Source organism: Tasmannia lanceolata, unplaced genomic scaffold (assembly GCF_043159265.1).
Source record: "Tasmannia lanceolata isolate RefF3 unplaced genomic scaffold, GAP_Taslan_0.1 ptg000013l, whole genome shotgun sequence".
NCBI classification, from domain to species: Eukaryota; Viridiplantae; Streptophyta; class Magnoliopsida; order Canellales; family Winteraceae; genus Tasmannia; species Tasmannia lanceolata.
In genome coordinates this window covers 9,996,469-10,140,647 of record NW_027518690.1, presented here as the reverse complement: position 1 = coordinate 10,140,647, position 144,179 = coordinate 9,996,469, and the positions used below count along the sequence as shown (strand labels likewise).

Here is a 144,179-nt window from a genome sequence, read left to right as displayed (position 1 = left end):
GTTCGCGGCCGTCCAGGTGGTCTTTTCGCTATTGGAGGTAATACAGTCTGCAGAGGTTCTGGAGGCAGTTCCCATTGAGTGCGATCTACTGTAGGGTGAAGCACCTCACAGTACGTTTCCCGATACATCTCTATACGAAACCATTTATGGCAATAATCGTACTCATCAAAATCTGTGATGGCAATGGCTGCCATGGCATGTCCGCACGGAAGGCCAAGCGTTTGGAACTCACGACATGTACAGGTTTGTTGCAGCAAGTTTACGACATCATGATGATCACGGGACCTTACTTCAAATTCGTGCACACCTACTCGATAAGCAGTATATCCGCGACCCTGTTCCCTGGCCAGTCCCAAATGTTTTTCTGCATAATGCGTGCACTTTGTTTCCCATTGAAGGCCCATCGCTTGACGTTTCTGTATGTATTCGGAGCTCTTAAAACGAGTCAGCTCCACCGCAGCTGCAATCGGCAATTTTCTGGCATCCTTTAGCACTGCATTGTAATACTCCGATCTATTGGTGGTCAACACATCATATCTTTCCCCCTTGAAGTAGAAACTAGCCCAGTTTTCCTTCGGAATAGCGGCTATCCAGTTGTGTGCATTTTCATTCCTCGCCTTAATTTTTTCCATTGTGTCTCTGAAAACACTCTCAAAGCCCTAGCAGCTCTCCAAAACAATTTCTTAAGTAAAGGGTCTTTGAAGTCGGTGTACAGATTGGCGGCGAGGTGACGCATGCAGTAGCTATGGTTTGCAATAGGCATTACTTTAGGCACTGCTTGCATCAACCCCTTTTGTCGATCGGAGCACAGGGTGAATGCGCCTATCCCCTCAGGCAATACGTGCCGCTTCACCAAATAGAGGAACCAGCACCAGCTATCTTCGTTCTCAGTCTCGACAACACCAAAAGCTAATGGAACTAAGCCGTTGTTCCCGTCTACCCCAACTGCGATCAGTAAGATTCCAAGATACTTTCCACGTAGATGCGTCCCATCGACCAAAACTATCGATCTGAGTGTTCGTTGGAAAGAACGTATGCTGGGACCAAATGCCCAGAATAAGCGAGCAAATTTATCATCTCCCCCTGGACGTAGATCTCTCGCTCGAAAAACACGCATGTAGGTGCCCGGGTTTGTTCTCATCATCTCAACTATCAGTGCAGGGAGCAAGCGGTACGAGTCCTCCACATTTCCACACTTTATTTCAAGGATGATGTTCATCGCAAGGTGTGCTCTACGGTAGGTCATGGTTATACCCCAGTGCGACTTCATGTACTGTCTTATGATCCTTGTCCCCACATCTTCTGGACGGTCAAATAGGGGTAAGCATGTCTCGGCAACCCATGGGGATGTAGCTAGATGATTATCATTGCCCTTTAAGTGAGATGTACAAGTATGGTCGCTCACAAACTTCTTCACTAACACATAAGTCATACGGCTAATGCCTGATATACGCCACTTGCAACCTGGTTCCTTGCATACAACGGCATACTTCTTGGGAGTTGACCGTGACTTCTTGAACATGAATCGCTGCCGAATTGCATACTCCTTAACGGCCTTCTTGAACTGCTTCATATTTGGATACATAGCCCCAACAGTTAACTCATCGAACTGAAGATTATCTGCATCTACCTCATCAGCCCCAACATACATGTCGTCTACTTTCAGTGGCCGACTTGTGCCAGCAGGTAGAAATGGCCAACCATTGGCGGTAGGGGGAGCCACTTCAGGATCATGGGCGGCCTCATCACCCTCCTCATCCTGAACCTCAGCCTCAGCCTCATCATCATCCTCATCATCATCCTCTGCAGGATCATCATCATTGTCATCTTCAATTCTAAATTCTTCGAAATCACAACCGAAGACATGAAAATCATCCTCCAAAATGTTACTATGCTCCAACGGCACATCTGCATCATTCCCGGGGACAATGATATCGTCGGAGGTAGGGTTCTCATACATATCGTCCGAGAAGTTTTCATTTTGGCCAACTCGTACCCTACACAGTTCAACAATATAAAATTAGGATAGTAGATTGAGTACTTCAATATAAATAAAATTGTACAAGACATACCTTGAACTAAATTGTGCCGAGTCACCTCCTATGCTTGTATTACCCAATTCTGTTTCATATTCTCTTTCTAAGTCTACTTCAAAACGAGAGTCGGGAGTGACAGTTACTCGTTCCGATGGATATCTTAGGTGTCGAATCGGTGGAACGGAAGTAGGAGGTATGCATGCATTATGAGAGGGATTTTGAGAGGGAATCGGTGGTACAGAAGTCAAACGTATGGGCAGGTTATGAGAGGGATTTCGAGGTGAAAAGGAAGTAGAAGGTATGACATTGTTTGTGGGCAGAATTGAAGAATAAGATGAATTTAGGCCATTGTCAATTTTTGTTATGTATAGCATCACAGAGTTGAAATTATCTTTCTCAAGCACCTTAACCAACGATTGGAAGATTTCATCGCTATCGACGTCGATTAGAGTGCTTATATATGGATCAACAACATATCGACATTTGATGGATAGTGACACCCCTCCTCCAATACTCCCAATTCGACTGTGGATTAGAGCCTCCAATTCTTTAAGATTCATTCGGGGACTTACCAATAACAATTTCTTACTCCCACCAACATATTCCCAATTAACTTCATCCTTCAGTATGCCATCATAGTGTAACAGCAGAGAAAGCATTGTGCGTGCCAGTTTACGAAGACCTGCAAAGGGCAGACAAGATATGATAAGAACCAGTACGTAAAGGGGGCTTCTCAAGGCGAATAAGTAGAGGCCGACATAAGCAAAACCTTCGGAGGCACACGTTGAAAGAAGAAAATATGACCTTCATGATTGAAAACTTGTCTGCAAAAGGAGTATATGATATGGTTAAGACTTAAACATGAGAAGAAGATGATAACATATTTTTTCTCAGTACATTTAATACCAGACTGAAGCATGGAAATAATTTAACATAAGTGAACATTGCATTTCAAGTACACAGGTCACAGTACGAAATCTAGTTTAAAGACGAAATCTACGAGAAATTAGTTTAACATCTTATATCTGGCAAGGATATAATATTTCTTAATTAAATTACAGCAGAAGGGATTATGGGCACTCAAATGGGGTAGAAGAAGTACCCTTGGATGGTCCATCAAATCCAGAAGAAAGTCCTGAAGTTGAAAGTCATGGGTTTTCAGCTACAAAAAAGGGGTTATTAGTACCTAAGGGGGGCTTCTCAAGGCCAATAGAGGGGACCTATGGATGGTATTAGAGAAGGGATTATGGGCCCTCAAATGGGGTAGGAGAAGTACCCTGGGAGGGTGCAGCAAATCCAAAGATGGTGCTCAAGTTGAAAGGCATGGGTTTTCAGCTACAAAGAAGGGGTTATTAGTACCTAAGGGGGGCTTCTCAAGGGCAACAGAGGGGACCTATGGATGGTATTAGAGAAGGGATTATGGGCCCTCAAATGGGGTAGAAGAAGTACCCTTGGAGGGTCCATCAAATCCAGAAGAAAGTCGTGAAGTTGAAAGTCATGGGTTTTCAGCTACAAAAAAGGGGTTATTAGTACCTAAGGGGGGCTTCTCAGGGGCAATAGAGGGGAGCTATGCATGGTATTAGAGAAGGGATTATGGGCACTCAAATGGGGTAGAAGTACCCTTGGAGGGTCCATCAAATCCAGAAGAAAGTCGTGAAGTTGAAAGTCATGGGTTTTCAGCTACAAAAAAGGGGTTATTAGTACCTAAGGAGGGCTTCTCAAGGGCAATAGAGGGGAGCTATGCATGGTATTAGAGAAGGGATTATGGGCCCTCAAATGGGGTAGAATAAGTACCCTTAGAGGGTCCATCAAATCCAGAAGATGGTCGTGAAGTTGAAAGTCATGGGTTTTCAGCTACAAAGAAGGGGTTATTAGTACCTAAGGGGGGCTTCTCAAGGGCAACCGAGGGGAGCTATGCATGGTATTAGAGAAAGGATTATGGGCCCTCAAATGGGGTAGAATAAGTACCCTTGGAGGGTCCATCAAATCCAGAAGATGGTCGTCAAGTTGAAAGTCATGGGTTTTCATCTACAAAAAAGGGGTTATTAGTACCTAAGGGGGGCTTCTCAAGGGCAACCGAGGGGAGTTATGCATGGTATTAGAGAACGGATTATGGGCACTCAAATGGGGTAGAAGTACCCTTGGAGGGTCCATCAAATCTAGAAGAAAGTCCTCAAGTTGAAAGTCATGGGTTTTCAGCTACAAAAAAGGGGTTATTAGTACCTAAGGGGGGCTTCTCAAGGGCAATAGAGGGGAGCTATGCATGGTATTAGAGAAGGGGATTATGGGCCCTCAAATGGGGTAGAAGAAGTACCCTTGGAGGGTCCATCAAATCCAGAAGATGGTCCTGAAGTTGAAAGTCATGGGTTTTCAGCTACAAAAAAGGGGTTATTAGTACGTAAGGGGGGCTTCTCAAAGGCAATAGAGGGGACCTATGGATGGTATTAGAGAAGGGATTATGGGCACTCAAATGGGGTAGGAGAAGTACCCTCGGAGGGTCCATCAAATCCAGAAGAAGGTCCTCAAGGTGAAAGGCATGGGTTTTCAGCTACAAAGAAGGGGTTATTAGTACCTAAGGGGGGCTTCTCAAGGGCAACCGAGGGGAGCTATGCATGGTATTAGAGAAGGGATTATGGGCACTCAAATGGGGTAGAAGAAGTACCCTTGGAGGGTCCATCAAATCCAGAAGAAAGTCCTCAAGTTGAAAGTCATGAGTTTTCAGCTACAAAAAAGGGGTTATTAGTACCTAAGGGGGGCTTCTCAAGGGCAATAGAGGGGAGCTATGCATGGTATTAGAGAAGGGATTATGGGCCCTCAAATGGGATAGAAGAAGTACCCTTGGAGGGTCCATCAAATCCAGAAGATGGTCCTGAAGTTGAAAGTCATGGGTTTTCAGCTACAAAAAGGGGTTATTAGTACGTAAGGGGGGGCTTCTCAAGGGCAATAGAGGGGACCTATGGATGGTATTAGAGAAGGGATTATGGGCACTCAAATAGGGTAGGAGAAGTACCCTCGGAGGGTCCATCAAATCCAAAAGAAGGTCCTCAAGGTGAAAGGCATGGGTTTTCAGCTACAAAGAAGGGGTTAGTAGTACCTAAGGGGGACTTCTCAAGGGCAACCGAGGGGAGCTATGCATGGTATTAGAGAAGGGATTATGGGCACTCAAATGGGGTAGAAGTACCCTTGGAGGGTCCATCAAATCCAGAAGAAAGTCGTGAAGTTGAAAGTCATGGGTTTTCAGCTACAAAAAAGGGGTTATTAGTACCTAAGGGGGGCTTCTCAAGGGCAATAGAGGGGAGCTATGCATGGTATTAGAGAAGGGATTATGGGCACTCAAATGGGGTAGAAGAAGTACCCTTGGAGGGTCCATCAAATCCAGAAGATGGTCGTGAAGTTGAAAGTCATGGGTTTTCAGCTACAAAAAGGGGTTATTAGTACCTAAGGGGGGCTTCTCAAGGGCAATAGAGGGGAGCTATGCATGGTATTAGAGAAGGGATTATGGGCCCTCAAAAATTCAATCCCTACACTCTTCAAACTCATGTCTGTCTTCTTTTCGCAAGCACTTTCACATTTAACACCAAAGCTAAATGGGATAGCATGAGTTTTGATATACTAATAATAGCAATATCTTATGGAGCACAACCACCATTTGCGCATTATCATATCACACTGCCACATTTCTCTTAAATAAAATCTTTGCAAATTATTTCTTTCAGATAGTAAAGAAAATAATATGAAAGATAACAAGGGGGTGAAGGCAATGGAGAAAGATATGTGATTGTATAAGAATGCCATCTGGAAACATGTACCCCAACTGTAAGAACGGTGTGTTTGCCACAAATGGTTTATTTTTTCTCTAAATATACACTCAACTCCTATTGTTAAAGCATCAATTTCTTTAATGTTTATCTTTTCAAGAATTTGTTGCTCAAAATAAATGGATGTTAAGAAAGCTTTTATTCATGGAAAGTTCAAAAGCATAAATGTAGTTCAAAAGCTTTTAGTATGAGAGGTGAGACTACAAACTACATCTACATCTCTACTATGACAGGTGAGAATACAAATTTGTCAACTGACTACAAACTACATCTCTACTTCGTACTCACACCGAAGACAGATCATGAAAAATAAACTGAGACCAGGTAGGGTTTACTGTTTTCCAGGTTTCATACGTGCTTCACCTTCGTCGAGATCGCCGGAGAGATTGCCTACGGCTCTGTTTGGTTGTCAAAAATCAGGCATCTCATTAGAATTTCGTGGGAATTTTAGATGCCGGCACGTCGTTTGGTTGTGTTTTTCAAACCCGATGGTCAAAACACCCACAACAATGTCGGGATACGGTCGGCCCACGTGGCTCTCCAATGAGAACCGAATGGCAAACCCCCAAAACCGAGTTTCTGTATTAGAATTTTAACAGGAATGGCCTTCTCAAACGACGGATGAGGCTCCACGCACTGCTTCGTCGCATATCTTCCGCTAAATTCTTGTAACCAAATGGCATTTGGGAATTTAGTTCCAACAAAATCCTAGTAAGCATCCCTACAACCAAACGTTACTTCAAAACCCCACCCCCATAAGGTCCTTTCATTGCCATTCTACACAAATCCCCTTTCACTCTCCCTTCCCGCCGAGATTCACGAACCAAACAGACCCGTAGAGATCGCCGGAGAAGATGACGGAAAAAAAAAAAAACACAGACGGGAGGAGAGAAGAGGGAAGAGAAAGAGAGGGAAACTGAAATGCTTTTTATTTCTTAAAAGTCATATCACCTATTTCTGCCACAAAGGGCATTCTCGTCATTGAAAATTTAGAAAACCAAATTTTGACCCCCTTATGTCATTTTTGCTATAGCTAGACCCCTGTGTCATTATACGATTTATTTGACCCCCCTACGTCAAATCTTCCTATCTATTTATAGCAGGGGTTCGTATGCTGTTTTACTATTTTACCCCTGAGGACAGGTGTTGGCCCTTCATTTGATTAGGAGGAACCTCTGGTTGAGGGGCGTTGTTACCTTTTTGTCCCTTGTGCGGTGGTGTTGTTGCAAATTCGCCCCTAACGCCATGTAGCGGTCTATGATTGGGGGCCTTTTTTTAGCCCTCATCAATACCTATCAGCTGTCTCATGTAATTTATTTGTATTTGGTCTTGGGTCAGTGGATTTTGTAATTCAAAACGTTTATAGGTTGCAGACCATAAATTGAAAATGTATGCTTGGTCTATTATTTTAATCGAGGCATATTGATGTGGCTGTTATACTCAAATCTCAATCCATATTGATGGGTCTCAAGCAAGGGTTGAAAATTCTCAAAGTCATGATATTTTTGTGATCCACATTCAAGTGGTGGTGATGTGAGCAATTTGCCTGAGAGTGTGATAGTGCTACCAAAGCTGATATAGGTACCAAAGTGTGGCCTCTATATGCAAGGGGGGTTCACTGTGGTACAGTGATTCCCATGCGTGCCTTGAAGATGGGTCACCTAGGCTTAGAGAGGGTTTGGTTGATACTGGACTAGATGATGACATTCTAAAGGTTAATTTCTATTTTATTTTACTCCAGAATGATCAGATATTATGGGCTAGTGAAAGTACTGCTTAGGCCCTGTTTGCGTTAGATTGTGACAGTGAGCTACAGACGAATCATTGAATTCAAAATTAAAAACAATTTCGAGTCCAATGATAGGGTGGGAGCTCACAAGCTAAAACGAACAGAGCCTTACTGAACATTAAAGCCACGTTTGGATACCCACAAGATTTAGATTTGGATTTCTCACATTTGAAGTTGAGATTTGGAACTGGATCAGATCCTTAGATTTCCAAATTAGCTACAACAGTGAAAAAAAATCGGATTTTCAAATCTTTTTGCAAGACGTTATTTGGAAATCAATATTTGTGGCAATTAGTTCCACCTCGCTGCCTCGACTTTGCTGCAGCAGCAGCGAGACGTCTTTCCCTCTAGTGTTAGCTTTTTATACCACTTTATTTCAGGATGTCTTATCCATATCGCTATATCGCTAGGAAATCTACGAGAGTAGATGACCCCTCTGGGAAAGAGAAATATTTCATTTTGGCTACATTCCTAGGAAAGCCTAGGTCAGCAATGTGTTAGATGGTCAGATGTGACAAACTTTCCTATAAAATATTTTATCTCATCTTAGCTCCCGCTTTGTCTGCTTTTCATCTATAAAAGCAATTGTCCTGATTTACTTCATTTTTCGGTTGATATCTATAGAGGCGAAGAATTGTACTAGGAATCAACTACCATTAAATTTGTGGCTCTGTTTGCATCTTGAAAGAGTTTATCTATGTTCTTGCAATTAAATATGACGAAATTTCTCCTAAAGTTATCCCTGTGTCAAAATTTGCATTCATTTTTATTTTGTTTAACAAATATTTAAGGAGAACATTGTTATTTCAAAAGCAGGGTCTGAGCTTTTGAAATGATATGGGTCGTCTTTATGTGCTTTCAAGTCATAAATGCAGCTTTATTCCTAGCTAATTTTTGGATTAATCATACATACATGTTACTATCAAGTAAGGTCCGAGCTTTAAAAATGATATGGATTGTCTTTTAAATTAGTTTCTATGCTATTTGTGGTATCTTTGGTAATTAAGTGTGCCTCATTAATTATTTGGTTTATTTATGTACCTTGTAGACTCCAAATAAAGGAAAATTTTATTTAGCGAATGAAGGACCAGGATGAGACGACAATAAAGTGCATAAAAATCAATTTTTGGATTGATTACACTTCTATTATTTTTTAACGATCGCTTATATTAGTTACTTTGGGGGTTCTCAATTCCCTGTCTTACATGTATGTGGAGAAATGCAAGTTCCCCAAGGATGGTTCACCTACAAAGTCTCTAAGATATATTGGAAGGTATTTGGATGCTCTATCCTGCCATATGTATGAGCTCTGTTTCTGAGATAGAGATCAAATTGACTTTATTGAGGTGCGTTGGTTCATATATTTTGACATCATAATGATTTTAGTAAAGTGTAAGGTTCAAATATTTTGACCATGTTTGCATGAGATCTCTACAATATCTTATCTTATCTGAGTTCCATCACTAAACAGATAAGTTTTAAACTGTTTACTCTTTATATAATTGATGCTAAATCTGATGCTCCTAGAAGTTGGCACACAGCCTTAAAGGGGGGAGTGTTAGCTGTACATAATTTGGAGCCATATCATACATACTAGTAGAAATTAAGAGGACCTTGACTCAAAATTTCCATTTATTTATTTGTATGTCCTGCCTATTGCATTAATGTGATGAATGTGTCTCTCAAACCCAATATCTTTGTTTTGAAATAGCCACCTAGGTGAGTTGCTGTGACATGTTTTTTTTGAAAATTCAATTCATTCATGATTCGAGAGACCATTGAATCTTATAACTTTTAGACTTGTGGTAGCTGTACATAATATTGAATGGAGAATTTCCTTTGTCATGAATAAAGTCAAAATAAGAAGCCACGATCTTATTAAGGATCTCGTTAGTTAAATTTTTGGTCTTTTACTTGGCTCATGAAACAATAGAATTCTGAATTTCAGAGGATGGACTGCTAGTATGCCAAACATGGAGATGTGTCCCTACCCTACATTTTCTATACAAGAAATGTGATTTTACTTGGCTTGAGGTGGATTGAATTAGTTATTAGGATCTTTTGCCAAAGAAAGTTGGGGGTAGACCGGTAAATGCTCGAATTCTCACGTAAAACCTGCTTTTCAGATGAAAGAACAGATTATACCTGCAGTCTGTATTCCATGATTTGAATTTGCCTGTGGAATGTACAAGTACTAGTACAATAGGTCACATAGAATTGTTATTTAAGAGATTTAAAAAAATAAAAAAGGCTATCCCTACAGATATGTTTTGAAATTCTGTAGGGAAAAGTACATTTTTCTTATGGATTATTTTGAAATTCTCGAGAAAGACACCTCTTTTTTACTCATTATTTTAAATTCGGTAGGGAAAAGCACCTATTCCTACGAATTTTTATGAAGTTCCGTAGGGAAAACCGCCTTTTAACTACTGTTTTTTTATTTATTTGAAATTATGTAGATAAAAGTACCTTTTCCCTATGGTTTTTTTTATTTTTTATTTTTGGAAATTCCGTAGGGGATATGTGCTTCTCCCTACGGGGAAAGGTGGCCTATCCATACGGAAAAATCTATAGGGAAAAGTAAGCTTTTCCTATGGTATTTATTAACTTCCGTAGGAAAGTCGAGTGCTGTCCCTACGGAACTTGAAATCTGTAGGGAAAAGGCTTTCCCTACCCCCACCTAGCCTACAGAAGTTGTGCTGGCTGAAATCCGTAGGGAAAAACCTTTATCTACGGATTTTGGTACTTTTCCCTACTGGAAATCCCAGTTTTGTTGTAGTGTCTCTAACAATTTTCTAGCTTTTGTGGTAATTGGTTGTTTCACATGATATTAGAGCTATTGCCTAAACCCACCTTCCTAATATTAAATCCACCTGTAGAGCCGACCCAAAAAGTAGGGGTCACATGTGAGGGGAAGTGTTGAAGTATAAATGATTAAATAACCCCAACTTTAATAGCTTAAGCTTTCGGAGTAACTAGGTATTTCACATTCCTGCAGCCAACTTCCTCTTCAACATTCTCTTCAGTCCATTTATGCATACCTAAGAATCACCTGCCCTTGCCAGCCATACGAGAACCCTTAGCCAGAACTAATGTGGCCACAATAATGCCATTCAAAACCATCAGCCAGGAGATGTAATTTGTTGAGTTCGTTTGGTTTCAAATAAAAACAAAGAGTATAAAGCTTGAGTTTCTTCTGACATATGGTTTATATATTAAATAGAGTAAGCCAAGAGCAACATGAATCTGGCAAATCTTTTTGTTGGTCAGGCATACATTGCCATGTGCAGCATCTCCTAAACCGTGGAAATATACGATCGGAAGGCCGACAGTATTTGGCACAGTCAAATCCTTTGTGAAAGCCAATAACACAGTCCCATAATTGAGAATGCCAACACTGGATTCAGACTGATGGTAATCTGCAGGACATCATGGAAACATTATGGAAATCTGCAAACTAGAATAACGTAACTTTAATGGCATTGCTGTGTATTGTATATTCAATGGCAATACAGCAGAAGCTCTGAAAATGATAAAAACTGAAAAAACTTGTTTTCAGTACTGTTTAAGAAAATGAACCTCATGAATATATATAAATGAACTTCATTATGATCTTACGATGCTGTAATGGGAAGTAGTATTTACACCCCTTATTTTGATAGAATAAACACTTCCGTTTGAAAGAGCCCTGAGTTTTCATAGTTATACGCAAGGAAGTAGGATTCTTCCCTGGGAGCCTTCGATTCCCCCTTCGATTCCCGTTTCGATTCCCGCTTTCAATTCCCGCTCTGGCAACCTTGAGTAGGATTCTTCCATGGGAGCCTTCGATTCCCGCTTTCGATTCCCGTTTTGATTCCCGCTTTCGATTCCCGCTCTGGCAACCTTGGTTATACCCCTCACTATAAATAATCATCTTCAACAAGAAAAGAACAAAAAAACAAAAAAACAAATTTCAGTTTCATTAAACTTACAAGCTTTCATTAAACTCTAGAGTTCACGTGTTTTTCTCTATTCTCTTGCTTGTTTTGATATCAAGGGTATCATGATCTTTGTTGTTATGCCCCTTTCCTTAGTTATTGTTCAAAGGATTTAGGAGTGGTCTTGGTTATTTTATTGTAATATCTTTCTTTAATTAATATACTGGTAGGAGTCCGCCTAACCCCAGCTTACCGATAAAAATTTAAAAAAAAACTTGCAAGCTTTACAATTAAAAAGAATAGCAAACTGGTTTACAGTAATCAACAATTAAAAAATAGTAAACTGGTTAACAGTAATCAACATATTCAACAAGACTAATCACACGAAGTTCAATAAGACTAATAAGACAAAGTTGGCATCTGAAATCGGCAGATTGGACACATATTGCTCTTGTCTAACCACTCAATAATGCACGCCTCGTGAAATATATGCGAACATGGCATACTCTTAACTTTCATTCCCACTAAAAACGTGTCAAAACAAACTACACAACTCTCATTAGAATCCTTCTCATCACAAATCCTCGTCTCCAATGCCTCGACCGAGGATTTCAATGCTGGGATCGCTCCAAAGCTGCTCCGGTGACCAGAATTCATGGATTCTGTCAAAACCCAGTTGGTGAATTCTTCCTCCACGTCGCCGGATATAGTAACAAATTCCTCCACATGAAAGAAGATTTCCAAATTCATCCACCCCATTTCCATAGCTTTATTCGCAAATTGGAGACAGTAAGTAGACATGTTGTCTTGCAGGCTTTGGTGGGCTCCTGGGTAAACATTGAAACATGAAAGCATGTGAATGACTAAAGTCTTACATCTCTCGGGTAGAATGAAGTGCCTGAGATCGAACGAAAATTCTTCTCTCTCGTCTCTAATGTTCATTGGGATTCCTTGCAACTGCTCTAATAAACTTGTTGTATGGTTAATTTGGATTAATGCTTTTGGGACTCCTGGATCGATGGGTGGTAGCAAAAACTGTGTTTTATGAAGATTAATATGAACATCAATTGGCATGATTGAGTGCGGTGCTAAGGAATAAGAAAAAGACTAATCTTATATATATAAGTAAAGCGGAATCCTCTAAGCCGTGGTGCTGCCACGTGGCAGCCCCTCCTCTTCCCCGCTTTAAAAGATTGTGTGGAACCCTCTCTATATACAATATGCTCTCTATACAAACGTCTTAATTTACGTTTCCTAAAACATTAAGTGCCTTTTGTTTCTGCCTTAAAGCACGCTATTAATACAAAGTCCCGTCTTTACCTCTTCCATCGAAAAAAAACCCTCAACTGTTCATATTCCACAAAGGCCTCTCTCTCTCTCTCAAAGGCTCGTCTTTTCCTCTTCCATCGAAATTTATCTTCAATTGTTCATATTCCAAAAATGCCGTCTCTCTCTCTCATACACATAATCTCCGCAACTCTCCCTTCCTACCAATGATGAACCCGACCTTAAAGACTGAATAACTGGAAAGCCCACTTCACGGTGCCATCCATCCTCTCTCTCTGTCTCCCGCCATTCCTCATCCCTCCCTACTCTGGAATCTGGTTCATTCCAGTAAGATCACAGTTCATGTCGTTTTCCGAGATTATTCAATATGGCTTCAAATAGGGAGGCTTTTGTTAGCGATTGCTTTGAGTGGATTGATGGTGTTCTTGTGTGGAACCCTGGGTTTAGAAGATCATTTTTTGAGTGGGAGGTGGAATTGATCTCTAGCCTGCGGGCCCTTCTTGAGGGTTGTTACATTAAAAGGAATGGGGAGGATAAAAGGCTTTGGATTGAGGAACCTTCTGGGACTTTCTCGGTTAAATCTTTCTATAAAAGTATTATGCCCATTTCTAACCCTTCATGTTCGGCAAAGGTATGGAAATTTCATTGCCCACCTAGAGTTTGTATCTTTGGTTGGGCGGTTTGTCGTGATAGAATACAAACTATTAATTTTCTGAGAAACCGTGGTATGTGGCTTATTGATCATTGCCCACTATGTCTGCATGATGGGGAATCTGTGGATCACTTGTTTATGCATTGTTCGTTCACTAGGCTCATATGGCAATTCATCTTCATGAGATTTGGGATTTGTTGGGTTTTTCCAAAATCTATTCCGTCACTTTTGCACCAATGGGGAGGGGTTCCTTGGATGGAAAAAGGAAAAACCTTGTGGAATTTGTGTTTACTTGCTACGTGGTGGTCTATATGGAAGGAGAGGAACTCTAGAGTCTTTGAGGGGAAAGCCATGAATCCTCATTGGATTTACTTGAAGATCATCACCTTGGTTATATCTTGGGTGAGATGCCTCCCATCCTTTCGGTTTGTATCGGCTTTTGATCTTTGGGAAGGTTGGCGGGAGGTGTGCTTTAGTGTTGAGCGCAGAGATCTTATTTTGCATAGGTGGAAGCCCCCTGCTCAAAACATGTATAAGATTAATTTCGATGGTGCGAGTTCCGGCAATCCGGGTCCGGCAGGAGTGGGAGGGGTTTGTCACAATGATAAGGGGGATGTTATGTGGGCATACTACGGTTCTATTGGTGTGTCTGATTCCTCGGATGCGGAAGTAAGGGCGGCACATTTTGGCATTTTGAATATTGATAGAAGGTTGATGGATCAAACCATTGTTGAGGGAGATTCGTTAAATGTGATTCGTTGGTTGAAAGGTGGGGTGGCTCCTCCGTGGAGATTTCTTTCCATTTTTTATGAGATTGAGGACTTAACTGCGGGGTTCGCTATCGGCTTTCAACATGTTAGAAGATCGGCAAATGATAAGGCGGATGCGCTAGCTAAGCGTGGTGTCTCCGGTGGTTCTATTCTGTGGTTCGACCACCTTCCTCCCTGAAAGGGGATTTCTCTGTATTTTGTTTTTTTCTTTGTTCCTGTTTCTTTCTTGCTTCCTATTGTAGATATGGGTGGTCCATCTCGGCCTCCTAAATTTGCTATATATTATTATTGCCATTTCAAAAAAAAAAAATTGCCCATCAGCTATTTTTGGAGATTTGGTTTTCTTTCTTTTTTCCCAGTTGCTTGAGTTTTAATACTACGGTCTCTGGATTTAAGTTTTCTTTGTTTATTACTATGGGTTGTTGATTTGCAGCACCGTGATCGGCTGTGGATGGTGATGAATATAATTTCAAGTCAGTCTCGGTGTACCGAGTACCTATTCTTTCAGGGGTTTACTTTGAAATGGGTTTTACAGTATTTTGTATTTAATTTTTTTTTCGGCCGTTTGGTTTGCAACACCACGATTGGCCACCCCACTGTGGAACGATGTTTGCTGCAAATCGTTGTCGATACTCACCTCCCGAGAAGCAACCGCCAACGTTTTATTAATTACACGAAGCGAGTTCATATCTGCACTACAGTGTTTGATATTGTCACTCTTTTATGGATTATTTTCAACCGCAATAGAAAGTTTTTGATTGGTGTTGCCATAGTTTATATGTGCCGGATATAATTTTTCTTGGTGGATTTATATGTGCCAGAGTTTATGCTTATTGTGTTTACTCATTCAAACAGTAACTCTTTTTTTTTCATATTTTATTTTTATTCCTTTAGTTCACAACATTGGAAGGCATTGTTGATGATACTGGGCAAGTGATACACGTTTCAACCCAGAGGTATGCATGCATATTACAAGTTAGGCTACAATGCTTTAAATAACCAAAAGAGTTCCTTCGTATATATCCAGCTCTTCTTTTTACATCATATTTAAATCCGATTACCAGATTATATAGGTACCCGTATCATTTCTTTTTCTACTTGGATTATTTTCCACGCATCGATGACAACTTCACCATTAGCTTGTCTTTATATTCGAATAGAATCAACCTTCCAATAACCAACACTGCTTCAACTACGATCAATATCTAACGAAAATAGGATGGAAATAGAGGACTCCATGGGAAGTTTTTGGTACACACAGTCAAGACCTTTGCTTCGAATAAACATCAAGACCTCACAATTGCGGTCGAGGACCCCGGAACGGCCCAACTCCTAAAACACGGACACCAAGAACAACCTCTCTTTCTTTCTCTCTTCAAATTTTCTTTCTAATGTTTCGAGTTCTTTTCAGATCGAGCATGTATTCAAGTACCCTGACATGTTGGACGTGTTTGTTCTAATTGAAGGGTATTGCCATATCTTTATATAACAATTTGTGCTCACACAAAACCATAAGTTGGTTTTCTGATTTTCCATGACTCTAAATTCATGATGTTGGCTCATCAACCAATCATCCATATTTCTTTTATATCTCTTTTCTTTTATCCCTCTTTTGGTAGATACTTATTATTGCATTTGGTTTGTGGTCTGCTCACAGAGATTACCCTCATAAACTAAAGGAGGCATCATGAAGCCTTATTTTTACAAATTAAAGTTTTGGAATCACATTTACTCAGAAGATCCGTTGGAATTTTACATTTGTGTATGTGAAGAAATTCACTGATTCCGATATTGAATTGCACAACAGTTGTGGGGTGAATCCTTATATAAGTTTTTCATCAAGTCTCAATAGTTGCTTCTTCTCAATGTATATCTTCCATTTCAGAATTATATGTTTACAATTTCATTCATATTTATCATTTCCATTGATGCCCCCTTTTCCCTAATGTTGTTCTCCTCACAAGTGCCAATGCTTTTGTTTCTTATAGAGTTGCAAAATGTTACTCTCGCAGAGGTTTCATCAAAGAGAATATTTTAAATTGTAGTATTTTTCGCATGGTTTTGCATATTTTTTTGCTTTCAATTACACTGCTAATTTATATAAGATCAAGTTTCATAGCTTTTGTTTCCCAAATTTCTTTCTTGGTGATAGAATTTTTTCCCAGACCCTATTCATAAATCTTTGCAAACTCAACGTTAAAAATCACTACTCACAATATAGTCTAAGTTGTGTAACATTTTAAAATAAACATCCATCAAAACTCAAATCGGCATTAGAGATTAACATAACACTTTTGGAAATTTAGAAGCAAGCATAAGCTCATGAGCCAAACTACTGCCAATTTTTATTTTTTTATTTTTTTTTGGAATTTACAATGTTGTTTGGGGTGTGGAAGAGAGTATTCTCTATTGGTCCTCTAACCAATGTTATGTCCAAAAGAACATAACTGTGGTTATCATTAACCTGAGAAGTTGATGCATGCTTCGCATTTTATGGGCATCAAAGTGAATTTTATGCACACAGAGTGCATATTCTATGTTTAGAATGGCCAATCAAAGCAGAGACACATCTCAGGTTGGATCACACATATAAAAGAAAGAGTGAGTTAGGAGTAACCTAAATATGGAATCATCCATTTAAACTAATTGCTGGATAAGGTAAGACTTCATCAATCTAAGCAATTTAACTTTTAATTTCAGCTCATCAATTGTAGGAACCTGCGATTCTCTTGGGTACAACTCGAATAACACAAATAGGCTATATCACAGTTAAATGGCTGTATGTTCAGATGGCCAAGACTCTCCACAGGTGAGCACTACCACTTATTATATAAATATGATAGTTTGATTTATCATGGTTAAGGGCACCAACCCCATATAGACATAACAGATAGAACTCTCCGACATGGAGTCTTCTTATTTTTCTTTATATTTTTTCTTCTTGAGTTCTGGCTTTTGGAAGGTTTTATATGAAGGAAATTTATAATGCTTTTGGTCTGAAGTTATATTTTTCGTTAGCTTCATTTGATTCTTTGTTTTTCATTCCCGTGCAACGCACGGGTCTGCAACTAGTACCGTAAGGTAGGTGAGTTCTCTCTCTCTTAATTAATTAAATAGTGGAAAGGATTAACTATCGGTACTCTCTATTTATATCGTGGTAGATGCATAAATAGAAAGTAGTGATAGTTATCTAATCTGATGAGGTAACCTGTTATTGTACGCTCCCCTTAATAGGAAGTAGGGGTATTTTCGTCATTTCTTACGAGGTGCTAAAAAGGTAAGTGAGGAGGTATTGTCCTGTGAGCCTACTTTTTTATGATAGAATTAGAAACCATTATTTGGTTTGGTTACGGATATATAGATTGAACCATATTTGTAGGCTATCTTAACCTTCTAATTTTGTCGAGGGATGAAACTAGAACTGTCGGTTTTAAAAAAATATATACAAATAAGAGCTCAGATGGTTTCTTGCGTGTGATTTTGGGTCATCAATTTAGGAACAAAATCAGGATCAAAGCAAGAAGTAAACGTACCTAGGAAGCAAAAACCAAAAGCAAGTAAAGGGGGAGAGAGATCTTTCTCTTTAAGATTGGCTACAATATTTATAAGGGCAAATGGTCTCTCAACAAACTTCTGACCATGTGCGTACAAGAGGAAGGGAGGCTAAAACAAGAGAAGCTGGAAACAGCCAATCTTGTCGTTCGAGGAAAGAATAAAGGAAAGAAAGCACATAACTCGTCAGTTAACCAAACTGGCGCTAAGGAAGTTACGCATGTGAAATGCTTTTTCTGCAGAAAGAAGGGACACGTAAAGAAAGACTGCATCAAGTATAAGAAATGGCTCGAAAAGCGAGGTAATCTGATTTCTTTTGTATGTTATGAATCAAATATGGTTAATGTTCAAAATGACACGTGGTGTATTGACTCTGGTTCTTCAATCCATGTTGCCAACACCTTGCAGGGAATGGTCAGCGAGCAAACCCCAACGGACAGTGAACGCTTTATCTTCTCAGGAAATAAGATACGCTCACGGGTGGAGGCTGTGGGGACCTGCCAACTTAGACTACCTACTGGATATGTTTTGCTTTTGGAAAAGACCTTCTATATTCCATCTTTCTCTAGGAACCTTATTTCAGTTTCGAAGCTTTTGACTTTGGATATGAACCTTAGTTTTAGTTCTTCTACATTTACTATTGTTAAAGATTCAGTTATTATTGGCAATGGTAGCTGTAGACACCCCCATTTTGCTACGCTTTAAAAAGCATAAGGTTTGTTTGGTCTGTGTCAGTCATTTGTATTAGGTTGGGTATTCTTGCATTTTAGGGTGAATTTCACCTCATTTTAGGTGTTTTGAAGTTGATCCGCGATCCTGAAGGTCTCTAGGGGGTCCCTTTCACCTCAAGAAGATGTAAAATCAAGTTTCCAATTGAGTGGGAAAAATTGCTATTTTCGAATTTTTAGGGTTTTCCGCATTTTGACCCATTTTTGCACTACGGGGGTATTTTGGTCATTTCCGATGTGTCATGTTTGACCCCCGAGTCGTGTCTGAGAAATCTTGAGCGATTCCATAAATTTTGGAAAAGCTGCTAAAAATGGAATTTCTCAGGGGTTTGACTTGAATTGAAAATTTCGCGAAACGAGGACGTTTCGGGCATTTGCAGGGGATCACATCCGACCATGTTTAATTTTCCTTATCCAATGAAGCCAATTAAAAAATTTTCTATTTTTGAGGTTTGACCACGAAGACTTATCATCTTTGACCTCCTCCTTTGACGGCTAATGGATTCGGGTGTGTTTTGGTCACCTTCCGGGTGCGAATTGGTCAAAAATAGTCATTTTGGTCCGAAAAAACTATTTTTCCTAAAGGGTATGGCTCAACCAAGTGTCAAAGGGTGCACTATAGAGGCTACACGGGTTGGGTATATTTATTAAAAAATTCGAATTTAAGAGGATTTTTCTTTTTTTTTTTATAGAAAAACTGAAATCCAAGTGGAAAAAGCCCGTTGGGCCAAAAGCCATGGAGTGGCGGGCCCATGGGGCCCACCCATGTGGGTCGACCACTATGGTGGGCGCCCCACATGGCTGGCCCACATGGGTTGGGTGCCCAACCCTATGGATAAGGTTATGACATCATTATTTAAATAAAAAAAAGAGGAAAAAAGGAAAGAAGAAGAAAAAGGAAGGCAGTGTTTCAATCGGAAAAGGTAACTTTCAAATGAGGTTTTGGAAGCTTCTAGAATTACTTAGTGCACAAGTAACCTTAGTTGAAAATGATATCCAAACTTAGAAATTGGAAAGGAATAGGAAACAAGGAAACCTATCCAAGGAAGGACACTTCAAGTGATAAGATTCATTTTCCCACTCTAACTTGGGTTTTTCTATAAAAAGCAAACCACACAACCCTAGGGGAGATAAAAAAAATTCGTCCTTCTCTCCTCCCCAAAAATAATAATAATAATAATAATAAATTTCTTTTTTCTCCAAAAGAAAAAAAAAAGAAAAGAAAAAAGCTCTCTCTCTCTCTTAGTTTAATCAATCTCTTTCAAGTGTTCTTCAAGAAGGGGTTCTTGAATCCTTTCTTCTTCCTCAACACACCACCAAAGATCATTGGAGCACCTTCTTTTGGATCTCGTGAGCGCACAAGAGGGTTGGGCAAAGTGAATATCTCGGATTACCAACCCTAGAGATAAGGATCGCGATCAACGACAGGAATCACATATCTCTTTCAAGTAGAAAATCATGCTAGAGTTTTATTTTTTTCATACATCAATTTAATAAATTAACTTCTGAAATTTCATTATAATATAACATGGATTATAAGTTTTCAAAATCCAAAATTTCGCCAAAAAAATTAGTTTTCCTCCATTAAATAATAATTTTCTTTCTTCCTCTTATCGATATGGATTTAATTTGGGTTTTCAAGATAAGTGTTTGAAATATGGATCTTTTTCAAAAAATGAATTTTTTTTAGGTTAGTAAAAATTATAAAACTACTGGAAAGCGAGATCTTGGGCTATGGTTTGGCCATCTCGGTTTCCGTTCTATTTTTCGAAAAGTAACCCAGCAAAGGGTTGTTTCTTGAAAAATAAAATAGAAAACGGGTCAAACCGGATCCAAATTTAATGAAATTTTATCTCCAAACCGATTTTTGTATTTCCAGATTACCCAAAAATTTTCGGATTTTTTTGAATTTTTTTAATCCAATTTTAAATTATTTTAAATTTTGGCTATTTTTAATAAATACCAAACGGTTTTAAAAATTAATAAAACTTTTCAAAATTCATACTTAATGGTAAATTGAATGTTTCATGGAAAAACATTTCGAAAAATATATTTTATTTATCGTTTTCCGATCGATTCTTCGTTTTACGTGCCGAAATTCTTTTTTATACTAAATTTATGGACTTTTGAAATTTTTCTTCACAAACCAGTAACATAGGTTACTGGTATGTTAGAGAAAAAGTTTGAAAGGATTTTGAAAAGTTTTGACATAGTTTTGCAATTTATTTTATTAATCGACATTCGATTCCTAGAAAATCAATTGGTCTTTTCAAATTAAAAATCAATTAATTGAGGAGCTTTAATTTTTAGGTTTTGAATTTTTGGTAAAAACTCTTATAATCTATAAAATATCTACTAGAATTTTTATATGATTTTAGGATGTCTTTAGGATGGTCTTTTAATTAGTTCTTTAATTCCATCCGATTTTTGTGAGCAAACAGAAATAACAATTCATGAAAAATTTACAGTATTCTTATATGGTTCTTATCATGCTGCTGTAAAAGTTTCAACTGATTTGGATTTGATTTGATATAGGTCTATGTGTAAACTTACAATCTGGTTAGGTATATTAAAAATTAGAAAATTAACATTAAATCACTTCTAAAATTCTTCAAACTTTTACAGTAGGAATCCCTGATTGTAATAAAGCTACTATAAGAATTTTAGGTTATTTGAATTTGATTTGCTATGTGTGTGTGTAAAACCATCAATCTGACCAAATTCTGGTAAATTCAATTAAAAATCAAAATTTACTCAATACACCATGATAATTGATAAAAAGCTCTAACTTTTTGTCATGAATTTGGTCCCTAACTTGTGTGAAACAGAAACCTTGGGGTTCGTAGATCCCCCTTGTAAATTCGCTACACCGCGATAGCTTAACTGCCGATTTCGCAACCATGATCGTATACTAATTGCGATCAATTCTTTATAATTGCAGTGCGTAAATTATAGTATGTTGTTGGCTCAGAGGTTCACTGTCCACGGAAATCCTGAGAAACATGTCAGGCAATAATATACTATAACTTATGTGTGCTAAATTATACGAGGGTTGAGAGCACGATTCCCTCCCATAGAGCCCTTGGTATTCCTTAGATGTTTAGGAACCGAAGCCCCTGAAAATTGAAAGTTGATTGGTTCTGCATAATTTGAACATTTAAATTATAGTATGTTGTTGGCTTTGAGGTCCACTGTCCACGGAAATCCTGAGAAACATGCCAGGCAATAATATACTATAACTTACGTGTTAAATTATACAAGGGTCGAAAGTATGAGTTCTTTTCATGAGCATAATTCTAAAAAAAATGATAAATAAACAAAGCTAAAAATCAATAATTTCAATAAGTTAAATCAATTTAATCCTCATCTTTGGAACCGTTGGATTACGGTGTCCTTGATAGGGACCCTTAGAGCCCCCTTAGGAACACTTATGTCTCGCTGTGTCCTAGGTTTTAGGGAGTCCTAGAGTTAGGAGTTCAGCCTCATCACGGCCGCTTGCTACGGATAGCAACCGTGCCATAGATCTAGTTACACTAGTTACCCCTTTTTCCCAAAGGACTGAGCCTAGTTACCTAGGATGCAGGTTCACCTGCATCAGCCTAAGGGATCCCTTGCATTTAGTTAGGATCATATAGAATCTTAGATGAAGTCCTAGGATAATAAAACCTTCAACTTGAACTAAATAATTCCTCTTAAACTGTTGAAACAGTCAATCTGTCTAGATCAGTGTCCTAGATGTTTAGGCATATAGCTTAGTTTAGGTGCACCGAACTATGATCGACTCTGATTCTAGTGAGGCTGGGATACGTAGGCAATTTGGATACTTGGATAGCATACCAAGCCCGAGTCGGCCCACCACAAATGGTGGGGTTTTGTATATTAGTTTTTTATGAATTTTTAACTGAATTAATTAAAATACCTAGGATCTTCCATGAAACTAGATTTTAGAAGAACTTTCACATAGATTGAATCCAAATGCAAAAAAGTCAAAACACACATTAGGCATTACATTGAAATTAAATTTTAGGATGCATGTCACATAGTTTGCACATTAATGAAGAGTTAAGTGAGCCATTTAAAAGAAATTCAAAAGAGTTAACTTTTGGAATTGAAGACCGGATTATCGGGCAGGAATGGTGCTTGTGGTGGTAACTCCCCATACCTTCCATTCTTGTAACCAGGTAACGAATCAAGATTTCTGGTCACTTATGGGTCCTAGATCCCTCATCTAAGTGGTGACTCTGTCATTCTCCTTTTTGTGAAATTCGGATTGCTTTAGTGATCCCAAGTTCATGGAAAGGATAAATTAAATCAAATTAAATAAATAAACAGCACACGCCAACCGCGTGGGTACGAGAGACCAAGAGTAAAGGAGAGTTTGGCGCCTCGCGCGCCATGCGTTCTCCCTCTCGCGGGATCGGGTCCCACAGTAGCTTAATTGATGTTTTATATCGTTTGAATTTGGATCCTTTTCCTAATTATACCCTAGTTCAAAATGGTGTGGCATTAAACGTGGCCATGAGAGCGTGGATTCCTCTACTTTATGGCACATGAGATTAGGTCACATCTCCATAGAGCGTATTAAAAGGTTAGTTAAAGATGGGGTCCTAGAGGCTCTTGATTTTGCTAATTTTGGGACTTGTGTGAACTGCATAAAGGGAAAGCAGACAAACAAATCCAAGAAGGGTGCCAGGAGGAGTTCAGAAAAGTTAGAGATCATTCATACTGATATTTGTGGGCCGTTTTCAACTCCTTGTGTGAATGGTAAAAAATATTTCATCTCTTTTATCGACGATCGTACGAGATATATGTATCTCTATCATCTCTTTGAAAAGAGTGAGGCACTAAGTGCCTTCAAGATTTACAAAGCAGAAGTAGAGAGACAGTCTGGAAAGAAAATAAAGATCGTTAGATCAGATAGAGGAGGCGAATATTATGGTAGGTACACTGAAATGGGACAAAGGCCAGGTTCATTTGCAGAATTCCTAAAGGAAGAGGGCATTATTGCTCAATATTCCATGCCGGGAACACCACAACAAAATGGTGTGGCTGAAAGGAGGAATCGCACCCTAATGGATATGGTTAGAAGTATGATTAGCCATTCGACCCTCTCATTAAATTTGTGGAGCGAAGCCTTAAAGACAGCCGTGTATGTTTTAAATAGGGTTCCAAGTAAAACAGTTCCTAAAACTCCATTCGAGTTGTGGAAAGGTTGGAAACCCAGTTTAAAACACTTAAAGATATGGGACTGTCCAGCTGAGGTTAAAGTATTTAATCCACATGAGAGGAAATTGAACCTAAAGACCGTTAGTGGATATTTTATTGGCTACGCTGAGGGGTCTAAAAGTTATAAGTTTTGCTGTCCTAATCATACTACTAAATTTGTTGAAGGAAAGAATGCTGTCTTTCTTGAGGACGGTGACAACAGTGTGAGCGAATCATCTCGAGACTTAGTTTTCGAAGAAGTGCGAATTCCAGTTTCTATTTTTGCACCTCAGGATCAATTGGTCGGAATTCATGACCCTCCACTGGATGTGGTTATGGAGGATGGACCAACAGATGGTTTGCCACCCTAAGAGGATGTTGTCATTGAAAATGCCAACCAGAATCCACAAGAAGTGGAGGACATAGTGGCACTAAAAAGATCTTCAAGAATAAGGAGACCGGCTATCTCTTCAGATTATATTGTGTATCTTCAAGAAGTTGACCAAGAGTGTGCGAATGATGGAGACCCTTTGACATTTTCGCAAGCTATGAGTGGTGAGGATTCTAATTTATGGCATGAGGCCATGAAGGATGAATTAGAGTCTATGGCTAAGAACCAAGTCTGGGATCTTGTCGAATTGCCTAAAAGGGCTAAAGCCATTGGCTGTAAGTGGGTCTATAAGATTAAAAGGGACTCTGCCAGCAATATCGAAAGATATAAAGCGAGACTTGTAGCTAAATGATTCACTCAAAAGGAGGGCATAGATTATCATGAGACTTTTTCGTCAGTTTCGAAAAAGAACTTATTAAGAATTATAATGGCCCTTGTAGCTCATTTTGATTTAGAGTTACATCAAATGGATGTTAAAACAACTTTCCCCAATGGTAGTTTGGAGGAAGAGGTATACATGAATCAACCTGAAGGATTTTCATCGGAAAGTGGTAGTCATAAAGTTTGCAAACTAAAGAGATCTATATATGGACTAAAGCAGGCCTCCCGACAGTGGTACCTCAAGTTTCATGACGTGATATCCTCTTTTGGATTTATTGAAAATATTGGGGACCAATGCATATATCTTAAAGTCAGTGGGAGTAAATTTATCTTTTTAGTTCTATATGTAGATATTTTGTTGGCTACTAATAATTTGGGAATGCTAAATGAGGTGAAACAGTTCCTAACTCAAAACTTTGATATGAAGGATATGGGTGAAGCCTCATATGTCATTGGCATTGAGATTCACATAAATAGATCTCAAGGTATCTTGGGACTATCTCAGAAGGCCTACATTAATAAAGTTTTGGAAAGGTTTAGGATGCAGAACTGTTCACCAAGTGTAGCACCTATCCTTAAAGGTGATAAACTCAGTGAAGAACAATCTCCTAAAAATGATTTGGAAAGAGAACAGATGAAGAATATTCCCTATGCTTCGGCGGTTGGCAGTTTGATGTATGCACATGTCTGTACTAGACCAGACATTGCATATGCTGCTGGGATGTTAGGAAGATACCAAAGTAATCCAGGAATTGATCATTGGATAGCTGCAAAGAAAGTTTTACGGTATCTTCAAGGTACAACATGCTTACAGATAGACGATCAGATCGCTTGGAAGTGATCGGATATTCAATTCAGATTTTGCCGGGTACCTTGATACTAGGAAGTCGACATCGGGGTATGTCTTCCTACTTGTAGGAGGTGCCATTTCATGGAAAAGCGTAAACAAAGGTTAACAGCTTCTTCCACTATGGAGGTGGAGTTCATTGCGTGCTATGAGGCGACAATGCAGGCGTTATGGTTGCGGAATTTTATCACATGGCTTAGGATTGTGGATTCAATATCTAAGCCATTAGTTATTTACTGTGATAATTCTGCTGCGGTGTTTTTCTCTAACAACGACAAGAGTGGCAGTCGAAATAAGCACATTGACATAGAGTACCTCAAAGTTAGAGAAAATTTTGTGAATCATCAAGTGGCTATTAAGCACATTTCTACCATGCAGATGTTAGCAAATTCCATGACTAAGGGGCTTCCACCCAAACTGTATAAAGAACATGTGGATCGTATGGGTCTTATTGTATTTGGTGCTTAGTTACATTTGTCACTTTTAGTTGCAACATAAAGTAGATGATTCTTTTTATATGTTTTACAACTAAGGAATATCGAAGGCTCTATGGTTCACAAGTTTCGACCTTGATTCACAACCATGGAAGGGAATCGTGCTCTCAATCCTTGTATAATTTAGCACGTAAGTTATAGTATCTTATTGCCTTACATGTTTCTCAGGATTTTCGTGGACAGTGAACTCCGGAGCCAAGATCATACTATTTGATGCCAATTAAAATTTACCCAAAAATCGGATAGAATTGAAAAACTAATTAAAAGACAACCCTAAAGGTATTCTAAAATCCTAGAAAAATTTCAGTAGATGCATAATAAAATATAAGATTTTTGACCAAATTTCAGAATCAAAAGATTAAAGCTCCTCCAAAAATCGGTTTTTTAAATTTAAAGGATCAATTGATTTTCTAGGAATCGAAACCCGTTTAATAGAATAAATTGCAAAACCCTATCAAAACTTTTCAAAATATCTTGAAAATTTTTCCCTAACATTCCAGTAACCTAAGTACTGGTTTGTGAAGAAAAAGTTCAAAAAATTATAATTTTAATATAAAAAAGAATTTTGGCACGTAAAACGGAGAATCGATTAGAAAGCGATGAATAAAAAATATTTTCAAAATATTTTTCCATGGAAAATTCAATTTTAAATTATTTATAAATTATGAAAATTTTCATTAATTTTTGAAACCTTTTGATATTTATTAAAAATACTCGAAATTTAAAATAATTTAAAACCGGATTTAAAAAAATAAAAAAATTCTGAAAATTTTTTAGTGTTCTGGAAATACAAAAATCAGTTTTGAGACAAAATTTCATTGGATTTGGACTTGGTTTGACCCGTTTTCCATTTTATTCTTCAAAAAATAACCCTTTATTGGGTTACTTTTCGAAAAATAAAACGGAAACCGAGATAGCCAAACGATGGTCCAAGATCTCACTTTCCAGCAGTTTTGCAATTTATATTAACCCAAAAAAAATTCGTTTTTGGAAAAAGAGTGCGTTTTCAAGTACTTGCTTTGAAAATCCAAATTTAATCCTTACCGACATAGAAAAGAAAGAAAACTAATTTTATATGAAGGAAAATCAATTTTTAGGCGAAATTATGGATTTTGAAAACTCATATTCTATATTACATTCTACTGAAATTTTGAAAGATGGTTCATTAATTTGATCTATGAAAATCAAAACCCTAGCATGCTTTTCTACTTGAAAAAGATATCTGATTCTTACCGTTGATCGCGATCTTCGTCTCTAGGGTTTGTAATCCGAGATATTCGTTTTGCCCAACCCTCTTGCGCGCTCAAGAAGATCCAAAAGATGGTGCTCCAATAATCTTTGGTGATGTGTTGAGGAAGAAGAAGGGATTCTTGAATATCCAAAAGAGATATTCTTGAATCCCTTCTTGAAGAACACTTGAAAGAGATTTGATTAAACTAAGAGAGAGAGGGCTTTTTTCTTTTGGAGAAGAAAGAAAAAAAAAATTTATTATTTTTTTTGGAGGAGAGAGAAGGACAAATTTTTTATCCTTAGGGTTGTGTGGTTTGCTTTTTATAGAAAAACCCAAGTTAGAGTGGGAAAAAGAATCTCATCACTTAAGGTGCCTTTCCTTAGATAGGTTTCCTAGTTTCCTATTCCTTTCAACTTTCTAAGTTTGGATATCCTTTTCAATTAAGGTTACTTGTGCACTAAGAAATTCTAGAAGCTTCAAAACCTCTTTTGAAAGTTACCTTTTCCGATTGAAACACTGCTTTCATTTTTCTTCTTCTTTCCTTTTTTCCTTTTTTTTTTATTCAAATTGAATAAAGATGTCATCACCTTATCCATCGGGTTGGGCGCTCAACCCATGTGGGCCAGCCATGTGGGGCGCCCACCATGGTGGTCGACCCACATTGGTGGGCCCACCACTCCATGGCTTTTGGCCCAACGGGCCTTTTCCACTTGGACTTCATTTTTTCGATAAAAATTCGAAAAAATCCTCTTAAATTTGAATTTTTATAAATATACCCAACCCGTGTAGCCTCTATGGTGCACCCTTTGACACTTTGTTGAGCCATACCCTTTAGGAAAAATGGTTTTTCGAACCAAAATGACTGTTTTTTACCAATTCGCACCCGGAAAGTGACTAGAACGCACCCGAATCCATTAGCCATCAAAGGGGGAGGTCAAAGATGATAAGTCTTCATGGTCAAACCTCAAAAATAGAAACTTTCTTATTTGGATCCATTAAATGGAGGAAATTAAACAGGGTCGGATGGGATCCCCTGAAAATGCCCGCAACGTCCTCGTTTCGCGAAATTTTCAGTTCGAGTCAAACCCCTGAGAAATTCTATTTTTAGCAGCTTTTCCAAAATTTATGGAATCGCTCAAGATTTTTCAGACACGACTCAGGGGTCAAACGGGACACATCGGAAATGACCAAAATACCCCCGTAGTGCAAAAATGGGTCAAAATGAGGAAAACCCTAAAAATTCGAAAAATAGCAGTTTTTTCCACTCGATTGGAAACTTGATTTTACATCTTCCAGAGGCGAAAGGGACCCCCTAGAGACCTTCAGGATCGCGGATCAACTTCAGAATGAGGCGAGATCTACCCTAAAATGCACGGATGCCTAATCCGCGGCGAAATGCAGACTCGAGACTTGACAAACTACCGGATCTTTTGCTTTTTAAAGCGTAGCAAAATGGGGGTGTCTACAAAACCACACATAAAGTGTACATTAGTGTGAATCAGTGTATGTGATACATAGAAGGTAACATTTCCGGTTGGAGATGTATGCCGCTATGATTCGTACATTTGAGACATGCTATAAGGGTGTACAATAAAGACAAAGTTAAAAAATTTGGGATTGGTATGTCCAAAACAATGGGCATAAAGTTTTTCAGAAATAAATATCTAAGACTCTAAGTTACTTTGTGAATATATACCAATGTGGACCAAGTGGGAAAATGTTGGCGTTTTTCGTGTGGCCCACATTGCTGGGACCCACCTCAAGAAGAAACGTTAGTTTCCTTTTTCACTTTGTATCCTATTCACAAAGAGAGTCTTCTAGATAAGTCCCAAGTGTTTTGAATTTGTAAAACACTTAAGTGTTTGAGTTGTGGTGGGATGCAAATACGTGCACTCTCAATCTCTATAAATATGTGGGCGTTTGATGGGAACAAACAGAAGCAGTCTTGCAAAGCTTCTCAGATTTGAAAGTACCAAGTCTGATGGGTTACATGGGTACATCTCGAGAATGAAACCATGGCAGAAGTAAATATTTTACATGCGGAGAGAGGAACAATTGGAGAAGTCTCACGGAGAAAAACTATGAGGTCATTTTCTTCACAGATCAAGAGGATGAATAACTGAGGCAGTACTTGATGGACTATGAAGCTAGAATGTGTCCAAAGAGGAGCTAAAAATTGGAAAAGAATCAAAGACCAAGCAAATCAAAATACGGGTGGAGTGCAAATATGGAGTTTTAGTCTTGAGAGTTTAAAATAAATAAATAAAAACATCCATTGCGTTGAAGCTTTATATTTCCTTGCCTGTTACTATTATGAACCCTTTACAACAGCGAATCTCCTCTGTTTTGATAAAGACTACTGTTAAATAAAGTATAAAAGATTAAATAGCGCCATCTCCATTAGCTTAAGCTTTTGAAGATAAAGTATAAAAGATTAAATAACGCCATCTCCATTAGCTTAAGCTTTTGAAGATAAAGTATTAAAGATTAAATAATGCCATCTCCATTAGCTTAAGCTTTTGAAGTAAATGGTTGTTTCACATGGTATCAGAGCCAAGGGTCCTGAGTTCAAAACTTCTTGATAGCAAAAATCCACATGCTCCAAACCCAAAAAGGGGCCACATGTGCCAGGTGTAGGCCAACCCTAGAAAGAGGGAACCACACATGAGAGGGAGTATCGTTAAAGTATAAAAGATTTAAATAACGCATCTCCATTAGCTTAAGCTTTTGGAGTAACTGGTTGTTTCACAAAGGCACAACTCACTATAAATTATCCTCCTCTAGAAAAGAACACAAAAAGAAATCGCACTTTCATTAAACTCGCAAGCCTTACAATTAAATAATCATATTGGTCTTTTCTAAACCCTAAACCCTAAAAAACCCTAAATTAAAGAATAACAAATCAATATTCATTAAGAGTTAAAAACAACAAGTCCACTTGATTCTACTCGAGCATGAAGATAGTGGTGAAGAAGAGACTCTAGACCTTGCATGAATCGTTGCAGGAAGTCAACAAGAAAATTTGGCTAAAACGCTCACAAAGAGGCGAACCTTCCAAATTAGCTGGTTCTGTAATTCACAAGTATTGAGCACTTTGATCTCTTAGGATGAGTGTCTCATATGTGCTGAGCCTTGGTTCTCCCTCTCTCTCATGATTCGAGTTAGCGTTGGTTTTGTGCTGTTATTGTATCATCTTTATGTTTATCAAATAAATCGGTATGGCTCCCCGCTTAACCCCAGCTTACCCATAAAAAAACAGTTAAAAATAAATTCAATGCAACTAATCAGACGAAGTGGGCATCTGAAATCTCCTCTCCAATCACTTAGTAATGCCGAACATGGCATTCTCTTCCCCTCCATCCCCACCGAAAACTCATCCAAACAAACCATACAACTCTCGCCCGAATCACAAATCTTCGTCTCTAACGTCTCAATAGATAATCTCGATGCTGGGATCCCTCCAAAACCTTCCCCGTGATCGAAATTCACTGATTCCATAAAATCCCACTGGGTCTCGTCTTCATCATCAATTGAAAAAAAAAATCCATCAAAGCAGCATTTACTCTTTCATCAAACTCAATTGAAAAAAATTCCTCCACTTCAAAGATGATTTCTAAATTCAAAAAACTCATTTGAACCGCTTCTTCTCCATAGTATAGGCAATACAAATACATCTTTTCTTGCAGATTTTGGCGATGTTCTGGCAAAACATTGAAATCTAAAAGCATCTGACCCACTAATCTTCTACATGAATCGGGTTGAATCATGTGGCGGGAGATAGTAAGAAAACTCTTTTTCGAATGATTCGATTATCTCTTCCCAGTGCAATTCCTTGCTGGTATGGTGAATTTTGATAGTTACTCTTTGTTCTTCAGAAAAATCTATGCGGGGTTGTAGAGATCTTATTGGAATCAGATTGAAGGTAGACATTATTGAAGAAGAAAGCTTGTATGTGGAGTGAAGAAGAAGGAAAGTTACGTGGGTTCGTCTGAGTTCAAAAAATAAACAGAGGGAATTTGAGTCTTTGAGATTAAAAAAAGGAGATTTTCTCTACTCTACTAGATGGAGTTTGAGATAATCATGGAAAAGATGAGATAGATGTTAGAAATAGAAACTAGCGATACTAAGAAAGGTTCTTTTAGGGGCAAAAAAATACGATACCATTCGTATAATTACAAAAGGGAAATTTTATCAGCACTCTGTATTTTGATGAGGGCACTCCTCACTTTATTAAAGTATTGTATGGCCCACACCATTGGATGATCCAAACTGTCCATTAGATGGGCCACAGCCTTAATAGGTTGTTGCTCAAAATTCATTTCCATAGGTTGATCTTAACCCTCCGATCTGAATGTGAGAGGGTTGATCCTAACCCTCTATAGATCGGAGGGTTAGGATCAACCTATGGAAATAATTTTTGGGGCACAGCCTATTTAGGCTGTGGCCCATCTAATGGACGGTTTGGATAATCTTCTGGTGCAGGATGGCCCGTACTTTTAATAAAGTGAGGAGTGCCCTCATCAAAATACAGTAGTGCTGATAACATTTCCCTTAAAAAATGCCCCTAATTCAGGCTGAGATGATGGATTTGGGTTCAAGAAATGGGAAGGTGGTGTCGGCTGAAAATGGTAGTTATAGGTTATGGTGATGAGAAATTGAGATGATGGAGGTGAGAAATGAAAGGGAAAATGAGGTCTGTTGGTGGTGGTGCCGGATTCCGGTGGTAGGATTCCAGCGAAATGGCTAATATCAATGGTGGAAGAGATGGAGCAAGGGGTAGCTAGTGGTAATGGAGTTGGGTTTTAGGTTTAAAGGAAGAGGTTCAAGGAGATGGTGGCCGATGTAATAGATGAGGGTTTAGGAAGACTTGAAATGGGAAACGATTGCAGGGAAGATGGCTGGTGAGGGAGAGGCTGGAGATCGGATGGCCTAAGAAGAAAACCCAAATCTCATTACCTTCTCTCTCTTTCTATGGCAGCTTCTGAAAATAGAATAGAAAACCCTAACACCCCTGCCTCTCACGAGCTCTTTTGCTTCTTTTGTAAGCAACTGCTCATATTTTCCTACCCCTTTTTGCACCTCTAGGCAGCCCCTTTTGGTGAATACCATAACAACATTTCTTCATTTCTGGGTGGCTAGGGCAAGAAGAGGGAGAAATAAACATTCACTAATTTTTTTATTCCCTTTTTTTCATCTTAAACAACCCACTCTGAGATATTTCACTCCCCTTTTCCAAAAGAATAATGACATTTACACGACCTATCTTGATATTTGCACTTACTTGATTTGTCATACTTGGCAATTCTTCTCCGATTTTGGTGAAAATTTGCAAGCATTCCGTTTGGAACAATGGTCATATTTCTGGAACTTTGTACCTCTCCATGAGCACAACAGGTTGCCAAAATTTCGGATTTTCTTGGCATTTAGGGCCTACTCCTTCGGGAATTTCGAGATTTTATTCGACTTCTGGATCTTTTTCGATTTCAGAAATTTATTTGATTTTGGGGAAAATGGTTCGGTCAAAATGGGGTTTCTATAAGACAATTGGATTTAGTTATTCAGATTATTGCGGACGGTTTTGTTTGGATGATTCAAAGGCGGACGGTTTTGTTTTTGTGATTTTTATTGTATTGTATTTTTTATGTGTTTCTGTTTATCCCTTCTGAGTGAAAGGGGTTTTGGCTCAAGTGGTTGTCATCCATCATAGCCTAAACCCGACAAAGTGTTCCCGTGAGCGAAGGGATCCCGAAATGTGAAGAGAATCCTGAGGAAGATAAGCAGAATGACTCTGAACAAAGAAGAAACCCGAGGAAATATCCCTATAATCGATGGAATCCCGAAGTTCGAATAGGATCCTAGGAACGTGAGGAGAATGAACCCGAAGAAGACACCCCTAACCCTGTAAGAAATGATGACCACGAAGAAGAGGAGACCCCGAAGCCCCATGAGAAGTGATGAGATAAGAAAAGAGACATGAAGGGCAAAGGGGTGGCTCAAGAAACATTTTGTCATCGCCTGGTTTGAAGAGAATATCCCAAAAAATCGATGGAAAAGTCAAACGCTAATGACTATCCTGAACTCCAATGAAGATACCGACAGCAAAAGGAAGTTCTAGGACTCCAAAATGAAATTTGGATATCGACAAGGAATCTGAGGGGAGAGACGGAGAAAAGAAAAGAGGGGGCTCCGAGTAGCCTCACTATGATTGTGCTTCAAGGGTAACCTCAAGAATATCTCTGGCAAAAGAGCAGTTATTCTTCTCATTTACTGACAATTCAAATATGCATCTATGCTATGCAACAACCAAGATTCCTAAGTCAGTCGAATTGTCTGATGTATCAAGGTGTAACCAATCGAGTGATTTCTAACCCATGTTTGCAATTCTAACCCATGTTTGCAATAACAGATTGACAGGAATAAGCAAATGGGCGAATACAGGTCAAGGTGTGAAGTCACGATTGAAATATAAAGATTTATAAAATGGAATACTGATATCCGCCCATGCAAAGAATGAAGGGTAACGAAGTTGACAGAGACAAAGAAAATGCAAGACAATACAGTGTAAATAAGCATTTGAGGTACACTTGAAAGTGAACGCATTTTGATTTGTCAACAGTCCATAATGGGCTGGTAACAGACAACATCCTTACTTGTATATGAGTTATGTTGCAGAAACTTTGAACAGCATGGCTGTACATCATAATTTGAGCAACAAAGGCCTTACCGTATTTCAATGATCACACTCCCTCATTTCCAAACCAAGGATGAAAACTTCGATGCCTTGCGCGGATTATGAAATTCAATTGTGATCCAATAGAATACTAGACACAACAAAGAGAGTATATTTACATAGTCCTTTCATGAAATCTACCCAAATTTAACAAAACAGGGAGTGAAATGTATACGATGGCATATAGAAAATGACTATGAAGTCTTCACAGTTAAAACTAACTTAAGGAATTCATCAGAAGGGAGTAAATGAAAGATGACAATCAAGAGAAAAATGGGTCTCATACAAACACCTCCAAAAATCCAATCAACAATCACACAAAATTCTTGGAACAGAAGTCCAAGAAGCTGTAAAGAAACAAATTGCTAAATATAGCAAACATCAATGACATGCTTAACCACACAAGCTTAAACAGGAAATGAAATTATGAGGAGAAGATAGAACTGAAATTACCTCCTGGCCATGTCTTCTCCTCTTCGCCCAAAAATGTCAAAGAAAATTTTTTCTTCTACCCAAGAAAACTCTTCTCCTTTTTTTCAATTTCCACAAAGAGAGATCTCAGATCTCTCTCCTTTCCCTCTTCTTCTTCTTCTTCTATCAGCTAAACCCTCAAATAGAGACCCCAAACCCATCTTTGAAACCCTTTTAGCTACTGCCCTTGAAAATGGCGTGGAATAGTAGCACATCCAAAAGGATTTCTCTAGTCTTCTTTCCAACCTAATCCTAAGAGAAATGTGGTTGGGTCGGAGATGGAGCTGATAGGTAGGGATTAATGATTTGGGGTTAGGATCAAATAAGGTTCGGTGGTGATGATGGGGTTGATGAGGTAATGGATAGCCAAAATGAAAGGGGGGTCTCAATGGGTTCTTGGGTCTTTGTGGACGTAGGTTTGAAGAATTACAGAGAGAAATGAAGATGAAGAGGGTGGGCGGATCTGGAAGTGCTGGTCGAGGAGATGATGAAGATGTTGGTGACAGGGGTGTGGAGGTGGAGAAATAGGCGGCAATGGAGAATCAAACAGAGGATGTAATTCCCAGTGCATGACAATAACCATATCATTGGCTAGTGTGTTGAAACATACATGAAAATACCATATGACTCAATTCAGGCATTTTAATCAAAATAAAGACAGATAGTCGTGTCACATAAGTGTTTAGACATACATGTAGAACTATCCATTTAAGGGAAATGTATTGGCTTGACTGCACCAACAAACATTCTACAAAAGTATACATTATCTCTTATAATGCCTGATCTCCATTATATCCACAATACGACAAAAATATCTTAAGACATCAGGACCATGTATGTTGGACGGATATTTTTAAGAATGGTACTTTATCAAATTCAACCTGATAACCAATCATCATCAACACAAAGAGCATTCCCTCTTAACTTTCGATTCCAACCAGGACATAGAAGACATTTCCTGCAGCTTTCCTTAGAAAATTGACTGTTAAGCTGAAAATATACTATATAAACCCAAAACAAAACAGATGAATTTTGAAATAAACTTTGTGATAACTGTAAACCTTATCTCTATTGCCATACCCCCGCTAAGATCATCATGATCCAATTAAAAATGCCCACAAGAAATCCAAATAATGAGAAAAAGTACTTAATCTTCAGAATCAAATGAAATGGTCAGGCTCTCATTGATAACAATTCCTTTGAAAGAGAATGCACACAAATCTATGAAAGTATTTGCACCCACTTTTGAATACTGATTTTAAACAGCCAAATGGAGAATCAGGGAGTCATTAAAGCTGACCCTGGTTTAGGAATAGAGAGCATTATCAAATTCCTTTGAAATCCCCGGGTGTGAAAGAACTGCTGGAAACATTTTCATGAAGTAAAACTTCACAAACCAACTCATATCTTCAATATACGACCACTCTATTGCATGTAATGAAATCAATTGGCATGACTCTATCCCAAAATTTAAAGTCAGTAGTAATTTAGTAAAGGTTGTGATCAAACAACTACATTGTATAACCATGGAACGTCATGTCAAGCTTAACATCCAAAACCAACGTACAGGAGAATTGTAGTATCTACACATGACCAGCTGCTCATCAAATGAACATGCTTACATATCACACAAACCAATACTACCCTCTTCAAATAAAATCATAACCATAGGCTATCAATTAGTGGCTGAAGGAAATTCCCTGTGAGTCATGACAAATTTGCAGAAAATTCCAAATAAAGCTACAATTGCTTACGAATCAAGGGAGAAATATAGCCAATTCCAAGCATATTATAACTTCATGAGCGAGTTCCAAATAGGAAAATTACTACAGATCTTGAAGTGATAGCTACAAGCTCCACAAAGAAAACACAGTCATACACTATTAAATGAATTTTCAAGAGAAATTTCCATAAAACATGAAGAATTACTATTGATTCTCAGCAAAATAATAACCTCATACAAGCAAATGCACATCCAAGGAAGATTGATGTAGATCTCAAATAAAATCGTGATCACACACCATTAAATGGATCATCAACAGAAAGATTATCATAATCCATCGGAAAAGAGCACTGTGGATTCAAGGAAAATCACCTTTATGCAACTTCAAATGAACATCACAGAGACAAATTTTCATAACCCATGAAGGATCACTAGAAGTTCTGACTATCATCACATTCGTACACCTTTAGATGAACATCCTAGAGGGATTATCACAAATCACAGAGGAATTGCCAAAGCGCTTAAACATAACAGCCACCGTACACTACTTAAATGATCATCAGGGATAAATCCTCACAAATTATGAAAGAGTAACCACACTGATGGTGTAAGAAGAAGAACAAGAATAATTAACTCTTCTCTTGATGCTTTTCTAGTCAACTGTGAGAGGGAATATGCCGATCTTGATTGAAATTGACCAAAACTTGGATGAAGATGAATAGGTCTGTATTGGAGAAGATTGGATCTAGCGATTAGGGCTAAAAGACAAGGGTAAACCAAAGGTCTAGGGTTAAGAAAATGGGGAACCTGAGGTTTGGACTTAAGGTGGAGATAAAAGGGGAAGAAGAAGATGGTGATGGCTGAGAAAGGACGTAATGAAAGTGGAATTGAGGTAGAAGATGGGGTTTCTTAGATCTAATGGAGATGGCTGCAAGGAGTAAGGGGTTGGAGGTAGTGATTTGTTGATGATGGTGATGGGTATGGCAGTAATGGTGGCTGAGATGATGGATTTGGGTTCAAGAAATGGGAAGGTGGTGTCGGCTGAAAATGGTAGTGACAGGTTATGGTGATGAGAAATTGAGATGATGGAGGTCAGAAACGAAAGGGAAAATGAGGTTTGTTGGTGGTGGTGCCGGATTCCGGTGGTAGGATTCCAGCGAAATGGCTAATATCAATGGTGGAAGAGATGGAGCAAGGGGCAGCTAGTGGTAATGGAGTTGGGGTTTAGGTTTAAAGGAAGAGGTTCAAGGAGATGGTGGCCGATGTAATAGATGAGGGTTTAGGAAGACTTGAAATGGGAAACGATTGCAGGGAAGATGGCTGGTGAGGGAGAGGCTGGAGATCGGATGGCCGAAGAAGAAAACCCAAATCTCATTACCTTCTCTCTCTTTCTATGGCAGCTTCTGAAAATAGAATAGAAAACCCTAACACCCCTGCGTCTCACGAGCTCTTTTGCTTCTTTTGTAAGCAAATGCTCATATTTTCCTACCCCTTTTTGCACCTCTAGGTAGCCCCTTTTGGTGAATACCATAACAACATTTCTTCATTTCTGGATGGCTAGGGCAAGAAGAAGGAGAAATAAACATTCACTAATTTTTTTATTCCCTTTTTTTCATCTTAAACAACCCACTCTGAGATATTTCACTCCCCTTTTCCAAAAGAATAATGACATTTACACGACCTATCTTGATATTTGCACTTACTTGATTTGTCATACTTGGCAATTCTTCTCCGATTTTGGTGAAAATTTGCAAGCATTCCGTTTGGAACAATGGGTATATTCTGGGAACTTTGTACCTCTCCATGAGCACAACAGGCTGCCAAAATTTCGGATTTTCTTGGCATTTAGGGCCTACGGGAATTTCGTGATTTTATTCGACTTCGGGATCTTTTTCGATTTCAGAAATTTATTTGATTTTGGGGAAAATGGTTCGGTCAAAATGGGGTGTCTATAAGAATACAGTGGGAAGAAGGAGATGACTACAAGACAACCGTAAGGCAACAACAAGCCAACAACAAGAGAACAACAAGACAATGATACATCACACTCCATCCATGGAACTACATGAGGGTTTCAACAAAAAGAACGACTTCAAGGCACCACACATCTCTCAGACATTTCACCAAACACTTGGTGTGCTCCTTGAAGAACAACACAAAAGACAGAAGACCACGATTCTAGAGGAGAAAAGACATATTAGGATGGAATGGATAGGGGAAGAGACTCAAAACATGAAAGAAGGAAATGATCTAAAACATAAAGAGAGGTGAAAGAAACTAGAACCCAAAAAGCGTATGGACTTAGAGAAGAATGAGAGTTTGGGATGGAGAACTAAAAAGAAAAAAGAGATTTATGGATTTAGGACCATAAAAGAACAAGATACAATGTTATGGATGAAGGAAAAAACAGAAGGAAAAGAATATACAAGTAGGGATCTTTTGGGTTGTCTTTCTTTCTTTGGGATGGATAGATTCACAAATTGTATTTACAAAAAAAGGTTTTGGGTTTAGGGATTCACAAGATGGAGGTTAGGGTTTGAAGGTTAGGATTTAGAGATGAAGGTTTAAGGTTTAGGGATTTAGGTTTTGGAGGGTTTGGGGAAGATGGAAAAGGATTAGGGATAGGGAAAAGAGAGATGACATAGATGAGAGCTAGGGCTTCGGGGTGAGGGTAGCGCACGAAAGAGGGGGAGGGATACAACGTGAGAGAGAGAGAGAGAGAGAGATGTGTGGGATGAGAGATGGATAAGAGAGGGACTCTTCTTCACTCTTCTTTCCCTTAGGATCTTAGCTCTGATACCATGTTAGAAATGAGATTAGGGTTAGACAGGAAGAAGACGCGGAATGGAGAGATGGAGAGTCTCCACTAGGGAGCTCCCATGTAAAATGATGTATATATAAGGCCCAACTAGGGCAACCAAGTACAATGACAATCATAACCCCTCACATACACAGTAATGACTAAAATACCCCTAACTACACTTCAACAGCTACTAATGTTGGAATTACCATGTTTTAATAAATGCACAAACTAAGTTTGTCTTTTCTTCTCAAACAGCCATCAAATGTTATTACATTCCCAAAAACATTATTAAAGCTCTCAGAAACCTATTAAAAAGGAAAGACAGCTATAATGACATTTTCTATCCGGTCTCTTGCCAACAACTTCAAACCTTGATGTACTTTTCTCACCACCGCCGACATTGCATCAGAGATCCCAATAGGGCAATCAAAGGCCCACAATACCGCTCCGTCACAATTCCGTAGGACCTCAACAATGCCGGTCGGGCCCAGATTTCCAAAGCTAGAGCCATCAAAATTAAATTTGGCTGTATCCAACGCCGAGGGAACCCACTCCTGGACCATTTTTTGCTTCAAAACTTGCGAAGCACAAAGATCAAAAGCAAAAACAAATCTAAAAGATGGAAGAATCCTCACCCACAAAATCGTAGGGGCTAGAACTCTAAAGAACAGAAAATCCGGGGATAAAGAAGCCTCCATGGCGTTTTGATCACCTTTTTGATGAAATATCTGATTGGATGGCTCGATTGCAAAGGCTTTGATTGCAAAGGGGGCTAATGTACATGATGTGAGAAAAATTCAGTGGCTTTGATTGCAAAGTACACTGGCAATGGGTGTCCCCAGCGACTCTCCGGCAACTCCCCGGTGACTCGCCGACGATTCCCCGACGAAATTTCGAATCCTGCTCCCAACCATCATGCTCGAATCCCGTTTTCGATTCCCGCCTTGGCAACCTTGGTTTGGATGCGCCCTAAAAAAAGAGTATAAGTTTGAAAATACGTCTAAAATGATTGCAAAAGTAAGTTCCAGAGGGAACAGCTAGAGAGAAAATTTGCAGGAGGAGAGAGAGATTCCAAGAATATTAAACCCTGAATTAGGGGCATTTTTCTAAGGGAAATGTTATCAGCACTACTGTATTTTGATGAGGGCACTCCTCACTTTATTAAAAGTATGGGCCATCCCGCACCAGAAGATTATCCAAACCGTCCATTAGATGGGCCACAGCCTAAATAGGCTGTGCCCCAAAAATTATTTCCATAGGTTGATCCTAACCCTCCGATCTATAGAGGGTTAGGATCAACCCTCTCACATTCAGATCGGAGGGTTAAGATCAACCTATGGAAATGAATTTTGAGTTACAACCTATTAAGGCTGTGGCCCATCTAATGGACAGTTTGGATCATCCAATGGTGTGGGCCATACAATACTTTTAATAGAGTGAGGAGTGCCCTCATCAAAATACAGAGTGCTAATAAAATTTCCCTTTTGTAATTATACGAATAGTATAGTATTTTTTGCCCCTAAAAGAACCTTTCTTAGTATCGCTAGTTTCTATTTCTAACATCTATCTCATCTTTTCCATGATTATCTCAAACTCCATCTAGTAGAGTAGAGAAAATCTCCTTTTTTTAATCTCAAAGACTCAAATTCCCTCTGTTTATTTTTTGAACTCAGACGAACCCACGTAACTTTCCTTCTTCTTCACTCCACATACAAGCTTTCTTCTTCAATAATGTCTACCTTCAATCTGATTCCAATAAGATCTCTACAACCCCACATAGATTTTTCTGAAGAACAAAGAGGAACTATCAAAATTCACCATACCAGCAAGGAATTGCACTGGGAAGAGATAATCGAATCATTCGAAAAAGAGTTTTCTTACTATCTCCCGCCAAATAATTCAACCCGATTCATGTAGAAGATTAGTGGGTCAGATGCTTTTAGATTTCAATGTTTTGCCAGAACATCGCCAAAATCTGCAAGAAAAGATGTATTTGTATTGCCTATACTATGGAGAAGAAGCGGTTCAAATGAGTTTTTTGAATTTAGAAATCATCTTTGAAGTGGAGGAATTTTTTTCAATTGAGTTTGATGAAAGAGTAGAGGCAGCTTTGATGGATTTTTTTTTTCAATTGATGATGAAGACGAGACCCAGTGGGATTTTATGGAATCAGTGAATTTCGATCACGGGGAAGGTTTTGGAGGGATCCCAGCATCGAGATTATCTATTGAGACGTTAGAGACGAAGATTTGTGATTCGGGCGAGAGTTGTATGGTTTGTTTGGATGAGTTTTCGATGGGGATGGAGGGGAAGAGAATGCCATGTTCGGCATTACTAAGTGATTGGAGAGGAGATTTCAGATGCCCACTTCGTCTTATTAGTTGCATTGAATTTGTTTTTAACTGTTTTTTTATGGGTAAGCTGGGGTTAAGCGGGGACCCATACCGATTTATTTGATAAACATAAAGATGATACAATAACAGCACAAAACCAACGCTAACTCGAATCATGAGAGAGAGGGAGAACCAAGGCTCAGCACATATGAGACACTCATCCTAAGAGATCAAAGTGCTCAATACTTGTGAATTACATAACCAGCTAATTTGGAAGGTTCGCCCCTTTGTGAGCGTTTTAGCCAAATTTTCTTGTCGACTTCCTGCAACGATTCATGCAAGGTCTAGAGTCTCTTCTTCACCACTATCTTCATGCTCGACTAGAATCAAGTGGACTTGTTGTTTTTAACTCTTAATGAATATTGATTTGTTATTCTTTAATTTAGGGTTTTTTAGGGTTTAGGGTTTAGGGTTTAGAAAAGACCAATATGATTATTTAATTGTAAGGCTTGCGAGTTTAATGAAAGTGTGATTTCTTTTTGTGTTCTTTTCTAGAAGAGGATAATTTATAGTGAGTTGTGTCTTTGTGAAACAACTAGTTACTCCAAAAGCTTAAGCTCATGGAGATGCGTTATTTAAATCTTTTATACTTTAACGATACTCCCTCTCATGTGTGGTTCCCTCTTTCTAGGGTTGGCCTACACCTGGCACATGTGGCCCCTTTTTGGGTTTGGAGCATGTGGATTTTTGCTATCAAGAAGTTTTGAACTCAGGACCCTTGGCTCTGATACCATGTGAAACAACCATTTACTTCAAAAGCTTAAGCTAATGGAGATGGCATTATTTAATCTTTAATACTTTATCTTCAAAAGCTTAAGCTAATGGAGATGGCGTTATTTAATCTTTTATACTTTATCTTCAAAAGCTTAAGCTAATGGAGATGGCGCTATTTAATCTTTTATACTTTATTTAACAGTAGTCTTTATCAAAACAGAGGAGATTCGCTGTTGTAAAGGGTTCATAATAGTAACAGGCAAGGAAATATAAAGCTTCAACGCAATGGGTGTTTTTATTTATTTATTTTAAACTCTCAAGACTAAAACTCCATATTTGCACTCCACCCGTATTTTGATTTGCTTGGTCTTTGATTCCTTTCCAATTTTTAGCCCCTCTTTGGACACATTCTAGCTTCATAGTCCATCAAGTCCATCAAGTACTGCCTCAGTTATTCATCCTCTTGATCTGTGAAGAAAATGACCTCATAGTTTTTCTCCGTGAGACTTCTCCAATTGTTCCTCTCTCCGCATGTAAAATATTTACTTCTGCCCTGGTTTCATTCTCGAGATGTACCCATGTAACCCATCAGACTTGGTGCTTTCAAATCTGAGAAGCTTTGCAAGACTGCTTCTGTTAGTTGCATCCTCAATAATTCCAAGTTTACACACTTCTCAAACTCGTTCCAAAACTTGGCATACTTCTTTTCATCATCCTCTATGGCTTTCTTTGTGACTACCTTTTCACACAAAAGGGGTGACCCGGGGAAGAAAAGGGGAGGAAAGGGGGCGGATATATCACTCCCCTAGGCCCTGTTTGGATTGCAAGAAAAACATTTCTGATGGAAAAAAAAATTTTGGGATATTTTTTTCTATCCATGATTTAGTTGGAAATGAATATATTTTGATAATTTGATAATTTTCAAAAAAGAAAAAAAGAAAAAGAAAAAAAAGAAGATTTAGATGAAAATGATATGATATGGTTAATTTCGAGGGATATTATCATAAATTGCAAGACCCTCTAAATAAAATTTCAATAGGGTTGGTTGTAAGAATCTTTATTTTTTATGGGTAAGCTATGAAAGACTTTATTGAACCAAATTAATGCAGAACTTACCTCCGGCCATGGCAATTAGAACCAAAGATCACGACTCCCTCGAACACAATCTCCGCTGCGCACACGAACAAGGGAAGAGAGATCTTCTAACCTTGAGAAGACCTTAGGCTCGATCAATGGAATCACAGGCACTCTTCCTCTCAGATTAGGGACCCCTCTATAGATGGAACTTTATCTATATCTATGTGTTTGTTCCCATCAAACGCCCACATATTTATAGAGATTGGGAGTGCACGTATTTGCATCCCACCACAACTCAAACACTTGAGTGTTTTACAAATTCAAAACACTTGGGACTTATCTAGAAGACTCTCTTTGTGAATAGGATACAAAGTGCAAAAGGAAACTAACGTTTCTTCTTGAGGTGGGTCCTAGCAATGTGGGCCACACCAAAAACGCCAACATTCTCCCACTTGGTCCACATTGGTATATATTCACAAAGTAACTTAGAGTCTTAGATATTTATTTCTGAAAAACTTTATGGCCATTGTTTTGGACATACCAATCCCAAATTTTTTAACTTTGTCTTTATTGTACCCCCTTATAGCATGTCTCAAATGTACGAATCATAGCGGCATACATCTCCAACCGGAAATGTTACCTTCTATGTATCACATACACTGATTCACACTAATGTACACTTTATGTGTGGTTTTGTAGACACCCCCATTTTGATACGCTTTAAAAAGTAAAAGATCCGGTAGTTTGTCAAGTCTCGAGTCTGTATTTCGCCGCGGATTAGGCATCCGTGCATTTTAAGGTAGATCTCGCCTCGTTCTGAAGTTGATCCGCGATCCTGAAGGTCTCTAGGGGGTCCATTTCGCCTCCGGAAGATGTAAAATCAAGTTTCCAATCGAGTGGAAAAAAACTGCTATTGAATTTTTAGGGTTTTCCTCATTTTGACCCATTTTTGCACTACGGGGGTATTTTGGTCATTTCCGATGTGTCCCGTATGACCCCTGAGTCTGTCTGAGAAATCTTGAGCGATTCCATAAATTTTGGAAAAGCTGCTAAAAATAGAATTTCTCAGGGGTTTGACTCGAACTGAAAATTTCGCGAAACGAGGACGTTTCGGGCATTTCCAGGGGATCCCATCCGACCCTGTTTAATTTCCTCTATCTAATGGAGCCAAATAAGAAAGTTTCTATTTTTGAGGTTTGACCATGAAGACTTATCATCTTTGACCTCCCCACATTGTTTGGATGATTCAAAACATTCATTTGATAGGCCCTCATATAGATAGGGTGTGCCCCAAAAACCAGCTTCATAGGTTCATCTTAACCCTTCCATTTGTGGAGGTTAAAAATGGGCAGATTTATGGGGTGTATGGCCAATTTCCACTTCTCAGCCCTCGATTCATTGGGGTCTGCCGGAAGGATTTTGGTGGCCTGGAATTGGTCTCATTTTGCGTTAAGAGGAAGACTATTGGAACCTTTTTTTTGTGCCGGTGTTGCTTAGGAAAGTGATTGATAGATCTTTTAGGCCTTCTCATGAGTTTACAATCCGAAATTGGAAGCGCAGTAGTTTTTGGGTGGGGTTAGAGGTGGTTAGAGGAAGGTGACGGCTTCCTTGTGCGTGTGACATGAGACTTCAATGCCAAATGTTTTATTGAGCAATGTTTCTGGTGTTAGAATTCTGCCTGGCATGCCGGCGTTCTCAAAGTTAGTTGATAGAAATGCCCTTGTTGACTTTGCTTTGTTTGGGGCACTTAAAGAAGAGTAGATTAGATCGCTTCCTAATTTGCCATGCGTGGTTGGGTTTGGTCAGGGGCAGGTTGCCTTCGACAAGCCATTTTCTAATCAGTGTCCCATCCTTTTGAACCCGAGGAATGAATTCTTGAGTTTGCTGGGAATTTTTTTACTGGGACTTGGGAGAGACCCTTGTGGGCACACTTATCAAATAATCATCATTGTTCAATACTTCAATTCCGTCTGGCCAGATCTGTAGTCGTCTATTTATCAACGGATCTGATCACATCCAAGTAGCACGCACACTCCCACTATGATACATCGAGTCCCTTCTTTGACCGATCATAACTGCGCATTTCATGGGCCTTTAGGGGTGCAACTTGGGTCGGGCTCAACCCGAACCCGACGGGTTCAACCCGATTTCTGCTCGCGTTGGGTTGGCCATATGGTAACTCGGGTTGGGTTCGGGTTTGGGTTCGAAAAAGCCAACCCGATTTTATTTCGGATTGGGTTCGGGTTGAACACAAGATAACCGGACCCAACCCGAAACCCGGCCACATGTTTGCAAGAGTACCAAAATTTAAGTGTTTCAATGGTCGGTTACATTACTTTTCAGATTGATTTAAATTTTTGCATATTTCCAATGCCATGCCCCCCATCCCAAAAAAAAGAAAGAAGAGAAATCAATTAGTTATGCAATTGTAACATCAAACAACATGTACTGTTTTCCTTGCTGACCATTGATAGTCAAAAACTATATAAAATATGGTTCAAATTCAATGACTAGAAGTAAAGATTATTAGATGGTAGAATTGTTGATTTCTGCGTTTTTTGAGCCATAGGTGGTTCCAAGTAAAGAATATCAGATGGACGGTTTAGATAGGTCAAAGATGGGACTCACTTGGCTTTATTGGGCTGAGGCTGCTGCCTCATTGACAATTCAATAACAAATTTCCTCCAATTGAAGGGTTGGGATCATATGATAGATGACGAGACCGCAAAACACGGCCTGTTTGCTATGGAAATAAGGAAACTGAACGACTACGATCAACTCTTTCTCATGTTTAAAACCGGTTCGATATAAACTAGAAGAAATCTCTCTGTTGAAAATTAACCCAAACGATTTTGGGTCCTTTATCTATTTATTTTTTCTCTTTCATGTTTCCTGTTGTCTTTGGATAGTTAAATGATTAGGTTGCTTTGATATTTCTTAGCTATTTGATTTGTTATCTCGTTCACTGTAAAGCACGTTACGAAGCAAATCTGATATTTCTTTTTCTTTTTCTGAATTCCAGAGAATGGATGCTTCGTCTGAGCAGAAAGCTGAGTTGATGAAAAAGGTCCGATGGTTGCTGTCGAAAGTCGAAGATGATATTTATCAGTTTCAAATGGAGGCTCTTGAGTTGACAGAGGAGAGGTGTGAATTGTATGGAATTGCATTGCCTGAAGAGAAAGGGTGGTCGAGTCTCATCGAACGCGAGGATGCTTTGCGCAATAGGGTAACTGATCTTCTCAAAAGGGCAACTGATCTGCGTCGGGTATATGTTCATATAGTAAGGATGAGCCCAGGAGAAAGTGCTGGTGGTGTTAAAGCAGAGTTGAATGCTGGAAAGGTGGTAAGTTTTGGTGTTCAAACAGAGTTATGCAATTGTAACATCAGACAACATGTACTTTTTTCCTCGCTGAACATTGACGGTCGAAAACTATATAGAATATGGTTCAAATTCGATGACTAGAAGTAAAGATTATTAGGTGGTAGAATTGTTGATTTCAGTGATTTTTTAGCCATAGGTGGTTCCAAGTAAAGAATATCAGATAGACGGTTTAGATAACTCAAAGATAGGACTCACTCAGCTTTATTGGGCTGAGGCTGCTGCCTCATTGACAATTCAATAACCAATTTCCTCCAATTGAAGGGTTGGGATCATAAGATAGATGACGAGAGCTATGGAAATAAGGAAACTGAACAACTACTATCAACTCTTTCTCATGTTTAAAACCAGTTAGATATAAACTGGAAGAAATCTGTCTGTTGAAAATTAACCCAAACGATTTTGGGTCCTGTAGACACCCCATTTTAACCGAACCCTTTTTTCTTGTGTTTGAGCAAAACCCAACCTAATCAGTGAGGTAGAACCCCAAATTGCACCCTAAGCTAGGTTAGGGTCCTAACTAGGTCCCTACAAAATTTCGTTAAATCCGAGCGTGTTTGCCTAGCGAACGAACCGGGAAAGAATCGTAGTGTAAATGCAGAAGGGGTGAATTTATCCTGATAGGGGGGGTGAATTTATTCTGGGGAGGGCCGAGCCAAGGCCAGAAAAGACACGATCATTCGCACGCTTATCAAATTTCGCGCATCCGCGCGCCCATCAAAAACAGTAGTGCCAATATCAATACCTCATTTTCCCTATAAATAGGAGCTTAAGCCTTATTTATGACTAATCTAGAGTTTTCCCTAAATTTCGAGAGAGAGAGAGAGAGGGGCGAAATTTGGGTTTTCTATTTTTCTTCCGATCTTCTCCAATTGTCCTCGCCGTAGCTCCGGCAAAGATTTCGGCTATGTGTTCTTGATATTCACCTCTTTTTCTTCTCCGGCTAGATTTTGGCCGGATTCCGGTTGCTAGTTCAAGCTAGTTCGAATCAGTTCCTTCTGTTCTTTGTTTGGTCATACAACTAGAAGTTTAGATGCAGCCTTATAAGCATTAGATCCTTTAGATCCTCTCAAGGGAGAGCACATCAGAGAGTCAATTGCAGCAAGGAGAAGAAAATTCTTAGGTTATTGAAATCAAGCTTTCTATACAGGTAATTCTGATAATTTTCTAAAATTAACGTAAATTCATATTAAAACAAGAGATTAGTGGCTCCTGTTCGTGAAAGCTAACTGATTTTCTGTTTCCTTTTGGAAGTTTTAGATCTGATTACATTTATTCATCTGTTAAGATATCCTTTGGTTAAAACACTAGATATGTGCATTGTTATGTTTATTTATTCCTTAGTCATGAGATTCACTCCAGCCATGTAGATTTGTCATTGTTTTAAACACTTATTTCATTGTTTTGGTTTATCAAAATTATCTTCTACATAATTATCATATAGATCACTGTTGTCTTTTGAAATAGTAAGAAAAATGAAGATGAATCTGGCAATTACCTGTAAATGTATTCTTTACAATCTAGTTCTATAGCTATTTCTGATGAGCTTTGGTTTTAATACATTTAGGATTTGTGAGTGTCATTTAGCTAAATATCTATTCTGATTTTTTTTAGAACTTATTATTTGTTAGTGCTGAAGTTTTGTCCAGTTATAATAGATGATGACATGAATATTGTCAAATAGTGTTGTATGCTTCAGACATTGGAGTGAAAATGATTTCCATTAAAGTTATCTCGATGTAAAGCTTGACCTCATGTTTTCTATCTTAAATTCAGAAATAAGTGTCTATTTCTCTTAATTTTATGTCAGTCTATCTGATATATGAAGAGAGATTTTTAATTTTAATGTAAGTGTATAAAATGCTAGAGTGAGAATTTTTAGTATAAGAAAGGATTTTTTGTAGCATCACAGACTCTTTTGTTGAATTGTTTAAAATTGAGAATAGATTACAATGGATTTGATAGTCTTGCTGATGTTGTTGATGAAGTGTTAACCAAATGGAGCTTTCAACGATATTGATATGGTTAATTTTACCCATGCATTTAAAAAATAATTTAGAAATTGGTTGGACTACTATTTTATCCCAATATTTGATTGGTTTTGAATAGTCATAGCTATTTTTAGTTTTGTACATTTTAGTGTCATAATGGTTTAAACTACTTATCAATCTGCTCATTCAACTATAGTTCAGTCATGGTCTGTGTGCTTATAAAAGTCAGCTCACCCATCTATAATTCAGCCCTTCATAGAAATAGTCAAAGCCGGGTAGAATTTCCTTTTGATATATATTTAGGTGATTATTAGTTTTGTTTTATCTTGTGTATAATTTATCGATAATAGCATGATCTATCTGATTTTTGAATGAATAAATGATTTTATGCCTTGATGAGTAAATGATTTACCTGATTTCCATGAGCGTGTGATTTTGTGTTCTATGAACTGAACAAGAATGTGATAATGCCATTATTTGAGTAACTAATATTTGCACTATCACTTTTGACATAGGCACAATAATTGCTTTTGTCTGCAAGTAACTTTCTTGTTATTGAGTGTTATCTTATTTTGTTGGTTGAAGAACAATAGCATTTGGTCTCAATTTAGCATCTTTTTTATTGACAGTTAGAATAATGAGAGGTCTACTCTTGTTTTGGATATCAGCCTTATTTAGTCTTGCCTGAAAGAGTTTGGAATCTGTAAAAAAAATGATATTGGGTTTGGTTATATTGCTTTTGATTAACGTTTATACAATTGGTTTTGGTAAAATTGCAAAGTATATATGTTTAATTGTCAATAGTACTGTTATGCTTTAGCAATTACAACAATGGGTAAGGAATTTATGTTTAAGCCATAAAATTTGAACCATATATGCAAGTTAGTAACATACATTTTAGAGCATTGGAAGAACACAATTTGAAATCAGGAATACGAAAATTGTAAAATCTGAACTATTTGAGGAGTGTGATCAACGCCTCAAGAGAGTGGATGCAAGCAATCAGAAATTAGTGGAGTTTAGAATTGTAAAATTTGAACCGGTTGAAGGAGGGAGTAAAGATGACCTTAAGACTGTGGAAGGAAAGTCAGGCCATTCGGATATTCATCCTTGTAGCATGGAAATGCCTATTAATGAGGGGGTAGCCCAGAAAACCAGTGAGATTGTGAATGTCTCAGATTCGGTTTCTGAATCTGTGGTTATTGACAATAAAGAAACTGTGACTACTGATGGTTTGTCAGGCATTTTGCAATAGCCCTGTTTAGAAAGTATTAATCCCCAATCATCCAAATTTATTTTGGAGGACACATTTATTGAAGATTCTCATTCAAATGATGAAGTAGATGAAACTGATGAGGATGAGAAGATTAACATAAACGCTGGGGATGATAATTATAATTGTGATTATGGGTCAGATGGTGTTAATAACATGGGCGATGCGGTGGTCAAGCCGCATAATGCCGATGATGATTATGAAGACGGTGAAGTTAGAGAACCTTTGGTTCATGGTGCTGTTGGGGGTATATGTGAGGAAGGAAAAGCAGAACAGGAAGATTGCGGAAACTCAAAAGATAAGGAAATTGATGGTGCTGTTTGTCCCATGGATGATCAAGTCATGGTATCATCACATGTTGAAGATAGTGCTAATAAAACAGAGAATCCTAGCGAAATTGAGAATGCTCATTGTATCGGAGAACAGGACAACGCTATTTGCAGTGAGAAGAATGATAAGGTCATTAGTGTAGAGCCATGTTTACCAGATTCCTCTTCCATTGAAGTGCTAGCAACTGGATCAGATAAGAAGAGAATCGTAAAGCTTATACGTAGGGTATCACGGGGTCACTTGGGAAAGGATGGCTTGAAAAGACTGGAAACAATGTCTGATCGAGCAGTTAGTACAAACCAAGAGGCGACCATGGACTGCATTAAGAATGACATGGAAACCAAAGTTGAGAATGCTGAAGGAATTAACCTAGCAGAAAAGAGCCATACACATTTTCCTCAAAAGGAGTCATTTGTAAATGGTGATCAAGCAATTAAAATGCAATTGGTAGGGCCAATCGGGGTCGGATAATTAATTTGGCTCGAGGCCCTAATGGATTATCTTCAGGAAGAACAAGGCCCATTCCGAGCAGGTCATTCTCATCGCGGTTTGAAAGAGAGAAATTTCCTGATAAATTACATCGCAGAGGGAGAAGAAATAAAAGCTACATGGACGGGTGTCAGAAATTTGGAAGAGATAAGAATCAAGATCAACCAGTTGAAATTTCTGGATCTGATTTTATGCATGTCAGAGGATGTGTTGAAAACCCTTTAGATACCCAACATGATAACTGGGATCCTGATCAAGATTTTAATTCTGAACACTATACTACTATTACTACTACTACTGGTTTTCGATTCCCTAGAGCTAAAAATGCAGCTGCTGCCATGAAGTTTGAATGCAATGGTCGTGTTGTTGCACAAGATGCTTCTATTAAAAGTGCTGGGAGGCCAGGGGGGAAGCTTGTAAATGATGAATTGCAAAGTTACCGACATCCATCATTTAAAAGACGGAGATCATCCGGAGGGAGAACAGGGCCCATGTCGCCATTCGGTATGCAAATCTCACGCAGATCTCTGAGAGACCTCAGCCTTGATAGATTCATTGGTGGTGGTGCCCTTGATATGGTTTTCGCTGAGGCACGAAGAAAAAAATCATGAGGGGTTTGCCAAATGAAATGATGGAATTCCCATGGCAACAACCTCAATATGATCGCGTAGAGGGTCCTTTCCCTTTTGTTCGGAGAGAGAGGAGCTTCTTACTTATGCAGAGGGGTCTTTTACTTGTACCTCGCATTTGCTCCAAATCTCCCCCAAGATCCGAATCTCTTGATGGGCTTGATGGACACCCAGAGCTAATGCATCGCAGTTCTCCACCAATTTTCAGAGTGGAGCGGATGAGATCACCTCATCAGCATCCTTGTTTTACTGAAGAAAAGGGTGATGAAGGCGTTAGCCCAAGCACATCATTAGGGGACTTGCTATATCCAAAGAGTACTCCCCTCTTTAATTTGGAAGACTGGCCCAGTCTTTTAAGATACCTTTAAACAATTAAATTTTCTTTCTCATTGCTAAGGCGATGAAAGAGTCATCTAGAACCCCTTTAGAGAGACAAGCTATGTCTCAGTGAAAAATCATACCCTTTGGAAGACAAGTTTTGTCTCATTAATGAGTCAACCTGGAGGAGACTATCCAAGTCTCAAGTTGTACTCTTTTAAGTTAAGGACCGACTTGGTCTGTTAGATACCGTACCCCTATTCTATCATTGTTAGGAGCAATGATAAGGTTACTTGGAGCCCTTTATAGGAGATATTCAATGTCTCATATAGGGTTAGTTGTTTCCCACTTAGGAGACAGGCTTTGTCTATTTAGCTCTGCTCATCACATCTTTTTAGGAGACATTCATTAGATGGTCATTCTCATTTAGGGAGACTCGCTCAGTCTCATCTTTTTCATTTAGGGAGACTCGCCCAGTCTCATCTTTTTTCCTTTTAGGAGACTCGCCCAGTCTCATTCTCTTGTCAATTCTCCTCTTCGTGCGTTGTTTGGTTTTGAGAAGACACCTTGTTAGGCTCGGCGGCTTACCCCTGCCCTTGTGGGTACTGGGTTGCACGTTTGTTTGCACCCTATGGCTTGGTTGCTTCCGGCTTGGTTGGGTAGCTTGCCTCTGCCAAATGTGCACAAGGTCCATTTTCTTATTACTTGTGAGCTTTCCCTTGTCCGATTCGCTCTTGTCTCGTGCTTGTTTCCAAGATCATCCATGACATTCCGCATTTCTGGCTTGCCCTCGCTAGATTCCCCAACTCCATATTCCCTTCCTCATCATCGACACGCTATGTCTCATTGATCCTAGTGGTCATGGTCGTTTCGGAGACAGGCTTTGTCTCATCTGCATACTCTTTCAGAGAAGAGTAGCGCAGGATTTTATTTCTGATTTAGTTCTTCTCCCTTCTCTTAGGGTTTAGTTCAGTCTTCTTAGGTTTTCACACCTTCTCGGGATTTCATCCATTCTATCATCTATTTGAGACACCGATTTGTTTGTTTAGGACAACCCTTAGGCTAAAAGGGTTCCGTCTTTTTACTTGACACTTCTCCAGGCTATAGATTACAGGAGTGTGCTTTTCTTTCTGATTGTCTCCTTGTTTCCCCTTTGGCTAGAAGGGTGAATCCTGTAAAAATCACATCAAAAAATATTTTCAAAAGTCATTAGGAGTAGTTAGGAAATTTCGTTCCGAACTACGTTGACTTGATCCCTTTCCACAGGGTACGTAGGTAGCTTGGGATCTTTATCCCAAGACCAGTCAAACCTTCAAAAATAAACATTTCAAACCTTCTAAAATACAAAAATTCATCAAAACCTTTTCAAAAAGATCTTCCCCTAGAGTTAGGAACCTGTCCTAGATGTTTGGGGTGTCTTAGAGTTAGGAGTCTGTCCTGATATGTGGATGCTTTGTGTGTTTCGTGTGAGCGTCCCTAGAGTTAGGAGGCCTCGAGTCGTGGTCGGTTAGACACTTAGTTGAGCCGATGGCTAGACCAGGATGCACTTAGTTAGCCCATTGTTTTTCTTAAGACACACAGCCTAGTTACACATACGATGTAGGGCCCACCTGCATTAGACTAGGTTGATTTGCATTAGTTTAGGGCATATAAGTGTGTCTAAAATACTTAAACATGAGTCGAGTCGTGTCGAGTCGAGTCTAGTGTGATCTAAGCACATTTAGGCATCGTAATTTAGAATAGGCCACCGAACTACGTTGACTATGATTCTTCCCGAGGCCGGGATACGTAGCATAGCCGGGATGGATGGCCATTCTGGTCCGAGTCAAATATCACATTAGAGTCTTAGGGTTTATTGTCTTAACGTCATAGGAGTTTGTGGTCTGATACTTGTTTGTATGCTTGAATGATTGTTTTCTTTAGATGATTTACGTGCTTAGCTGTAGCATTTGCTTGTTTATTTTATCCAGTTTGCTGCTTGTTACCTGCTTAGCTGTAGCTCTTTCCTGTTTAGCTGTAGTTTTCACATGTTTAGCAGTAGTTTTCGCATGCTTAGCTATAGTTCTTTATCTTTATTACTGCTGGTTATTATCCTCTACTATCGTCTACTGACGTTTGCTCATTATGCAGGTTTACTGTCTTAGCTGTAGATGTGCATGTGTACGTTTACTGCTTTCTAAATGTGTCGTGTTAGGATTAGATATGATTGATAGTGACTGGTAACAGGGTTATTTGTTATTATATCAATATTAGTCTTTTCCGCCTATTTCTGAGAGACGGCGGATTCTAGTGTTCATTCTGATAACAGATGAAACTGGTACTAATTCTCTTTAGGCATGGATGTTAGAATGATGTATAGAGATAGGTAGCAGAGTTATCTAATATTGGATTCACTCTAGTCCTTTCCATCTCCCTGAGAGACGGTTGATTCTAGTGTTTATTCCAATGTCAGATAATTCTGATATCACTTCTCCTTTGGACTTGTGTGTTTTATTTTTTTTATCCCTCCCCGAGACATGCATGCTTAGGTAGACGTCTTCTCGGGGATACTCGTTCCCATTTCACATGTTTTTTCGCCCAAAATTCTTCAAAATTAATAAAAAAATGGCATAAGAGTCCAGGTGCTAGCACTTGGGCGAATTTGGGGTGCTCTTTGGACCTTCCTCATTCGTCACCAGGCACGGACTTTTGAATCTCTGGTTATCCATTGCAACAGAGTGTCTTTCATGGGATCCAGGGCCGACTTCCTTGGATGACGACTCTTCATATTTTAGGTAGGTCTCGAATCTGGGCTAGTCCCCGAATCGAGAAGTATCTCATCTTATATTTGCCACCTATGCTGCGAGGGACATTCTTTCGAGAGTTTCTTGGTAGAGCTCTCCTTCACATGTGGAGATCTCAGAGGATCGACGTTGGATCTCGTGTCCACGCCGCAGCCGTTCCCGGGATCGGGGTCCACGGGTCCTTAATTTATTTTTAATTTTTTTTGAAAGATGACCATTTCATTGATACTACGAAGGTTACATTGGGGACCAGGGGTCCCAACTTGCATTACATAGAATCAATTAAGGGTGGGCTACGAGCATGCTCCTAGACCAGTAAAAACCAAAAAAAGATCTTCTGGGTCAACCAAAAAAAGATCTAGGAGCTATTTTTTCTCTTTCATGTTTCCTATATCTTTGGATAGTTAAATGATTAGGTTGCTTTAATATTTCTTAGCTATTTGATTTATTGTCTCCTTCACTGTAAAGGACGTTACGAAGCAAATCTAATATTTCTTTTTCTTTTTCTGAAATCCAGAGAATGGGTGTTTTGTCTGAGCGAAAGGCCGAGTTGATGAAAAAGGTCCGATGCGTGCTTTCGAAAATGGGAGATGTTGTTTATCAGTGTCAAACGGAGGCTCTTGAGTTGACAGGGGAGAGGTGTGAAATGTATGGAATTGCATTGCCTGAAAGGAAAAGGTGGTTGAGTCTCGTCAAACGTGAGGATGCTTTGCGCAAAAAGATTATTGATCTTCTCAAAAGGGCAGCTGATCTGCGTCCCTTATATGTTCATATAATGGGGAGGAGCCGAGGGGAAATTTCTTGTGGTGTTAAAGCAAAGTTGAATGCTGGAAAGGAAAGTGCTCGTGCTAGTCAATGTCAAACGGAGGCTCTTGAGTTGACAAAGGAGAGGTCTGAATTGCATGGAATTGCATTGCCTGAAAAGGAAAGGTGCTCGGGTCTCATGGAACACATGGATGCTTTGCGCAAAAGGGTAGTTCTTAGGCATTATGGGTCTAGTCATATAGAAAGGAGCTTCCTAGGAAAAAGTGCTGGTGGTGTTAAAAAAGGAAAGGTAAATGTTGGCATTCAAGTAGATATGGAGGTTGCAGAGAAAGTAGATCTTACTCTCATGCTCGTGCTCATGCTGAGGCCGGACAGGAAAGTGCTCGTGCTGAGGCCGGAGAACAAAGTGCTCGTGCTGAAAGAGAGTTGGGAAGCCGGAAGAAACCACGCTTCGAGTAGGTCAATCAATCATAAGCTACTATGGATACCCATAGGTTACAAATTCAAGGACATGGTAGGTCAGAAAAAAAAAGAAAAAAAAAGAAATTCAAGGACATAGTAGGGCTGGTAGATACCAGAAGTTTTATGTAGATTTGTGTTGTGATGATACAATCCAATATCTTGTTACGCCAACGGCAATTTCTGGGGTCACACAAGTGGCTGGTACTATGCTAAGCAAATGGCTACTAGGATAATCAGTGCTGTATAAGACCCATGTCGGGCAACCAGTAAAAATATGAGGCGTGGGGAGAAACCCATTTTCAAAATAGATATTTTTCATTTCATTTACAGAAGAATTTGAGATTCTTTAACCTTTTTCATGAAAATTTTCTGAAGGATTCATTAGCCGACCCCAACTATTGGGACAAAGGCTTGAGTTGAGTTGTATTTACAGAAGAATTTGAAAACCTTATGCTATGTTCAGATTGCCAAAATCAAGTGATGGAATCTGTTTCCCACAACAACAGGTGGGAAATAACACCAATGTAGAAAGAAACTGTAATCTGTTTTCTGCCTGCCGCAAGAGGAGGCATTCTCATCCTAGCCTTAGGGGATTCGAAATAGGAATCAAAATAGAATGCCAATTTCAATTCGCGATTCTTGCAATCCAAATGTAGCCTTAGGCTGCATTTGAAATACAGGAATCAGTATCGAAGCCAAATTCCAATCCTATTCTAATTCCTCCAATTCTAGTGTTTAGGAGGCTATATTTCCAATTCTATACAGATTCAATTGGGAATGTCAATTCAAAAAGATAAATCAGTATAGCAATATAAAAACTAACAGCTGCATTCTCATAATAACCCTAGCTTTCAGAGGGTGTTTAAAAGAATAAACACAATTATAAATAGCTCGGTTACTAAAAGAGTGTTCTTTCTTGGATCCTCACAAGGGAGATTCAAAACGGCAAGATCCATTTGTTAGCTCAAGGGTTCAACCCTACCTATGTTTTGATGACCCTAATACCAAAATTGATTAACTATACCAATGTACTTTGCATGTGATGTGTATGAGACAGACAAATCATGAGGACATCACAACTTGCACAAGTTCCATAGCCCAAGCTTGAAAGATGAACCAATGATGTGACTCATTCATGGAACCATAGTGAAAGTGTTCAAGAATGGTGGACTTGCAAGCTCAACTCTAGCCAAAGGTTCACAAGCACATGCAAGAGCCCAACAGGGGGACTATTCAAGCCAAGACAATCAAGAAGACAAGTATTTTTACATTTCTTAAATTGTATTGGAGATCGCTTTTCAAATGGTTTTTGCACTCTTTCAAAGATTTTTATCAATTTCTTTTAAAAACCATTTTGGAAGCCTCCATGCTTTGACTCAAATCATTTTCAAAGGTCCCAATTATTGTGAAAAGATAAGATCAAGACCCATGGAAAAAATCTCAAAGATTTTAATGTTTAAATTTCAAATTTTGGAATTTCCTACAGGCCTGTGGATTCAAGTTGAAGCCCTGGAAAAATCAAAATTGGGAATCCGTGAAGGGCCGATCGACCAAGCGATTCTTGCTGTTCAAAAATAAAACGGGTAGAGTGCACTGGCCGGTCGACCGGACCTGCAAAAATATAGCCGTTCCGGGCTATAGCGGCTAGTTTTCTGTTTGGTCTTTTTGCATCAAATCTTGCCCATTTTACCCTCCAACAGTCATATTTCCTCAAGGCCTATAAATACGGACTTAATTGATGCATTAGCAACCTTTTGAACAATTGGAAAACACACACACACACCTACCACCTACTTGACCTTTCAATTTGTGCATTTACTCATTTGAGAAGATGATCTTCATAGGTCTTTATTGTAATTATCTGGAGAGGTATTGTGAGCTTACAAGTTGTACAAGCCTTCAAGAGACATCAAGCTTTCTTCTTTGTTTCTATTCAAGCAATTGTACGAGGGTCTTCGATTCGGCCTATGAAGAAAGGTGAATCGAGCATTGTAAGAGGGTTTTCGATCTGGCCCGTTTCCAATTCTAAACGTAACAAGGGGTGTTTGCAATTTTAAATTATAAGTATTAGCCTTAAATTTTTATAAACCCAATCTACCCCTCTCTTGGGTTGCTCAATGGGATTTCACCATTGAACACGGCCCAAATGATTTACGTATCCAACAGTTCCTGCCTGTTCTCACCTGAATAGAAACCGTTTTTCTTAGTTGCTACTGGATATATGTGGGGTCTATTGGTATGCGGAAACTGCTTTTAAACCTAATCCTAACCTGATATTAAAACTGCAACTAACCCTGAAAATTTCCATTTAAACCCCAAACCACGAAAGCTGTTATTATTCCTAACTCCAACCCTAACCTACACTCTCTTTTGTCCATTTGAGAACAAGATGGAGAAGAAGAAAAGGGTGATTTTTGGTATTTTGGCATGCGAAAACTGTTACTAACTCTAATCCTAACTTGTTATTAAAACTGCTATTAACCCTGAAAAATGCAATCAACCATGAAAGCTTCTGAGATTAAAACTGCTATCAACCCTGAAAAATGCAATCAACCATGAAAGCTTCCGAGTCCAAGTTCGTGATGGGTGGGAGAGCGGTGTACAAAAACTGTAATTTTTCGTCTCTCTCTCTCTCTCTCCAGAGGATTTGATGGTTTTTCAAGCTAGATCATGGCGTTAGAGAAGAGAGAAGTGGTTTTTTCCTCGTATTTCTCATTTCTCAGACATCTTCGTTTGTCCTTCCCATCTCCTGCTCGTCCGTCCCTTTTCTCTTTGCAAACCCTAATTTCTGCCATGGCTGGATCTTAGAAAGAACTCCCCTCAATCAATTCCTTTTCGCATTGAAGGCTCTGATTTTCTTGAAACTCTTTTCACTTAAAACCCCTCTTTTTGCAAGAGAACGCAATCATCTCCAATAGCAGCAGAAACCTTGGAAATTAGGAGAAACTTTAATGCATGTTGTTGTTGTTCATAATGGATGCTGAAAATCCATGGTAACTACGAAGGTTGTGTTGGGGGTTAAGACCCGCCGCGAATAACATCTGTCGATCTACCACCGGACAACACAAGGAAATACCTAAGATCTTGGATAATAAGATGGAGAAAATATGTGCCAACAGACCACAACTACAAAAAGGAACAAATCATAAGCAACCACAAGAATAATGCGTGCTTCACCACGATGGGCTATTCCGTGGACAAGGCAACACAAAAATCCACTATTTAGAACCAATAGTACAAGCTTACCTCTACGGGTAAAATCCACAGATAAAACCCTTCTCTCAAACCTTTTATGCAACCCCGAAGCGACCCTCAAATGAGGAAAATCCTCAAACACAATGCTTCTCTTGCAATGAAAAAAATTCTATACAGAAGAAGAACAATGGAAGAAGAAGACTATACCTTCAAGAAGAACCTTGCTTTTGCTTGACCACAAAAACACTCCAAGAGGCCCCAAGAGAAAACCCTTCTAGCCTTACTCTAACCTTTCTTCTCACCCTCAAGATGAAAAACCTTTCTTTTGCTTCACTACAAAAACCCTCCTAGAGCCCAAGAGAAAAACCCCTCTCCTTGCCCATATTTTCTCCTTTTACTTTTGAGTAAAAGAACCACCTTGAGTAACCAAAAATAAGGAGAAAAATCATTTTTCTTGTTTCACCACAAAAATCCTCCTAGAGCCTCAAGAGAAAACCCCTCTTTCCTTGCTTTAGATTTTCCCTCTTCTCTTCACTTCTCTAAACCTTTCAAGTTCTCTAACCCTTCTTTTAAACCCCTTTACAACATACCCTACTCCAAGTGGGACTCACTCCAAGACCAAGTGGGACCCACTCCAAGAAAGAAACAAGAAAACAAAAGAAATACAAAAAAGGTGGTGATTATACATCAGCTCTAGAAAACTACTTCAATTAAAAAACAAACACTACTTACCACTATTCTACTTCAACTCTAATTCACTATTACTCTCTACAAGTCACACTAAACATGAACACCATATAAAAAGGGAAATGTTAGCAGCACGACTGTATTTTGATGAGGGCACTCCTCACTTTATTAAAAGTACTGTATTTTGATCCTAACCTTGCTCCGATGAGAAGAGGTGACTCGTGCTAAATTGAGAGAGTAAAAAGAGGTAGGGGTAGACCGAAAATAACATGGGTAGAAATAGTGAGGAAAGACTTGATAGCTAGGAACATAACAGAGAACACAACCTTGGATAGGATAAAATGGAAGAAAATGATCCACGTAGAGGAACCCAACTAGAACCAGGATTAGAGCCGGGTAGATCCCTTTTACCTTCTTCATGATTTTTTTTTCTAAAGGATTCATTTAGCCAGCCCGAACTAGCTTGGGACAAAGGCTTTGTTGAGTTGAGTTGAGTTGAGTTGAGGTTGAGGTTGATCCTAACCCTCCGATCGATAGACAGTTAGATATATATATATATATCTGCCCCGTTTCCTCCCCTTTTCTTCCCCGGGTCATCCTTCTGTCTTGATAAAGACACTCCTCACTATAAATTATCTTCATCAAGAAAAAGAAATCACACTTTCATTAAACTTATAATAAACTTTACAAATAAAGAAACATATTGGACTTTTCTAAACCCTAAACCCTAAATTAAAGAATAACAAATCAGTATTCATTAACAATAACCAACAAATTCAATACAACTAATCAGACGAAGTGGGCATCTGAAATTTACAGATTGGACACTCTTTTACCCTCAAAGGGGCTGTCCCAAGTAAAACAGAGGCGAAACATATCATTTTCCTTGGCACTTTGAGGTGGCACTTCGGGACCTTTCTATTGTCTTCGTGTTGGCATAGAAATTTGACACGTGTCAAGCTATTACCAGCTCTTGGCACGTAGTTCTGGAATCCTCCCCACTTTAAAGAAAGTGCTCTTAGGTATCAAGCAAAGAATCACTTTAATTTACAATCTATTTCTCTACTCGTTTTCTTGCATTCTGAATCGATTACGGGGTTCTAAAGTGAAGTGCAGAGTTCAATCAGTGTTCTTTAGTTGGACGGCGATCATGGCGTTTAGAGCGACTGTAAGTAATCTCATACCGTTGATTAGTTTCTCTCTTGAATTTCAACAGCCCAAAAGCCCCTCTTCCCCTTTCATTACTTTTTATGCTCTTTTCCTTCTCTCATTGCTGTTACATTCTCACCACCAGTTAATTTAGGCTGCATGTATTGTTTTGAAAATGCATTATCGTGTAAGAGTGCATATGGGGTCCACCTATTCGATGATCCAGACCACTCATCTGCTAGGCCACCAATATTTTCATATTCTGCCTATTTTTTTGCTGTAGCATATAAAAGAGGGGTGTGTCTATCAAAAGAAGGGATTGAGAATATGAGCCTTCACCTTTTTCATTCAAACCTTGAGAATTTACAGAGTTATTGGAGATCGATAGTGAACCGAACCGGAGGGAATCGATGGTTTGCAACCTCTACCGCACCAAATACCAAGTCTTTTGCAAGGGGGTCTCAAGATACTCGGAGCCCAAAGCGGAGGTCAGCTTTTCTTTTGTGAAAACTTCGATATTGACATTAAAGTGAAGGAATAATCTACTCAAAAACGATTATGAGGCAATGATAATCGTTTGATGTGCGGTGGTGATCAGGTTCATAAAAGGAGAGTACGTCCCGGTCTACGTGGTATTGGGAATGATCCTATTGTCAGTCTCACTTGGGGCCCACACAGCGAAGCAGCAGTTGAAGCACTCACCTGGAGTCCACGTCAGCAAGAAGAAGAGGGAGACTCTTCCTGAGCTGGTGGACCCGGATGACGTGGCAAAGGAGTCTGAGAACTTCGTCAAAAAGTCCTTCTTCAGGAGGGTGGCCCACGTCCAAGATTCATACAAGTCTCCCAAAGTGTCCGACCCCACCAAGAGGTAAAAAAAATAACCACGAAAATGATATCTGCACTCTCTCTTCATTCGTGGCTGATGATTTCACTCTGCTGTTGTGGTTATATGTTGCAGCCGACCAAAAGTAGTGACTTTGAAATCGGTAGGAGTGGAAACGAACAAAGATTGATTCTTTGGTTTTGATATCTGCACTCTCTCTCAACATGTTATTAGTTATGAAGAGAAGTTGTATTCGCTCTTACAGTTGTGAAATGTACAATTTGGTTTTGTTGGTGCTATGAAAGATTGCTCTAATTGGGCTATGGTTGTAAATATGGATTTGGTTTTTATCACAGGCTGGGTTTTCTTGTTGGGACTATTTAATGGTTTGTGAATGAGAGTTTTACCTGAACCAAAGTATAAACTTCCATTTCCTTTTAAATCAATAGATAACAGGACTTCCAATGCGATACAATGTCTATTCATTTTCTTAGGGAAGTTGAATTAAAGGAATTCATCTCTTATAATAACAGCATTATTCCTTTTTACGGCCTTAATTTCTATCTTGATAGATGTGCAAGATTTTCACATTTCTATAACTAAGAACCTTTTTAATTTACAACTTTCATAGCTGTTTTGAGAGGTGTGAATAAGGGTGGCAACGGGTCGGGTTGGTTTCAGTTCGGTTTGACCCTCAAACTGAACCAAACTGAACATACATACACTTAGGGGTGGCCAACCGGTTCGGTTCTCGGTTCTCGGTTCATTTTTTTTCGGTTCTCGGTTCTCGGTTCCATGAACCGTAAGAACCGAACCGTACTACACAGTAGGACCGAACCGAACCGGACCGAACATAATCGGTTCGGTCCGGTTCGGTTCTTCGGTTCTAATGGGTAATTATTAATTATTAATTATTAATTATAATTTATAAAAACTTTTAATTAAAGTTATTATATAAGTTACTTTCTTATTATAAGAATAGTATTAACTATTACTTATTAATATTATAAGTAATTTATATTATTAAGTATATGTATAATAGAAATATAAAAATATTATATATATATATATATATATATATATATATTCAAAGTTCGGTTCTTCGGTTCCGGAACCGAACCGAGAACATTAGACCCGGAACCGAACCGAAATTTTTCGGTTCTTCATCAGTGGAACCGAACCGGACCAAAAATATTTTTTTACAGTTCGGTTCCGGTTCGGTTCTTCGGTTCCGGTTCGGTTCTTCGGTTCTGGTTCGGTTCTGGCCACCCCTACTTACACTGCAAACCGAACCGAACATATATATCCAAACCGAACCACCGAACTCATGAAAAGGGGTGCATTATCATTTCCCTATGCAAAGGGGCGCATTTAACATTGTCCAAACTGAACCAAAATTTGAATCGGTTTGGTTAAACCAAACCGAGATCGAATTTTCAGTTCGGTTTCAACTCGGTTTCGGTTCAGTTTGGCCAATTTTGCACATTTCTAACTTTAAGCAAGAGAATCCTGTTTGGCCAATTTTGTACATTTCTAACTTTAAGCAAGAGAATCCTGCTACGTCTGGTTGCCGGAATTTTTTTTAATTCTTGGGACTACTGTGGAATTTCCACAGGAAACCCACGTTTGGTTGGTGGGCCCAAAATAATTCCAGGAACTAAAATAACCCCACAGGAAACTCCAGGAAGGAAAAAAAATACTCCCAGTAACCAAAATAATCCCAGGAACCAAAAATAAGCTTCCAGAAGAATGTTTTTTCTTCCCAAGAGTTCAAAGCAACCAAATTTTCCCACCATAGTCTGGTCAACCAAACATGGGATTTTTATTTTACCGGGATACTTCCAGAGTGTTTTTTTTCCCACCAATCTCCCAGGAAGTTTTTTGTGCCAAAAAAATCTTAAGAACCAAAAAAATTTCAGCAACCAAACGGATTAGAGAATTTATACGGTGTAAGCCCTTATACTACCTTATTTTTCAAAAAGTATTGTACGGACTGCACTATAGGATGATCCAAACCGTCCATATGATGGACCATAACGTAAATAGGTTGAGACCAAAAAATCATTTCCATAGGATGATCCCAACCCTCCGATCTATATATTACGGAAACCTCTATAGATCGAAGGTCTAGGATCATCGTATGGAAATGACTTTTTGGGCCCAACCTATTTCCGTTATGGCCCATCATATGGACAGTTTGGATCATCCTATAGTATGGTCCGTACAGTACTTTTTGAAAAATAAGGGACTATAAAGCAATCCTTTAATAATTACATGCCGGATGTCTCCCGCCCTCTCACGCACTAAATGTATAATAAATTTGTTTTAACCAATAATCTTTTCATGGAAAATTCATTCTTTAAACGAAAGTAAAACTTTTAAAGAATAATCTTTTTTGAGAAAAAAATGTTTTTCCTTCTTCCATAGGGGATATTTTTTCAAAATTGTTTGTTTAAAATATCTATAAATTGGTTATAGTGGTTTTTGAAGTCAGCTAACAAATCTTGAAATTTGTTATATATCGTGAGATTGGTTATAGTCAGTGACTAGTTTATGTTGCTTGGTTATAGTCAGTGATTAGTTTATGTTGCTTGAGATGATGGGTGGAGGATTTTTTGGGGGAGTTAATTAGTTGATAGTTGATTATGGATAAAATGCACACTTAATATTGCTAGTAATTTGGTCGTGCAGATAGAATCGAGTGGAGTCGAGATCAGTATATTTTTGTTTAGAATGTATCGTTCCAGTTGAAAAATTATCTTATGGTCTCCTAATTTGACTAGTTGAAAGGGATGCCGTTTTTAGATAAAATTGAGAGTGGACACAAAACACGAGCCTCATAGGGTGTTGAAGAGAGTTTTTTTTTTTTAATCTTTGAATATAATCTCTTCCTAATCTCTTTGATTATTTTCAAGGCGAGAAAAAGGGAAAGGTGTGTTGGGTTTAGTTTCTTGTAATCTTTATATTTTCTCATGCAATGAGAAATCAATTCTCACTTGTATTCAGGTTTAATATATCTTATAATCTCTATAATTTTCTCATATAATGGGAAATTGGTTCTAACCTGAGCGATTGATATGTCGTGTGCATGTGTGTTTCTTGTTATTGTTACTTTGCTTGGGTGCTAGTTTTCATTGGATCGCACACATGCATCCCCCAAAGCACTTCCTCGACATATTATGTGCACAGATGTCCCAAAATTAGCCACGGTTCAATGAGTTTGATCAATTTTGACCCGAAGCACCAAACAGATGGTGCATTCGCTCAGATTTGAGGTTCATCGGCCGCTAGTTTGGTCACTTGTCCAAATTAGGTGATTCCAAAGGTCAAGGTTCCCCTCCTATGGGTTCTCTTTGGAGTAATGTCACCCGGACAATCCTTTTACCAAATGGAGTGAATATGCCGGTGGCAACGGTTGTTTCTAGTTGGCTACTAAAGCATGAGCAATGTGAGAGACCAAAATGAGAAAAGAGAGCAATACAAATGAATTGCATTAAATAAGTGCAAACAAGATGCCAGTATATCTTGGGCACCGATGGTGGTTGAAGTTTACAACTATGCTACGCTATGCTAAACTAGGTTGGTGAAGGTTCCAAGTAAATAAAAAGGTACAGTGAACGATAGAGTAGAAGATAAAGTAAAGACAATGTGTTTAGTGAGGGCCTTGAACCTAGGCGTGCAACTCGGGTGAGCTCAACTCGAACCCAACGGATTCATCCAGGGAAAAAGTCGGGTTGGGTTGAGTTTGTGTTGGGTTTGGGTTGAGGGCTTGGGCAACCCGATCTGAGCGAACCTGACATTTTTAATAATTTTTTTAATTTTTTAAGCTTAAAATCTTAGGTTGGGTCAGATTGAACTCAGGTCGGGTCAGGTTCGGGTTGGCAAAAAGGGTTCCTTGGGTCGGGTCGGGTTGAACCTTGTTGGTAGGCCTGGCAAACGGGTGGGCCGGGCCGGGTCAACCCGCGGGTGATGTTGGTGCAGGTCACACGGGTCGGGTCAGGAAATGACCCGCATTTTTGCGGGTCAGAATTTACGTGACCCGTGCGGTCCGCAGGTGGGCCGGGTCAACCCGCGGGTTACCCGCAAATTCAAACAGTGGTTAAATTCAAACGATTTTTTAAATTTAGGAAAATGTTAAAACTTAAAAGTAGGGTATGGCCAGCACCGTGGGATGATCCAAACCGTCCATTAGATGGCCCACAGCCTAAATAGGTTGTGCCCCAAAAATCATTTCAATAGGTTGATCCCAACCCTCCGATCTATAGAGGGTTAGGATCAAGTGATCAACCTTCTAACATTCAAATCAGAGGGTTGGGATCAACCTATGGTGCTAGCCATAACCTATTCAGGCATCAAACCCTTAAAAAATAGATTAGCATGACAAGATCACCATCCTTTGCATTAGAAAAAAAAAAGCCATCTAACTAGATTAGCATAACAAAATCACCACCCTTAAAAAAGCCAAGTGACTTCGGGTGCCCGCGGGTTGACCCGACCCGACCCATGTTTTTGTGGGTTGGGTCACCCGTAGGTTAGTTTTGACGGGTCACTAAAACTCAGACCTGTGCCCGCAAATTTGCGGGTGGGTCGGGTCAACCCGCGGGCACGGGTCGCTTTTGCCAGGTCTACTTGTTGGGTTGCAACTCGGGTCGGGTCGGGTTTGGGTTGGCCTCAACCCGACCCGAGTTGCACCCCTACTTGAACCTCACAGGCTCGAGTATTTATAGCAACTCTTGGGGAGTTGTAATGTCTTTTGATGTCTTTCATAATGCATTACCGACAAGATTTGGATTTGGATTTCTCACATTTGCAATTGAGATTTGGAACTGGTTCAGATCCTTAGATTTGTAAATCAGCTACAGCAATGAAAAATAATCCTATTTGCAGATCTGTTTTGCAGGACATTATTTGGAAATCAATATTTGTTGCAATTACATTCACCCTCGTTGCTCCTCGACCTTGCTGCTGCAGCAGCCAGACATTCCTCCCTCCCCTCCTCTCTCTCTCTCTCTCTCTCTCTCTCTCTCAACACGAGCTTGATGATTGATGTATTTTGTATCCAAAAATCAAATCCAAATCCAAATACAAAAACATGAGGCATCCAAAAGCGGCCTCACTTTATGCAGCATGGATTGACTTGGGGAACATGTTGTCTTAGGACACTACCCACTCTCCCATGTTAATGTGGCGGGGCCCATTTAGAAGCTCCTTCTACTCTGTCTTGGCTGTCTAAATGTCCATGTCTCTTCATGTCACACTTAACTTGATCCCTGGATCGTCCGTAACGTGGCACAACCATGGCCGTTGAATCGCCAAAGATTGCCCCCTTTCTACGGCAGCTAAGTCCTTGATTACAGTTTCATTGTCCAAAAAAATACCAATCTTAAGAGTAAATTACCCATCATTTCAATGATAAAATCACTCAATTGGGTCATCTTATTAGGTGAAACCAGCATAATCGAACCAAGCTTGTGGTGGACCACACGATTTATGCCTGTCCCATTTCAATCTCAATTAACGACCAATTGACAGTCATCTATATCTATCTATCTATATCTACTATAATAAGCCGGAAGGCTTTTTTATTTTTATAATAAGCCGGAAGGCTTTTTTACTGTTCACCCCTGCCGCGTGTCATCGTCCCTTGCACCCCCAGCTGCTTTTTTCTGCTTCTTTACGGTTCAACCCTCCAACAAATTCTAATTTCCTTCTTTTTTTGGCATGGGAGATACTTTTGTATACTACAAAGCAGAAGACATACTCTTTTCATTACTCTTTTCATTGTAGTTTTTTAGGTAATTGTCATATCTTAATACACCCTATTGGTATTTTTAGAGTAATTTTCCAACTTTAGCTCCATTTGTAGGTAATTTTTCATTTAAAACTTACCACACATCCGTCACAAATCACAAAAAATCGTAATGATTACTTTTTTTTTCGATTTGATGCTTTTGCTAGCCACCTTTGAACTTATGCCAATCTTTGCAATAATGGATGACCACAGTCCGAGAAGTGGCCTTGGAGAAAGTGGCTAGCAAATCCAAATACAAAAAAAACAAAATATTGATATAGCAAAGAGAAAAGGAGAGAAAAGTGGCCTTATAAAGCCTCATAATTTCAATCTTACCCCCCTCCTTTATGCTTTTTTAATAAAAAAATCTATAGGGTGATCTTAACCATCCGATTTAAGAGGTACAACATATTATGGAAACCTCTATAGATTGAAGGGGTAGGATCAGCCTATGGAAATGATTTTTGGGGCAAAACCTATTTATGTTGTGTTCCATCACATGGACGGGTTGGATCAACCTATGGATGTGGTCCGTACAGTTCTTTGTCGGCCCGTGCATCGCACGGGGGTTTTTACTAGTATAAGTAAAGCTGAATGTTGTAAGCAGAGGTTGCGCCACGTGTCACGCCCTCAGCAAACCACATTCAGCTTTACTCAAACGTTGAAATTGAATGCAGTGGGACCCACGAGACTTTAATTATCGTTTTCACATGTTTTTCTCTAACACATGTAACTTTAATTAAGGAAATTTGAAAACCGTGTTAAGAGGATGTGGCACCCGAATTTTAAAACAATCCTTATTTTAGAATTGAGAAAACGCCTACAATAAAGGAATAGCGAGAGTCACGATTCCTTATTTCTCTCCTCTATCTATCGCAAGATAAGCATGCAAATGTTTCGTAGAAAAGGTTGCACTAAATTTAAGTTTGGTTTTTTTTTTTTTTCGTTTTTAAACGGCTTCATTGTATTTCTTTAATCATTTTTTTTCTTCCTCACCCCTGCATCGCACGGGTTGCCTTACTAGTTTGTACTAAACGACAAACAAAAGGAGGTGTAAATGGAGGAAGGGGAAGGGTAGGGGTGTCAACGGATCCACTTCGGGTCGGATCCACCTAGGTCACAGTCACGATCCATTCAAATTCCTTATTGGTCGGGTCGGGTCGGATTCGGATTGTTCTTCGGATCTTACTTTCCATGTCATGATCACGATCCATTTTAATTCGGACCGTCCATCGGAGTGTCCTATTATGTCCCACTAAGCTAAGTAGGCAATTAATTATTTTTAAAAAGAGTTAGAATGGGGAGCGCATAATCCTACAGGAGACCGTATAATTAACGTGATTTGACATCAAAAAGTGTTTAAGTCCGCCCACAATTCCGTTAAAAGGGGAGTGCATAATCCTACAGGGGATGAAAAAATCATCCCTCTGAAAAAAAATGTGTATATATATTTTAGCAGAATCTGTCTTATTCATTTAAGTCATCAGAGGTAGCTGTGAAAAAAACATACATTTTACGAATTTATATTAGGCCATGTTTGGGCACCCCTATGAAAAAAATATTCCCCACCATAAAAAAAATATTAATTCAATGGAATATTTGTGGGGCTAGTTGTGAGAGATGCACGGGACATGGAGACTTGAGAGGATGGAAGTGATGACCGAGAATGAAAAGCTCCTAAAACCAGTAAAAAAAATCAATTCTAAATATATAAGTTCTTTTCACTAGGTTTTAGGGGTATAAGATGTTATCTTCACTCCACTCACTTAATTCTCTCCCTCTCCTCATCCCCTCTAAAACAGTTGGGTCGAGTGGTCGACAAATATTCGGTGGAATAAATTTTCATGCTTTCCAAAAATGGCCTTAGGGTAAAAATAAAATCCCAAAATTAAGTGCATGTGTTTGCTAGGGGTAATATGTGAGTTTATGAACAAACACAATCAAACCTTCCCTAAGTTTAACAGCTTGAAGAGAGATTGGGATTTCGGAACATTGTTGTTGTTAATAGTAGCCAAAAGACCAAAACCCTAAAATCGCCTCTCTCTTTCCTTCGTGAAACCGTGAAAGTAGGAATGAAATGAGTGAAATGAGGGAAATCTAGCATTCTCATCCGATTCATTAGTGATAAGAGAGGTTCTGACCAAAATACCCTTCATAGAAGTGTTAGCATTTACAAAATTTGAAGGGTATATTTGTAAAACATTTCGGATCGTGACTACCAAATGGGCATCTGTGGCGTGCCTATACCCAATCCGAATTTTTTCGGATCCCAGATTTTATGGTCCGAAATATGCCCATGGATCCTATTTATATGTTTAGATCCCGTTCAATATCGTTCGGATTCGGACGCTCTATCGGACCGTCTGGATCCATTGACACCCCTAGGGAAGGGGGTGCAAATATAAATTTTCAGACACTATATCAGTCCGATTGAAGTTCTGCTTATTCTCCCCGCTACAACAGTTTCAGCCAAAGCCACCTTAATAAATATCTTCCCTATCCGAGAAAAACCCTTCCAAAAACCCCCCTTCTCTCTGTACCTTCAATGGCGGAATTTTCATCTCTCTGAATCTCATCCATGGCAACTACCAAAGCTTCTCTCCTTCCAATACTACTATACGAACGCCAAACGCCTTCAAGCAAACTCTCACTTTTCAATTCTCGAAATTCCCCTAGGGTTTTGAAATTCCTAACCCTAAAATGCCCGTGCAGAACCCAATTCTCTCTCAGAAATGTCCTCTACACAGAAGGAATATCAATCTCAAAAGCAAATCCTCGAAAAGACAAGGTAGAGATCGAGCCGGATGGGATTGCGGCCTTGAATGAAAAAATCCGTAGAGATCATGGGAAGAGAGAGATTTCGAGACCGGCCATGGATTCGGAGGAAGCGGATAAGTATATACAGATGGTGAAGGAGCAACAGCAAAGGGGTTTGCAGAAATTGAAGGGAGATAGGGAAGGGAAAGATGGGGTTTTTAGTTATAAAGCTGATCCTTATACGCTTCGTTCGGGGGATTATGTTGTGCATAAGAAGGTGGGAATTGGGAGATTTGTTGGGATTAAATTTGATGTAAATAAGGATTGTAGGGAGCCGATTGAGTATGTTTTTATAGAGTATGCAGATGGAATGGCGAAACTTCCTGTTAAGAAGGCGTCTCGTATGCTTTACCGCTATAGCCTGTGAGTTTTTTGTTCCTTTTGTTTTATATTTTTTTGAGTTTTGCTAATAAGGGTACTTGTTAAGGTGCATTAGAAGGATAATTTATACATGTCTCCAATGAAGAAGGCTTAAAACATTTGTTGATGTGATTGCGCTTTTGAAATGCTTTCTGGTGTTAGTTCTAGAGGTTGTTCTATTCGAAGAAGTTTTTCATTTGTTGATATTAATTGCCATCAATTTGCTAATTACACATTCTAGGGGGCTTTAATGGGGTATTGACCGACTGACCGTATTGTTAAGAGAACAATTTGAGTATATAAATGTTTAGGAATTTCCCTGAAACTTATAAAACTCGATTTGGTGTAAGATTAGAAATGGGATTAGGAATTCTTGGTAATGTCATGCTAGCTTCTTCAGAGAAGATTCAACAAAAGTACTTGACCTTCTTGAATAAAAAGCGGAGCTCAAATTCCATTGAACAATTACTGCTTAACACATTTTGTTTGATAGCTTCAAAACTCAAGCTTTGATATTTTTTTTTGAATGGATTTTTTTGACACAACGAGTGAGTTCAGTCAAATATGTAGCCCAATATCAGATGTGTATTTGTTTCGAAGGTGATCAAAGGAACTCAAGCTTTGATATTCAAGTACAATTTCTTTCCTTTTGATAATCCAGATACGTAGGACCAATATTAGATGTGTATTGGTTTTGAAGGAGATCAAAAGACATTTTGAATGTGTTTCTTAGTTATGTCGACTCTGGCATACAGAAGGAAAAGTTGTGAAGTAAGCCAAGCTATCAGCTGGGCCATGAGGTCATCATTTATGCAGGACTCAAGCCAAGTTGTCCAAAACAAGTTTTTCTGCATACAGAAGGAGAAGAAGCACCTTCAAGCTCTTAGCCAGGTCATCACTTTATAAAGTGAGTGAATCATTGATGGGGATCTTTGACCTTTTTTTTTTAATAAAACAAGTGAGTTCACACCGAGCCAGGAATACCAGCTACCTTTATTGTGAGCATCTTACGTCAATGCTTTGGTCTTGAACAATTTACCACGGGGTCATGAATGATAAAAAGGTCTTCCAACTTGACTTGCCAAAGATGCTTCAATACCCCATAGGCTCACACTTGTCCCAACTAGGACCGTCAAAGTTCAAATTAATCATTAATGACTTCATGCGGTGGCAAGACAGGACAAGCTCTAGAATGGTATTGTAGAAGCTATGGAGAATCATTATTTTAACAGAAAATATCGTAGAAAAAGGAAAGGATAGAAACTGACTCTTAATACGTGCTGACTAAAGTAGACGGCCTATTAATAGTTTGATTTTCATTTTGGGTTTAAAGCGTGTTTTGGGTAGGGTTATTTCTAATAGTTGTGGTATGTATGAGTCTTAGATTAGATGTCTCTCATCATGTTTTTAATAATGCTGGAAAATTGAAACTTTTATGAAGATTATTATTCACAATACTTCTTGTGCTTCTATAGGCGTTTCCAATCATGTCAAGAATGTTATGTTTCATTTATGAGGATGCTAGAGTTTTGTTGCTCCTTTCATAGCACTACCATGTTCACCTCAGTGGAGGGTTTGGAATGAAGTAATACTCTAACCCACTATTTAAAAAGTCCCCGAGTCAATCATCATATCGCTCAAGTTGACTCCATTTTACCTTGGACGAGTTCTCTTTCAAATCCGAGTTTTTCTCTTTTACCCTTTTTTGCAAGGGCTCCTGTGAGTCTAGCATTCCTCTCTCTCTCTCTCTCTCTCTCAAAAAATAAAAAAAAAAAAAAAAAAAAAAAAATAAATAAAAAAAAAAATAAAAATATATATATATATATATATATATATATATATATATATATATATATATATATATATATATATGGGGATTTGCTAGAATCCATCGCCCAACGCTTTTTAGAACACTGGAATTCATGTTCGATTCGCAGGTCGAAATGCATCGATACGGATTTGAAACATGGGGCGAAGAATTCATGCATCATAGTGGGTGTCCCATGGGGCCTCTAGCTCCAAAAGTGATACCCTACAAAATATGAGTACTTTTCTTTTTGATTCTTGCACTATTTTGTGAGAGCGCGGCTTTTTTTGAGTGAGATCGTGGCTGCTGTTTCTTTAGTCCTTGGGTTCTCTCAATTGCGTGATATGAGTGAACCCCATTGATCCATGGGCTCGACTCTTTTTTATTGACCTATATGGGTTTGTTTAATTTGAGAGCTATCTTCTTGAAGCTTTAATTTTCACGACCTTAAGCACTGCAGTTCTTGTGACATTCTTTGTTGACTATAGTTATATTTCATAGTTGTTTTTTTTTGAAATGGAATATTTCATAGTTGTTGCTCTCCAAATTGAAGTCACATATAGTTGCTTCCTGGACTTATCACTGGTTATAGTGTGTAGTTGTTTGAAATTGTCAAGCATCATTAGGTTTACTCAGGAGATGGTATTAAATTGTCAAGCAGCATTAGGTTTACTCAGGAGATGGTATAAAATTGTCAAGCACCATTAGGTTTACCCAGGAGATGGTATCTTAACAATGGAGGAAGCGGTTTGGGTTGTTATTTATGTCTCTCTCTCTCTCTGTACATTTTTTCTGGAACTTTTAGAATGGTTATCATTATATCCCTCTATATGTTATCCTTTAAGTTTCTTATAAATTAATTTTGAGCTATTTTGATGCTTCTTTGCAGTCCAAACGAAACAAAAAAGCCTCGAACATTGAGCAAATTAAATGACTCTAGTGCATGGGAGAGGAGAAGGATAAAAGGGAAGATTGCTATTCAAAAAATGGTTGTTGACTTGATGGAGCTGTACTTACATAGGCTAAAACAAAAAAGGCCTCCATACCCAAAAAGTCCTATTATGGATGAATTTGTTGCTCAATTTCCCTATGAGCCCACTCCAGATCAAAAACAGGTGCAATTGTTTAACCAAGTGCTTCTTTGCACCTCTTTGTGTTTGTCCTATTTTCTCTGTTGTATTTCATGAAGATGAACTACTAGGATTTTGCTTTTGAAGAGTCTAGAAGGTTAGTTGTTTTATTTTATATTTAACGCAAATTTTTAATGTATTCAATTCCATCACTTGTAATTGAATACAAGTAAGGTTGCTCCAACGGTAATTTTTTTATTTTATATTTAAAGAGTCGCAGCCTTGGCGCAACGGTAAGGTTGCTCCATTGTGACCTAGTGGTCACGGGTTCGAGTCACGGAAACAGCCTCTCTGCAAAAGCAGGGGTAAGGCTGCGCACATCCAGCCCTCCCCAGACCCCGCAATGGCGGGAGCCTCGTGCACTGGGCCGCCCATTCAATTCCATCACTTGTTGACCGAGTGATGGAATAATGACATGATTTTTGCATGGCCATAATTTTTCTTATGGGCACTATCTCTTTTATCATAGCATGCACTGTCCTTGTAGTGTACAACCTTACATGTTTTGTACCATAATTAACTCCACGGATAATGTTAAAACAACAATGAAAAAATGGTGGCTTAGCTTACATATTGGTTTTGATTAGGTTCTTTCTTCTCTTTTATCTCTAACCAGGTTAGCAATGCTTGCACTTCAGGGTAACATTGCTTAGTTATTGTGTCTTTTTTTCTTAAATTTCCATCATTTTTTGAGCAATGAACAGTCTACATAGAAGCCCGAAGGTAAACGAAGAGCCCGAGAAGGTCTCCAAATACAAGCAAAGAGACACAAAAGCAAAGAGGCAAGACAAAATCAAGAAAAAGTAACAATAAAAGGAAAAACAAGACCTCAACCTCGCGGAGAGAGGATGACAAAGAAAGTAATATGATCTCTGCCTAAACCTTCCCTCACCAACTGATTTGCTTCACTGTTCGAGGACCTCCAAACATGTCTAACAACAATCTCAACTGTGCCGAGCAAATAAAAATCTCCTCTAATCATGGTTTTAAATTTGGTCCGAAATCCGAAATTTCAGATTTCAGTTGGAACCAAAACCGAAATTTAGCGAAATTTCAAATTTCGTGAAATCCCAAATTTCAGCCAAAGTTTCAGTTTCGGCCAAGGGCGAAACTGAAATTTAAATCCATCCCTCTAATTAATCAGCGAATCTACAGGGATGTCTCTGTTTATCATTAAGCCACCTAATGACATTGACTGTGTTTCCCTCAACGATGACATGGACTACATGGTCCAATGGCTCCTGACGAATCGACGAGAAGCATGGAGAAGTGCAAGAACCTCCTCTTCATTTGAGTCCCTAAAACCAATCGGTCCCCAAAACGCCCATTGTCACTCTGTCCTTAGATCTAAGGAGACCATCATTACTAGACAGGTTCGGATTATTAATACTAGAACATTCAAAATTGAGCTTCAAGAATATGGAGGAAGGAGGGTCTCAATGTGACAGAGGTCTCTTAGAAAAGGAATGACTCAACCGGATCCCGTCTCAAGATCTATAAAAAGGAAGAGGCAGGATAGCTTTAGAAAGATGGGAGGCACAAAGCCGAAAAACCACTTCAGCAAAAAATTTATCTTTGAATGAAGAAGACACTCTTAGAAAGCCTTCACTCTGGAAGGGGCAACCAAACTCCAAGCATCCTAGCCCCAGATTTAGGATATCAGTCCAACAAAGCTATTGAAAAAAGACTTTACCACATTTCCCAAATTATTACCTTTCCAAATCCTTCTATCAAACCCATGCCTTTTTATATAACCAACTCTAACCCAGTGAACAATGTCATTCTATTCGCTTCCCATCGAACATGTTTCTTCTGAATCTCACATTGCAAACAACTTGCCCATTTACTCTGCTAAAGGAGTCCTCAACGTTCACCTCTTCGATCAAAACCAACAAGAACAAATATGGAAAGTCAGATTTGAGGTTTTAGCGCCCTGGAATGCCAAAATTTTATTTGGGGCCACTTGTCTATATGAATTTAGGCAAATTCTACACACACACACACAAAATCATATATATATATATATATAATGAGAGAATGCCCATGGGATCTTATAAAATTAGAATGTTCAGAATTCTTTTCTTGGTGCAAACGTCTCCTGAAAACCGATGTGAAAAGCATGATATTTTCTTAAAACCCAAGATAAATGAAAGATTCTTCATCTTATCTCTGAAAAATGCAACTGATTTCTGACAAGACTGAGCAGCGAAAGACAGAGATCAAGCTTTACCAGAATGTGCAAATAGAGTCTTGAACCATTAGACGGGGACCTACATTAAATTCACACATCCATTGAAGCTTAACACGGTCACTATGAATTCTGATCTCAAGAGCAAAATGAGGTTTGATCTCGAATCATACCTCAACATGGAGAAGTGGCACCATTTAACGTAATTCTGTCCTGAACTTCCAGAATTGACCTCCCAACCAGGCTATGAAATTTCTGATATCTATGAAATTTGTGCCCAAAATCATAGTCTACTTTGGTTGCTAATGCATAGGCCACATTAAAACAGTTACTTGAGAACTTATCTTCATGAACATTTGCATCCCTGACAGCCAACATATTAGCAAAAACAGGCAATTTCATTCCGACTCCCCCCTCCCTCTCCAAAGTTATTCCTCTAAAGGTATGCACAAGCTCTGCTCGTGTTGAATGAAGCTATTCCACATTAAGGCTTGACTAAGACACTGAAGATCAGATCGGCTGGGATGGGGGGAACTGAGCTCCATCACCACCATGGATAAGTTTCTCTGCTATGGAGTCTACTACGTTGATCTGTCAGGAGTCAATTTCGAAAATAAAAATCTCTCCTATTTGTAGACTTGGGGCAGGTCAGTCATCACTATCTGCTGGTTTGTTTGAAATGTTAAGAAATCTGAGAAGAATTTATTGTGGATTTTGCAATTTATATGCATTCTAGATGATGGCAAATAGTTATAGGGTTGAAAATCATAAGCTCTATCTGCACATAAAAGGGGTTTTCTAGACCGAGGTTGGTTTGAGCCTGGTCTTGGAACAGGGAGGGTTTGGGTCCTTTGGGAAGATCTGGTGTTGGATAACTGAGAATGAGAATTGGCCAATCGAACAAGTTAGCGAATTTCGTGTCGGGGTTGGTGGGTGAGAAAGAATAGGAGAGAGAAAGCAACAAGCCAGCAACGGAGGGAATAAGAGGAATTGATTGAAAAGGACTGGGCATATTAGTCATTTTGTATAAACAATTGTATGTTTTTAAAGCAATGGATCTACATTTCTTTATAGCCAGTTTAAAGTTTGTTGTAGTCTACTAGCTGATGCTATGTATTTTTCTTATGTTATGTATTCCTTACATTAGTTGAGCTGGGCAGGCTTTTATTGATGTTGAGAACGATTTGACCGAGAGGGAAACTCCAATGGACAGATTGATTTGTGGAGATGTTGGGTTTGGAAAAACTGAAGTTGCTCTTCGTGCCATTTTTTGCGTAGTGTCAGCAGGGAAACAAGCTATGGTTCTAGCACCCACTATTGTTCTAGCCAAGCAACACTTTGGTGTCATTTCCGATCGCTTTTCTCAGTATCAAGATATCGAGGTTGGACTTTTGAGCAGGTTTCAGGTATGCTAATGTTCTTATTTTCTGGTAAAAAAGAAGAAAAATAAATTGTGATCTTATTATGACCCTTTTTTCAAAAGATACTCCATTCAAAATAGGATATTTTCTGTTATTTATAAACCATATATTCAAACTTGCACAGGTATAGCATATAAAAAATGTAAACTTTGGTGTAATTCTAAATGTTTTTTCCATGATAGACTAACTCTGTTGTTGTTTGCAGACTAAGGCAGAGAAGGAGGAGTATCTTTCAATGATTAAACACGGACATCTGGACATCATTGTCGGAACTCATGCGCTTCTTGGGAGTCGGGTGGTTTATAGCAATCTTGGCCTTCTTGTTGTTGATGAGGAACAGGTTTGCCTCCTTTTAGTCTCTCTAGTTTTATATGTAATAGATCCTAATCCTCATGGGGTTTTTGGCTCTTAGAAAGACATGAAATGAATTAGAACTTAATAATTTATCATACAGTCTTAGGATAATCAAAGTGTCTTAAACAATAGGGATGGCAATTTCTGTAAATGATTTACTAGGAAAATATTTTAGAAAAGAAGTTTCTATTCCTGAGGTTACAGCACATGCACAAGGTACTCCGTGTTCTTAAGAGTCTCCTTGGAATTCATCCCTTGATTGGAGCCGTAAGGCTATTCATTCCATGCTTGCTGGTGGTTTCCAATGAAATGCCAATAAATTCTATGATGTTGGAGGCTATTGAACATATTTTTTGTTTGCTGATAAATTTAACGCCTTTGGATGTGTAAGCATGCATGTATTTTCACTCGTCTTCTATATAAAGTTGTGAAATTCTATGTTCTATTGCTCGTATGGTAAGCAAGTTTTTCTTTCTATTTTTTTATGTACACTTCCAATATTTTTTTAATCAATCACCTTCACAAAAAATGTCGAAATGCTTAGTTGGACCAAATGTTGTACATATTTCTTTTGACAGAATAATGTCTCATATTTTTAATCTAGGCATTTTTCACGCCCTGAAAAAATGTCCAAATCTGACAAGGGCATTTATACATCCTTTTTTCTGATGGAAAAAGATGCTGTTCTAATCTTGAATCTCATAGTCCACTTGCATGTTCTTAGGCAAATGCGCTTTAACGAGAATGGAATTATGACTATTGACTACCACATAACTATTCTGATCTTTACTATTTTGATTGCCATATCATATTCTATGATGAATGCTTGATTTCCATGAGTTTTGGTTCTTGACCTGACAGAGGTTTGGCGTCAAACAAAAGGAGAAGATAGCTTCATTCAAGACTTCAGTTGATGTTCTCACTCTTTCTGCAACGCCCATACCACGAACCCTTTACTTAGCATTGACTGGATTCCGTGATGCCAGGTATTTATTTTTGTGTGGATTTGAATGTGAAGCTCTGTTATCTTGCTCCACAAGTTTCTTTATCATCGATATCACCGTTCAGTTTATATTTAAATGATTAAGGCCCTGTTCGTTTCAGATTCTGACAACCGATTTTCAGCCCAAAACCTATTGTTGGACTCAAATTTAAATGTAATTTTGAGTCCAATAATATTTTTTGGGCTTACAATCATTTGACATAATCTGAAACAAACAGGGCGTGTGGGAGTGATGGGATTGATCATGTAACGACCCGGATTTTCAGAGAACTCTAAACCCGGACCGTTAACAAAAGACAACAATTTTTTTTACAAATTTGAAAACTCATTTAAAAGCTTACTAAAGAGTATTTGACATAATTACCAAAGACAGAAACAAACTAAGAATTAGACGAATAGCTGCCAAGGTCACACGGCCACACCAATTACTCTATCCTCACTCTTGAACACCCCTTTTTATTCTCGATTTCTTTATTTGCATTTGTCTCAATGTCATCAATTGTAGCAAAACCTGTGGGGGATTTTTGGTGTTAGTTCAAAGAACTATGTAGATTTATTCGGTACCTAAACAAATACAATTAAATAACTCTTGAATTTAAAGGCATACAACTTAATTCCATAGGTGAACATATAACATAATTTATTTCTAAAGAAATCATGAACGGTTTTAGGGGACATGCTATGGCATGAATCAATTTAAACCTACTATTCTAGCAACACAACAACGTTTTACAAGTGAGAAATTTATATTTTGTTATTATCATAATTAATGCATGAGACGACTCACCCAAGACAATCAAGCTCCCTTAGCTTGTTGCCCCGCCCCTAATACGTTCCACTGCCTCCGTCTACAGGTAGTGGGCATGAGGGACTTTTTACGACTTGCTTAATGCCACTCCGCCTCCTGACATCATGGTCTAAGAGGATGCATTTACCGCCAGGGGGGTGCGCTAAACCTAAGGCTGGCTCGGAATTTCATTATTCCTGGACGACTCATACCTCCACCCAATCCACCAAATTATTTTCCCAATGTCTTTGTCTCTTATCAGTTTTGCTGGCATATCATCCATATCCTTTTTTTTTCTTTCCAATATCTTAAAGATATTTTCAGCAATTTTCTTGCTTCCCACATTTTTCTTTTTCCTTTAACAAGGAATCGTAACATTTCATCTTTTGCAAGCAACTGGCATAGCATCATTTTTCAACATTTGCATGCCACTAGTATAATAAAACATGAGAGCACGATGCATGTAAGGAACAATCATCTTAACTACATCATTATCATGCACAATTCTATGTCTACTAAGAATTTCATTGCATGCATATAAATCAATCATTGCTCAAGAGTACAAGTTTAGGTTACCGTCACCTACCTTAGTTATTTGTGATGTGAAAGAGTAAGAAATCCTCTATGTCTGAGTAGGGATTGCTACCGAATCTGAAACACAATCATATACCAAATTCTAAGTTTCCTCAATCCATATTTCCAAGTGACACACACCTAAGGCTTATGTGAGACCATATCCTTTTATTATTCTTAATTATCTTTCTTTATAATTACCTTTGGGTGATATCAATAGTTTAGAGCCTGTTTTTATTGAAAAGATATTGTAACAATTCTTCTTATGTATTCTCGTCCTTAGTCTCATTGAAAACCTTTTTACAACATAAATCACATAACATATGCGGTCTGTTTTTAACTGAAAAACATAATTAGTTGCACGAATTTGTAGCATTAAGGTATTGATTTTTCTTGAAAGGTTCATTACCCTCTCGATAATCAAATCACATAATTGTTTCGCAAATATCTCACTTTGAGTTTCTGAAACTACCAAGCCTAGGGGCTGTTTTCTAAAAACAAAACTCCATCAATAACGCTTTAATTATTTTCTTTGAGGGCTGATTTTTACAATGTTTATCTGTGAGGGCTGTTTTTTTTTTCAAAACCACATAAAGCATTGGAAAAAGTTACACATGTGGGATATTTTATCAAAACAGTTGATATTTCCCATAAGTTTTACACATATGGCTGTTTATCTAAGAATATAGATCTAATATATATATATATATATAAATATATATATATATATATATAAATATATATATATATATATATATATATATAGAGAGAGAGAGAGAGAGAGAGAGAGAGAGAGAGAGAGCATACGTGAGGAATTTCTTGAAAAAAATTAAGGTCTTTGATAGTACTTATCATAAACATATAAATCTAATTTTTTTTACAAGAAAGATATAAAATTGATACTAGTATAAACATGCAAAAAGTCGGCCACTTAGGGCTTTTAGATTCCACACACATGGGCTGGTTTTAAAAAAAAATGATATTATCCTTATTACATATCACTCAATAAATTATTTAAAAGAAAACCATCATCTTTATTATAAAGATCATCTAGGAATTTCAATTCGAAAGGAAAAATTACGTTCGTAACATATATCGTATTCTAGATTTAGATTCGAAAGAAAATAGTTATTTATGTGGTTTATTCGAAAGAAAAGGGATTAAGGTTTCATTTATCTCTATCAATCTTTAAGATCCCTTTTCAGTAGGTTTTAATCTTTAAAAGAAAACAAACCTTAGATCATTAAAATCACAAAAACTTACATGGATCAAAGTGTTTGAAAAGCCCTCAAGGATCTCTTCTTTTTTTGTCTTTCCCTCTTTTCTCACTCTCTCTCTCTACGGTTTGGGTGTGCGTGAGAGGGGAGAACCACATGAAGGGTCTTCTATACATCCTAGCTTTCCTTTTTGTTTAGATTTGTTTCCTAATCAACTACTAATAGTTAGTAAGTTTCCTAGTCTCTATAGGTCTCTTTACTTTTTATCTTACTAGTAAAAATGCACGTGCGTTGCACGTGCTATCCATTTAAATTATCCATTTAAAATTGTACAGACCACATCATAGGTTGATCTAAACCGTCCATGTGATGGAACATAACATCAATAGGTTGTGCCTGTAAAGTCATTTCCATAGGCTGATCCTAGCCCTCTAATCTATAGAGGTTTCCATGATTGTTGTTCCTCTTAAGATGCCCAGAATTCGTAAATATTTTTACAGGTGTCATGCATTCGTAATTTGGCCCGCACATAGTGAATAAGGAAAAGTAGTTTTTTCGTCATCGTTAGGGGTGCAACTTGGGTGTCAACCCGACCCAATTCGGGTTGGGTTGGGTCGGGCTGACCCGATTTGATATGGTACCAATTGTTGACCACCTCAACTCAAGCCGGGTTGTTTTGGATTTTGAGAACCAATAGTTAGTCACCAATAATCAGTTTTTAACTCACAATCGGTTCTCAAAATCCAAACCAAACAGGGACTAACAATTAACAAAGGGAAATATTATCCGCACTACTATATTTTGATTATCATAGTCCTCACTTTATTCAAGTACGGTATGGCCCGCACCATAGGATTATCCAAACCGTCCATTGTGGACTGTGGAGACTATTTCAATGTTGAAAAAGAAAAACACAAATATACAGAACTTCTTCAGATGGAACCCAAATTCGGGTTTCTGGTCGGGTCGGGTTGCCCGACAGCCCAACCAGACCCAACCCGATTTCCAATTGTTGTTGATTTTTCCCAACCCAACCCAACCCAACCCGATTTGCGAAAAAGCTTTACCCGACCCGACCCAAATTCGGGTTGAACCCGACCTGCGTGGGAACATCCAAGCAACAACGACGGTTTGAAATTATATATACTGCTAATGTCCTCACTACCATATTTTATAATGGCACTACTCATCGTATTTTGATGATTGCACTCCTCACTCTATTAAAATGTACGGTATGGCTCGTACCCTATGTTGGTACTGTTCGTATGTAGATTACGATTTTACCCTGAAGTAATTTCTCATAGAGATAGATGTTTGATATCAGCAAAATGGTTAATGGTAAAAGAGTAATGCTGACGTGTAAATCCTAGATAGAAAGAAAAGAAATTTCTTTTGGATGGGCCACTTCCTACATAGGCTGCGCCCCAAAAATAATTTTCATAGGTTGATCCGAACCCTCTGATATATAGAGGGTTATAGGTTGATCTAAACCGTCCATGTGATGAAACACAACATCAATCAGTTGTGCTCGCAAAATCATTTCCATAGATTGATCCTAGCCCTCCAATCGATAGGGGTTTCCATAATTGTTGTTCCTCTTCAAGTGCTCGGAATCCATCAATATTTTGCAAGTGTCCTGTATGAGTAATATAAATTAGTTCTTTCGTCATTGTCATATGTCTTTGCCTCTTCTTGGTAGTTTTTTGCCGTAATTGTCATAGACAGGTACCCGTGTCGGTACTTTTCGTATGTAGATTACGATTTTACCCTCAAATAATTTCTCATAGAGGCAGATGTTAGATATCAGCAAAGGGCTTAGTGGTAAAAGAGTAATGCTGACGTGTGGATCAAAAGTGGGACACAAGCGGAAATAATGGCAAATGACACAAATGCCCTTACATGTGGGATACAATTGGAATTATGGCAGTGGGACACAAGCGGAAATAACGGCAAAGGTAACCCATCATTTTGCCTTTATATATAGTAGTTAGATTACTTAACTGAATTAAAAAGGAAAATACTAAATTTTAATATTGGCACTCCTAAAAATTTGCCTAATAAGACAAAACTCGTAACTATACATAACCCTAATAAAAAAAGGTCATAACTTACTCAAATTACGTCCGAATCGCTAAATCTTAGGTCCGTTGGATAGGTATTCGAAATACTAATCTACCAGGACCATAATCATGTCGAACGAACAAGATTTGATGCCCCAAAAATTGGTTATACTAAAAAAAACGAAAATACGCTGTGATTTTTGGTCTGGGGATCTACGGTCCAGATTTAATTAAGGTTATTAACTTTCTAGGCCCGTGTGGGGCCGGGTCTTTACAGATCACATCATTTTAACGTTCTAATAAATACTGATCAATTGACAACAAATACAAATCATCCATTGATTTCATTGTCAATAGATACCAATCATCCATTGATCTCATCAAATAGAAGTTATCAAAATAACTCTATGTGAATCTTCAATTTTCTTCAATGCCGCCCTTGAAGCTCAAGTGATTGTTCAGTTTTTACTTAAGTATCCACTTTGGCTATTTGTTCCCTAGATGCTGGATATTCATTTGAGAACTTTTATGACCATTTTCTGGATCCAAGGGTAGATTAATGAACAAAAATAAAGTAATAGAATGGTCTGTTGTTAAGGACAAAATCTAATCTTTCTTTTGCTAAACATGGCCAACGACATATCATTTGTATTATTTGTGTGAGTTTTATGTGATAGCTGTCCCAGGTGTTAAATATATCAGACTGATGGCAGTTCGGTTGACACTGACAGATATCTCAATCTCCTTTTTTTTTTACAATATTTTGGAAAACAGTATTACTTCTGATATTTTGAAGAAACACAATTTTTACTCCGAGATTTCTTTAGATTTCTGACATTCTGCGATAATATTGCACTAATAGCACGGTATTTTCACAATATTTTTCATAGAAATTTAGCTGTTATCGTTCTGAATATTCCTTTATTTATTTTATTATTGAAATATAATTTATTTAGTTTCGTTGAGATTTTACCAATAATATCCGAGAAAACTGTCAAATTTTAAAAATCTCCTAAGGAATTCGTCAGACAACAAATTCACAAGAACTTGTCATAAAAAAAAAACAACAAATTCACAAGAACAATATTTGTGAATATGACAACTTTTTCAATTTATTTAAGAAGTTGGAATATAACAATTCCCATGTTATAGATCTGTTTTTCTATTTAGGTTTGTAACAACTTGGCTGCTTTAGCATATTCTGGAGCTGATATAATCCTATTTTGATTGTGCCTATGACAGTTTCGGATGTGTTCTCACGCTTGCGTGATCGTAGGGGCTATGCTAATACTTTCATGTATCGTACAATTGAAATTTTCTTGCTAATGAAAACGCATACATTCAAAATGCTGGGCACAACTATGATTCTATATGTTTAGATTATATTTCTAGTTATTTGAGGCAGAAGGTTGTAAGTCAACTATATGTGTGTGTGCACTCCCTTATTTTATTAATGGTAGTCCTCGCTTCATTTTACCTCTCTATTTAGTTGTAAAACTCTTTTACAATTCCTAAAAACTGTCATCAACCAACTAAAGTGTTGAAGCCATTCAAAAAAAAAAAAAACCAATTAAAGTGTTGAATAAAATGAGAAGTGCCATTGTCAAGACAAGGAAATTCTGATATCCATTATCACGCTGATAATTTAAATGTTTCCCATCATATTTGATTTTCTCTTACATTTTTTAACTGCTGGACTAGCTGGCATGAATCCCATGCCTAGTTTTAAGGGTATCTGTTTGGTGCGAAATCCGTTTACTATTTTCTACAGTGCTTTCTCTGTTGATGGTTTCATACTGTCAAACTTCTCGTTATATGCTTATCTTCAATCGATAGGTTTAATTACATTGAATTGTGAATTCAAATCTCGGGTTCCTATAAAAACTGATCTTTCATGATATAGCGCCTAATTGTAAGGGTGCCAGTTTGCTACAAATCTGTTTACTATTTTCTATAATTATTTCACTGTTGATGGTTTCATACTGTCAAACTTCTTGTTATATACTCATCTTTGCTTGATAGGTTTAATTACATGTTGAATTGTTGAATTGAAATCTCATCATAATATTTCTTTTTCCTTTTTCCAGCTTAATTTCAACACCGCCTCCGGAAAGGGTTCCTATCAAAACCAATCTTTCATCATATTGTGAGGAAAAGGTCTTATCTGCTGTCAAGTTTGAGCTGGATCGTGGAGGCCAAGTTTTCTTTGTTTTGCCTCGTATAAAAGGTTATTATATTTCTCAACATTTGCATGCATATTTATTTGCTTTGCAAGCTTCAAAATTTTTGCTAGGAAGAGTTGCTTTTTATTTTTCTGTTAGTATTGTTTTGAGAGGAATCTATACAATATATAAAGCAATGCGCCCTCCTATTTTTTGTTGCCAAATAAAAAAAGAAATACCTAAGTTCTAAATTCATTGAATGGACCAACTGTCGACCATATAGAATAACTTAAAACTTTTTAACTATTCTAAAAGAACTCTCCTCTCCTACGTTGGATGGATTCGGATTCCCATGTTGGGATCCGACATGGATTCGAGGTGTTGTATTCGGCTAAACGCCCAAAGTAGGATTCGTGGATTCGGTAATTTTTATTAAGTAAAATAAAAAAATTAAAATTTATTTTTTAATTAAGAGAGTCAGGGAATAACGGTTTTTATTAAGAGGGTCAAAAAGAAGGGGGAAGAGGGTGGGGGTGGTTGGGGGGAGGCGGGGGGTGTCAATGTTCGAGGGTGGAAGGTCGAGGCTTTAGTGTTTTTTATTTATTAAGAGAAGACGGACTGTATATTTATTTAAAAAGAAAGTTAATAGGAAAACACGTTTAAATAAAAATAAACTCTATTCGCATTTTAAAAGAGAAAACGATGTGTTGGATTCGCCCCAAAAAATAGGATTCGTGCGGCTCACGGCTACGACAAGAATCCGGATGTGTCCCATGAGAATTCATATCCGATTCATGCGTCAAAACGTATCGACACGGATTTGGCATATGGGGCCAAAGAATCCATGCAACACGGTTCCTCCCCAAGATGTCTTCTTGTTATAAGAGACTCCCTCTTTCCCTTTCGTGTGTGCTCTTTGAAGTCATGTGCCGTTTTACTAGTATTAATAAGAAAAAAGAGGGAACACATTATAAAAAGGGCTGAGATAGCCCTGTTAGCAATAAAAAAGAAGCTGAGCTTCCAATACAAAAGGGCCTCCATCTCAATCTCCTCTCTTGCAAAACTGTCCTCCATTTTATCTGCACTTATCGGAATATGACTATAGTTCAAAGAGATCTCTCTATCCAAATCTTGAATTTCAAAAATTATGTTGGCCAAGCATCATGGGCCTCATAGTTTTAAAACTCCCCCCACGTCATCGTGGACTCCCCCGAGTCGACTCCCTTTTCCCTTGGCCGTGTTTCGCGTTTTGCAGTTGCGTTCCATGTTTTTGCCCTATACAGTCAATAAAAACTCCTTCGACTCTCCCGAGTTATCACCTCGTCAATTGATTACTCAGCTGCGTCAATCGCGTTTTTGGCTGCTTCCGCGCTGAGTCGACAAGGATTTTTCTTCGGCCGCGTTCTGCACCGCATCCATGTTTTTAAACACTGATGGCCTACTTTATGCTTTTATTACCGAGCAATTGTAGGGCCACTTTGACACATGTAACACATGGGAAAGCTCCTTTTGAATATATGAATCATCATTGCACGTGTGCCTCCTCATTTGAATCCATAATCCCAATCAGCCCAAAAGCTCTAGTAACCTCCATATCTCTCACCTTAAGATTTCGTAATTCAGACCATAGACAGCAAAGGATGTCAATAAGAAACTATCCTTCATATTTCCTCCTCTTTTCTTTCGAATGACAACCCTAAGAACTGGCTTACCTACTGAATTGTGCTTTCTGCCTGTGGAGCTTGGACTGCCATCGCTTCACAAAAAAAATCTTTGGTTGCTTGTTGGGATTAAAACCACCATTTCACATATTGGCTAATGGCACAATATCAACATTTTCTACTATAACTACCTGACAATCATTTACACCTTTGGGTTCCCTTGCCAGACATCCACCATCATCGGATTGCTCCCCAACTGCATTCTCCTGATTTAGAATTGCCCTTATCCATATATGTATCTCCTCCCTCTTTGATTATGACTGGGTTGTGGATGACTCAGAGACTCAAAATTGCTGTAGGATGAAAGAGAGAAGAGAGATGGGGGAGAGAGCACACAATTCGTGTGGGAGTCTTCCTATTCACTTAGTGGAATAAACACATTACACCTCGTATATATATATAGAGGAATATGTTCGTGCGCTCAAGCTCTAATAAGGAATGGTGCGCTTGAGTGCACCAATCACATGGGTCCCACAATTTCTGTGAGGATCCAAACCATTCATTTGCAAGGGCCTATCATAGATAGGGTGTGTACCAAAAATCAGCTCCATTGAATCATCCTAACCCCTCCAAAAGTGGAGGGCAAAAATGGGCAGATTTGTGGTCTGTCCATTTTGACCTCCACAAATGGATGGGTTAGGATGATCCTATGGAGCTGATTTTTTGTACACACCCTATCTATGTAAGGCCCTTTCTAGTGAATGCTTTGGATCATCCTAACAATGTGGGCCTCATTGATTTGAGAGCTCAAGCTCACGAATATGTTCCAACGCTCAAGCTCACAATCCTTTTCCTCATATATATATAGGCGTGGTTACTAGCTCTAGCTCAGGCTGAGCTAGAGCTTAGAATACACCATCTCCCATAGTAGTTTCACTCATCCAACCCATTTATTTTATACTACCTCACATAGATAGGGTGTTCCTAACAAACCAGCTCCATACCATAATCCTAACCATTCGATCTATAGGACAATAATTTCTAGCCATCCATTTTAAACCTCCACAAATCATAACCCTAACCATAACCCATAATCCTAACTATAACCAAGGTTTTAAATTTCGACCGAAATCCGAAATTTCGGTCAATACCGAAACCGAAACGTTTTGAAACTGAAATTTCCGAAACGTACCAAATTTCGGAAATTTCGGCGAAATCTAAGATAAAATATTATTTTTTTATTCTTTTACAAAATTTCAACCAAAATTACCAAAATTTCGGGAGAAAATTCGCTGTTTCGATAAGGCTTACTGAATTTTCGGGATTTCGGCTAAAATTTCGGTTTCAATGAAGCCCGAAATTATAGCCGAAACCGAAATTTAAAACCTTGACTATAACCTATAGAACTAATGGGTTGGATGACTCAAACAACAATGGGAGATGTGGTTTTTGAGCTCTAGCTCAGGCTGAGCTAGAGCTCAGAAACCTTTTCCTATATATATATATATATATATATATATATATATATATATATATTTCCTAATATAATATGAGGGCGAGGTTTGTGAGCTCTAGCTCATCCTGAGCTAGAGCACTATAAATACACCATCTTCATGTTGTTTGACTCATCCAATCCATTCATTCTATAGGTCACATACATAAGTTGTTCCTAACATACCATCTCCATACCATAATCCTAACCATTCGATCTATAGAAGCATGTCTTCTAGCCATCCATTTTAAACCTCTATAAATCATAATCCTGACCATAACCTATAATCCTAACAATAACCAGAAATCATATTCCTAATCATAGCCTATAGAATGAATGGGTTGGATGAGTGAAACAACTATGGGAGATGGTGTTTCTGAGCTCTAGCTTAGACTGAGCTCGAGCTCGGAAACCTTTCCCTAATATAATATACTAGTTGCAGTCCCGTGCGATGCATGGGGCGGCCTAAAAAAGAAAGCTTTATAACTAAAAAAGAAATATAGATATACATATAGAAAGCTTTATTGTAATCCTTGATTTTAGACATTTTTTTATTCCGTGATTGTAATCCACGTGGCACAACCCCAGCTTACCACATCGATATAGATAGATTTAATAGAGAGAGATTGTAATCCTTAATTTTAGTCATTTTTTTCATTCCGTTTTAGGCTATTTAATAGAGAGAGATTGTAATCCTTGATTTTAGGCTTTTTTTTACATGTTGTAAAAACGGGATAGAGAATACCAAGCGTTTTTATATTTCGGGCTGATGTGGGGGTGCCACGTGGCACCACCCTAGCTTACCACATTCAGCTTTATAATATATATATATATATATATATATATATATATATATATAGAGAGAGAGAGAGAGAGAGAGAGAGAGAGAGAGAGAGAGGGAACTGTATCTACTCAATCGAGTAGATAACTTATCTACTCCGTCGGCTTAAAATACAGTGGGGGCCCTCATTGTTTGGGTGATGCAAACCATTCATTTGATGGGCCCTCACATAGATAGGGTGTGCTCAAAAAATCAGCCCCATAGGATCATTCCAACCTTTCGATTTGTGGAGTTTAAAATGGACGGGTATAAACCTTCACAAATCTGTCCATTTTTTACTTCCACAGTTTGAAGGGTTGGGATGATCCTAAGGAGCTGATTTTTTGGGCACACCCTATCTATGTGAGGGCCTACCAAATGAATGCTTTGGATCATCCAAACAATTTGGGCCCACCGTGTTTCTAGCCGACGGAATAGATAAGTTATCTACGCAATGGAGTAGATAAGTTATCTACTTGATCGAGTAGACACACACACACACACACACACACACACACACACACATATATATATATATATATATATATATATATAGAGAGAGAGAGAGAGAGAGAGAGAGAGAGAGAGAGAGAGAGAGAGAGAGAGAAGTGCTCCTACACGTTCGTGTAGATAAGTAATCTACTCCGTCAGCTTAAAATACAGTGGGGGCCCACATTGTTTGGGTCCATTCAATTGATAGGGTGTGCCCAAAAAATCAGCTCCATAGGATCATCCCAACCCTTCGATCTGTGGAGGTAAAAAATGGACGGGAATCAAAAGCGGGAATTGAAGGCTCCAGGGATGGTCGGAAGCGGGAATTGTGAAGTCGCCGGATAGTCGTCGGGGAATTGCTGAGAATCGCTGGGGAGTTGGGAATCTTCGAGGAATTGCCGGGAAATCGCGTTTCACATAACATTAAACTGCGGTTCCCAAAAGTGGGAATCAGGTTTCCGGAAAATCATAAACCGTGATTCCGAAAAGTGGGAATCGGGTTTCAGGCGAATTCGAATCGGGATTCCCAGTTTTTGGGGATTCGAGAAGATTCCCGTTTCGGATTCGAGAACCCGGGAATCGAGGTTCCCCACTCCCAGGGAAGAATCCTGCTTTCTTGGTTTGGAACTTTGGATCACCCAAACAATGTTGGCCCACCGTGTTTTAAGCCGACGGAGTTGATAACTTATCTACACGATCAATGACATGTAAGATTACATATGTGCCCTTAATGATAAATAATTACATCTATAACACCCTCAAGCTGGTATGTTCCTCTGAACATCTTCAACTTGTTAAGTAGATGTAAATGATGTTCTGTATTCAACCCCTTAGAGAAGATGTCAGCCACTTGGTCTTTGCTTGGTATCCCCTCTTCACTTTCTATTTCACTAATGACGAAAAAATGTATTTCAGTATGTTTGGCCCTGTCTTGGAACACATGATTATGTGACAATTGAATGGCACCTTGGCTATCACAAAACAATATATGTGTCTTAAATGATGTGTAGCTCCTTTAACAAGTGTCTCTCCCAATCATAGGGTCACATTTGAATGATGGCTATCACAAAACTATAATGGGTGTCATAGCCTTGTACTTTGCTTCTGTAATAGACTTAAGCCACAATCACATAGGGTGACATTTTGAATGATAGCTATCACAAAACTGTAATGGGTGCCATAGCCTTGTACTTTGCTTCTGTAATAGACTAGGCAACAACCATTTTTTTTCTTTCTTCTTTAAGAAACAAGACGTCTATTTGTTATTACACAACCCTGTCACAGAATATCCTGCAACTGAGACTACTTTGCTTCAGTGCCTTTAGTTTTCTTTTCTGATTTTAATTTTCTCAAACATTCTGATTTTTACAGGACTTGAAGAAGTGAAAGAATTTCTTGAGCAGTCATTTCCAGATATTGCAATTGCGATTGCTCATGGAAAGGTAGCTTCTTTTTCTTTTCTTTTTTTCTTTTTTTTGAAATGTCTGGAAATTTTGAATGGACTATCATGAAGTATATGATTTATTGTTTATACAGCTACATGTGCTCCTCCATTTCTTCTCTCTTTATTGTTTGATAGGCAAGCTGGGGTTGGGCGTTAAAAACCTGCGCTCCCTCTTTACTTTAATGTGTGTTCGATAGGCATCTTACATTTGTTAGGTGACGGTATTAGGGTTATTGTAGGGAATTTAACCGGGTAGAACTCACCCCTAAAAGCTAGCCTTTAGAGGGAGCGTTGCCCATTCCCTTATAACCCGTCCCCATCCATTTCACTTATCTGATGAGGGACTATTTGCTTTTGCGTGGAACCCAAACGATCTCCCCCTCCACGTGGAAGCAATGTGGACAATCTCACCCCTCCACGTGGCGGCAACATGGTACACCAGGGTTTCCAAGATCTTCCCCGCCGCTAGAAATCTGCTACCGGAAACTACTCGAACCAAATAATACCAAATAGCTTCCGATAACCCACGAAATTAGCCTAAACGAGTGTGTGCAACAAATCAAGAGTGTTGTGAAATGAAGAAAGAAAACAACAAACCAAGAGACACAAGAGATTTACGTGGTTCGGCACTTGGCTTACTCCACAGGCAATCTGGCGAGTAGAAATTCACTATGAACAATGGGAAACTACAAACAAGGGTTAAAACCCTTACCTGTCTAACAATGGTGAAAACCTCACCCCCACCCTCTTCTTTCAACCCAAGCAGAAAACTCAACTTCTCTTGGTTCAAAGCCCTTGCAAGAGAAGAAGAAGAAGAAACCCTTGGAAAGAGAAAACCGCTTCTTGTAGGGGAAAACTCTTAACCTCACTTTTAAGAATAAGTCCACCACTAAAGATAAAACCCTCTTTTTTTTTGAAAGATAAGATAAAACCCTCTTTAGTCACTTATAATAAACACATTCTAAGAATGCCCCTTCTTAAGGAAGTTAACCCAAGTGATTTTATATCACAAATCGAACAACCTCCACCTTGATAGAAAATCACCACTTGCCATTGCTAACATCACCAAACTCACCTTAGCATAATGCTGAGAGAAGTTAAGCTCCACTCCAACTTCTCTCCTTGAACCACCTTAGTAAGCATATCTGCCACATTCTCCAAGATCCTTCATTTCAAACTTCTTACTCAAACACCCCTTGAGCTCTTCAATCTTAATCTTATCCTTGGACACCAAGAGCGTATCATCCACATACAAAACTAAGATAAGGAATGTGCCATCATCTTCATGTACATGCAATGATCATATTCACTTCTTTGATAACCAAGACCCAACATGAAAGAATCAAATGTCTTGTACCATTATCTTGAAGCTTGTTTTAGTCCATATAAGGACTTTTTCAACTTGCACACAAGCCCCACCTTGCTTTTTTCAACAAAAACAATCTTTTGCGTGGAACCCCAACAGTTATTGGGGTAGAAGTCACCCCTAAAAGCTAGTCTTTAGAGGGAGGGTGCCCATTCCCTTATAACCCATCCAAATCCATTTCACTTATTTGATGTGGGACTATTTGCTTTTGCATGGAACCCCAACAGTTATTGGGTTTACTGCACTGCCATCGTTTTGAATTTTGCATTTTAGTCCATGTCTGGGTCATAGTTTTAAATTTCCACTGAAACCAACACGAAATGACCACAATGTTTATGCTTTCATCCCCACGCAAACACCTACCAAAATCGGAACATATAGTGGAATCAAAATAATAAGTGTATTAGTAGTATACTATACATCACATAATTATATTATTATGAATTGCATGTAAAATGTGGTGTATGTATTATGTATAAATATTTATATGAAATACATATCATCACCCATCAGGTGTGGTCTTTGACCGTGTATTTGTGCTTATTCTAGCACTTCCTGAAGTTTCATCTTAAATGTCCATCATTTGCATATGTTTTCATATGTTTCTGTAATTTTACTCGATTTCCACCAAACTTTCCATCCGAAACCTACGTGTTTTCATTTCCATCACGACAGAAACATCTTACCGAAACCGAAACCTGAAACCTTGGTCTGGATGTTGGATCTGTGGAAAGAAAGCAATATGTGCTTATAGTAATAGCAATTGGTAAGATTTGATACCCGCTTGTTAGCTGCACCTTGAAAGGTAGCCATCCAACCATTTTGTGTAATTGTCTTCAGCCATTCTCTGTTCATCACTTGACCAGTTCCAATAATTATCTCATAATTTCATCTTTTGCATCTAATTTATTTTACCGTGGTAAGTACAAAGTATAAACTCATGATTCTTCTCACAATTCTCAATGAAGCCTTATAAAACTAAAATTTTGTTACTCCAATGCTACTTATTATGCATCGGTGCATTGGTGATTTCATGATTTGGTAATTCTGGCTCTGAAGGCACATATCATATGCACTTTTTTTTGCAGCAATATTCAAAGCAGCTAGAAGAAACGATGGAGAAGTTTGCTCAAGGAGAAATCAAGATCCTTATCTGTACAAATATAGTTGAAAGTGGACTTGACATTCAAAATGCTAACACTATAATAATTCAAGATGTTCACCAATTTGGGCTTGCACAGCTATATCAGGTGATGATTTTTGCCTTGTTTTTCTCTTTTAATCTATTTCTTATTTATCTTTTAGGGATCCTGATAAAATTTTGATTCTATAGAGAGAGCGTTTTTGGAGATGTTTGATCATCTTCCTCCTTGATGTTGTTGTTGTTGTTATTATTATTGTTTGTTTTTTTATTTTTCCCTTTTGTTTGTTTTTTTTTTTGAATACTAACAAAATTCATTAAAAGAAGACTGAGAAGGTCCCCCTTCAGTACAAAGACACACATACAAACCAATAGAGGCTATTACACCCCACCCATATTCAGTTAGGGCGGAAGGAAATCAAAAAGCTCTAAAACCTGCCTAGAAACTCCATCTTTTGCTAATTTATCTGCCATTGCATTAGCAGATTTTCTCACATGTTGATATAAAACTGAAAGCCCTTCTGAACGATCTTTTATCTCATCAAAGTAATGTAGAAATCTCCACGGAGGATTCAGAGATCCCCTGAGCCATCTTATAACATTAAGCGAATCTCCCTCTACAATGCAACTGCCTAAATGTGCCCTTTCTATGGTCAAAATGCCTTGGTGAACTGCTCTTACCTCTGCTTCATGCGAATCTCCTATTCCAATTGGACCAGAGAAAGCTTTAACAACCTCGCCGGCGCAGTCTCTCAGGACACCACTGATCCCAGCATGGCCAGGATTACCTAAACTGGATCCATCGAAGTTTAACTTTACTAGCCCCTCAGGGGGAGGGCTCCAGACCTGAGAAGTAACAGTAATATTCTCTTTACTATTGCATACGATTCTCCAACCCTCCCACAGATCGAAAGCCGAAATAAATTGAAAAAGCGGAAGAGCCCGAGCCCAAGAGATAGTTAAAGAGATGGCCTTGATGAATAGAAAATAAGAGGATTTAGCTTTACCTTCGAATACTCTATTATTCCTTTCAATCCATAGCACCCACAATATGGCCAACAAGGAAAGCCACCATAAGGTTTTTCCTTTTTTTCTCCATTGATTACATGGCCATCCTTCAAATAATTCTTTAAGAGAGGAAGGGAAAACCCAGTTCATTCCAAACCTGTCTAACATCCTTCCCCATACCTCACGAGCGACTTTGCAGTGGATGAAGATATGATCTACCGACTCCCCTGATGCAAGACATAATGCACAATGATCGATAATCAGCATATTCCTTTTTCTTAGAAAATCCACCGTTTGGATCTTATTGTCTATCGCGGTCCAGCCAAAGAAACAAACTCTTGGAGGTGCCTTTATTTTCCACACCCTTTCTGCCAATGGACTTTTTGCGAAAGGAATCAAGCTATTATAAAAAGACTTGACTGAAAAGCAACCTGTAGTATCGAACACCCAAAGTCGTTTATCCACTCCTGACACGCTGATGTAATTCTGTTCAAGGACCTGGAATAGATTAAGCACCGAAGCCATTTCTCTATCAAAGAAATTCCTCCTGAAAAGAGGTTTCGATATCACTTTTCCATCTATTCTCTCATAACAATCTTTCACTAATGTTGATTTATCCTGAGCAACTGAAAATAGATCAGGGAACAAATTTTTCAAGGGGGCGCTCGAGCACCAATGCATGGTCCAAAGAGAAATCCTTTCTCCAAAGTACACTCTATATCTAACACCTTGATCAAAACTAGAATTTTGACATAGAATATCCCTCCACATTGTCACTCCTGGTTTGCTCAATCTATTTAAAGAAATCCAGTTACCTGGAGCAACGCCATATTTCCCTGATATCACTTTAGCCCAGAGTCTCTCTTTCTCCTCACCGAACCTCCACAGCCATTTACCCATTAAGGCATAATTAACTTGTTTGATCCGTCTAATACCGAGACCGCCTCCTTGAACTGGTTTGCAAATATTTTCCCAACTTACTAAAGCCATAGATCTCTTCTGCTCAGATCCCCCCCACAGAAATCTTCTCTGAATCTGTTCAATGCGCTTAGCTACATACACAGGACATTTAAATAAAGATAACTGGTAAATGGGGATATTAGACAAAATGGCCTTAATCAAGGTTACTCTTCCTCCTTTTGAGACCAGATTCCTTTTCCATGTATCAAGTCTTCTTTCAATTCTTTCCACAATGGGATCCCAAGCACTTTTGTGAGGACGACCCATCCCCAAAGGCAGTCCCAAATAAGAAGAAGGCGGACTTTCCATAGGACAACCCATTATATTTGCTAGTCTAGAGGCATCTGCCTCATCGATATTCAGAGCATACAATCTGGATTTTGAGAAGTTGGATTTGAGACCTGTGACTATTTCATAACAGCGAAGGATTGCCTTAAGATTGAGAATCTTTGAGACTTGGGGGGAACTAAAGAGTAAAGTATCGTCCGCAAATTGTAAATGCGACACCTCAATCCCATTCTGGCTGCATTTTACCCCTGAGATGAGACCCTTCGAACGTCCTTTCATCATCAGCACACTTAAAGCTTCAGCTACTATCACAAAGAGGAAGGGAGATAAAGGATCCCCTTGGCGAAGGCCTCGCGAGGATTTGAAAAAACCTTTTGGAGATCCATTAATAAGAATGGAAAACCAGGCCGAAGATAAACAACATCTAATCCAACCCCGCCACTTTTCCCCGAAACCCATCCTTCCAAGGAAATAATTTAAATCGAGCCAATCCACTCTATCATATGCTTTTTCCATGTCCAGCTTGCAAATAACACCTTCCTCATCTGATTTTGCCATCCAATCCACCATTTCATTTGCCACCAGCGAGCAGTCCAAAATTTGTCTCTGGCTAACAAAGGCACACTGATTCTCGGAAATGATACTAGGAAGGACCAGCTTTATTCTATCCGCCAATACTTTTGACAAAACCTTATAAAGACAACCCACCAAACTAATAGGCCTGAAATCAGATACTTTCACTGCGCCTTTAACTTTTGGCACTAGAGCAATAAAGGTGGCGCCAGTTCCTCTGTCCAGCTCCATGCCGTCATAAAATTCTCGAAAAAATGACATTATATCACTCTTCACACTTTCCCAACAAACCTGGAAGAAGGCAAGGCAGAAACCATCCGGCCCCGGAGCTTTGTCCCGATTCATCGAGAAAACGCCTTTCGCCACCTCCTCTTCCGAGAAAGGGCATTCCAACGTCAGCTTATAATTCTCATCCAGAGATTTAAAAACTACTTCGTCAAGCCCAGGCCTGACAATATTTTCCGAAGAATATAACAATCTAAAGTAGTCCACAATTTCCTTGGTAATCACCTCTTTACAGTGCCTCAATTCTATTGTTCCGTCTTCTTGCACTTGCCATGCTATGGAAGTAAGCAGTGTTTTTATCACCTTCTTTTAGCCAATTTACTCTAGACTTCTGCCTCCACGATATTTCTTCCTGAAGTAAAATAGCTTTGTGTTCCTCCTTGACTTTTCCAAGATCGAGCAAATCCTCCTCTGTAGCTAAACTTTCCTCAGCGGCCCGAGAAAGGTTCCTGATTCGATTATGTAACCATAGTTTCCTCTCGGAGATTGCTCCTAACCTGAGGGAATTCCACACTTTGAGTCTCTTTTTGACAAATCTGAGTTTCTCCCCTATAATAAAATCCGCCGCCCCTTCAACTTTGTATGATGTCCACCATCCCCCCAACATCTCGTCCACTTTCGGAATTTCTAACCAGGCTAAATCGAATCGGAAAGGGGGAGGCCCCCACGAGTCCAATCTTGGATCCAACAAAAGCGGGCAGTGATCAGACACTGAATGCACTAGCGCCTTTTGACACACTTCCGGGAAAAGGGAAATCCATCCATGGCAAAACAAAAAACGATCTAATCTACTTTTACTGAGATTTCTTGACCAAGAGAATTTAGCCCCCTGCATCGGAATATCAATCAATTCATTCTCAGCAATAAAATTTGAGAAATCAATCATATTCGGAGAAGATCTTCTACACCCCAGTCTTTTTTCGACGCTCCTGATTTCATTAAAATTTCCTCCCATACACCAAGGATTAACCCATTTACTTCTAATCAGAGTAAGTTCCTCCCACAACTGAGGCTTCTTCTTCCTATCTGTTGGCCCATAAATTCCTGAGAAGGTAACCGTAATCGCTTCTCCCACCTTTCTGAGTACTACAGAAACGGAAAACTGGCCTAACCAATACTCTTGAATCTCCCATTTTGATTGATCCCACATAACTAAAATGCCTCCTGCAGCTCCAACAGCGTCCAGAGATACGGACTCCCAATTCTCATTACCTCCTAAACTCTTGACGATAGATCTGTTAATCGCCCCCAGCTTTCTCATTACCTCCCAATTCTCATTCCCTTTTGTTTGTTGTTGCTTGACCTTCTAGTCTTAGGAAATTTTCTGCTTTTTAATATACGCATCACCTTCTTGTTATTGTTTGTGTTTTTATTTTCCCCTTTTGTTTGTTGTTGCTTGACCTTCTTAGTCTTAGGAAATTTTCTCCTTTTTAATATATGCATCATCATTCCAAAAAAGAAAAACTGCAAATGGCATCAATCTCAAAAATTTCTGTTTTCTTCAAGAAAATTGTACAAAATAGAATGCCTAAAATTCCAAACCAATACTTAAATATTTCATAAATTAAACTTGGTTGTGAAACATGACCCAAAGACACTTCCTAAAGTCCTAACTCCTAAAGTCTTTCTAAGATCGTAAATACAAATCCCTACCCAAGACCACTTGAACTAGCTTTTCATCTAGCTCTCCCCAAAAACAAATTCAATCCTTCCTTAAAAATTATGGAAATTCGCTTAAATTCCCAAGAAATAGAAACAACAAGGCTGCTTGAATTTTATCCCTATGAATTCTTGTGGCCCCACTTGACGAAATTATCCTGTTGTTAGGGCCAAGGTTTTAAATTTTGGTTTCGATACCGGTTTCAGACCCCCAGGAAAACGAAATTTTGACCGAAATTTCAAATTTTCGGTCGAAATCCGGCGAAACAAGAGAAAGCGTATTTTATTCAATATAAAATTTCGGTAAAATATTAAAATAATTAAAATAAAAAAAAAAAACAGGTTTTTTGGGTGAAATTTCTGGGAAAATACCATTCAAAATTTTTTTTAGGGGAAAGACGAAATTTCGGCCAAAATAAAATACCGTTTCGGGTAAGTGCGATTTCGGTGCCGGTTTCCCCCGAAATCCGAAATTTCGGATTTCGGTCGAAATTTAAAACCATGATTAGGGCATTGTTACTGTCTTGAATCTTTTTTTTCTTATACTTCGTCTTTCTTTTTATCTTCATGGCTGGCTTTTGGATTGGTGAGGGGAACCACAATGCACATCAATGAGCATCACCTATCTGTTTCCAACTCTGTTTTTCAGGACTTTCTGTACTGATAAGTGTTAATGCTGTTAATTGTTATTCATTCTCATATGAAAATTGGTAAGAAAGATAATGGGTGCGCTGATTATCATGGAAACAGCACATTTGTAATTCAAATTTGATCAATTAAACTGAAGGAGAAATTTAATTGTTGGTCAAGAAGGCTGATTGAAAATGAAAAATAATTTTAGAATGGTTTTTATGGCATAGGAAGGCGTGATGGTGAATAATTAGATGCATGTTGCAGTTCTATTAAATGGCAAGTCTGCTTTATGCAGTCAATTGAGTAAATTGACTCTATATTCTTATTCTATGTTGTTATAAATTGGGTTTGCACTAACTGCTAAGGGATTTTAACAATTTTTATTTGTTTATTTTCCATTAGCTGCGTGGAAGGGTGGGGAGGGCAGATAAGGAAGCTTATGCGTACTTGTTCTACCCTGATAAGTCGCAGCTATCTGACCAAGCATTGGTGCGTTCTTTTATATCAACATTTTCTTTGCCACCAGAGCCATTTATTGAGATCCACAGCTGTATTAGATATGAGTTGATGTTCATTCTGTCAAGTTATTTATTCTCTAAACAATTTGATTTTGTTTAATCCTTAGTCCTATGGGGGTTTGCTAGGGACCAACGCAGGAAGGCATTTCACAGCTGGCTGTTGTATGTGAGACACAGTCTCACCTTCAGCAGATTTTGTCTTAATTCATTTAATTCATCTGAGGTGGCTGCTCACACATGCAACAGCCAGCCGCGAAACGCCTTTCTGCGATGGTCCCTAGCAAATTCCTAGTCCTATAGCATGTCATTCGCGGTTTCTACAGTTCTGTTTTCTAATGCAATTTTTCTGTATAATCTCTAGTCCATGTTTCTGGTCTTTATGTTTTCTTCTGGCAACTGACAGTCGAATTATTTACTAGCCCATGGGATTTTCTTTTTACTATGATTCAGATTTACCATACCTAATTGTGCTTGAATGCTAGGAGAGACTTGCAGCTCTTGAAGAGTGTCGGGATCTTGGCCAAGGATTCCAACTTGCAGAGAGAGACATGGGTATCAGAGGATTTGGAAATATTTTTGGTGAGCAACAGACTGGGGATGTTGGAAATGTGGGCATCGACCTCTTCTTTGAGATGCTTTTCGAGAGCCTGTCCAAGGTAGTCCATATATTACTACCATGTACTTGCCAGTAATTTTTCTTCTTTACTTTCGATCTTTTACTTATCTGACCCAGATTCATCTTTATCAATGAGTGAAAGTTTTATTTTCATTTTTTGGAAAAAATTTTAGACATTTATTGTAGCTCTTATTTGGTCCAAACGGTTTTGCATTACCAATTCTGCTTTGTTTCTGATTTTGATTTTTTTATCTATGTGTAACATTAGACCTTCACTATGTATTGGTGTACCATCATATTTTGTTGAGTTTTTCTTCCATGCAAACTATCTTTTGATATTTTATCTCCCTTTCTTCTAGTTTCTTTTCGAAGAGCATTCCTTTCTGTTTGTTCAAGGCATACTAACATTCTAGTGGTATAACTTTCTTATTGCAAATTATTACGATATTTTCCATTAAATTGACCATTTTAATTTGTGTAACTTTAGATTCTACCATGCTTGGGAATTTGTTGAGTTGTGTCCTCAGTGATATGAATTCCAACTCTCTGACATTGATATTTCATCAAATGACAAGATCATCTAGCTTGCTCATTTTTATTGTGTCAGATGGAGTAAGGTCATGGAAACTCCCCATGAATCAAGGTTTGGAGTGGACATAGTCACCATGTTGTCATGTATTTAAACTAAAAGTTATTTTCCTTTTTCTTAATGGAAAGACCATAGTTACCAGGGTGGGAAACAAATTTGGGAAGCGAAACATGAAATGGAAACGGGAAACGCATGAGAAAAATTATAGAGAAGACGAGAAACGAGAAAACAATAGAAAATCGTATGAGAAACGCCTTAGGAAACACATTAGAAGCGTTTCAGAAACGATAGAAAAAACACACGAAATATGTGATTTTGTAGATTTAAATTTTGTTAATTTTAAATTTCTATTTGAATTTTTCTTATTTTTATTTTTATTTTTATTACAATATATGCTATTGTTTTCTTTTTTAATATCTATTCCACAATTTTTGATGTGTTTGTACAAAATGATTTTCGCAAGTTCCACACATGTTTCTTACATGTTTCACATGCGTTTTCTATGAGTGTTGCATACGTTTATCACGCGTTTCACACATGATTTACACAAGTTTCTCATATGTTTCCATGCGTTTCAGAAACATTTCTCCAAATTTTTTCATCATGTTTCAGAAACATTTCCGAAACATGGGAAACGGGTTTTAGGGAAAAGGATTTTCCCACCCGCGAAAAACGCGTTTTCGGGGAAACGGGTTTCCCACCCGCCCAAGGAGTTTCCGGCAACTATGAGAAAGACCCCTAACAATACATTGAAATGACTACATTGAACTATGGGTTTCAAAATTCAGCTCATATATTTTTTTACCACTGCTGCTTTTTTCCTTCTATCTCACTTCTGTTATTCCATGTGCTTTTGGCAACTTAGGGGATGCGCTACACTTGCTGTAACTGAGAACTGTGTTTCCATATATTCACCATATGCTTGCAGTACTTTCTGAAACTACCAATTACTCCAAAAGCTTAAGCTGTTGGAGATGGCATTATCGAATATTTTATACTTTAACACTCCCCCTCACGTGTGGCCCCGCTTTTTAGGGTTGGCTTACACGTGGTACATGTGGCCTCTCTTTTTGGGTTGGCCATTACATGTGGATTTTTAATACCAAGGAGTTTTGAACCCAGGACATTTGCTCTGATACCATGACAAACAACCAATCACTCAAAAAACTTAAGTTGTTGGAGATGGCGTTACTTAGTCTTTTATACTTTAACATTGTTAACATTGTTAAAGTATAAAGGATAAATAACGCCTTTCTCCAACAGCTTAAGCTTTTAGAGAAGTTGGTAAGTTAACATGGTATCAGAGCCAAAGGTCTCGAGTTCAAACCCCCTGGATAGGAAAAATCCACATGCGATGGTCGGCCCAAAGTGGGACCACATGTGCCACGTGTTTGCCAAGTGGGCCACACGTGCGGGGGAGTGTTAAAGTATAAAAGATAAATAACGCCTTTCTCCAACAGCTTAAGCTTTTGCAGAAGTTGGTATGTTAACAAACATAATATGGGAAAGTGCTTCCTTCTACCATAAATGGCATATGCTATGAAAATTCATCTAATGATGGCAAGGATTGAGGTAGTAGTTACTGGAGTCATCTAATACTGTATATGGAATTTCAATTCTGATTTCCTGTTGGCCGGATTTGCTTTTGTTTGATTTACAGGTTGAGGAACATCGCGTTATCTCAGTTCCTTACAAAAGTGTTAAGGTATTTGCCCCTCTGGATGAATACATTATACGTTTATTTTTTAAAATATGCCTTCATAATCTCAATTCCAGTTTGTGACCTGCTAATTTAAAATGGAATTGACTGACTCTCCAGTGTCTCAATAGAGTTTAATAATACCTGCTTTTTTCTTTCTTGTGGCAGCTTGATATAGATATAATACCTCACCTTTCTTCTGAATATATAAATTATCTTGAGAACCCTATTGAATTAATTAATGAGGCTGAAAAAGCTGCTGAAAAAGACATTTGGGGTCTGATGCAATTCACAGAGCATTTGCGTCGCCAGTATGGAAAAGAGCCCCACTCCATGGAGGTATACAAAGCTAGTGCTTTCAGAGTCCTAATATTGTCAAATATTTTGATTGGTATGTTTGTGGTCTTCATTTCTGCAGATACTTTTGAAAAAACTTTATGTGAGGCGAATGGCAGCTGACCTTGGTATCAATAAGATATATACTTCTGGAAAGATGGTTGGTATGAAGACAAACATGAGTAAGAAAGTCTTCAATCTGATGAAAGATTCAATGATATCTGACGTTGACCGCAATTCTCTAGTTTTTGAGGAGAACCAAATCAAGGTATGCATTTCTGTTCTTCGAGTTCTATGCAGGCTTTTCCTAATGGCTTCCAAATGTGTAATTTGGTTTTGATGTTTTAAATGACAAAAAACACATTTTACTTTTGTTCCTGGTTTTGATGTTGCCCAGGCCGAACTTCTTCTGGAGTTACCAAGAGAACAGCTGCTTAATTGGATTTTTCAATGCTTAGCTGAACTTTATGCTTCATTGCCAGCTCTTGTGAAATACTGATTCTAGATCAATACAAGATTAGTGGTTCCTTAATTTTTAATCTTTTACGTTCTTGGAGTTCTCTCCTATTATCGATCCGGACTACATCATACTAGCAAGGGGTGCCCTACACTAAAAATGAGAAAAGGGAACTACCCAGATTCTATTGAACTTCTTTGGATATTGGCCGGAGCAATTACCAAGGGTGTCACCTCCGTCGTTCAAAATCTTTTCATCTGCCCCTGCCTGGTATACTTTATTACACTGGGTTGGCCTTGTACAGAGCCTTTAAATGTAAACTATACATTTATTCAAAGTTCAAACCAGATAGCGACCATTAAAATTCCAAACATATACTTCTTTTGGGTGGAGTCCATGATCATAAATACGACACTACAACATGGGCAGGTATACTTCAATATTTTCAACCCCTTGAATTGTTTGATTTGTTTCTGTTAATGCATGCCGTTCTAATCCAAGGTGCTTGTGGCAGGATTGTGTATTGCACAGAGAGCATTGATCATGTTGGTGGGCTTAAATCTGACTGCCATTTAATACCGTGTTAGGTGATTGTTTCTACTCTAGAAAGACTGATAGGTTTCTATAACTATGTCTACTTCAGTTGCCTAGTTTCCCAATTCTGACTGCTCTAACCTCTCTTTTTATGCAGTTCTAATATTCAGATGCATTCAGAAACCTGTTTATATTCAGATTCTTTCAGAAACCTGTTGTGATCAAGTGAATGTATTCTCATAGGGAATTGGGTTCAAATTGTTTTGATTGGGCTTTCTTACCCAATAGGGAGAACTAATTTTTGGGAATCTGGTATATCATCAGCCACATGAACTGCCTTGCATCACTGCAGCCGGCACATGAAACAAATCGTAGAGCACCTGACAACTGCATTACCAGGTAAGAAAACCTTGAAGGTGTAATAGCATGACAGCAGCAGGCTCTGGATGATGATAGTAGCTCTCTTGCTTTTGGTTGGTTTTGGTAAAGGCTCTGCTTCTTTCGACGTAAAATAGGCATAAAACAAATTTACGCCCAATTTTTAAGGGAAAACATGGGCGCAAATTTTATTTTATGCCCCTTTTACTTTGAAAGAAACAGAGCCTTAAAACAAATTTTATGCCCCTTTTTAAGTGAAAAAATGGGCCTGCTTAAAATTTATTTTACACTGGTTTTAAGTTGAAAGAAACAAAATCACTCTGAAAATGCTAAAAGGGAAAAAACCTTGAAAGGAAATAGCAAATATGAGATTCTTTTCGGGCAGTGATATTCTCTCCCTCCCCTCTCCTCCTCTGATGGCTATCCTCCCCCCCCCCCCCCCCCCCCCCAAGAAATCGTTTACTTTTATGCTTTTGGAGTTAACGGTTGCTTCTCCAGTCAAGGTGGCACGTCCACCCTTGTGGATCAAATATCAAGGATGGTACCGTTTTGACGGTACTTGACGGTCGGACACCATATAAAAACTCTCTTTTCATAATGGGGCATATCATATGAACATTCTCGAATGGATCATATTCACCTGTACCCAATAATGAAGCATCTCAGTGTCATGCGTGTAGTGATCAAAACTGTTGGATCTGTTCAGCCAACATTATTCCAGCTGATTGTGTGGTTCGTGGTCCATCGATCACTGGCTATGAAAATGCTGCCCTTTTCGTGTTTTCTTCTTTTCTTAAAGAAAAAAAAAGGGCGGCCCAGTGCACGAGGTTTTCGCCATTGCGGGGTCTGGAGAGGGCTAGATGTACGCAGCCTTGTCCCTGCTTTGCAGAGAGGCTGTTTCTGTGACTTGAACCCGTGACCACCAGGTCACAATGGAGCAACCTTACTGTTGCGCCAAGGCTCGCCCCCTTTTTGAGTTTTGTGTTTTCTTTTTTAATGGTAAAAAATTTCATTCCTAAAATATGACCAAGGAAGTCATCACCAAAAGTACAAGAGAACATAAATGCGAAGATACAAGAAAAACTGAAATTACAAGAGAGCAAAAAGTCATGGCAGCAGAAAATCGAATAGCACCAAGTCTTGCTTATCTACTCCTTCCCAAGCTAGTCGATCTGCAACACTATTAGCTGATCTTCTAACATGCAAGAAAATGATCGACGAGCCTTCAATTTTATCTTGAATTTTGTCAAAGAAGTGGGCAAATCTCCAAGGGGAACAAGGGAACCCCTAAGCCACCGGATCGTATCAAGAGAATCACCCTCTACCAAAACCCTATCAAGGTCCCCCCCTTGCTAAGATTTGTTTCCCTGGTGTAATGCTCGAACCTTCGCTTCACTAGCATCTGCAATCCCTATGGGTTATGACAACACCCACATGACTTCCCCCTCAAAAATCTGTAAGAACTTCTACTATCCCTTATGGACCTGGTTTGCCCATACTAGAGCCATCGAAAATTAATTTCAACAATCCCTCAGCTGGAGGCCTCCATTCCTGTACAATCAAGTCCCGCCTCTCAATACTAAAACAAATCTCCTTCCAACCCTCCCAAAGATCGAAAAAATAGACAAAACGAAAAGAAGGAAGACATCTTATCCAAGCAATGGTCAAGGCAATCACTTTAATGAAAAGGAGAGAAGAAAATCTAGATACATCATACAGCATCGAACACCCTACCATCCCGGAAGACATCTTATCCGAGCAATGGTCAAGGCAATCACTTTAATGAAAAGGAGAGAAGAAAATCTAGATACATCATACAGCATCGAACACCCTACCATCCCTTTCTTTCCAGAGGACCCATATCACTTCGTAGCAAGAAGACCCACATCCCAAAGAGTCTTCCCCCTTTCGTGTTTTCTTAAAGCTTAACTTTTAATTTTTGGTGTGCTTTAATTTTTGAACTAGATCTTCATTTAGCATAGAGTTGAGCCAAGTGGTCTCCTTTGTGGTGGCGCACATGATCAACGGTCCTAATCACAAAACACGTCACACATTACTAAGAGCATTCCAATTTGTACGGTTGGATGCATCTTGCCCCGTTCCCACATTGTCTGCTCGTGTTTTACAACTGGGGCAATGAATAGTTTGTGGAAGAATAATTAGTCTTCGTAGAAACGGATTTGACAAACAGCAAGGGAGGAGATCAGGGTCTCCATTCTTTCCATGAAGTCAAATCCATTCTTTACTGTGGCTCTGTAAATCAGCGGTATAAGTAGACCTGGCAAACGGGTGGGTCGGGCCGGGTCAACCCGCGGTTGATGCGGGTGCAGGTCACATGGGTCGGGTCAGGAAATGATCCGCATTTTTGTGGGTCAAAATTTAGGTGACCCGCGCGGCCTGCGGGTGGGCCGGGTTCACCCGTGGGTCACCCTCAAATTCAAAGAGTTGTTTATTTTGGGAAATGTTATCACTGGATTTTGATGAGGGTGGTATGGCTGGCACCGTGGGATGATCCAAACCGTCCATTAGATGGCCCACAGGGTAAATAGGTGTTGCCCCAAAAATCATTTCAATAGGTTGATCCTAACCCTCCGATCCATAGAGGGTTAGGATCAAGTGATCAACCCTCTAACATTCAAATCGGAGGGTTGGGATCAACCTATGGTGCTAGCCATAACCTAGTCAGGCATCAAACTCTTAAAAAATATATTAGAATGACAAAATCATCATCCTTTGCATTAGAAAAAAAAAGCCATCTAACTTGATTAGCATAACAAAATCACCACCCTTAAAAAAGCCAAGTGACCCGCGGGTGTCCGTGGGTTGACCCGACCCGATCCGACCCGTGTTTTTGCGGGTTGGGTCACCCGCAGGTTAGTTTTGATGGGTCACTAAAACACTAAAACTCAGACCCGTGCCCACAAATTTGCGGGTGGGTCGGGTCGACCCGCGGTCTCGGGTCGCGTTTGCCAGGTCTAGGTATAAGTAGTCAATGAGGAGGAGACAAACATTTGTAGTGTTTGACCTACCCTAGGATTTACATGTTAGAATAGTGATAAGTAGTGTTTGGTTGTCAACCTCGTAATGGGAGGGGGTGTCATTACCAATATAGAAAGAGATGAGAGAGAAAGCAAGTCTTTTATATACTAAAAGACAAGAAACTTGCATGGAAATATCAAAACATTGGAGTGCTAATATCATTTCCCAATGCCAAGTTCCTCCTTTTTGGAGAAATTTGGCATCAAAGATATAAGTAGCAAACAAGGGTGCCATGTCACCAGACAAGCAATAATTCCTTTGAAACTTGTCTAGTAGTCTCCAGGGATTGTGATGTTAAATTGGTGACCTAATACCATAAAGTTAACAAAAAAGCATTTTTTTGCTTGGGACATTCTTGAGGATGCGAGGCATGTGGCAACCGAACAGAGTTGGGGCTAGACAAATATCTGGCCATTCATATTCTTCATCAAGGAATTTGTTAGGGACCATCACAGAAGGCATTTCATAGTCAGGCTGTTGCATGAGAGAGCAGACATTTGAGATGAATTAAATGCATAAGACAAAAGGTGAGTCTATGTGGCTGCTCTCTCATGCAACAGACCGGCTGTGAAATGTCTTGTGCGATGGTCCCTAGCAAATCCCTATCAAAATCATTTTCATATAAGATTAGAAAAATGATATTTCCATCCCCTTTGTTTGCATTTTGATTACCTATTGTTTGCGAACAATGTTTTGATAATTTTCTTACAAGCTAAAACATGGATGGTACATTTTCAGGATTGTAAAATCCAGGTTTTAGCTTATAAAATCCACGTTTTAGCATGTGAAAAAGCTAAGATTTTACAATCTTGGATTATAAAATCCCTGTATCCAACTGGCCTTTTTCTATGTCATTTTCATCATTTTCTAAAAGGATGGTCATTATAAATTGACGGATGAATACCTTACTTTTTGGCCGAACCCTAGCCCAACCTGAGATATCATTTCCTCAACCCTAGCTAGACGCAAACCGAGCCTCAGGTCGAGCATAGTCAACGCTAACTTGACCCGGCTCTAAATCTTCAACCCTAACCCAACCCATCTAACCTGTTTTTTTCCAAATCGGGTCAGGTTGAGTTAGGTTGGGTTTGGGTTAACCAAGTGCCAAAGAAATCACGATAAAATTAGAGAACGGAGGTTGGGTTCAACTTGAGTCGTGTTGCCCAAGGCCTCAACCCTAACCCAACCCAAAATTAAATCGGGTCGGCTTTTCCCAACCCAAGCCAAAATTGGGTTGAACTCGACCCAAGTTGCACCCCATTCCCTCTTCTTTTATTCATAAGGGGCACTTTCGAGATTTTACCTTTCTACGAACTGTCTGAGTTGAATGACCGGTAGCGTGGTCGTGGTCCACATGAAGAAAAAAAATGGCCGAAAGAACAACAACAACAACATCACTCTCTCTCTCTCTCCCTCCCCAGGACAACAGGAAGACCGGAAAAAAACAAAGTAAAAGAAAAAACGAACACACAATCTCTCTCTCTCTCTCTCTCTCTAGTTTTTTGTAAGTTACTTTTTCCTCCATTCTCGCGAGCATGAGCTTCCAAGATATCGGACTCAAACCCTCGTCCGGCCCGCACCGGAGAGACACCGGAAATGCATCTGTGGCAGCCGGAATCTTCCAGATCAACACTGCCGTTGCCGGATTCCGGCGCCTTGTCGACGCCATCGGCACTGATAAAGACACACCCGAGCACAGACAGAAAGTGTAAGATCTCTCCCTCTCTCTTACAGTTCTCATTCTTTCCATCTTGTATATTATTTTGATATTAATCTCTCTTTTAAAATTTTATTTTTCTCTGCGGATTTTTTGCAGACACAGTACAAGGCAACGGATCGGACAATTAGTGAAAGAAACATCTGCTAAGCTGAGAGCTTTGACAGATTCTGATCGAAATGCTGATGTTAATGTAAGTGTTTCAGCAATTCCCCCTTTTTTCTTTATTGAAATGTTGAATCTCTAAACCCTAGTTAGTTGAGAATCGGAAGTAAATGCTGTAATCATAGTTTAAAATTTGGCCGAAATTTTGCTTGTCGCTTATTTACGAGATTTCCAGTGAAATTTTAAAGTTTTCTAACGAAATTGCCTAAATTTCCACTGGAATTTTAGACATTTCCACCGAAATGTTAAAAATATCGAAAATTTTAACCGAATTTTACGTGATTTCGGACAAAATTTTCTATCAGAATCGAAATATTTCAATTTCGGTGGTGGCAGAAAATGACACCAAAACTGAAATTTAAAACCTTGGCTGTAAGTTTGAGTGTAGTCTTTTAAGTCTGATTTATCATTCGACACATTTGGGACTACTGTGAGTCATATTCTGAGTTGACTCAGTTGATTAAACACTAGTGAGGGGATTTTGTACATACTACACGGGCAGGAAGTAAACAAAACAAAGAGGCCACATGTTTTTCACTGGAAAATACGTTACTGCGCAAGAGTATAAGTGGGGGCCACTTATTGGATGATCCTAACTTATTTATATCGATCCTACAGATGAACAATTGGATCATCGAATGGATGATTCCTATCTAAACTTTTACTTGGTTTGTGGGTCAAGGGTGTTCATGATGGTTTGTAGAGACTAGCCAAATTCATTGAGGAGTTAAGAGACTTATGTAGGAATAACTTTTTCTGGGTTTTGCTTATTCCTAAAAGTGCTAATGATTTGTCTAATTGTCTTGCCAAGTCGGATGCATCTAAAGCCTCTTTGTCTAGGGGCAATCTTTGCCTCCTAGCGTGCATTTGTAATCATTTTTCCACTAATCTTTGTTACCTTCTTCTTCTTCCATTCCAAAGGAGAAGAGATTAGCGATTTGGAAACCTCCTTCCCCTAATGTTCTCAAGCTTAATGTCGATGGTTGCTTCCTTGGCAACCCGGCAAAGCAGGAATAGGAGGGGTGTTTAGAGATAGTAATGGCACAATCATCCATGTCTTCTCTAGGCCGGTTGGAATAACAGACTCTACTGAAGCAGAGGTTCATGCTCTTCACTACGGTATGAGCTTATTTAGGAGTCAAATAGAAGGCAAGCTCGAGGTAGAAGGGGATTCTTCAAATGCCATTTCTTGGGCTTAAGGCACGAGCGTCGGACCATGGAGATTAGCTAAGTTTCTCGATGAGATTTGTTCTATGATTAACAATAGTTTCCTTTCTTTTGTTCATATCCCTCAAAGTGCCCATGATCTTGCAGATCAGTTGGCTAAATCTGGGGCTTTGAGGGACTCAGTTTACTCCAGGTCCTCTCTCCCCATTGATGTGAATCTGTAATCTATTTTTTTTAATCTAAATATCGTTATCTTTCTTCCGAAAAAAAAAAAAACTTTCTTCTTAAAAAAAAAAAATCTTTTGCTTAGTAATATATATTTCCAAAGAAAAATGTGCAGAGCTTACCACAACAATTCAAAGAAGGGAAAATGTCATGAACAGATATGCATTTTGAAATTAGGAATTGATATCCAAACTCCCTTGTTTCAATAATGACACTCCAATCTTTGTGTTACACTTCTTTAAGTTGCTTTAAAGCCTCTTACAATTCTCAAGATGATCTCAATAACCAATAAGAAAAGTGGTTAATAAAGTATGGAGTGCCATTATAAGAAAGGAGTATGGATATCATTTCCCTTAAATATTGCCCTATAGAATGTCTTGAACTCTGTAAATTGTCATATATTTTCACAACCATTTACCAAATTGGTAGAAGTTGAAAACTCAACCTGGAATTGAGTTTCAAAATTGGTTCAATGTAAATTAAGGAAACCTTATTTTGAATTTTGAAAATTTTAGCTATCATGTGGATTTTCAAATCATTAAAACTATCCTTATTATTGTTTGTGCCAATGAGAATGGTATTATGAGATGCAATTGGCAAGGCCGGCTCGGATCATCATACACACATCCCACATGCAACACCCTATAATTTAGAGATAGAGACTAACATTAGCGTGATCTAATCATTTAAAAGTCTCGAGGAAGATAATTAAAATTTTAAAAAACAGAACTTTTGATAAGTGGTTGAATAGCACATTTCCCCTGCTTTTAAGATGGACACATCAGAAGTGAAAAAAATGCATTCAAGGCTAGTAAAATTATGACATGACACGAGTCATGCCAGCTAATTTGGTGACTCTGATCAATCACATTCCTTTGATTTATTTAAAAATTGATACAAAATATTTGCAATTAAAAGATCTTTATAAAAAAAATTAAGAAAAATGTGTCGCATTCTTCCTTCCATTTTTTTTGGCTTGAGAAAAAATGGACTTTCTGCAATAACCTATCCGAGTTCAATGGTTCACATGAAGAATCATTTGACCATATTGCTTTAAAATTTAATAACTCATTGTTCTACCTGAAATTTGACTGAGTCGACTCTGTTTGGTTGGGTCCCTAATATAGCCCAGCTCTGATATTCATAAAAAATAAAAATAGGCTAAATGGATAATATATTGGGTTGAACTTATAAAAACGACTTGTTTTTCATTGACTTGTCGAAGTTGAACTTGGAAATCCAGAATATTGAGTTCCTAGTCAACTCTTTGAACCATAATCACCCTCTTTAGCATTTTAGAAAGAACTAACATGTCCATGGTGGCTGGTGCACCTTGCAGCCAAGTAAGAAAATAGAAGATGCTAAGCTTGCAAAGGATTTTCAAGCCATCTTGCAAGATTTTCAAAAAGTGCAACAACTAGCTGCTGAACGAGAGTCGGCTTATGCGCCTTCTGTTCCCCCGTCTTCCTTGCCAACAAGGTATATGTATCCCAATATGTTTATTCCACACATCTCTCTGATTCTTGTTTTTTATTTCCCATACTATTCAATTGTATGCTCGAGTGTCGTTTCTTTGATTCCTGTCACTTATGCAAGCAGTCTGTTGTTCTTTTGAAGCAGCTCTGGTTATGATGAGCACATGAGTTTGGATACAGATCAAGAAGGTCAAGCTCTCCTTAGAGAAAAGAGGTGACTTTTATTTTCAGAGCTATTGAATTAAGTGCTATATATGTTGTCATTTATAATTTGATATTGCCTATCTAGCAAAACTAATGTTCAGACTTAAGTTTAAGGAAAACCCATTCTTTGGTCTGACATTCTGACTCATCTTAGGTATTAGCTGCGTCATGACCTACTGACTGGAGCAAGTTCTCTAAGTCTCTAGCCTTTCTGTAGAGTTTCTATATAATTTTGTTGTTACATTTGGAAACAATATCATAGTTAATCTTTTATAAGATTTTAATAAGAGTCATCTGAGCCAATTACCCATCGCCATGTATATGTGGGTGTATTGCTGGATGTTGCAAGCAATCTGTATGGTAGGCCTTACTGCCTCCTTGTTACAATGCAATGTATTACACTATGCATTTCTTTAAATAATTCAAATATAATGGTATCTGATAAATATAAAGTTATCGGAGCTAGTTGCCCATCACCACGGGTATGTGGGTGTATGGTTGGATGTTAAAAGCCATCCGTATGGTGGGCCTTGCTGCCTCTTTGTTACAATGCAATATGATCTCATAAATATAAAGTTATTGAATACTAAATGTCATAAACTTTAATCAAGTTGAGTTCTAATTGAGTCTTATCTATAACTTCGGTTGGGTTGTCACCTTACCTAATCAAATTCGGGGACTTGGGCTTGACTTTTCTATGTTTTAACCTGGCTTTTCAAAGATCAAATTAGACTTGATGAGTGCCCAAATTGAGTTAAAATTCAGCTGAAAGCTCATTTGAGTATCTCTCTATTTCTTTAATGGTATCATTTGAGTATCTCGACTTTAAAACATGTACTTATGTATCAGAACTTTTTGAGTTTCCCAAATTCTTTGTCTAGAATGTTGAGTGCTCTACTGAGTTTTCTTGTGCTTTATGAAAACTGAGTTCCCCTGTTAACTCGAATGGGGTCTTTATCAGTCTGATACTCTGATCTATCACGGTGAAGTTTTGGGTACTCATTTGTGTTTTTCAGTTACTGTTTGATGACACCCTGATTCATGGTTTGGAATGCTTCATAATTTGTTAATATTAGAGGGCATTCACTCTGTTCTATTAGTAACTTTTTTTTGGATGACATAGGGCCCAATTTTAGGGCAGGACTAATCCCTATGGATGCGTGCAATCACCCATAAACCACGCGCATTCAGTTTTACTACGGGGGATTGTTCTGTTAGTAACTGACTGTAATGAATTATTCTTGGCATCAGATGGTAACCATAACTGATGTGTGCATCATAGATAATTTTCAACATATGTTTGTCAGCATGTAGAGGAAATTTGTTGCTGCCCAAGGTTGTGCTAGAACTTTTCACCTTATTTTGTGTATAATGGTTCTGTCTGTCAATGTACAAAACCCTCGGGCCAAGGCATAACTTGGTGAAGTCAACTATGCGGCAAGGGTCAGACTATCAAATCCAAAACTCACAAATTTGTTAAAAAAATAAAATAAATCCAAGTTGGGTCCGTTTCCTTGAACATTGACTTGATAGGCATTGACAGTGGCCTTCATAATTATATTGCGGAAAGTAAGGATTTGGTGCGACAAGTCCAACCGAAAATCATGCATATAAGACATTCGGCAAATGAAATGGCGGACGAGTCAGCGAAACAAGGTGTAATGCTAGAAGGGATGTCCGTTCACATTATGCAGGACAACATGGTGGGTGGAGTGGGATAGTTATGTAATTTGCTTACATTCTTTTTCTATGCGATGTAATCGATGGGACTCATAACATATCCTGCATCAGAGACATCTTGTCCCCTTGTGTTGGATATGTTTAATGATTAATAAAAGTCAATTTAAAAAAAAGTGTCTATTTAGTGTGGTCAGCAGTTGCACTGGGTATTGAATTTCTAGTGTCTTGGTCTACTTTTATGTGACTTGGTCAACACTAAAGAACCTGGAAGTATTCCCGTTTGTGATCCATCTTCCTGAATTTACAGACAAGAAATACTACTGTTAGATAATGAAAGTGCTTTCAATGAAGCCATAATAGAGGAAAGGGAGCAGGGGATTAAAGACATCCAAGATCAAATTGGACAAGCAAATGAAATATTCAGGGATTTAGCTGTTCTAGTTCATGAGCAAGGTGTTGTAATCGGTAAGATGTCATAATAGCCTAAGTATGATATTCTCTGTTGTCCTACTTGTATACTCTTTTTTGAAGTCATGGAGACTTTCTTGGTTTCATGATTTTACTATCTACTTACAGATGACATTGATTCAAATGTTGAGGGGTCCTACTTGTCAACGACCCAAGCCAAAACCGATCTTGGTAAGGCCTCCAAAAGCGTCAAGTCTGGTACATCTTGGGTAAGTCTGAACAACTCTGTTATGCAAAGTGTCTTCGATTAAAATTTTGGCAGTTTTAGATCATTATCACTAAAAATGAATGAAGGGAACCCTTAAACACAGATTCAGAGAGATAACTACACTATTTGGAATAACATTTACTCTTCGATTTCTATGAGCTGTCATTTTTGTATTTCTTTACCCCCTTTTTTTCTTCTAATTTTAGATTTTGCCTTGATTATTTCTGTTTCTGAACAGTGTTGGTGGGTGGCAATTATTTTTGTCGTGGTGGTAGTCATTGTGGTTCTTGTCCTTATCATATAGCATTGTGAGTATTGCCCTTCTATGTGGAACTGTTTTCTTTGTATTTTCTGATGGTGTGTTTTTGGTGAGAGCTGCAAATTTGCGTTGTCTATTGTATTCCCTTTTTTTTAATGGTTTTTTTTTTTTTTTGGGTAAGTTTGAATGGTTATTTATAGTGTGTTCCCTTAGCTGAAGTTAGATTCTCAATCCAAGCAGTGCATCTGTTCATGGCTTTAAGTTTTTTATCAGAGGTGTGAACTTTATTTTTATTTAATTTTCTCGGCCATTGATCTTGGATGAAATACACATGCATTTTTTCTGTATTAATTCATTGTATGTTTCTCTTTTCTTTTATTATTTTCACAGCCGATGAGGGAGGTCACAAACTTCCTTTACCTTTGTGCACCGGTCAGGCTTTGGCCACCATACATTGTCTTACTAGTTACTAATCTATGAAACTTCTGTTTTTGGTAAATTGATTTGAGCAGAAATCTATTTTCCTGGATATGAGTTTTACCCAAAAACAATGCAGCATTTTTTAAAGGGATTTGCTAGCGTCCATCGCAAAAGGCATTTTTGTGGATGGTCTGTTGCATGTGAGAGCATCCACCCAGGCTCACTTTTCAGCAGATTTTGTCTTCATTCACGAGGTGGATGCTCTCACATGCGACAGAACATAAGCGAAATGCCTTCTTCTGTGATGGACGCTATCATATCCCTTTTTTAAAAAAGGAAGAAACCTGCTAAAAGAGTTTCTTTTTTACTGGCTTTTGCATCTAAATTTATTTGATTGATATTGGGGTTTTCAATACTAAAAGATCACACTGATCAGTTCATAATAATCATTCAATTTTCACCTGAGCATCGCAATTTTTAACTGTGCCGTGGCAGAATCGAAGGTTGCTTTCTTCTTTTTTCTACTTTGTGGATGGCCCCGATCAATATAGGTAGGGCCCACCACATTGTACTAAAATTAGAATTGGGCCTCATCTAGAACTACTGAGATGCAAGCCCAGATGGGCCCTAGACATGGTTGCACATCATTCATGCCTGGTCCAATCTCTACTAGAAGTGTCAATGGACCCAGACGATCCGGTGGATCAAAATGATCTGGCTACCATGAATTTATTTTCATGATAAATTAGCTTCATCAAGTGGTGAGAGAGGCTGGGAGAGGGATTTGTTTTCCAGAGAGGGACTCAGTGAGTAGAGGGGCAAGAAAAGCCTTAAAAAGAAAAACACAACTCTACTCCAAATGTGATCGGGTTTTTCCTGATTTTAACACTTACTCACCCTCAACTCATTCATGCCCTCTCAAATCTCTTCTTCTCACACCTCTCACACCACTTGGAGATACTGATTTATCATGAAAAAAAATTCATGCCTGCTGGATATGGTCCAACTGTCGAGAGAGTGGAAGGGAGACTGGGAGGGGCGAGAATTGAGAGGGCATGAGTGAGAAGATGGTGCGAAGTGGCTGAAATGTCTACCACTCTCCTTGTCCCTCTCACACCACTTGATAATCCAACATTCCATGGAAAAAGCTTTCATGGCTTCCAAACATGGCCATACAATCTATGAATGAGGCAACTCTCTGAGTGTTGATTTTCTCTTCTCATGAAATGTCTCCCACCCTCCTTGTCCCTCTCCCACCAGTTCATAAACCCATATTGGAAAAAACTTTCATGGCTTCCAACCATGGCCATAAAATTTATGAGTGAGACAACTCTCTCAATGTTGCCTTTCTCATGAGGGGTATCCTCTAAATCTACCCCCAGGCTTCCGTGTACAGAGAATTAGATGATTCTTCATGTATTGGAAGCCTTTGAGGCAGACTAAGAGCAAACACCTCAAGTTTTGATTCCATGACATTTTCCAGTGGCATGGGAAGTCTTTGAGGGAAGTTGAAAGCATACCCACAGAGTAAGACATTTCCACTTCCCTTCCAACTGCTGTGTTAAACTACACACCTCCATGAATTTATAGGGGATGATCTAACTTCACTTTCATGCTAAATCTGAAAAGAATCTCATATCGGTTGTTGCCACCTCGTGAATGAAGACAAAATCCCTGTGTGGCTGTTGTCAGATGCAACAGAGCAAATCCCTCCTAAGCAGTTGGCACGAATTGATTCGCAGTTTGTGGACTATTGCTGAGAATCTGTTTATTGTGTACATTAGCTTGACTTTCTTTGAGAATAAATTGAAGGCATCATCAATATTGACTCCTTCCCTCTTCCAAGAGCCAGGAGTCAATATTGAAATTCATCCCATGTAATACTGTTGGGAGAATTCATTCCCATTTTCTAATAAAATTCATCCATAGTCAACAGCAGGAAGGCCATCACAACCCCATCAAAAATACTAACAATGGATTTAAAACTGTTAAAGTTTTATTCAATCCCATGTAATATTCCTATTGTACCTCCTTACAACTACAATGGAGGTTAGAAGGAATAACGATTGCCGCGGGTGCCCATGAATAACAAAGTAGGACTATCTTCATCATGTAAAAATTATATGGTTTCCGTCAGTGTTTCAAACGCTGATGCGGATCAAAATGTAAGCAAACCCTAGTCGACTCGAATGACACGGTCGAGGATTGGATTGACACAACTGAATGCTCGCTTGACGCAATGAAAATTTGAGAATCAAAGGAGTGTTGATTGACTTTGTAGGGCAAAATGCAGACTCGAACAAAATGCGGACAAAGTAAAAGGAAGTCGACTCGGGGGAGCCGATGATGTCGAAGATGTTACTGATCATGCAGCATCCTTAGTAATTCAAAAAAAAAAACAGTGTGATGCTTCTTATATGGCCGTGGGATATTGATTTATCAAAGTGGGTTAATTTGTAAATGCATTCCTTACATTGAAATGTGAAAGTACAAAGAGGGGAAGCGCAACCATGAAATTTCCAGGTAATAGATATGGATGTTCTTGGTTATGGGTGTGGGGATTTTTTTTTAACAGGGAATTTATCTAGTAACACGGGGCGGCACCTTAAATTTTATTAATAAGAAAGAAAAAGTTACAAGAGGAGGACATAGAACATTGCCTCTAACCCAACAAGATACAAAAAAGAGGAAAGAAAAAACCCTAAATCCCTTAGCAAAGAAAGAAAAACAATATTCATTTAGTGCGAATATAAGGAATACATAATTGGTCGCATCTAACAGCTTCTCTAGAGTTCTTGGGGAGAGTCCCCCATTCCCAAAAAAACTGCATTAGTGTTTGTGTCACGAGCTTGATTGGCCAAGCTGTCTACAACAAGGGTGTGGTTGACCATGCAACATGCTCAGTAATCCAACAAGATAACAAGACAACCTCAGCACAGTCTATGAATAATGATTCTTCCTTTTTCTCTTTTGTGGAGTTCAAGTGGGTTGTTTGCAAAGATAACAACATCAACAAATTGTCTATTGATTCTTCTTTTTTCTCTTCAGTGGAGCTTCAATTGGGTTGTCTACAAGTTGACTTCTTGATAAATATGCAGATTGATAGAACGTGCACAAATGGCCCAGGAGCTTTTATAGTGTCAAAAAGAAAGTGGGGGATTTGGTTCCTTGATTTGTTTTATTTTCCAAAGGGTTTTTGGATAATGTCCTTTATGGATAATCTTTGCTGGTTGCTGGATTATTCTGTCTGTCTATAGACATCCAAATTAGATCTTTGGCTATTCATTTTGAAGTATAATGATACCAAGGACAGGATTGTCTGTCATTTGTCTAGAAAAACAAAACTGTTAATAATGATACCCTTCTCTTTGTCTTATACCTTTCTAATTTGCTATTAGAAGCTGTAATAATCATGGTTTTAAATTTCGACCGAAATCCGAAATTTCAGATTTCGGTGGGGACCGAAACCGGTATTTGGCGAAATTAGAAATTTCGGAATTTCGGTCCGAAATTTCGGTAATTTTGGTCTGAAATTTCAAGAAAATGCCTTTTTTAAATAAATAAAAAACGTTACAAAATTTCGGAATTTCGGTCCGAAATTTTGAAATTTCTGTCCGGAATTTCAAACGTGAGTATCAAATTTCGACCGAAATTTCGGTTTTTCGGAAGTCCGAAACCGGTACCGAAACCGAAATCGAAATTTTAAACCTTGGTAACAATTCCCAAAAAGCTATAAACAGCTAGATTAGAAAAGTGTAAGGAGATGAGTGTCATTATCAAAACAAGAGAGTACCATTATCATCTCCTTTTAAGCATGCATGAGCAAGAAATTTGTCTTATGGTTCTTTTGGAAAATTCGCAAGAACTCTGCAACTAAAGTGAGTGCATGCAGAGACCACATGTACCTCTTATCAAAGATGCAAACGCAACATAGTTTTCTTATTTTTATGATTTAAGTTTATGTTACGGTCTTAAGCGGGGCCTATCTAGGTACTACCAAGGACGAAATTACATCCATGAATAGAAATCATATGCAAACACAAATTTGTTTCATATGGGTATTTTTATGAGATTCCAATATTCAGAACTTATCATGAATCCCTATAAATTAGTTTATTAGAGAGGATTCCAGTTCTCACTATCTAATGATGATTTCCAATTCCATAATTTGGTAATGTATTACCTTTAAAACATCATATCAAACAAACCACATTCCAACAACATTCCCACTATAATGATCAAAAGGGTTCCTGATTTCTGCAGAGTCCAATCAAGATATAAATAACACCCATAACCCACACACACATTCCCATTTCACAACACTCTCCTTAAAAAACATGTAGAGGCCTTTCAACTGCAGAAACAGATAGTCTACAACAACAATTCCTCCCCCCTTCAAATCCCATTTTCCAGACCAGCAATTCCTCCTCGAAATGAAAACTTGGAAAGAAAAGCTAGCCAACTTAACCCCCATTTGTCATAACTTCTCATTCCAGTTTTCGACGACTTCTAGATTGTCTTCTGTTTAGCCGAATTAGAGGTTCTTAATCATCGCGAGGAACTAACTAACACACCCTTTTTTCACGCCCATTTCAAAGGCTTCCATTAATCTTTTCTCTGTTTGAAAAGCCATGTTCCATTCCAAATTCAGAAGCCAAAGCATGGATATCGGGTGTGATTTCCCAATTGCCTTTTTGACCCCAGTTCGAATGTCTCGGTTGGGTCCCACATCTCTCCAACCCAATCTGGTTCTGTATTTCTTCAAACTCCTCTGCAGCAACGGTCTGCCGTTTCCCACCCATTTCTACATCAAAGCTTGTTTTGGCCATTTCTGGGCTTAGGACACGTCCAAGAGAGTGCGAGGGGGTAAAGGCAGAAGAGTCCTCTCTCACCTTTGCTCGGAAATCATTCTTAGACCTCGGAATCCTTGTGAAAAAGATCGCCCATACATTTCGGGCACACCCGCGGTTATAGGGATTCATCTTTGCATCATAGCGGTATCGAAAATTCTCGTAAGTTGTCTGCATAAACATTGTGAATATGTTATCACTTGTAAGGAAAATCAGAAGGGAAATATTGACACCAAGCACAAAGTTAACTTGAGAGCAGCAGGTGGAAAATTATGCTAGGCCAAGGGGTTCCCAGAATACATTAATCTGCCAATAATAAAATGAACTATATACATATGAGGTGTGGCCGTGAAGTCCAGTATCTTTTCAAAAAGTACCATACGGCCCACTTCATCTGATGATCCAAACCGTTCATTTGTTCGGCCACAAGGTAAATAGGTTGTGCCCCGAAAATGAACGGTTTGGATCATCCGATGAAGTGGGCCGTATGGTATTTTTTGAAAAAATACTGGACTTTACGGCCACACACCATATAATTCTCATATACATATGTTGCACGTAAGACTACAAACAAAGTGAAACTTATAAGTGCGCGCACATAAAAGAAAAAATATAGACAGGTATATCTAACAGAAGGGAATTAAGGGGAAACAAAGAATACCTGGTTGGTGCAGATTAAGTAGAGGTGAAATGCTGTCAGGCCTCCGACGAACCATACTACTATGAATGTATAAATGATGAGAATGCCCGACACGGGTGATTTCAGAAATGCCTTCCAGAGATTACAATCATATGCGTCCATTATTTTCTTGATGTTTACCCAGCAAAAGGCAAAGATGTATATGCATAGCAGAGTCGTGGAGGACACGAACATGAAAAAAAATCGATAATTCCTCTGCATAAAGGGAACAGAGAGTTCATACACAAAAGAAAGATAATGGAAAGTACTACAAAAAGAAAGAGGCGCAAAGAATCGACTCATTAGGTCACACAAAGGAGAAAGCATGGTAACGAAACAATAACTAGCAAAACCCAATGCATAAAATCAGATATTAAACTTAGCTTAAATTTTAATCTAAAGGAGCGGACATAATCTTCATGTGTACGTCAGTATGTATATCCAATCTAGCATCAAAACCAAAAATGAGAAGAAATGATGCATTTAGGCATTTCTCAAAACAAATAAGTTAGTTTCACATCATGACAGATGGTTTCCTCTTGTTTGATTTTTATGGGTCTAACGGCAATGTTTACTACCGTCAAGCGAAAACAGAGCCACCAAATTTTAGAACCAAATTAGAATAAAGGAAACAAAAATAAAACCTTTTTTTTGGTAAGAAACCAAACAAGGCTATTATGACCTAAAAAAATAACCCCCATCTTTTCCACATGTTACAACTACAGCTGTGAATGACACCAGATCCATTTTAAACTACCAGGAGGAACTTTTGTCGAATGGGTAGTGTTAGATCTGCAAATCATAATACCTGTGATTCATAAGTTGCTACTAGTAGCACAACCAATATTTATACACATACATTTGTCCACATGTGCTTCTGAATAACTCTATACATAGACATACATGACATCAGAGTATCAGACATCATAATGAATTAGCAAAACAAATACTCGAAGTGGGATTTGCTAGGGACCATTGCAGAAGGCATTTCACAGGCATGCTGTTGCATGATAGAACAGCCACCTCAGATGAATTAAATGAATAAGACAAAATATGTGCCTATGTGGCTGCTCTATCATGCAACAGCCCACCCACGAATGCCTTCTGCGACGGTCCCTAGCAAATCCCAATCAAAGTATGATCATGACCATTGACCAAATTGAAAACTATTTGCGACCATCTCAATCCCTTAAAAAATGTCTCCATCCCAAAAAAAGGTCAATACTTAAGCATAGGGTAATAAGCAATGAAGATACAGTAAAATGAAAAAAATACCTTCCCAATACATTGGCCAACCCAGGGACAGTGGTGATCAAAGCGCTCAACACAGTTATTGCAGATAGAACAATGAGAGCACCGTGGGGGGCGATATAGCATGCATGTGTGGCAGTATTTTACTTTGACTACCATCCCGTTGACAAGGACATCCTTTGTCGGTGGTAAACTTGAGGCAGCACCCTGATTTCCCGCCCAATCTGTCGATATACTGGAGGCATTACCATCATCTTCTGGTTCTGGAGGATGTGCACTTCTAGGAACAATGCCCGGATCTCTTCCAGAAGTGAGGAATAGAAGACATATAACCTGAATGCATAAGTAGCAATGCAGCACCATAAAATAGCTGATTTAACAATAAAGAAGACCAAGAAATTGAAAGGCATGAAATGAGAAGAATTGAAGTTATCAAGGTGACTGGCAGTCCAGGGGGGCAATCCTCCATAGTCACCCAGGCACTCCGGTGGTTGTTCTAAGTGCCTGGTCTATAAAATATGGGCAACTTCAATGAAAACTTAGCTAACAGTTAACATGAAAAACGTAAAGAACTCACAAAAAAAGGGAGGCCCAGTGCATGAGGCTCCCGCCATTGCGGGGTCTGGGGAGGGCTAGATATACATGAAAAACGTAAAGAACTCACAGTAGTAGTTAAATGAACAGTTCAAACATGTTTTTTTTCCCTTTGTGTGATAGGTAAGCTGGGATTGAACCCCCAGTGGCCTCAGGGTGATAGACCACTGTCTTTACCAACTGAGCTAGAGGCTCAACCGCCAGTTCAAACTTGCAAAGACCTTATATTACCTGACAAATAATATGGATAATGGAAAATAGTAACTGGATTAAAACTAGGAGAGTATTCAATTATCTAGGAATCTTAAAACAACGAAATAATGATCACTCAGAAACTAAAACTAAATCATCAATCACCAATTACCAGTAGAGAATTAATACATTCAGCTTATCAATTTTAGCCTCCTTGGGGCTGCCAATTTACCATTAGGGTTGCATGGACTAGGGCCTAGGACACCCTCACCTGGGCATATGGTTTTGCAACACGGGAAGCAACTTAGACGCACATAATTTCTCTTATCTATGTAAAATTCATGAAATTCATGTCAGAAGAAAAAACTCTTTTAAGCCTATGTAGCAGTAAATATTAGTTTTTTTTTTTTTGTTGAGCAATGACAACCTGAAAACAATAACAATTACCGTAAATAACAGTTATTTGATATCAAATCTTTTGGTTATTGAAATCTGAATACCATCTTGAAAATCAAACTTTTTGAAGAGCTCTTCATCCCTATACTTTATTCAAACTTCTAACCCTGGAGGAAAACTCTTCTGCTTTCCCTCCCTCACTTTTTGTTGGATTCCATGTTAATCAAGCCACTATATAGACACATAATGTCCACTTTTACGAGTTCCAAAATGATATCCACATTGCCTTGTTTTGCTAATGGCACTCCTCACTTTAGTATCCACTTCTCTAATTGGCTGCTGATAGCTTTTTGAGAATCATAGTGGTCTCTTTTTTTTTGTTTTTTTTTATAGTTAACAACAAATTTTATTAGAAATAGAGCCACAGTACAAAGGGGACAAGTTGTCCGCACAAAGTACCCCCAGAGAGTACCAAAGTAACAAAAAATACAACAATTACTGTCCCACAACAAAAGGAATCATAGTGGTCTCTTAAAGCAACTTAGAGAGGTGTATCATGAAGATAATAGTGATATTATTAAAACAATGGTATGTGAATATCAATTTCCGTAGGCATTTCGTACTTATGGGATTTCAAATGCCACCCATGTGGATAACTACTGCCTTGGCATCATCAATAGGTCTTCAAAGATATTAATAAAAATTGTCCGCTTGCTACTTGTCACTTTTGTATTGCCTCAGTTGGAAGGGGTGAAATAAGGCAGAATTATAAACAGATGGCTCTCCTCTTCTACAAGGGCTTATGAAGCATCAAGCTTATAAAAATCTTTAGCATGTTCATGAATATGACATGCCAAATAAAATTATATGAAGTATATACGTGATGTTGTTTACCCTAAGTATCAAAGTCCTTGCTTGGAGAGACTCGTATAATTGTACGCAGTATGTATAGAGACTACAGAAAGACAAAGATCAGTAGGAACAACATGGTTGTTTTATGAGTATTGAAGCCCTGTCTGGGGAGCCTCATGAGCCTCATTTCTGTGTGTGTGTGTGTGTGTGTGTGTGTGTGTTGACTGAAAAGGACCCACAGGAATAAGATTGTTGGTTGTCAAATTGCTGATCCTCGAGGACATGATCGCCGATGCATGCTCATAGCTGAGTAAATGTAATCCTAAAAATACTTTCATGTTAGGAATTCATAATTTGGTGTCTGCCACCTTAATGTGTAATCAAATGCCCACGAACAACATAGTCAGGTAGTAGTTGAGAAGCTTGCATTTTTATGAAAATATTTGGAAATTGTAGCAGGAGTATGTCCTTATGCAGTAGCCACAGCAAGTAAATGAAAATAAGAAAGAAGAAACTCACGTATATTGTAAAGATAATGGCAATAGCTATTATGAGATTCCCGAGATCGTGCTGAAACTCATTTACCAGGTTTTGAGAAACAAAAACAGCAAACATAATCACTGGGATTACAATTAAAAGTATTGTAAATATCAGAGACCTCACATCTGGACCAAATATGAACCTGCCTCCAAGGAAGAATCTCTGCAAGATATTTTAAAAAAATGATGTCAGTTCACTTAACTAAATGAGGCTAGAAGAAAGGAATAGATCACAGATTTGAAGAAGCTCAATCAGAAAGAAAACCATTATGATAGTATTAGTGCAACAAGATATCTATCAGAAGATAAAAAGTAAAAAGGATGTGGATCAAGTACATACACATAATATTAGTGTACTTGGGAATATCTATGAGTGCACTAACTAAAGATCCAACAGGAAAGAGATTTTCAATCTAAAGACAATCTGCTATGAGCAGCTATTAATTTCTCAACAAGTATTATAAATGAATTTCCCAGTATTTTCTTCACATGTATAAACTTAGTAAAGGGCGCTGAATATCATTCTTATTAAGGATTTTAACATATGTTAGAATATACTGTTCCCTTCCGAAAAGAAGCTCCTAAGTTACCACACATCAGGAAAACGGATAGTAAAGATCTTACGAAGAGCAGAGTTTATGAGTTTTTGGTGCACAAAGCATGGGAATGATCAAAAAATCTAAACCAATGCATAAGATTGATTCTTTTGAAGTTAAGACAGTAATAGCTGAACACTTCCATGGGTGGATCGTAATTTTTCAAGTCGGCAAGGTTACAGAGGTTTTAGAGCACTCCATAGAATTGCTACTGCTCTTCTTTCCTGGTACTGAGTAAAAAGGGAATAGCAACGCCAAGTCCTATTGAACAATTTTTCTTTTCTTTTTCTTCATCTTCATGTTGGATTAATGGGTGATTAGTCAACAAAGTTTTTAACAGTTCAAAAATCGTAATTTTTCAGGTCGGCAAGGTTACAGAGGTTTTAGGGCACTTCATGGAATTGCTATCTCTCTTCTTTCCTGATACCAAGTAAAAACAGAATTGAAACGCCAAGTCCTATTGAAAATCTTTTCTTTTCTTTTTCTTCATGTTGGATTCTTGGGTGAGATTATTCACCAAAGTTTTCAATAGTTCAAAAATGACCATCGATGCAAAAAATTGAAAGGAAATTCAAATCAGCAAGATAACAAGTAAGCCATGAGAAGACTTTCACAGGTCACATAGATAGCAACAAACTCATCCTGAACTAAACTAAAATATCAGCTATATGGATGAGATAATGCAGACATAAGAGAAGGAAATACAGCACAAAATGGAATCCCACCACAAAACTCAAAAAAAAAAAGACTAATTTTATCTGCAATACAAAAGACACCATAGAAGTTGAAAAGGCATGATTGGATGAATGAAAATAACATTTGTACAAAACTGAGTCAAGTGATGGAAAAATGGTTTGGAGATAAAGAGAGGAGATGAAAGGAACCTTACATTGCTTCCTTTCCAGACTTGATAGACTCGTTTGGACGGGCCATTAGTGTCGATTATCCGACGATTAGAGTCAGAAAGTTGAGGAGGTGGAGGTGTCACATACATCTTCCCAGACATCCTGATTGAATCTCAATACTACAATCTCTGCATTTGCCCTCCTCTGGGATTGGATATCTTCAAAATTAAAGAATTATATACATATATCAAAGAAATGCAGAAGGAAAATTCAACTAAAATAACAAGAAAATTGCACGCAGCGAGATCGCGAGAGAAAATCCGGATTTATTGAAGAAAAAAAATGCATAAACAATGCACAGAGAAATGTAAAGGAAAAATCTATGGAAATGTTAGTGAAATCCAAAGAATGAAAAGAGATAAAATCAGCTAGTTTCATAAAAACACAAGCAAAAACCTAATAAAAAAAATAAAAAAAAATAGAAAAATGCCACAGCAATTCAGAGATACAAAAGAGGGAAAAACTAAAAGAAAAGAAGAAAGAACATGGCTTCAAGAAAAAAAGAAAGAAAGAAGAAGATAAAATCAGCTCATTTCATGAATGAAATTACTTGAATTTCTCAGGTTTTCACGAAATCTATAAAAAGAAAAAAGACAATTTCTGAAAAACTAGAGAGAATCAATCAAGATGAAAAAGTAAAAACAACCTTCAGAAGATTCAAGAAGAAACGACATGCAATGCAAATCTAGAAAAAAAAAAAATCAACTGCATTCAAGGAATTTTAGTTTCATGAAAATCCACAGAAATCAGTTGATTTCATAAAAACCTAAAACAAAAAAAAACATTAGAAAGAAAATGTAGAGAGATATTATCAAACAAGAAATCGAATAATCGAGGAAGAGGAAAAAAAAAGGGAAAAAAAAAAGAAATTTTATTCATCTCACCGTGAAATGTTTGGAAAAGAAACCGAATCAGACGAATTCAAAGCTTTCAACAGCAGGATAGAAGAAAAAAAAGAACATTAAACCCTAGGTCTCTGCTCAGCTGGGGCTCGGCTCGGCTCGGCTCGGCTTCGGTTTCAGACCCGATTTGGTACAGGGAAGAGTAGGGGCGAGTTAAGGACGCGTTTTGGCGCGCCGATTTTTTAGGGAGAGAATCGCAGGCCAACCGGCCGATTTTGCTGGAAATAAGGCGAGGTTGGCAATTGAAGGGGTGGTCAGAACGATTCACCAAAAATAGAAAAAAATAAACAAAAATTAAAGTCAGAAGATTAAATTACGAAACTGCCCACTCAACCTGGGGGTACATTGCCAGATTTAGCCCTTAATAAAGTGAAAGTAGAGATAGATCTTAGGATGTAAAGAAAAAGGGGGCGGGAAAAGAAGAGTGGGATTTTGTCGGATGGAGAACCCTTTTGAAAACGGGGCTCCGTTTTGGAAAAAAAAATTTTAAAAATGAAATTACCAAAATACCCCTAAGTAAAGATTAAATTTTCATACCATACTTCATCAGCCAAGAAAAATCCTTGTGGATTCGGGCATGGAAAAGGAAGTCAACTCAGGGTCGTAGGGTTGCAACTTGGGTCGGGTTTTACCCACCCAACCCACATCGACCCAACCTGAAAATAACATGGGTCGGATTTAGAAATCATGGGTTTTGGGCCAGGTAGCCAGGTAGGGTTTTAAATAGAAAAACCCGACTCAATCTTGTGTAGAGCTGGTTTTAAAGGGGAAAAAAAAAAAACCTAAAACTCGAATCCTGCCCCAACTCTTATGGGTGTATTGTGACTTTCTTAAATAACATGGAAAATTATTTTTCCAATATATTGATACAATTGTTTTCAATTGAGGTGATCATGTCTGTTACGTGAAAATATAGTTTCTTTAAATTTAGACTCTTGATGATATAAATTTAGTGATTTTTGGTTTGAAGATTTGTTTTTTTTTTCCTACAATTTTTAACATTATTCACTATCCTATGTTAAAAAAAATGAAAATCCAACCCGACCCAATCCGAGAAACTATCTTGCGTAGGATAGGGTTTACGAATGCTCATGAAAATCGTCCAGTTGCAGCCATCTATCAATCGATACAATAGAAGGGCTAGTCAATACTAGACAAGAACGAGCGATCGGCTGACTAACCTTCAAAAAGACCTGCTTTTATGCCCTATTTACAGGGCATCGTACCTTTTTGATCAATTCATTACTAAATCCAATTATGATTATCAAAATAGGATAGGAGCGAAGCCAATCGACTATACCAGAGAGAGAGAGAGAGAGAGAGAGAGAGAGAGAGAGAGAGGAGGAGGAGGAGGTGGCTTAGCAATGAGGGAAAAGGGTAGCCCTTTATATCATAGTCCAACTGCTAGCCACAGCTTTTTTTCAAACTCGAGGCCTAGGAAAGAGAGGGGTGAGTCTTCTCATCAAGTTCGTATGTATTACCTAGTCCTCTTATATGTTAACAGGCTGACATTATTTTCATCGATCAGTCGGCGCCGGCATCTCAATGGCTAGGAACTACCTTACTCTTAATAGCCATTATGGCCTGCTTTCCAGCGTAATCCTGTCTAAGCTTCTGATCGGGTTAAACCCATGTTAAATAGCTTTCTAAAGCCTGTTCCGACTCTTTCAAAGACCAGAGAACGAGGCATGGTAGCTTTCTGCTATTAGAGGAGAGTGAATGTTGTTGCTTAGGCTGGTTCACCTTCTGGCTGAATCGCTCAGAAGTCATCAAGCTATATGCTTACTACGTGCAAGTTGTACCACATTTTCAGTACATTTGGGTCTGGTAACGAGACAGATGGTTGTGGTTTAGCGACTAACCTATAGTTCTAGTGTGGAAATACTTGAACTTTACTCATGCTGACAAGATCTACATTTTGTTGTGTTTTCCTTAAAAAAATTAGACCTGACCCGACCGGTGATAATTCTCGGGTAGCGTAGGGTTTTGGAAAACCCAACCGACCTGACTGGAGTTGCACCCCTACTCGGGGGTGTTTTAAAACTACGAGTGAGACGGCATTTAACACGTTTATTTGCCACTTTTTTTGTTAGGTTTTTCTTTAAAAATCTATAGTTAAGATATGAGCATTTCGGTCATTTCAGCCGTGTCAAGTTTGACTACTTTTTGGTCTTCTTGTAAATGTGTCCCAAAACTAGATGGCAATAATTATGAGATTCATTTGGATTAAAGGCTTGTGATTGGGCCCGCCCCACCATTTCAGTGCATTATCCACCCCAGGGAAATGATATATTCGCCCCTTCCCTTACTTGGGACAGTCCCCTCTAGTGTAAAAGAATAGTAATAAATACACTTAGAAGGACTGTCCCACTAAAAAAAAGGGGGAGAATATATCACCACGCTTATCTAGGAAGTTGGCCCAGTGGAGCCCACAATGTGGAGAGTGCTAGGAAAGATAGTTCGTGTTCAAGGCTTCTGATACAACGGTTGGGGTTGGCTCTATTGGCTTAATTTTTGGGGGGGTCCACTAACCTATCAATTTAATTGCATTAATCAGATTACTAAGCAAATGACGTGAACTTTGGAAAATGGTGACCGAACACATGCACTATTTAAATAGATCCGAAAACGACTTTAAAATGAGATAAATCCTGCTGACGTGGCAGGTGAGACAAGAGAATGCAGATACGCTCGGAAAACGACTGAAAAGGGATAGAAAACCTGATGACGTAGCATAGGGAAGAGGAAGAACCAAAGGACACTCAAGAGACCAAAAACTGTCACGCCGGAAAAAGAAAAGAAAAGAAAAAGGAAAGAAAGCGTCAATTGCTGACACCGACTGTGACGCTTTATGCAATTCCGACGTGTTTCGGGAATCTATCGGCCGTAAATGAAACACGACATCTCACTTTAAATGGCTAAAGCTAAGGGCAATTATAAATTCGCTCCCCTTTAAGATGATTCGCTCCACTGTACACGTAAAAAAAGCGTTAAAGTCTGCCTCGATTCACGTTAACGGTGGTGCGAATCATCCTACATGGGGTGCGAGTTTATCATGCCCCAAAGCTAATGCCAGATAATCTCTGTTCAGGTGAAATGACTAAAAAACTCCTATCATTTGCCAAAATAGCTGAGCACACCATTTCAAGGGTGGATACTGCCAAAATGGTACGGATGGAGAGGACTGATTTAAAGGGTGGCAATAACAGATAAATCCCGTTCTTGTAATTATTTAAAGGAGTAGAGTTGTCTTTTTTCGACGTAGCACGGTTCTTTGTGGAGTTTTTGTCGCCTGCTATGGCCAACATATTGGAATTGTAGAGATTTTGTTCCTTGCCAAATGCCCACATAAAGGAAAGGTGGAGATTCTGTCTCCTTCCATGACCTACATATTGAAATGGTAGAGATTTTGTTTCCAGTGGATCGGAACTGCGGGCATTGTGTCTCCTGCCGTGACCCACAGATTTAGAATGATGGAGATTGCTTAGATAGGAAGGGCAGTGATAAATCGACCCCCTATGTGTCTTTCTCTCTCCCTTTCTCTCTCCCTTTAGATAGGAAGGACAGTGATAAATCGACCCCAAATATCTTAAAACGACCCCTAAGCACAATAGAAATTGGTGCCAAAGAGCAAGTCATCGCCGATATATATTATATTCCAAATAGGGCTTAGTTGATCTACGGGTTAAAAATTTGAGTTCGATCTGAAGAATTTCAACATTAGGTTGATGAATGAACAAAAATATTTTGCTATGTAATGTGAAAATAGGTGAGAGGATTTTTGGGGCACGACCTATCTAACAAATGAATGATTTAGACCATCCAAATATGTGGGCCGCATTTGGATCTTGAAGTGGTGGGTCCCATTGTTTTCAGTGAAGAGTAAGGGACATTATGGTCTATGGAAGTAAAATATATGAAAACCACTGTAATGAGACAATCCTAACCATTCATTTGGGTGTCTATGTTGAACAAATGGTCCCCAGTCCCTACTGAATAGTTTGGCTCAAATCATAGGAGTGATCAAGCTAAAATCAGGTGTATCAGCCCAATTGGGACGTCAGATACGAACTATCTCATTGGGTTGGGTGTGTGATCATTAATCCTACACATTAAAAAGGGGGCAGTGATAAATCAACTCCGAAGTATCTTAAATCGACTCCCACGTGTCTTTCTCTCTCCTCTGGGTTAGAGAGAGAAAGACACATGGAGAGTCGATTTAAGATGTCAGGGAGTCGATTTATTAGTCCCCTAAAAAAGCCCCATAAATCATCTCCTTAGGATGATCCTAACCTTCCGATCTGTAGAGGTTTCTCTACAGATCAAAGGGTTAGTATCATCCTACGGAGATGACTTTAGAGGGTATAGCCCTATTTAAGTTGTCGCCCATCAGATGAACAGTTTGGATCATCCTAAGGAGTAGGGCCCAGTGTACTTTCTAAAGAATACTGTTAGACTTCACTTGGACACATCATATAAAATCTCCTCCGTGTTAGTGCAAATATGATTTTCAATTCTAACTAGTTATTCTAATTTATTTGAAATGTAAGGGTACATTCGTCATTGCCAAAAAAGAGAGACGGAAAACCGAGGGGAACGAGACAGTTCTCATGTCATGTCTACAACAGAAGAGAAGGGTATCCTTTAAATTTCTACTTTAATAAAGATTCTAAAGCGGACGTTGTTTTGACTGGTCAAATAGGTGTTATCACTCTCCAACTTGCTATCATTAACTCTCATTTTCATCCTAATTTTTTATTCAAACCTTTTCAACCTTTTTTAATGGCTAATGATAATCCCACTACCATGTTTTGAAAATTTCACTAACTTATCTTGTCTTGTATTATTTAACTGCTGACAAAGGGTTTTACACTTTTACTGTTCCCAAGCCAACTAAGCTAAGTTTGTGCAATTATTAAATCTACTGATATTGGCCTACCTTGTTTCGTTAATTGCACAGAGCCATCTTGTCTTTTATTATTTAAACAGCGGTCAAATACTCAAATTGCACAAGCTCAGCTCGACTTTTCATTCTTAATGGCAATTGAGATCTTTTTGGGAACTGTAATATAATAATATATTACAGTTCCCAAAAAGATCTCAATTACCAATTAAGAATGAAAGACAAGCTAAGTTTGCGCACTTATCAAAACAAGATAGCACCTATATCAATGGCTATATTAAAACATGATAGTGCCAATATCATTAGCTTTTTTTATATTTTTATTGAGAGTAATTTTTAAGGTAACTAATGATGACACTGCCATATTTTGATAATGAGGCGAACACTTTGTCTTTTCTTATTTGAATTGGTATAGTAACCTTCGACGGGTTGTTAAATAAAAAGACAAGTTGAGTTTGTCCCATTGTCAAACAATGGTAGTTCGAATATCAGTGACGTTTACCTAAAAGACAATCATTGTGCCCCACCTCAACTGTTCAAGCGACTGGATCCGTTGATACCAATGGCAACCATAACTCCTTCAGAACCCTTTGATCGTATGTATGATCGCACGGCCTAACATGGTGGTTGATAAGATGTTATTAACCTTCAAAAGCTGCTAGGAAGACACCCTCGCGTTAGGGAGCGTCCTAAGAGCTTAGATTATACTGAAGAACTCCTCTAATACCAAATGTTAGGTACACAATCAAGACGTCATACATATGCATGCTCCCACTTAAGACCATAACGCCAGGAAGGTCAACTAACACCACCCGTCCTTAGGATGGCAATAGATGTCAATTAAGGGTGTGCGAAGTTTGACAATATGGCACAGGAATATCAAACTCCTTATGTAAATTGTCCTCATATAAGTGATAACTAATTTATGAAACCATGTACCTCAAGAAAGGGTGCCACTTTCTCGCCAATACTCTCCTCCATGTTATGCATAGGCTGCTATACTAGTTCTATGTGAGGTTACATTTAGGGCACTGATATCCCCCCCCCCCCCCCCCCCCCCCCCCCCGTGACGGCTTCCTAACGTTAAACATTAGGATCTAACGTAAATGTCACTTTCCCACCATTTGACTGCTCTCTCTCTCTCTCCACACACAACAGGAACAGTTGGTGGGCCCAATAGAAACCGTTGGTGGAATGGTGGGCCCATCAATTATCATTAAAATTAGGGCTGCAACTCAAGCTGGGTTTTACCCGACCCGCATCGACCCGACCCGAAAATAACCTGGGTCGGGTTCAGGTTTCATGGGTTTCGGGTCAAGCCGGGTTGAGCATTCAAAAGCCCGCATGAATCTCGGGTCGAGCCGGATTTGAAGGGACCCGACCCGACCCGACCCGAGTTACATAAGTTATAGTATGTACATTTTTTTTCTATTGTTAGTTACAAGTTAAAAGTAAAAACCCACGCACCCACTGTTATTGTATGTGAGTGTAATTTCTGCTTCTATGAGTTGAGTTGATTCAAGCGTTTGATTCAGCATTGTTTGATTCAAGTGTAATGTGAGTATAATTACATCATTGTTTGATTCAAGTGTAATGTGAGTGTAATTTCTACTTCTATGAGTTGAGTTACCTTGCCAAACAAGAATTTTCCTTAAAAAATTACATCAACGTGAAAAAATCCGACCCGACCCGAGATTTATCATGGGTAGGGCCGGGTTTTGGAATTGTGGGTTTTCCGAATAAAACCCGACCCGATATATTTCTCGGGTAGGGTTGGGTTCTCCAAAACCCGACCCGAGTTGCAGCCCTAATTAAAATAGCCTCAGGGGAATGTCAGCGCCCTACATTTAATCTCAGGCCTACTCCTCTTTCTCAATACTATTATCATTAAAATAAGGGAAATGATATCAGCACTGCAACATTTTAGTAGATGTGCAGTCCTAGCTATTATGTTCTTTTTTAATTGGCTTGTAACAGCTTTTTGAGAACTGAGATATCCTTTTGACAGCTCTTTAATTACCAAATGACAAGATGTTTGCATGCATTTATTAAAACATAGCAGTGCTGATATCATTTTCCTAAAATAACCTTCCCTGGTTGCAAACAAATGAAAAATAAAGACAAATATAAAAGGGAAAATGACCAAATAGAAACGGTTTCTTCTGACTATGACATTTCAAGAGTGGTGTTTTCTAAATCACCAAATAGAAGTGATGTTGACTGGTTTGGATGCTTATGTGACAAAAATACCCTTAGTAAAAAATACCCTCATTTTAAAATACCGTCACCTCTCTCTCTCTCTCTCTTGGGATGATCCCAACCATCAATTAGAGGGTCACAATTCCTCTCTCTTTCTCTCTCATGGGATGATCCCAACAGTCCATTAGAGGGCTCTCTCTCTCTCTCTCTCGTGGGATGATCCCAACCGTCCATTAGAGGGCCCCAATGCCCCCCACTCTCTCATGGGATGATCCCAACCGTCTATTAAAGGGCCACAATGCCCCCCTCTCTCTCATGGGATGATCCCAACCGTCTTTTAGAGGGCCACAATTCCCCTCTCTTTCTCTCTCATGGGATGATCCCAACAGTCCATTAGAGGGCCACAATGCCCCTCTCTCTCTCTCTCTCTCTCTCTCTCTCTCTCTCTCTCTCTCTCTCTCTCTCTCTCTCTCGTGGGATGATCCCAACCGTCCATTAGAGGGCCCCAATGCCCCCTATCTCTCATGGCATGATCCCAACCGTCCATTAAAGGGCCACAATGCCCTCCTCTCTCTCATGGGATGATCCCAACCGTCTATTAGAGGGTCACAATGCCCCTCTCTCTCTCATGGGATGATCCCAACCGTCCATTAGAGGGCCACAATGCCCTCTTTCTCTCATGGGATGATCCCAATCGTTCATTAGAGGGTCACAATGCCCCGCAGGTTCGTGCACCTCTCTCCGGTATCCTCTTATTCTGAGTGAACCTCCTCTCACAGGTTGGTAGTCTCTCCCTCTCAGTTGTTTAAACGCCTAATTTTTTTAGAAATCTATGGTTTAAAGCCCTAAAGTTTGGTTTAAACCCCTAATTTTCTCCAAATTTTTCACAGATTTTTGGTTTAAACCTTCAAGTTTGGTTTAGAAATTTAGTTTAGAAAACCCTATATTTTACCAAATTAGTTGAGAAAATCGTATATTTTGGAAAATCAGTTTAGAAAACTCTATAATTTTCCCAAATCAGTTTAGACTCAAACCAATAAGTTAGGGTTGGTACTCTCTCTCTTTCAGTTTGGAAAATCAGCAACTAAAACCCTAATTTTTTTTAGAAATCTATGGTTTAAAGCCCTAAAGTTTGGTTATGTTTTTTAGAAATATATGGTTTAAAGTCGTAAATTTTTGTTTGAACCCCTAATTTCTTAGATTTGTATGGTTTAGAGCTCTAAAGTTTGGTTTAAATCCTTAATTACTTCCAATTTTTTCACAATTTTTTTCGACCCACAATTACGGGCAACTTCTTCCCGCCGACGTATTGAAATGATACCGTATCCTTTACAAAGCCGTCGACGTGTAAGATAAAAGAAGCTCTTTGTTCTACCGTTCTTCTGTTTACACAAAATTAAACCATTGTCAAAATAACCAATTGAAAAAAAATCATTCCAATTAACAAGTAAAGCTGCCATTTTAGAATTATGCACAACTTCAACCACTACTAAATCTCCATAAAACAACATAAACCACTACTAAGACAATTTGGGCCACTTTTAAACACTCTAGACCACTACTAAGTCATGACAAGGAAATATGAACCACTGCTTACCCTATATAAACCACTTATAAATTCTATAAACCACTGTTAAGCCAATATAAACCACTTATAAACACTCTAAACCATTGGTAATCCTAAATAAACAACTTATAAACACTCTAAAACCACTGGTAAGTCTATATAAACCACTTATAAACACTTTAAACCACTGATAGGGTTATATAAACCACTTATAAACACTATAAACCACTTATAAACACTATAAACCACTGATAAGCCACTCTAAAACCACTGGTAAGTCTATATAAACCACTTCTTACCCTGTATAAACCATGTATAAACACTCTAAACCACTGATAAGCCTACATAAACCACCTATAAACAGTCTAAACCACTGATAGGCCTATATAAACCACTGTTTACTTTATATAAACCAGTTGTAAAAACTCTAAACCACTGATAAACCTATATAAACCACTTATAAACACTATAAACTACTTCTTACCCTGTATAAACTATGTATAAACACTCTAAACCACTGATAAGCCTACATAAACCACTTATAAACAGTATAAACCACTGATAGGCCTATATAAACCACTGTTTACCTTATATAAACCAATTGTAAAAACTCTAAACCACTGATAAACGTATATAAACCACTTATAAACACTATAAACTACTTCTTACCCTGTATAAACCATGTATAAACACTCTAAACCACTGATAAGCCTACATAAACCACTTATAAACAGTCTAAACCACTGATAAACTTATATAAACCACTGTGTAACCTATATAAACCACTGTGTAACCTATATAAACCACTGTTTACCCTATCTAAACCACTTGTAAACACTCTAAACCACTGATAAGCCTATATAAACACCTTATAAACACTATAAACTACTTCTTACCCTGTATAAATCATTTATAATCACAATTATAAACACTCTAAACCACTGGTAACCCTTAATAAACCACTACTTACGATTATAAATCACTACGGAGGAATCTTACCCAAAGAACCTATATAAACCACTTATAAACACCCACTTCAATACTGGTTTATGGTAGTGAAATAGTGGTTTAACTTAAGAAATTAGTGGATTACAGTAAAATAACAATGATTATAAAGTGTTTAAAGTAATTTAAATAAGATTAAATAGTGATTGAAGGCTTTCTGCAATGAAAGACAGTAGTTTAACATGAAAAACTTTCATTCAAGTTTATAAACATGCCTTATAATGGAAAGAGAAGGGAGAGGGGTAAAAATACACACCTTTCCATTCAATGGAAGCTTTCTGCAATGGAATGGTGGTTTCTAGTGAAGATTTTTCAGATTTCCAAATCCAATAACGTTTTTTTCCAATATTTTTGAAAATGGAGGCGTTGTGCAATGCAATGAAGGGTTAGGAAGGCTTTCACATCTAAATATGAGGTTTTTAGCAATAGAATGGAGCTTTTCGCATCTAACAATGGAGGTTTTTGGGTTTCAAAAATGGAGGTTTTTGGGTTTTTCATACGTACGTTTTTTGGGTAGGTGGGAGGAAGAAGAAGAAGAGGGAAAAAGGTGGGTTTTGGGATTTGTTTTCCCCTAAATGTAATCATTTCAAATAGGTGATTTGATAGGGAGAGAGAGAGAGAGAGAGAGAGAGAGTCAAGGGCATTTTAGTCATATGCACTTTTGATTGGTGATTTAGAAAATAGCCCTCTTGAAATGTCATAGTCAGAAGAAACTGTTTCTATTTGGTCATTTTCCCAATATAAAATGAAGAGGAAGACGGAGTTCGTGTGTGCGTCGTCTGATTAGCTAGTTGGTGAGGCAATAGCTTACCAAGGCAATGATCAATAGCTCAAGCTCCTATGAGAGGTGGCATTAAAGAATTTTTCACAATGGGCAAAAGCCTGATGGAGCAATGAGGCATAAGAAGAAATTGTTGGGGAAATAAGCTAAAGTGATCACTATGCAGGTGGCTCTTGGAATCTGTGCCTAAGATACAATGCCTGACACAATCTTCTTAATTAATATGTGTATGAGATAAGTCAAACAAAGCACTTGAAAATGCGAAAGAATTAGAAATGGAGAGTGAGAGTTTTTTTCAAGTTTCTTTTTTAATGATTTACCTCCCACAACTCACACTCATCAATTTTATCCAATGGCTCCCATTCATCCAATGGATATATCTTTTTAAGACACAATCCTTGTCTTCCATTTTCAAATTTTTAATATGAAGTGATAATTATTATTTATTGATAGTTAAAGTTTTGGTTGAAATCAACCTACAAGAAAAGAACAACCACTGAACCATGCATCTTCCATGGAAAAAATGAGAGCAAGGCAAGCGAACGACCACCATCCCCACTGAAAAATCATCGAGACTATAGGGGATTTAAACCGGGTAGAACTCACCCCTAAAAGCTAGTTGTTAGAAGGAGGGTGCTCATTCCCTTATGACCCATCCCCATCCATAATCACCTATCCGATGTGGGATTATTTGCTTTTGCGTGGAACCCCAACAATCCCCCACTCCACACGGAAGCAACGTGGTCCCCCACTCCACTCGGAAGCAACGTGGACAATCTCGCCCCTCCACGTGGCGGCAACGTGGGAACCATGAGATACTGAGGTTCCTGAGATCTTGCCCCTCCACGCGGTGGCAACATGAGAGATCTTCCCCGAGTGACATTCCCGCCCTCGGAGGCAAACCGGGATTACCACGTCTGAGCTATGATACCATTTGGAGGGAATTTAACCAGGTAGAACTCACCCCTAAAAACTAGCCGTTAGAGGGAGGGTCCCCATTCCCTTATAACCCATCCCCATCCATTTCACTTATCGGATGTGGGATTATTTGCTTTTGCGTGGAACCGCAACAGAGACAAACCACACAAGCCTCACCCGAATCATGCCGTTCAAATGGCGTCCATTTGCAATGACTCAATAGAAGATCTTGACACATGCCACTCCACTATGCTGAGTTCCAATCCATAACTTCTCCTTCATACACCCATCTCTACAAAATCTCCATGTTCACACAAAGATTTGTAACATATTTACGTTGTGACCCAACAAATGAACGGTTTTGATCATGCTATGAAGTGGATCGTACTACACTTATTGAAAAATTCTAGACGGCCATGCAGTACCATACAAAATCTCTACGATTGCCTAATGCAAGGGAAATGTTGGGACCACTTGTTGAATGATCCAAGCAGTTCATTTTTTGTTCCCGCATGGGCAGGCCACACTCCAAAAATAATTTCAATCGGACAGCCCGAATCCTTGAGGCTTCTAGAGTGGACAGTTTATAAAGTAAATAGATAACAATTTGTACTTTATGCAAATCAAAGGGTTAGAACTGCCCAATGCAACAGATTTTTGGTATACAACCCACCCATTGTCCCCAATTAATAGATGTACGGTTTGGATTACCAAGATTTAGGCACTAGTGCCCTGTGAGATTGTAGGAATTTTCTGGAAAAGTTTGGAAAACAAAAAACTTTTCCAGATTTTCCTGCTTTTTCATTGTTTGATTATTCATTAAGTAAAGGAAAATGACATCACCACTGTAATGTTTTGATATTCCACGGTTTTCTTGTCTTTTAGGCGCTGTTTGGATATGCGGATTTTAGAATCCAGGATTTCTTCAAAATTGTAGATGAGAGGCAACAGAAGAAGCCGACTAGCCGTCATTTTTTGATTTCTTGCCCTTCTTTCCGTCAGCAAGAGCGTAGCAGATTATCCCATGTTTCCAGGTTTTAGAAATCTCAAGATGTGGAAGAGATTTCAAAAACCTGGATTACTTACTTAAAATCTAAGAAACGCTGTCAGGACAACATGCAGAAGTTTGATCATGAACTCTCTTTTACGCTGTTTTCAAGCTAAAACATGTCTAAAATCAGCGTATCCAAACGGCCCATTAGTGTTTAAAGAGCTTCTGGGACTGTAATAGCTTTTTGACAGTCCTTTAAATACTAATAGACAAGAAACGGCCCCTTAGTGTTTAAAGAGCTTCTGGGACTGTAATTGCTTTTGGACAGCCCTTTAAACACTAATAGACAAGAAACTTCCACGGAAATATCAAAACATAGCAGTGCTGATATCATTTCCCAAAACAATTAAGGGTTTTGATTTGGATTTCTCACGTTTGCAGCCCTTTTCCATTGTCAATTGGTTCCGGATCAAATTCTTGGATTTCCAATTCAGCGACTCACAGTGGAAAAAATCTTATTTCTAAATATATTGTGGAAATAAGTAATTAGAAATCCACAGATCTGGCAGTTTCCTTTACCCTCTTTGCTCCTCAACCTCTCCCCTCCACTAGGAAGTATACCCCCCCCCCCCCCCCCTCGTCTCTCTCTCTCTCTCTCTCAACATGAGCTGGCGGATCTATTCACTTTGTATTCAAAACTCAATTTTTTGGATTTCCAATTCAGCGACTCACAGTGGAAAAAATCAGATTTCTAAATATATTGTGGAAATAAGTAATTAGAATTCCACAGTTTCCTTTACCCTCTTTGCTCCTCAACCTCTCCCCTCCACTAGGAAGTACGCCGCCCTCCCCCCGGCGTCTCTCTCTCTCAACATGAGCTGGCGGATCTATTCACTTTGTATTCAAAACTCAATTCCAAATCCACATACACAATATGAGGTATCCAAACGGGCACTAATTAATTCGAGTTCAACTTTGATTTATGGGGACCTTTAATTTATAATGATGTCCCTCTGCGTAAGCTAAAACCTTAACTATCATTTTCTTCTAAATCTAGGAAAAAAACTATCATTTTCTTCTAAATCTAGGGAAAAAAAGAAATTCCTAGGAATTTTTTTCACAATCTAGATTGACCAAATATAAGTGAGAAAGGTACTTAGCATTCATAATTAAAAATTATAGACTAAACTTCTAGTGGGAATCATACGATCTCCCCAAGCCCGAATAGTAGAAAAATAAAGTCCAGTATTTTTTTTCAGAAAGGACAATGGGCCCACTTCACAGGATGATCTAAACCATTCATTTGTTGGGTCATAGCATAAATAGATTGTATCGCGTAAATCATCTTTGTTCGTAGATCATCCTTTTCTTTTCAGGAAGGATAGTGGGCCGCTTCATAGGATAATCTAAACCATTCATTTGTTGGGTCATAATTAACGTAAATAGATTGTATTGTACCCCATAGATCATCTCTATAGGATGATCCTGACACTCCGGTCTATAGAAAGACAGCACGTTATAGAAACCTCTACAGATCGGACAGTTAGGATCATCCAATAGAGATGATCTGCGTGGTACACTCTATTTACATTTATAGCCCAACAAATGAACGGTTTAGATCATCCTGTGAAGTGGGCCCCACTAAGCTTTCTGAAAAAATACAGGACTTCAGCCGCACTATTAATTTTTCCTCTATTTTCGGATCCGAAGATCTAGCAGAATATCATCATATAATCTTCTTTCAATATCTTCACTAGACCCTTTCCTTGCAGACTAAGATACTGATAGGAGCCTCTTCAGTCTTCGCAGGTTAGTAATCTTGGGTCCAGATTTTTTTTTTGGCTTTTCCCCCTTTAAATGGCCAAACTACCCCTCCCATGCCATGTTGAATCTCTCTAGTTTCTAGGGTATGTTTGGCTACTTTAAATTTTTTTTTCCTGGATTATTAGCTTACCCAATGGTGAGGGAGCGAGGGTATAGGATACTGGGACAGACTGAGCTTGAAAAACAAGGAAACAAAAACTCCACAAAAAAATATGATTGATTTTGAAACCAAATTCTTATGAAAAAAAAGAATCAGGGTTGCCAAACATGGCCTACAGTGGGTTTCTTAATTCAACTAAGAGAGAGGTGCTGGGCGTTTTAGCGTAGGGCGATGATAAATTCGCACCCCCAGTATGATAATTCACACCCCTTGAAAGGAGGGTGTGCGGCGGGGAGCGAATTTATCATTGCCCTTAAGGTTTTAGGGGAGAATCCTTATAACAAAGATTCTTTTATGCTTCGTTTGGTTGCATGAAAGCTCGGCAGCTGTCGGAATTTGGTTTGGATTTGACATGCTATTCCACGTTTTGTTGCCAAAATGCATTGAATCTCTTTCTTTGATTTGATTTAGTCTCCATGCACTTTCAAATATATCCATCGAACCACCCTAGTTAAAAAGAACCCATCAAATGCCATTATCATTAAACTCAATGTAATAGGCTAGAAAGAAAAATAAACATAAATACCAAAAGAAGAGAAAGAAAAAAAGAAAAGAAAAGAAACATTAATGTAAACAACCCGGCATCTCATGTCGGCAAATCGGGCACGAATTCTTCAGTTCCAACCACTGAACAATGCATCTTCCATGGAAAAAATGAGAGCAAGGCAAGCGCGCAACCACCATCCCTTCCGAAAAATCATTGAGACAAACCACACATGCCTCACCCAAATCACCCCCCTCAAATGCTTCCATCTTTAATGACTCAATCGGAGATCTCGACGCACGATCACCGTCGATCCCATTCCACTCTGCCGAGTTCCAATCCATAACTTCTCCTTCATACACCCATGTCTTTAAAATCTCTATGTTCACAAAGACTCCTAGCCTTGTAGACATAGCTTCACATATTGCTTTTACAATATAAAGCGAAATCTTTAGTCTCAAGTCCTCATTGTTCTCCCTATTAATATTGAAACAAGAAAGCAAGTTTGAAATAAACTCTTCTGCTCCTCCAGGCGAAAGTATAGATGGAATATCAGTGATAGAAGATTTATCTAAAGAAATCTCTCGACTATTATATATGATGGTGTAGACATTTTTTTCAGTGGGAATCATCACTCTACCTTTCTCTTTAAGATGAATTACAACCTTGAGCTGTGGCATCTCTCTAGAGTCTCTCAAGGTATAGGGAAATTCATGGCAATCGTAAAGTATGGAAGGGATTGTTTCAATTAAGCTAAAGGGTGACATAGTCAATGATTCTTAATTCTTTGTGGAAGATGTTGTGAGAGAAGAGAGGAGAAGAGAGGAGAAGAGAAAGTGTAAAGCTTGTTATTTATGAAGACAAGACTTATTAGGAAACTTTTTTGTAATATGATGGGACAAAAGTTGCTATTTATAGAGGCAGGGTTAAATTGGAAAAAAGGATTTATGGGTAAACGAGGAGAACAATTTTTGTAGTTTCTTGGGCGGAAAGTCAGGACCGATCAATGGGTTTCCATCATATTTACATTGGTGCCTAACAAATGAACGGTTTTGATCATACTATGAAGTGGGCCGTACTACACTTTTTTTAAGATATACTGGAAGGCCACAGAGTACCTACCTTATAAAATCTCTACGATTGCCTAATGCAAGGAAAAATGTTGGGACCACTTGTTGAATGATCGAAGCCGTTCATTTCAATAGGACGGTAGTTTCTAGAGTGGATGGTTTATAGAGTAAAAAGATGCAAATCAAAGGGTTATGATTGCCTAGCTAGTTCAACAGATTTTTGGTATATGGCCCATTTATTATCCCAATTAACTAATGAACGGCTTGGATCACCAAGATTTAGGCAATAGGGCACTGTTAGATTGCATGAATTTTCTGGGAAAGTTTGGAAAACAAAACTTTTTAAGATTTTGTTTGACAATGTCCCTCTAAATAAGCTAAAACCTTATCATTTCCCACTAAATCTAGGGAACAAAAAGAAATTTCTAGGAAATTTTTCCAGAAGAAATAATAGCCCTCTTCATCTGATTGGATACTTCCAAGTAATTGATTACTGTAATTCTGGGCCAATCCTAGATCCATGGTGGGCCCACAAATTGGACGATTCAGATTTAACAAACATAAGAGATTCATGTTGGGCATACCAATTGGACGACCCAGATTGACCAAATATAAGGGAGAAAGGTACTTAGCTTTCACTAGTAAAAAGTATAGAATTTAAGTTCTAGTGGGAATCGTACGATCTCCACGGGCGTGAATCTTCGTAGGTCGATTTTAAAGAGATTCTGTATGTTGAGTGCGCGGATGTTGAGTATTTTTTCAGAAAGTACAATGGGCCCACTTCTCAGGATGATCTAAACCATTCATTTATTTGTTGGATCATAACGTAAAAAGCTTGTACCCTGTAGATCATCTCTATATAGGATTATCCAACCCTCCGATCTACAGAGGGACTGCACATTATAGAAACCTCTGCAGATTGGAAGGTTTCGATGATCCCATAGAGATTATCTATGTGGTACAATCTTTTCACGTTATGGCCCAACAAATGAACAGTTTAGATCATCCTGTGAAGTGGGCCCAACTGATCAAAGCCGTTCATCTGTTAAACCGGACAATGGATGGGCCATATATTTGGATTGGGCATTCCTAATTATTTTCTGTTACAACCATGGTTTAAAATTTCGACCGAAACCGAAAATTTCCGAAATTCAATTTTTCGCCATTTACCAAAATTCGGACCGAAATTTCGGTTTAAAGACATTATTTATTAAAAAAAAAAAGTGTTACAAAATTTCGGTCCGGAATTTGGAACCAGATTACCAAATTTCGGACCGACTTTCGGCGAAATCCGAAATTTCAGTTTTTGGTGGGGTCTGAAACGGTTACCGAAACCGAAATTTTAAACCATGGTTACAACGGCAGAATATCATCACGTAATCTCCTTTAAATCTCTTCATTAAAGTCTTCCTAGCTTGCTTTGTGTTTTAACTCTTAAGATACCTAAAATCTAGGGCTATTTGTACAATCCAGAGGAAAAAAAGACAGTTTGTACAAAAAATATCACGAGTCACTAAAATTTACTCTCTAATTAAAAATGAAAAATAAATAAAATGTGAGAATTTCTCTTGTTTCGATGGCATGTTTTGCTAC

At 38.5% G+C, this 144,179-nt stretch overlaps 6 protein-coding genes across 9 annotated transcripts in view; 4 read left to right on the top strand and 2 right to left on the bottom strand.

The window, feature by feature from the left end:
• The window catches only part of LOC143890946 (uncharacterized), a 2,303-nt gene extending 343 nt beyond the window's left edge, over positions 1 to 1,960 (bottom strand). Inside the window, exons 1-3 of the mRNA XM_077395616.1 lie at positions 1,865 to 1,960; positions 767 to 1,801; positions 1 to 659 (exon numbers count right to left, since the gene is read on the bottom strand). The exon at positions 1 to 659 is cut by the window's left edge and continues 156 nt beyond it. Of these exons, the coding sequence (XP_077251731.1) occupies positions 1 to 659; positions 767 to 1,801; positions 1,865 to 1,960 (1,790 nt within the window). The remainder of the gene's footprint in view (positions 660 to 766; positions 1,802 to 1,864) is intronic.
• A 45,230-nt stretch (positions 1,961 to 47,190) lies between these two features.
• Positions 47,191 to 55,753, top strand: LOC143890794 (uncharacterized). Its single transcript, XM_077395474.1, has 2 exons — positions 47,191 to 47,538; positions 54,719 to 55,753. The coding sequence occupies exon 2, from the start codon at positions 54,722 to 54,724 to the stop codon at positions 55,523 to 55,525; it is 804 nt and encodes a 267-aa protein (XP_077251589.1). The 5' UTR covers positions 47,191 to 47,538; positions 54,719 to 54,721; the 3' UTR covers positions 55,526 to 55,753.
• A 4,571-nt stretch (positions 55,754 to 60,324) lies between these two features.
• Positions 60,325 to 61,661, top strand: LOC143890793 (uncharacterized). Of its 2 annotated transcripts, none has more exons than XM_077395473.1 (4): positions 60,325 to 60,478; positions 60,829 to 60,947; positions 61,058 to 61,327; positions 61,418 to 61,661. In XM_077395473.1, the coding sequence occupies exons 1-4, from the start codon at positions 60,461 to 60,463 to the stop codon at positions 61,470 to 61,472; spliced, it is 462 nt and encodes a 153-aa protein (XP_077251588.1). In that variant the 5' UTR covers positions 60,325 to 60,460; the 3' UTR covers positions 61,473 to 61,661. The 2 variants fall into 2 exon arrangements, with proteins under 2 accessions (XP_077251588.1, XP_077251587.1); XM_077395472.1 differs by having other exon boundaries at positions 60,326 to 60,478; positions 60,743 to 60,947.
• Positions 61,662 to 69,506: 7,845 nt separating this feature from the next.
• LOC143889740 (DEAD/DEAH box helicase) lies at positions 69,507 to 103,915 on the top strand. 2 transcript variants are annotated; one of them, XM_077394061.1, is made up of 16 exons: positions 69,507 to 70,253; positions 72,947 to 73,172; positions 76,536 to 76,781; positions 77,002 to 77,136; positions 78,012 to 78,136; positions 84,878 to 85,017; positions 90,789 to 90,859; positions 93,316 to 93,477; positions 99,177 to 99,263; positions 99,775 to 99,948; positions 102,158 to 102,202; positions 102,365 to 102,535; positions 102,615 to 102,800; positions 102,930 to 103,418; positions 103,504 to 103,576; positions 103,681 to 103,915. In XM_077394061.1, the coding sequence occupies exons 1-14, from the start codon at positions 69,652 to 69,654 to the stop codon at positions 103,029 to 103,031; spliced, it is 2,472 nt and encodes an 823-aa protein (XP_077250176.1). In that variant the 5' UTR covers positions 69,507 to 69,651; the 3' UTR covers positions 103,032 to 103,418; positions 103,504 to 103,576; positions 103,681 to 103,915. The 2 variants fall into 2 exon arrangements, with proteins under 2 accessions (XP_077250176.1, XP_077250177.1); XM_077394062.1 differs by lacking the exons at positions 102,615 to 102,800; positions 102,930 to 103,418; positions 103,504 to 103,576; positions 103,681 to 103,915 and having other exon boundaries at positions 99,788 to 99,948; positions 102,365 to 102,507.
• A 4,367-nt stretch (positions 103,916 to 108,282) lies between these two features.
• Positions 108,283 to 114,777, top strand: LOC143889739 (syntaxin-21-like). 2 transcript variants are annotated; one of them, XM_077394059.1, is made up of 7 exons: positions 108,283 to 108,648; positions 108,757 to 108,850; positions 111,554 to 111,693; positions 111,832 to 111,903; positions 113,881 to 114,038; positions 114,150 to 114,250; positions 114,488 to 114,777. In XM_077394059.1, exons 1-7 carry the CDS (start codon positions 108,476 to 108,478, stop codon positions 114,551 to 114,553), a joined length of 804 nt encoding a protein of 267 aa, XP_077250174.1. In that variant the 5' UTR covers positions 108,283 to 108,475; the 3' UTR covers positions 114,554 to 114,777. The 2 variants fall into 2 exon arrangements, with proteins under 2 accessions (XP_077250174.1, XP_077250175.1); XM_077394060.1 differs by having other exon boundaries at positions 108,289 to 108,648; positions 111,835 to 111,903.
• A 4,363-nt stretch (positions 114,778 to 119,140) lies between these two features.
• LOC143889738 (putative protein S-acyltransferase 7) lies at positions 119,141 to 126,947 on the bottom strand. Its single transcript, XM_077394058.1, has 6 exons — positions 126,667 to 126,947; positions 125,767 to 125,940; positions 124,262 to 124,444; positions 121,733 to 122,041; positions 120,440 to 120,673; positions 119,141 to 119,949 (listed from the first exon to the last, which is right to left on the bottom strand). Exons 2-6 carry the CDS (start codon positions 125,881 to 125,883, stop codon positions 119,521 to 119,523), a joined length of 1,272 nt encoding a protein of 423 aa, XP_077250173.1. The 5' UTR covers positions 125,884 to 125,940; positions 126,667 to 126,947; the 3' UTR covers positions 119,141 to 119,520.
• Between the last annotated feature and the right edge of the window lie 17,232 nt (positions 126,948 to 144,179).

Excerpts from the sequence above, each read along its gene's own strand:
- LOC143890794 (XM_077395474.1), top strand. The coding sequence starts at position 54,722 with ATGGGTGTTTTGTCTGAGCGAAAGGCCGAGTTGATGAAAAAGGTCCGA.
- LOC143890793 (XM_077395472.1), top strand. The coding sequence starts at position 60,787 with ATGAGCCTTCACCTTTTTCATTCAAACCTTGAGAATTTACAGAGTTAT. Across the intron at positions 60,948-61,057 it reads ACTCGGAGCCCAAAGCGGAG|GTTCATAAAAGGAGAGTACG; the intron begins GTCAGCTTTTCT and ends GGTGGTGATCAG. Across the intron at positions 61,328-61,417 it reads GTGTCCGACCCCACCAAGAG|CCGACCAAAAGTAGTGACTT; the intron begins GTAAAAAAAATA and ends TATATGTTGCAG.
- LOC143889740 (XM_077394061.1), top strand. The coding sequence starts at position 69,652 with ATGGCAACTACCAAAGCTTCTCTCCTTCCAATACTACTATACGAACGC. Across the intron at positions 73,173-76,535 it reads CCACTCCAGATCAAAAACAG|GCTTTTATTGATGTTGAGAA; the intron begins GTGCAATTGTTT and ends TGAGCTGGGCAG. Across the intron at positions 78,137-84,877 it reads ACTGGATTCCGTGATGCCAG|CTTAATTTCAACACCGCCTC; the intron begins GTATTTATTTTT and ends TCCTTTTTCCAG.
- LOC143889739 (XM_077394059.1), top strand. The coding sequence starts at position 108,476 with ATGAGCTTCCAAGATATCGGACTCAAACCCTCGTCCGGCCCGCACCGG. Across the intron at positions 108,649-108,756 it reads CCCGAGCACAGACAGAAAGT|ACACAGTACAAGGCAACGGA; the intron begins GTAAGATCTCTC and ends GATTTTTTGCAG. Across the intron at positions 114,251-114,487 it reads TCAAGTCTGGTACATCTTGG|TGTTGGTGGGTGGCAATTAT; the intron begins GTAAGTCTGAAC and ends GTTTCTGAACAG.
- LOC143889738 (XM_077394058.1), bottom strand. The coding sequence starts at position 125,883 with ATGTCTGGGAAGATGTATGTGACACCTCCACCTCCTCAACTTTCTGAC. Across the intron at positions 122,042-124,261 it reads CCATTATCTTTACAATATAC|GTTATATGTCTTCTATTCCT; the intron begins GTGAGTTTCTTC and ends TTATGCATTCAG. Across the intron at positions 120,674-121,732 it reads TTGGCCAATGTATTGGGAAG|AGGAATTATCGATTTTTTTT; the intron begins GTATTTTTTTCA and ends CCCTTTATGCAG.